At 49.5% G+C, this 137,463-nt stretch overlaps 3 protein-coding genes across 3 annotated transcripts in view; 2 read left to right on the top strand and 1 right to left on the bottom strand.

Moving 5' to 3' along the window:
- The first annotated feature begins 22,025 nt into the window (after window positions 1-22,025).
- LOC119462550 (uncharacterized) lies at window positions 22,026-24,072 on the top strand. Its single transcript, XM_037723892.1, has 2 exons — window positions 22,026-23,471; window positions 23,683-24,072. Exons 1-2 carry the CDS (start codon window positions 22,026-22,028, stop codon window positions 24,070-24,072), a joined length of 1,836 nt encoding a protein of 611 aa, XP_037579820.1.
- Window positions 24,073-70,041: 45,969 nt separating this feature from the next.
- LOC119461807 (5-methylcytosine rRNA methyltransferase NSUN4-like) lies at window positions 70,042-112,805 on the top strand. Its single transcript, XM_037723182.2, has 6 exons — window positions 70,042-70,197; window positions 74,968-75,236; window positions 83,843-84,195; window positions 91,985-92,116; window positions 106,192-106,343; window positions 111,424-112,805. Exons 1-6 carry the CDS (start codon window positions 70,108-70,110, stop codon window positions 111,817-111,819), a joined length of 1,392 nt encoding a protein of 463 aa, XP_037579110.1. The 5' UTR covers window positions 70,042-70,107; the 3' UTR covers window positions 111,820-112,805.
- A 9,644-nt stretch (window positions 112,806-122,449) lies between these two features.
- LOC119461806 (mitochondrial transcription rescue factor 1-like) overlaps window positions 122,450-137,463 on the bottom strand; it is a 23,448-nt gene continuing 8,434 nt past the window's right edge. Inside the window, exons 3-4 of the mRNA XM_037723181.2 lie at window positions 132,472-132,544; window positions 122,450-122,830 (exon numbers count right to left, since the gene is read on the bottom strand). Coding sequence (XP_037579109.1) covers window positions 122,645-122,830; window positions 132,472-132,544 — 259 coding nt within the window. The 3' untranslated portion in view covers window positions 122,450-122,644. The remainder of the gene's footprint in view (window positions 122,831-132,471; window positions 132,545-137,463) is intronic.

Genomic DNA, 137,463 nt, shown 5'->3' with positions numbered 1-137,463 from the left:
CGAAACCAACTCCCGCTCAAGCTGCATACTCTGCTGGGGGCGCCACGGTAGTTCCGCGGTATGAAAATGACGGAGTGCGCGCGCCTCGTTCTCTCTCCTGTGCAGCGCCGCGATGAGCGCTCGGGCCGCTGTCGCGAAACCAACTCCCGCTCAAGCTGCATACTCTGCTGGGGGCGCCACGGTAGTTCCGCGGTATGAAAATGACGGAGCGCGCGCGCCTCGTTCTCTCTCCTGTGCAGCGCCGCGATGAGCGCTCGGGCCGCTGTCGCGAAACCAACTCCCGCTCAAGCTGCATACTCTGCTGGGGGCGCCACGGTAGTTCCGCGGTATGAAAATGACGGAGCGCGCGCGCCTCGTTCTCTCTCCTGTGCAGCGCCGCGATGAGCGCTCGGGCCGCTGTCGCGAAACCAACTCCCGCTCAAGCTGCATACTCTGCTGGGGGCGCCACGGTAGTTCCGCGGTATGAAAATGACGGAGCGCGCGCGCCTCGTTCTCTCTCCTGTGCAGCGCCGCGATGAGCGCTCGGGCCGCTGTCGCGAAACCAACTCCCGCTCAAGCTGCATACTCTGCTGGGGGCGCCACGGTAGTTCCGCGGTATGAAAATGACGGAGCGCGCGCGCCTCGTTCTCTCTCCTGTGCAGCGCCGCGATGAGCGCTCGGGCCGCTGTCGCGAAACCAACTCCCGCTCAAGCTGCATACTCTGCTGGGGGCGCCACGGTAGTTCCGCGGTATGAAAATGACGGAGCGCGCGCGCCTCGTTCTCTCTCCTGTGCAGCGCCGCGATGAGCGCTCGGGCCGCTGTCGCGAAACCAACTCCCGCTCAAGCTGCATACTCTGCTGGGGGCGCCACGGTAGTTCCGCGGTATGAAAATGACGGAGCGCGCGCGCCTCGTTCTCTCTCCTGTGCAGCGCCGCGATGAGCGCTCGGGCCGCTGTCGCGAAACCAACTCCCGCTCAAGCTGCATACTCTGCTGGGGGCGCCACGGTAGTTCCGCGGTATGAAAATGACGGAGCGCGCGCGCCTCGTTCTCTCTCCTGTGCAGCGCCGCGATGAGCGCTCGGGCCGCTGTCGCGAAACCAACTCCCGCTCAAGCTGCATACTCTGCTGGGGGCGCCACGGTAGTTCCGCGGTATGAAAATGACGGAGCGCGCGCGCCTCGTTCTCTCTCCTGTGCAGCGCCGCGATGAGCGCTCGGGCCGCTGTCGCGAAACCAACTCCCGCTCAAGCTGCATACTCTGCTGGGGGCGCCACGGTAGTTCCGCGGTATGAAAATGACGGAGCGCGCGCGCCTCGTTCTCTCTCCTGTGCAGCGCCGCGATGAGCGCTCGGGCCGCTGTCGCGAAACCAACTCCCGCTCAAGCTGCATACTCTGCTGGGGGCGCCACGGTAGTTCCGCGGTATGAAAATGACGGAGCGCGCGCGCCTCGTTCTCTCTCCTGTGCAGCGCCGCGATGAGCGCTCGGGCCGCTGTCGCGAAACCAACTCCCGCTCAAGCTGCATACTCTGCTGGGGGCGCCACGGTAGTTCCGCGGTATGAAAATGACGGAGCGCGCGCGCCTCGTTCTCTCTCCTGTGCAGCGCCGCGATGAGCGCTCGGGCCGCTGTCGCGAAACCAACTCCCGCTCAAGCTGCATACTCTGCTGGGGGCGCCACGGTAGTTCCGCGGTATGAAAATGACGGAGCGCGCGCGCCTCGTTCTCTCTCCTGTGCAGCGCCGCGATGAGCGCTCGGGCCGCTGTCGCGAAACCAACTCCCGCTCAAGCTGCATACTCTGCTGGGGGCGCCACGGTAGTTCCGCGGTATGAAAATGACGGAGCGCGCGCGCCTCGTTCTCTCTCCTGTGCAGCGCCGCGATGAGCGCTCGGGCCGCTGTCGCGAAACCAACTCCCGCTCAAGCTGCATACTCTGCTGGGGGCGCCACGGTAGTTCCGCGGTATGAAAATGACGGAGCGCGCGCGCCTCGTTCTCTCTCCTGTGCAGCGCCGCGATGAGCGCTCGGGCCGCTGTCGCGAAACCAACTCCCGCTCAAGCTGCATACTCTGCTGGGGGCGCCACGGTAGTTCCGCGGTATGAAAATGACGGAGCGCGCGCGCCTCGTTCTCTCTCCTGTGCAGCGCCGCGATGAGCGCTCGGGCCGCTGTCGCGAAACCAACTCCCGCTCAAGCTGCATACTCTGCTGGGGGCGCCACGGTAGTTCCGCGGTATGAAAATGACGGAGCGCGCGCGCCTCGTTCTCTCTCCTGTGCAGCGCCGCGATGAGCGCTCGGGCCGCTGTCGCGAAACCAACTCCCGCTCAAGCTGCATACTCTGCTGGGGGCGCCACGGTAGTTCCGCGGTATGAAAATGACGGAGCGCGCGCGCCTCGTTCTCTCTCCTGTGCAGCGCCGCGATGAGCGCTCGGGCCGCTGTCGCGAAACCAACTCCCGCTCAAGCTGCATACTCTGCTGGGGGCGCCACGGTAGTTCCGCGGTATGAAAATGACGGAGCGCGCGCGCCTCGTTCTCTCTCCTGTGCAGCGCCGCGATGAGCGCTCGGGCCGCTGTCGCGAAACCAACTCCCGCTCAAGCTGCATACTCTGCTGGGGGCGCCACGGTAGTTCCGCGGTATGAAAATGACGGAGCGCGCGCGCCTCGTTCTCTCTCCTGTGCAGCGCCGCGATGAGCGCTCGGGCCGCTGTCGCGAAACCAACTCCCGCTCAAGCTGCATACTCTGCTGGGGGCGCCACGGTAGTTCCGCGGTATGAAAATGACGGAGCGCGCGCGCCTCGTTCTCTCTCCTGTGCAGCGCCGCGATGAGCGCTCGGGCCGCTGTCGCGAAACCAACTCCCGCTCAAGCTGCATACTCTGCTGGGGGCGCCACGGTAGTTCCGCGGTATGAAAATGACGGAGCGCGCGCGCCTCGTTCTCTCTCCTGTGCAGCGCCGCGATGAGCGCTCGGGCCGCTGTCGCGAAACCAACTCCCGCTCAAGCTGCATACTCTGCTGGGGGCGCCACGGTAGTTCCGCGGTATGAAAATGACGGAGCGCGCGCGCCTCGTTCTCTCTCCTGTGCAGCGCCGCGATGAGCGCTCGGGCCGCTGTCGCGAAACCAACTCCCGCTCAAGCTGCATACTCTGCTGGGGGCGCCACGGTAGTTCCGCGGTATGAAAATGACGGAGCGCGCGCGCCTCGTTCTCTCTCCTGTGCAGCGCCGCGATGAGCGCTCGGGCCGCTGTCGCGAAACCAACTCCCGCTCAAGCTGCATACTCTGCTGGGGGCGCCACGGTAGTTCCGCGGTATGAAAATGACGGAGCGCGCGCGCCTCGTTCTCTCTCCTGTGCAGCGCCGCGATGAGCGCTCGGGCCGCTGTCGCGAAACCAACTCCCGCTCAAGCTGCATACTCTGCTGGGGGCGCCACGGTAGTTCCGCGGTATGAAAATGACGGAGCGCGCGCGCCTCGTTCTCTCTCCTGTGCAGCGCCGCGATGAGCGCTCGGGCCGCTGTCGCGAAACCAACTCCCGCTCAAGCTGCATACTCTGCTGGGGGCGCCACGGTAGTTCCGCGGTATGAAAATGACGGAGCGCGCGCGCCTCGTTCTCTCTCCTGTGCAGCGCCGCGATGAGCGCTCGGGCCGCTGTCGCGAAACCAACTCCCGCTCAAGCTGCATACTCTGCTGGGGGCGCCACGGTAGTTCCGCGGTATGAAAATGACGGAGCGCGCGCGCCTCGTTCTCTCTCCTGTGCAGCGCCGCGATGAGCGCTCGGGCCGCTGTCGCGAAACCAACTCCCGCTCAAGCTGCATACTCTGCTGGGGGCGCCACGGTAGTTCCGCGGTATGAAAATGACGGAGCGCGCGCGCCTCGTTCTCTCTCCTGTGCAGCGCCGCGATGAGCGCTCGGGCCGCTGTCGCGAAACCAACTCCCGCTCAAGCTGCATACTCTGCTGGGGGCGCCACGGTAGTTCCGCGGTATGAAAATGACGGAGCGCGCGCGCCTCGTTCTCTCTCCTGTGCAGCGCCGCGATGAGCGCTCGGGCCGCTGTCGCGAAACCAACTCCCGCTCAAGCTGCATACTCTGCTGGGGGCGCCACGGTAGTTCCGCGGTATGAAAATGACGGAGCGCGCGCGCCTCGTTCTCTCTCCTGTGCAGCGCCGCGATGAGCGCTCGGGCCGCTGTCGCGAAACCAACTCCCGCTCAAGCTGCATACTCTGCTGGGGGCGCCACGGTAGTTCCGCGGTATGAAAATGACGGAGCGCGCGCGCCTCGTTCTCTCTCCTGTGCAGCGCCGCGATGAGCGCTCGGGCCGCTGTCGCGAAACCAACTCCCGCTCAAGCTGCATACTCTGCTGGGGGCGCCACGGTAGTTCCGCGGTATGAAAATGACGGAGCGCGCGCGCCTCGTTCTCTCTCCTGTGCAGCGCCGCGATGAGCGCTCGGGCCGCTGTCGCGAAACCAACTCCCGCTCAAGCTGCATACTCTGCTGGGGGCGCCACGGTAGTTCCGCGGTATGAAAATGACGGAGCGCGCGCGCCTCGTTCTCTCTCCTGTGCAGCGCCGCGATGAGCGCTCGGGCCGCTGTCGCGAAACCAACTCCCGCTCAAGCTGCATACTCTGCTGGGGGCGCCACGGTAGTTCCGCGGTATGAAAATGACGGAGCGCGCGCGCCTCGTTCTCTCTCCTGTGCAGCGCCGCGATGAGCGCTCGGGCCGCTGTCGCGAAACCAACTCCCGCTCAAGCTGCATACTCTGCTGGGGGCGCCACGGTAGTTCCGCGGTATGAAAATGACGGAGCGCGCGCGCCTCGTTCTCTCTCCTGTGCAGCGCCGCGATGAGCGCTCGGGCCGCTGTCGCGAAACCAACTCCCGCTCAAGCTGCATACTCTGCTGGGGGCGCCACGGTAGTTCCGCGGTATGAAAATGACGGAGCGCGCGCGCCTCGTTCTCTCTCCTGTGCAGCGCCGCGATGAGCGCTCGGGCCGCTGTCGCGAAACCAACTCCCGCTCAAGCTGCATACTCTGCTGGGGGCGCCACGGTAGTTCCGCGGTATGAAAATGACGGAGCGCGCGCGCCTCGTTCTCTCTCCTGTGCAGCGCCGCGATGAGCGCTCGGGCCGCTGTCGCGAAACCAACTCCCGCTCAAGCTGCATACTCTGCTGGGGGCGCCACGGTAGTTCCGCGGTATGAAAATGACGGAGCGCGCGCGCCTCGTTCTCTCTCCTGTGCAGCGCCGCGATGAGCGCTCGGGCCGCTGTCGCGAAACCAACTCCCGCTCAAGCTGCATACTCTGCTGGGGGCGCCACGGTAGTTCCGCGGTATGAAAATGACGGAGCGCGCGCGCCTCGTTCTCTCTCCTGTGCAGCGCCGCGATGAGCGCTCGGGCCGCTGTCGCGAAACCAACTCCCGCTCAAGCTGCATACTCTGCTGGGGGCGCCACGGTAGTTCCGCGGTATGAAAATGACGGAGCGCGCGCGCCTCGTTCTCTCTCCTGTGCAGCGCCGCGATGAGCGCTCGGGCCGCTGTCGCGAAACCAACTCCCGCTCAAGCTGCATACTCTGCTGGGGGCGCCACGGTAGTTCCGCGGTATGAAAATGACGGAGCGCGCGCGCCTCGTTCTCTCTCCTGTGCAGCGCCGCGATGAGCGCTCGGGCCGCTGTCGCGAAACCAACTCCCGCTCAAGCTGCATACTCTGCTGGGGGCGCCACGGTAGTTCCGCGGTATGAAAATGACGGAGCGCGCGCGCCTCGTTCTCTCTCCTGTGCAGCGCCGCGATGAGCGCTCGGGCCGCTGTCGCGAAACCAACTCCCGCTCAAGCTGCATACTCTGCTGGGGGCGCCACGGTAGTTCCGCGGTATGAAAATGACGGAGCGCGCGCGCCTCGTTCTCTCTCCTGTGCAGCGCCGCGATGAGCGCTCGGGCCGCTGTCGCGAAACCAACTCCCGCTCAAGCTGCATACTCTGCTGGGGGCGCCACGGTAGTTCCGCGGTATGAAAATGACGGAGCGCGCGCGCCTCGTTCTCTCTCCTGTGCAGCGCCGCGATGAGCGCTCGGGCCGCTGTCGCGAAACCAACTCCCGCTCAAGCTGCATACTCTGCTGGGGGCGCCACGGTAGTTCCGCGGTATGAAAATGACGGAGCGCGCGCGCCTCGTTCTCTCTCCTGTGCAGCGCCGCGATGAGCGCTCGGGCCGCTGTCGCGAAACCAACTCCCGCTCAAGCTGCATACTCTGCTGGGGGCGCCACGGTAGTTCCGCGGTATGAAAATGACGGAGCGCGCGCGCCTCGTTCTCTCTCCTGTGCAGCGCCGCGATGAGCGCTCGGGCCGCTGTCGCGAAACCAACTCCCGCTCAAGCTGCATACTCTGCTGGGGGCGCCACGGTAGTTCCGCGGTATGAAAATGACGGAGCGCGCGCGCCTCGTTCTCTCTCCTGTGCAGCGCCGCGATGAGCGCTCGGGCCGCTGTCGCGAAACCAACTCCCGCTCAAGCTGCATACTCTGCTGGGGGCGCCACGGTAGTTCCGCGGTATGAAAATGACGGAGCGCGCGCGCCTCGTTCTCTCTCCTGTGCAGCGCCGCGATGAGCGCTCGGGCCGCTGTCGCGAAACCAACTCCCGCTCAAGCTGCATACTCTGCTGGGGGCGCCACGGTAGTTCCGCGGTATGAAAATGACGGAGCGCGCGCGCCTCGTTCTCTCTCCTGTGCAGCGCCGCGATGAGCGCTCGGGCCGCTGTCGCGAAACCAACTCCCGCTCAAGCTGCATACTCTGCTGGGGGCGCCACGGTAGTTCCGCGGTATGAAAATGACGGAGCGCGCGCGCCTCGTTCTCTCTCCTGTGCAGCGCCGCGATGAGCGCTCGGGCCGCTGTCGCGAAACCAACTCCCGCTCAAGCTGCATACTCTGCTGGGGGCGCCACGGTAGTTCCGCGGTATGAAAATGACGGAGCGCGCGCGCCTCGTTCTCTCTCCTGTGCAGCGCCGCGATGAGCGCTCGGGCCGCTGTCGCGAAACCAACTCCCGCTCAAGCTGCATACTCTGCTGGGGGCGCCACGGTAGTTCCGCGGTATGAAAATGACGGAGCGCGCGCGCCTCGTTCTCTCTCCTGTGCAGCGCCGCGATGAGCGCTCGGGCCGCTGTCGCGAAACCAACTCCCGCTCAAGCTGCATACTCTGCTGGGGGCGCCACGGTAGTTCCGCGGTATGAAAATGACGGAGCGCGCGCGCCTCGTTCTCTCTCCTGTGCAGCGCCGCGATGAGCGCTCGGGCCGCTGTCGCGAAACCAACTCCCGCTCAAGCTGCATACTCTGCTGGGGGCGCCACGGTAGTTCCGCGGTATGAAAATGACGGAGCGCGCGCGCCTCGTTCTCTCTCCTGTGCAGCGCCGCGATGAGCGCTCGGGCCGCTGTCGCGAAACCAACTCCCGCTCAAGCTGCATACTCTGCTGGGGGCGCCACGGTAGTTCCGCGGTATGAAAATGACGGAGCGCGCGCGCCTCGTTCTCTCTCCTGTGCAGCGCCGCGATGAGCGCTCGGGCCGCTGTCGCGAAACCAACTCCCGCTCAAGCTGCATACTCTGCTGGGGGCGCCACGGTAGTTCCGCGGTATGAAAATGACGGAGCGCGCGCGCCTCGTTCTCTCTCCTGTGCAGCGCCGCGATGAGCGCTCGGGCCGCTGTCGCGAAACCAACTCCCGCTCAAGCTGCATACTCTGCTGGGGGCGCCACGGTAGTTCCGCGGTATGAAAATGACGGAGCGCGCGCGCCTCGTTCTCTCTCCTGTGCAGCGCCGCGATGAGCGCTCGGGCCGCTGTCGCGAAACCAACTCCCGCTCAAGCTGCATACTCTGCTGGGGGCGCCACGGTAGTTCCGCGGTATGAAAATGACGGAGCGCGCGCGCCTCGTTCTCTCTCCTGTGCAGCGCCGCGATGAGCGCTCGGGCCGCTGTCGCGAAACCAACTCCCGCTCAAGCTGCATACTCTGCTGGGGGCGCCACGGTAGTTCCGCGGTATGAAAATGACGGAGCGCGCGCGCCTCGTTCTCTCTCCTGTGCAGCGCCGCGATGAGCGCTCGGGCCGCTGTCGCGAAACCAACTCCCGCTCAAGCTGCATACTCTGCTGGGGGCGCCACGGTAGTTCCGCGGTATGAAAATGACGGAGCGCGCGCGCCTCGTTCTCTCTCCTGTGCAGCGCCGCGATGAGCGCTCGGGCCGCTGTCGCGAAACCAACTCCCGCTCAAGCTGCATACTCTGCTGGGGGCGCCACGGTAGTTCCGCGGTATGAAAATGACGGAGCGCGCGCGCCTCGTTCTCTCTCCTGTGCAGCGCCGCGATGAGCGCTCGGGCCGCTGTCGCGAAACCAACTCCCGCTCAAGCTGCATACTCTGCTGGGGGCGCCACGGTAGTTCCGCGGTATGAAAATGACGGAGCGCGCGCGCCTCGTTCTCTCTCCTGTGCAGCGCCGCGATGAGCGCTCGGGCCGCTGTCGCGAAACCAACTCCCGCTCAAGCTGCATACTCTGCTGGGGGCGCCACGGTAGTTCCGCGGTATGAAAATGACGGAGCGCGCGCGCCTCGTTCTCTCTCCTGTGCAGCGCCGCGATGAGCGCTCGGGCCGCTGTCGCGAAACCAACTCCCGCTCAAGCTGCATACTCTGCTGGGGGCGCCACGGTAGTTCCGCGGTATGAAAATGACGGAGTGCGCGCGCCTCGTTCTCTCTCCTGTGCAGCGCCGCGATGAGCGCTCGGGCCGCTGTCGCGAAACCAACTCCCGCTCAAGCTGCATACTCCGCTGGGGGCGCCACGGTAGTTCCGCGGTATGAAAATGACGGAGCGCGCGCGCCTCGTTCTCTCTCCTGTGCAGCGCCGCGATGAGCGCTCGGGCCGCTGCCGCGAAACCATCTCCCGCTCAAGCTAACCATCTCCCCGCTGCTTCGCATCCACACATGGTTCCTTTTAGCGTGAGATGGAGGAATTTTTTGTCTATAAATGTTGGTTCAACAAGTCTCGCACAGTGGAAATAATTGAGTGGAGCCGTGGATTGTTGTTTTATTTATACTGTCAACCCAATTAAGGGCCTTTACAGGAGTGGAAAAAGATAGAAGAAAAGATACAAAATTCTGCTACATCTCGAGCAAACAAATTTTCAAGGCAGTATAATGGCAATATCTATAAAAAGTGACATGCAGTGAACAAAGACAAAATACATTGTTTTATGCGCACCAGAAACAAAAATACATGCTCAGACGCATTCATACCAGAGAAGATGACATTCTCTAAACCAGCACTAAAATCACTGACGGAGGAAGATGTGACAACTGAATTTGGGAATTCATTCCATTCCTTAATCACCCTGGGAAAAAGCTATACTTAAATGTATCATTTCGTGTAACTGGCGGCTGTATGTATAAGCTGTGCCTGTGTCTGAAGCGTTGATCCGGTGAAATTATGCAGTATTCAGATAAATTTATTTTAGCCTGGTTATGGATAATTAAAAACCAAAATTTTAATCCGTCAAATTTCGTCCTCAATTCTAACGCGAAAAGGTTTGCATGACTGCATAGTTCAGTAGGAGAGTGCATGCGCTGATATTTATTAAATATAAATCTAGAAGCCAGTTGTTGAACTCTGTCCAATTTATGACGGTTAGTAGCAATGTGTGGGTCCCATACTATCCTAGCATATTCAATGATTGGCCGTATTAATATCTTATACGCCAGGCTTTTCACTTCAGGATGTGCGCTATAGAATCTTCGCCTGACTCCCCAAAGAACTTTATTTGCCCTTCTACAAACTTCATTGATGTGAATGTTCCACCTCAAGTCTGAAGTAAATATTAATCCTAAATATTTATATTCTGTTACTCTTATTAGTTCATGGGAACCGATACTGTATTTATACATCAGGGGCGTCTTTTTCCGTGTTATAGTCAAACTGAATTTACTGGGTTCAGTGACTTTTTCCATTCATTACATCATTGTCGAATTTTATTTAAATTGGTGTTGAGTTGTAACTGGTCATTTAAAGATTCAATCCTTTTATTTATTACGCAGTCGTCTACAAACAATCTTAGCGGGACGGTTATATCATTAGGCAAATCGTTAAAAAAGATAAGAAACAAAAGAGGCACCAAAACATTGCCTTGAGGTACTTCAGACAAAACTGCTTTGGACGTGGATTTAACTTTATTTAATTCGACATACTGCTCACGAGAGTGGAGGTAGGATCTAAACCACTTAATGATGTTTGGATTTCTAAATATTTCATTTATTTTAACAAGAGTTTAGGATGCTAGACTTTATCATACGCTTTGGCGAAGTCTAAAAAAATTAGGTCAATCTGTCCTCGGCTATTTATCGTTAGTGAAAGGATCGTGGACTGTCTGAACGAGCTGAGTTATTGTAGACAACCCTTTACGAAAACCATGTTGCACTGGTGATAGTAAATTGTTAGTTTCCAAATAATTTGAGAGATGTTTACTGAGTATAAGTTCAAGTAGTTTGGAGCAGGTGCTCGTAAGAGAGATGGGCCGGTAGTTACCTACGTCTGATGTGCTCCCACTTTTGTGGACAGGAATTACTTTAGCTTGTTTCCAGGCCATAGTAACTGTTCCCTGGGTAAGCGATGATTGAAAAATTATGGTGAGATATTTAGCGACCCACTGAGCATATCTATAAAGGAACTCATTCGGTATGCTGTCGGGGCCAGGAGATTTCTTAGTATTTATGCGCAGAAGAAGGTTCAGCACTCCTTCCTCATTGATAAGAAGGTCGGACGCTGGAGGGCGATCGGAAGTGTCAGTAAAGGATGGAAGTGTAGCATCATCTTTGGTGAAAACGGAGGAAAAGAAGTAATTGAAATGCTCTATACGTTCCTGGGTAGTTCTTTCATCATCTGCTTTATGTTGTTTCTTTGTAGGGTTTACACATCTCCAAAATTTACTAGGTGCTTCCTGAAGGAAGTTTTTCAGTGTAACATTGAAGAATCTCTCCTTGCTTTCCTTGACTAGACGATTTAAGTTAAGCTTCATTTATAAAGTGAAGTCTTGTTCTGTACACTTGGATCTCGTGAACAAGCTTTCCTTTTCATCCTCCGTTTGACATGAAGTATTTCCCTTGTAATCCATGGGTTCTTTCTTTTGCAATTTTTAAAGCTCTTAGGAATAAATCGCGTAATACAATGCATCGTAATCTTGGAAAAAATTCCCACAGATCGTCAGTATCACCATTTGATTCATAAATAGACATGAAGGTATCAAACGATCCTTCAAGGTAATCCAAAATACTAACATCATCAGCAGCTTAAATGTTTGGGTAATGGATGCTTGATTCCTGGTGCATGGGGTACGATGACATGTTCAAGGACAGAATAACCATTTTGTGGTCGGATAAATCTTCTTCAACAAGACAATCCTTCACATACGTTGTCAAAGTACTGGAAATTAAAATAAGATCAAGTACAGGAAGAGCTTGTTGCACACACCCTAGTAAATTCCTTAACTATATGAGTTAAATTGTATGAAAATAATAAATCCAAAAATACCTCAGAAGAAGTGGCATCTGTGTCTCCGGCCATATATGAATCCCAATCAATAGCTGGAAGATTAAAATCACCTAGTAACAGTATGCTGTCTTGTTCTTTCATGTACGTTTCCCTGAATTGTCTAAGTTGCAAGATATTGTTACGGGGAAAAGAAGTAACAAATATATTTACACTGTATTTACAAGACTGGCAGCGGCTGACAAAACCATAGTAAGCACGCGAAGTCCCGAGCTTCGTCTTCTTCAAGTCCTCTCAAAACGTCTTCTTCATCGCTCTGTCACATGACCCCCGGCGGCTGAAGCACCCACCCGGTGCTGGTTAGGAGGCGGTCGAATGATACGGCTTAAGACGCGCGACGTGGACTACATCGGAACGAGGCTGAGCCACGGTGGGGTCAAGAGGGGCGATTTCGTAGGTGATGTCGGTTACTTGACGCAAGACGCGGTAAGGGCCAGAGTAGCGTGAAAGCAACTTCTCCGAGAGGCCAACGCGTCGCGACGGAGACCAAAGAAGAACCAGGGCACCCAGTGTGTAGTGGGTGTCACGATGGCGGGTGTCATATAAGTGCCGCTGACTTTCCTGCGAGTCCACAAGTCGACGTCGGGCAATATGGCGTGCCTCTTGTGCCTGGAGTATGGCGTCCCGGGCGTACTCTGATGTGAAATGCAGGCTATCAGGCAGAAGGGTGTCGAAAGGTAGCGTAGGGTCGCGGCCAAACAAGATGAAGAATGAAGAGAAGCCTGCGGTATCGTGGCGAGAAGAATTGTAGGCAAAGGTAACGAATGGTAATGCAACGTCCCAGTCGCGATGGTCAGCGGAGACATACATGGATATCATCTCAGTGTGGGTCCGGTTGAGAGGCTCGGTTAGACCATTAGTTTGTGGATGCTAAGCAATAGCAAGTTTGTGTTTCCTGACGCACGAGTGTAGAATATCATTAACAACCTTAGAGAGAAAATAGCGGCCTCGGTCGGTGAGGAGTTGTCGAGGGGCACCGTGGTGAAGGATGACGTTTTCTAGTAGGAAATCGGCAACATCGGTTGCACAGCTTGTCGGAAGAGCCCGTGTGATTGCGTATCGGGTGGCGTAGTCTGTTGCTACAGCAATCCACTTATTTCCCGAAACAGACGTAGGAAATGGGCCTAAAAGATCAACGCCTACACGAAAGATTGGTTCTGATGGCACGTCAAGTGGTTGAAGGCGGCCAGCAGGGAGTGTGGTCGGCTTTTTTCGTCGTTGACAAAGGTCACACGCCGCGATGTAACGGCAGACGTCACGGTAAAGACCAGGCCAAAAAAAGCGCCGACGAACACGGTCGTAAGTCCGTGACACGCCAAGGTGACCGGCAGTCGGCACATCATGAAGCTGGGCGAGAACAGCCCGGCGCAGATGCGAAGGGACAACTAAGAGTCGGTCAGGGCCGTCAGGGCGCATGTTACAGTGGTACAATATGCCAATAACGGCCGGCGTTCCCCCGTCGGTGACTCGGAGCACAGGCAACGGGGCAGGAGTGAGGACTTTCTTGAGACGATGGCGAAGCTGAGCACCCATCACAGATACATGCGCGCCAGTGTCAATCAGAGCCGTAACAGGTACACCATCCACGTTCACTTTGATGAGGTTCCGGTGTGTGGACAGGGTCAGAAGAGGATTTTGGCGTCGGGTCGGTATAGCAGCATCACCTCTAGGTGCTGCACCCGTTAGTTTTCCGAAAGCGTGCGCCGGAAGGAGCTGGGGGACAGTGACCGACGCGATGGGGGCGAGCGGGAGAAGCGGCGATGTGGCGAAGGAGAGCGGCTAGAGAGGGTGGGCCTATAGAAGGGTCGCCAGGAGTTACTGGTTGCATGCGTGGTGGGAAGCGAGAAGCAGCATGAGGCGGACGGTCGGATGGGAGATAGGGCCAAGGGTTTGAATTCCACGAAGAGCGGCAGTGACGAGAAATATGATCGATACGGCCACAAGTGAAGCATATTGGCCTGTCGTCTGGAGTGCACCATTCAGCCGGGTTGCGATACCGCGGAGGGGCATTCACGTTGCGAGGGCGCGTGTTAGAGGTGGACGAAGCGTAGTCAGGCCGATTAATGGAGCAGACGTTGGTCAAGCCAATGTTGGCCAATTCCTGGCGCACGACGGTCTGGATCAGGGAAACGGTGGACTGGCAATTGTCCTAGCCAATGGTTGGGGCTTGGATAGGAGATGCGGCCTCGATTTCACGCCGGATGATGTGGACGATGTCATCAGAGCGATTGGACGTGGGCAAACTACGGAGGTCTTCGCAGGTTGACGTAGCAGCCGTGTTGGGGAGGCGGGGAAATGGGTGGGCAATGCGGCGGCTCTTGGCTTCTTCAAACCGCCGGTATTCAGTAAGCATGGCTTGTACAGTAGAAGAATTCTTAAACACAAGAAGGCGAAAGGCATCATCTGCTATGTCCTTAATGACATGTGCGACCTTATCAGCTTCGGACATTCTCGGATCCACTTTGCGGCACAGAGCGAGCACGTCCTGGATGTATGTGAGGTAGGACTCGGTGCACGTCTGGACACGCGAAGCGAGGTCCTTTTGAGCGGCGCGCTTGCCAAACAAATCTGTCAGCTTCTGTTTACAAATGTCCCAGGTGGTAAGTTCCTCCTCGTGGGTCTGAAACCAGACGCGTGCCGTTCCCGCGAGATAGAATATCAAATTAGCCAGCATGGCGGTCTGGTTCCAGTGGTTGCTCGTGCTCACCCGCTCATAAAGTTGAAGCAATCTTCAACATCCGTGTTGTCAGAGCCGGAAAAGGTGCCGGGGTCATGTGGTTGTGCCAGAATGACAGTTGGCGTGGGGGCCCGAAGCATCCTCGCCTTGAGCTGGCATGGCAGCCAAGGAGCGCCCACTGCTTAAATCCGTCTTGCGCTTGAGCCCGCAAACTCCACCAAAAATGTTACGGGGAAAAGAAGTAAGAAATATATTTACACTGTATTTACAAGACTGGCAGTGGCTGACAAAACCATAGTAAGCACGCGAAGTCCCGGGCTTCGTCTTCTTCAAGTCCTCTCAAAACGTCTTCTTCATCGCTCTGTCAGAATATGTTCTACAGGAGAGTTCGGAGCTCTGTATACCCCTCCGACGAATACAGTTCGGTTGTTCAGTTTTGTTTTAATCCACACTACTTCAACATCACCTGGTACTTCTAAAGGGGAGAAAATATGTTTCGCTTGACGAGAAGAGCCACGCCTCCACCTCTCCCATCTCGATCCCTTCTAACCAAATTGTAACCAGGTGGGGTGATTTCGCTATCAGGTAGGTTTTTATGTAACCAAGTTTCCGTAATTATGGCAATATCAGGTTCATGATCAATAACTAAAGCTTCAAGCGCGTGTGTTTTGTTTAGTACGCTTCTCGCGTTTACGTTAAACTTTTGAAAATTTTGAAGCCTACATGTTGACCCGGTATATGTCAATTATCTCTTGTTCCTGAATGACTTCCCAGTTTGCACCTTTCCTCACGCTCTTCATTCCAGCTGTACAGCATGTTGTTTACCCTCAATTTATCAAAAACAAGCTTTACCTTTTTTCCTGCCTTCCTTTCATCACTTGCCGAGTCCCATAGCTTTTTTCGTATTCCCTGTACTCTTTTAGAGAAATCCTCGCTGATACTGTAATCAGTATCCTTCAGTTTTGAGCAATTCTGCAGAACTTTTATTTTATCTCTATAGTCTGCCACTCTCAAGATGACAGGACGAGTTCTACCAAAAAGCTTCTTACCCAATTTGTGAATTCTATCAATAGAATTATATCAATAGAATTCACTTTCAATTTCAGAGTAGCGTTAAAGATATCGTTTTTTTTTTACTTTTCTTACGAGTGTTTCTTCCTTTTCATTTTCCTCTTCTGCTACGTTCCTCTAATGATAAGGTTATTTCGTCGTGAACTATTATCCAAGTCATCCACCTGTTTGACCAGACTAGACGTTTCGAGACTGCGGCCGGCCACAGTTTCTTCAAGAGTTGCAAGTCTGTTCCGAGTCTAGTCTAAGCTTTGAACCTTAGTTTCAATAACATGAAGCTGGTTCTGCGTGTCTAGGAATCTTGTTTCAAACGAATATTCACACAAATATTCCGTTATTGGTCCTGGATTCTTCTCCACATCCCCAGAGAGACCCAACAACAAGCCCGCAATGGAAAAACAGTCACATGTACAGTCAAAGACAACTCGTGGACACGGCAGCACTATAAGACCAAGAACATTACTATGGAAGCCATTTTTTCGGTCACCAACCTGCATGAACAGAGACACGTCAGGCGACATTGTCACGGCGATGCTGCCGTGTCCACTGAAGCCGGTAGGCGATGGACATGCATTTATAGCATGCAGATGATCCCTTGTGAGCACGCGTCGTGACGTCATCGTGCCCCCGGATGGAAAGTGGAAAAGGCCATCCACGTGTCGATGCTCCAGGGTGCTGGTGCCCTCAGCGAACTGGCCGGAAACACCGCCCACACAGAAGTGACGTGGTAGGCCGGTATCGTAGCGAAGCTTAGGGCGTCCAGCGTCGAAAGATTTTGCTGCACCCCCAGTGATGAAGCTTAGGCATGCGCAGAAAACCTGCATGAACAGAGGCACGTCAGGCGACATTGTCACGGCGATGCTGCCGTGTCCGCTAATCGGTACGTAATCGGCGCAATCAGTACGTAATATCAGCACCGACACGAAAACAGTGCAGATAAAAAATGTCACAGTTTCGCCCTAAGGGCGAAGCAATGAATGCGATAGCAACACAGCAATGTCATACGAAGTAAGGTGAGCGGCTTTGGTAGCAATATGAATTGTAGTAAACATGAGCTGATTAAGTAAGCAGGTGTGCTGCGGCGTAAGTAGACCGACATGAAGAGAGACTCGATGACCACGAGAAGGCGCATGTGAAACGGTGGTGTTGATGAGAAGCGCTTCCCGTGGGCAGCGCGTGCGAAGGGACACACCTGTAGCGCTGCACTGCCGATCCGGGCAGCATTGCGTGTGTAGCGTGCGTTGGAAAATGTGGCCCGACTATTACGAACTGAATGAACAAGCGTGGTGTGAGCGCGCACAAACACGAAGAGATCACACTGAATGACAGCAGACAACGACTGTCAAAACGCTGGCAGCAAGCATACGCCGCAACGGGCGAAGGTACGTGCGGTCTATCGCTTCAACGGAAACTGAGCGGCGAATGCACTTAAAGGTCAGAGCCGTGTGGAGATAAGAGACGGTGCGAGCGAGCGACGAGCGCGGTTGTTGGAAGAGAAGTGCGCCCCCCCCCCCCCCCTTGCTCCCTCCGGCGCTGGCTTCCTGCTTCCTTGCTTGCGCGCGGGAGATTGAGTGCGTTCGCTCTCCGTGATAGCGCGCGTCTCCGCACGCTTCCTCTCGGGCATACGGCGCGCGGCGAAGATTTTATCTATAGGGAACGTCACGGCGACGGCGACGGCGACGGCGACGACGACGCCGACGGCAGAAATCCGGTTCAAGTGTCCATATAATTGCTATCGCAATAAAAACTCGTAGGTCGGATTCGGTTCTGTTTTTTTCTATGCGTTTGTTGACACGCTACGTTGCTAATCACGCCACGCTGTTTTTTAGGTTGGCTTCGGGTGCTGATAGAACGTACTTTTGCGTGATTTTCCGTTATTCACAGGCGCTGCGAGTTAGTAAATACTACGAGGTGTCCCTCACGGGAAGGCATGGCCTTCGGATGTCGTCCTAATTATCTGGTTGTAGAGACAACTCGCGATATACGAAAACACCACGGTTTTAGTGCGGTATGCTTTTACGGAAAAAAAATTTAAAAAATATGCAACTACGGACAAGTGCTACGGTCAATAGGTCATGCTATACGTTCGACAGTTGCAGTCGGTTGGTTTGGGCTTTCATGTGCATTTTCCCCAATGAATTATCTCATTTCAAGGTTCTGTTACTTCCGCTGCAAGACGCGACTGCTTATCAAGCTCGCAAAACGTGCGTGCAAGGTATATATCGTAATGAATGTTCTACAATAGCATATTTAACGCTTTGACTGTGAATAAACAGTATTGTCGATTTGTTTTCGAAGCAATACTTAAACAGTTTTTTTTTCTCATTTTTCAGATGTAGCATTTTTCTCCTGCACAAAAACCAATAAACCTTCAGTGTGTTGCAGACTTTGTATCCTTACTCCATCTGTATTAACCCTCACATTAAAAGGTAATTGCATCTTTTGCTTACTTCAGTGCATCGAATTACTTTTGTTTATGCTGGTTGTAACATATCGCAGTACTCTAAAAAACTACTTCGCCATAAAAAGCCTTGCCTTTTCTTGCTTCTCTGTCTCTACTTCATGTAAAACACATGCAATAATGCGAAAAGCAGGCAAACACCTTGTTTTTATAAGCAGTGGATAACTCATTAAACAAAACCAGGTCAAAATTGTGCAGTGAAGTCAGCCGGTTGAATTCCTTCATGTGAATGATAGCATCTTTTCAAGTGTGGGTGGGTCTTGCATGTCCACAGCTCATAAAGTGTGCAGACTCATCACGAGGCATAGGTATTGCCCATCAAGATGGAGGCAATGTTGCTAATGAGTCTGCACTTAATGTGTTACTGCATAAACTCGTATAACCATATCCCATCATTACTCAGTCGAGCTTGCTCAGGGTCATATTCACCAAAATTATACTCGGCCGAGCTTGATCTGACTAATATTCACAAAGATTCTACTCAGGCAAGCTTGCACCGAGCCATATTCACCAAAAATCTACTTAGCCAAGCTTGCTCTGACTCATATTCACCAAAATTCTACTCAACTGAGCTTGCTCTGACTTATATTCATCAAAATTCTACTCAGTCAAGCTTGCACTGAGTCATATTCACCAAAAATCTACTTGCCAAGCTTGATCTGACTCATATTTACCAAAATTATACTCAGATGAGCTTGCTCTGACTTACAGTCATCAAAATTCTACTCAGTCAAGCTTGCACTGAGTCATATTCACCAAACATCTACTTGCCGAGCTTGCTTTGCCTCATAGTCACCAAAATTATACTCAGATGAGCTTGCTCTGACTTACATTCATCAAAATTCTACTCAGGCAAGCTTGCACTGAGTCATATTCACCAAAAATCTACTTGCCAAGCTTGCTCTGACTCATATTCACCAAAATTATACTCAGATGAGCTTGCTCTGACTTACATTCATCAAAATTCTACTCAGGCAAGCTTGCACTGAGTCATATTCACCAAAAATCTACTTGCCAAGCTTGATCTGACTCATATTCACCAAACTTCTACTCAACTGAGCTTGCTGTGACTTATATTCATCAAAATTCTACTTATGTGAGCTTGCACTGAGTCATATTCACCAAAAATCTACTTGCCAAGCTTGCTCTGACTCATATTCACCAAAATTATACTCAGATGAGCTTGCTCTGACTTACATTCATCAAAATTCTACTCAAGCAAGCTTGCAATGAGTCATATTCGCCAAAAAAAATCTACTTGCCGAGCTTGCTTTGCCTCATATTCACCAAAATTATACTCAGGTGAGCTTTCTCTGACTTATATTCATCAAAATTCTACTCAGGCGAGCTTGCACTGAGTCATATTCACCAAAAATCTACTTGCCGAGCTTGCTTTGACTCATATTCACTTAAATTACTCAGATGAGCTTGCTTTGACTACCACATGACAATATTCACTAAAAGTTTACTCAACCAAGCTTGCTCTTAGTCGTATTCACCAAAATTCTACTCAGTCAGGCTCACACGAACTCAGACTCATGGTTAGTTCGAAGTCTTAGCGAGCCGACGTTTGAGTGAGTTCACCGTGCTATGTATACATTACGTAATGTGACCTGTGCGGTGAATAAGCAAACATTACATATGAGTACGTGTTGCATCGGGTGGAATAAGGACAACTGTACACACTGCAGTTAGTTTTCTAGAGTTTAACTGACCGTTGCGTGAAACCTTCGCCTCATGTCGATTCAAGCAAGTGCATTGGATGTGCATCATATTTTTTGCCAATCCTGCTGATTGTCCTGGCCATTACTGGGTGGCCACATTTTGTACATTTCAACACAAAGTTAAATAAATGACTGTGGTGCAATATATTAAAAAAAGATGCTTGCATCACTGCACGTATAACAATCAGAGCATGATACAAACACATGCACATAAGGTGCACACAAATGACAAATACATAAACAGACGGAGTCAGCTAGCCACCACCTATTTAAGAAAAAAGAAAAAGCACAGGCCAATGCTGCAATGGAACTACGTATAACCATTCCCCTTGCCAGGTACATGGTCTATAGGAGAAACACACGTGCAACCTAGCAGTTACCTCGAGGTAGCAGCTATGGATGCTTTTATTGCGATAGCAATTATATGGACACTCAAAAGCAGATTTCTGCCGTCGGCGTCGCCGTCGTCGTCGCCGTCGCCGTGAGGTTCCGTATGACGTCAATGGAGATGAAATCGTCGCCGCGCGCCGAACGCTGTATGTGAGAGTGAAAGGCCGCGAGGGGCGCGCGCTTTCACGGGGAATGAACGCACGGCGGAGAACTAACGCGCGTTCTGCGCCGTGCTCGCTTAAGGGCTGCAGAAGTAGGCGTCTCTTTCCTCCTTTACATTCACCATATATGTAGAGCAAACGCGCCTTCTTCCGACGCGCGAGAGGCCGTGGGGGAGGGGGAGGGAAGGCAGGCGACGTTTAGCTGCGGCACCAGGTGCCTATTTTTATCAGAGGCTCCGGCAACAGTCCCCAACGCCGCACGCATTTTGAGCGAACGCGGGCAAAACGCCGACGGCGTCGACAATAGTTCTGCGTGTTGCCGGTGCTGCTGCGTGTCCAAGTTTATACAGCTGATAAAGCTAATATCATTACTCGTATATCATTACTCTAATATCGTATAGCTCTCTACAAATTTGCTATCGCAATTTTTGCTTCGCCTTTCAGGTGAAACTGTGACAACTTTTTTGCATTTGCAGCTGGCCACGCAAACACGCTAACCAAGTGTGTTCAGTGTGTACTTGTACTTCAGCACACTTTTTTACTGTCGATATCTCAAAAATTTAATGTGGCTCCTCAAAATTTTGAGAATGTTTGGATTCTGGGGCTTCCAAAGGTAAATATTTTTATTCCATTCTCGTTCAAGGTGAAAGCTCATACAAAAGCTTAGATATATTGTCAGTGCCCCTCACTTTCCCTCAGAACATATGTAGTCTGTTATTGACATTCGAGCAGCTTTTAAACAGCAAGAAAGGAAGTCAGCTTCCCCTGTTTTCAGCATTGGGTTAACGTAGGCAATTCAGGGAGGCATAAAGTTTTGGTAATACAATCGGTTCGGGAATGCCAGATTAGATTGTACCTTGACGCTTCCCATTGCACTTTCTTATTTTGGTCAAATCTAGTTTTAAATGGCTCCAATCAGCATCCTCTAACATTGGTCTAATATAGGTTAAGTACATGACTAGCTTAACAGACTGAGATGCTGGCTTTCATTTCCAGGAAAGGAACCATTGAACGTGCTCCAGTTGCATAAGTTTTTGGTTATCTGGGGTTTTCAGCCTCACTTTTTAGATGTGCTGAAGCAGGTAGAAGCACACGTATGCTATTAGCGGATAGTTTCGATAGCTTCTTACTTTACTCCTTGCCACTATAAATACAAAATTTTAGTGTTCGATTTTGTCATTAAGCAAACAAACGTACTCCTAACAAGGTATTTTAATGTTGGTCGTGGGGCTACGCGGCTGCGCTACTGCTTCGGCACATGCGCGGCTAGGCAACACAGGCGGCGTCAGCAGCAGCTCTTCGCGTTGCCTCGTTGGTGTTGCTACGATAAGTGGTTCTTGAGGGAAAGGGAAAGGTTGGCGCTATCTTCTGCAGCCCTTGAGGGAGCACGGCTCAGCGTTGCTACAATTTCTTTCTCTATCTCGCTCTCAATTTCTCTTTCCCTCTTACGAGCATTGCGCGCACCGCGCACATGCTCTCCAATTCCCTCTCCTTAACGTCCGGGATAACGAACGCGGGAGGTGATCGGACGTGTCTTTCGGAGGTTTCGCGTCTGCCGGAGACGCTGTGGCGTCCCATGCAACGCTCCCTTTTATACTACGTCCTGATGCATTCTTGCAACTGTGAGTGGACTTCGCCGAAGATTTGAGCTGACTATCTCGTTTCGACGACCTCGCCTCGCCGGCTGCACCCGACTCCTTCACGCGTGTGGACGTGCTTGTACATCGCTCCGGCGTGTGCAGCACGAGCCGCGTCGCTCTTCGACGTCGTGTGCTGCCGCGCGGGGTTTGTGCGTCCACCCGCACTGCGTCGTGCGTGCCGTAGGATTGTTCCCCTGCCCCACGCCCACGTTTCTCTTTCCCACTTCGAGCGACAAGACATCGGGACGACACCTGCTCCACGCACGGGTGCGGTGCTTTGTGCACGTGCCACGTGTGTTGTGTTTGTATGCGCGTGTCTTGTGTTTGTGTCCGCAGTGGGAATGCACTTCTCGTGACCTGTATTCGTGCTCTGTGTTTCTACCGTGCCTCATGAGTTTCCGCACACCGGGAGGACGCCCGCCGCGCGCGGGTCACCGTCGTCACGCCAGCACGTCGTTCTTGACACTCGAGCCGACGACTCTTCAAGAGTTCCGTGCAAGAGAAGAGCTCGAGTACCATGCTGCGCACATTGCCGACGAGTGTCTGCGTAAGCAAGCCACCATTACGCTGCCGGCGGACCCTGCCCTGCCTGTGGCTGTGCTCGGCAGCAATGCGGCACCGGCAGTAGTTGTGGATCCTCCCCAGGCGAGCCGTCTCTCCCTGGTGCAGGACACCGCCCTTGCTGAGAGGGTTGCCGCTCCGCTGCCCTCTTCAGACGACGACGAGGACATGGACTCCTCGCGCTCGCGGAAACGCCCCCGCGAAGCGGAGTGCGAGGAGGACGAATCGGCCTGCCCTCGCAAGCAACCGCCTTGCTCGGAGGCTCACGTATCACCCGTCGCTCACTCGGAGCGGACGGACGACAGCAGCTCCGTCTTCCGACTCCCGGGACAGACGGTCACCACATCGTCCCTGCCCCCCGCACAGGATGGTGCTCGTCCCGAAACGCCGGCGCTGCTTACGCCCACGGACGCTCGCGCTTCGCCAGCTGATAGTGGCGATGGCGAGCTCCCTCCCACGTCGTCTGCTACCAAAGACGCTCGCCACCCGATCGGATCGGTCCCGATGGTGCTCGCAGATTCCACGCCACCCGACTCGAAGCTGCACGGCTCTGTACATCAGGCGGCACAGTTCCTGAAGGGGTCCCCCCGCCACACCTCTGCACAGCAGAACCAGGGGAAAAAGAGAACGAAGAAACAGCAGAAGTCGAAGAAATCTGCTAACACTTCAGAGGCTTCTTCTTCACGGGTTGCTGCTGACCCATGCCACGCACCAGTGACCCAGGTCGCCCTCAAGACGGTGCAGCACGCTGCCCCCGGCGTCCAAGAACCACCCTCAGATGGGTTCGAACTGGTTCGTTCCAAGGCTAACCGGCGGCACACGAGGGCCCTGGAGAATGCTGCCCTGCCGGTGAACCCTAAGGTGGTCGGCACGGTGCTTTTCCGTCCTTCGGCACCCGGTGGAGCCTTCCGTTGTGCGCCACGCCTCGTACTCGCGGCAGCGCTTTTAGCGCGCCCCGGTGTCGCTGCGGTGAGGGTGAACAACAAGCGCAACATCGTGGCCGCCGACACCACCACCCGGGCCTGCCTGGAGGAGCTGATGACGGTCACCGAGCTCCACGGAATCCCGGTTACTGCTCGCCCGCCGGCTGAGCGCGGGATGAGCACCGGCTTTCTGCATGGGGTGGACGGAGAGCCTGCAGACGAGGACCTCCTGAGGGCCATCGAATCCAGCGTCCCGGTGGTGTCTGCAACCAGGCAGGGCAACACCATCACTATCCGTTTCGCCGGACCGGTCCCCCCTGAACACGTGAGCCTCTTCAAGCTCTGGTTCAGGGTAAGGCCGGCCAGGCCACGCCCACTGCAGTGCCGGCAGTGTGGTTGTTTCGGTCATGTGGCGGAAGCCTGCAGGTGGCCGACGGGCTGCATTGGCTGCGGCAAGAGCCACGCCACAGGGTCCTCTTGCCAGACGGTCCACTGTGTGGTGGGCCACACACTGCGGTGGGCCACACACTGCAGACACCCCCGCCTGTCCCATGTGGCAGCAGGAACGACGTGTGGCCACCATCATGGCCTCCTCGACCACAGCACTCTCCAGGCGTGCGGTCAGAGCCGCGGTGCGTGAGGAGAGCAACGTGGAGCAGGCCTTCGCACCTCCGGCGCGATCGTACGCGGGTCTGGTGAGGGGTGCCCCCGCTCCCTCGCGGCGCCCAGTACCAACCCCGCGAGCCTCCCGCCGCCGGGTTCCAGAGACTGCTGTGGCCTCCACTACCACGCCGCCAGATGCCCCCATGCCCCAGACTACGGTGGACCAGCTGGTGACCAATCTCCTGCTGACCATGCAAGCAGTCGGCTCTTTGCTGCCTGCTGAACATCCACTGAGAGCCATCTGCCTGCAGGCAGTGGCAGCCCAGACCACAGCCAACCACCATGGCTGATCCGCATAGGGTGAGCAATGGTCGTCGCCGCCCCAGTGTCCTCTAGTGGAACACTAACTCCCTGCGGCGGCGACATGCGGACCTCTCCCTACATCTCCTGCAGAGCGAGTACGATGTGCTCGCTCTGCAGGAGATGTACGTAGCTGCTGAGGAACTGCGCCTCCCTGGCTATGTGGGTTACAGCAGCCGAACCTCCTGTGCACGGGCGGATTGCCATGCAGTGCCTTGCCTCGACGACAGCCATAAGCAGGGCGCACCTCGTTGCTCTGTGTACGTGAAGAGGGAACTCCTTCAGGCGGAGGTGAGCATGGCAGACCTTGTCAGCGGCCCCCTCGAGTGCTGTGCTGTTCGAGTGCGCCTCGAGGGTACCGACACCACAGTGGCCTCCGTCTACATCAGGCCGGGCCAGCCGTGGGATCCTGCATGCCTGCGGCAGCTGGCCCACCGTCTGGAGAGGGAGTTCCTACTTTGCGGGGACGTCAACTCCCATCACACGGCCTGGGGCAGTAGACGGTGCTGCCCACGAGGGAAGGAGCTGCAGGACGTTCTCCAGCAGCTAGGCCTGCAGATCCTGAACACCGGCCTACCTACGTTCCTCCGACGCTCTGGCCGAGCAGTCCGCTCGGCCATTCACATCAGCGTGGCCACAGAGGGCTATCGGTACTCCTGGGCACCACTCCCGGACACCTGGGGGTCTGACCACCTGCCTCTCCTGCTCTCTCCATTCCAAGGCAAGACACCTAGGAGTCGGGAGTACCACATCGTGGACTGGAGGGCCTTCAGACGGCTTTGCCACCAGGACACCTCCGGCGGAGACTTACTCCAGCTGGTGGTCGACAGCGCCAGGGCTGCAACTGTCACCACGACAGCACAGGTAGGCCAGCCGGTTCCAGACCTGAGGCACCTGGCCCTGCGAGCGGAGCGGCACCGGGCGGAGCGCCAGGCACTGCGCACTGCCCGGCCGGAGCTTTGGACCAGGTACCGCCGCGTGGATGCCGTTTGCAGACGCCATGCACGGAGACGCCGGCGCCAGAGCTGGGAGGGTGTCTGCTCTTCTATAAGCCGCACCCAGGATGGTCCCCGTGCGTGGCGCCTGCTGAAGTGCCTGCTGATGGTTCCACAAGCCACACGTCAGGTGCTGTCAGTTGCCGTGCACCTTGGAATCAGCGCTGCTGCCCTGGCCGAGCTTTTGGCAGATCGGTTTGCCGCCAGAATACCTGCCCTGCTGGCCACACCACCATCGGCTGCTGCTCTGCCATATCCTGAATCCTGCCATCATCCAGGATGGGTGGCTGCACAGATCCAGGAGCTGTGTAGCGAGTCCATCCGGATTCATGAGCTTGAAGCAGCACTCAGCAGGACCAAGCGCCGGAGCACGCCTGGAGCTGATGGCATCACGTTCCAGATGCTGCGGAATCTGGAGGAGGCCGGTCGTCAACGGCTCCTGGAGTTCTTCAACGACATCTGGAGCACAGAAGACATACCAGAGAGCTGGCGAGGAGCAGTGGTAGCGCCGATCCTGAAGCCTCGGAAGCCTGCCACAGCACTGTGTTCGTACAGGCCGGTCTCCCTCACCTCTGCGGCCTGCAAGGTGCTGGAGAGAGTGGCCTTGGCGCGATTGGAGTGGATTGCGGCGCAGCTGCAATTCTTCCCAGAGCAACAGTCGGGCTTCAGGTGCTACCGCTGCACGGCGGACTCAATCGCGGACGTCGTCGCCACTCTCGAGGATGCCAAGGCCTGCGGGGACGTGGCCATGCTAGTGCTGCTGGATGTGGAGAGTGCTTTTGACGGCCTCCCTCATACAGTCGTCGAGGCTGCCATGGACGGACTCGGCATCATCGGATGCCTCCGTGGCTTTGTCACCGCATTCCTGTCGGGAAGGACCTTCCGTGTCCGTCTTGGAAGGGAGCTGAGCGAACCCAGGGACATCACAGCAGATGTCCCACAAGGGTCAGTGCTCAGCCCCTTCCTTTTCAACATGGCACTGGCAGGATTGCCGGCATCACTCCCAGCTGCCGCCCGATTCCCGGCCCGCTGCTCCATCTATGCAGACGATGTGGCACTCTGGGTACGGGGACTGAGGCGGTCGATCCCAGCCATCAGGAGGTCGCTGCAGGAGGCCCTGGATGCGGTCGTCTCCTACCTAGGAGGCATTGGACTCAGGGTCTGTGCTGCCAAGAAGGAGGCCCTCCTGATACACCCAGTGGCCTCGGCACGCCGGTACGTCAAGCAGCTGAAGGTTGGTGCCAAAGCACTACCATGGAATCTGGTCGGTAGGTACCTGGGGCTCGCCATCGACCACCGGCTTACTTGAATTCCAGCTGCCAAGGCGACCATGACCAAAGTGCGCCGAGTCCAGGGGGCTATCAGCAAGCTTCAGCAGCATGGTCGTGGATGCACCACAAAGTGGGCTCTGCGGCTCAACCAGGCCGCAGCAACATCTGCTCTCCTCTACGCCCTCCCATTGGTGAACCTGTCTCCAGCCAGGAGATGCCAACTGGAGGGACTGCACAGGGGTGCCGTGAGGGCCATTCTGGGGCTCCCCAAGTATTCCCCAGTAGCAGCAACACTCGCCGAGGCCAACGAGTGGCCTCTCTCTCTCCGAATGCTCCAGCAAGCGCTGGGACACCTGGACCGGCTACACCGGACACCTGATGGCAGGGCCCTCCTAGAACGGCTTCGCAACCTACCATCGTCACGCATGGGAGGGCTCTGCCTTCTCTACGAGCAGATGGTGACTCACCCACCAGTGGCGGTTCCCTCACCACCACCACACCACCGGCCACCGGAGGTCTACCTCTCCCTCGATGGGGCTACAAAGCGTGGGACACCTGTGACCGCTCTGCAGCAGGCAGCATCCTGCAAACTCCAGGAACAACTGGAGGGTCGGCTGCAGGTGTTCACCGACGGTTCTGTGATGCCGGATGGGTCAGCAGCAGCGGCGTGCGTCATCCCTGCCAGAGCCATCAGCAGGCAATGCCGTCTGCCGTTCCCAGCGAGTTCGACAGTGGCGGAGCTGGCGGAGCTTCACCTGGCGGCTGACCTCCTGGCTGAGGACCCTCCTGCACGGCCGGTTGCTGTGCTATGCGACAGCAAACCGGCGCTGCAGTCCCTTTCCAACTGCCGTCGAGCTGGACTGACGGGGTCCCTCTTGACCGCGAAGTTCTCGGCGCTCGCCTCCTCCGGAGTGTCCGTCTCCTTTCACTGGCTGCCCTCCCATGTGGGCATAGCTGGTAACGAGGAGGCGGACACCCTCGCTAAAGCTGCCCACCACCCAGGAGTCACATTCACTCGATCAGTGGCGGCTTCAGACTACTCGAGGCCACGACTGAAGCAGCTTCTACTGGCGATCCACCCCGACCCGAGGGTGGCAAATGGCAAGGGACCTAAGCTGCTCCCCGAGTCTGGCCTCACCAGGCGAGACAGAGCCACCCTGCTGCGACTCCGGACTGGCTGCATATGGACAGCAGCCAGGCTTCATGCCAAAGGCCGCAGCGCCTCCCCCTCGTGCCAACGATGCGGTGACCTCGAGACACTCGAACACCTCCTCTGCGCCTGTCCAGCCCTAGCACAGGAACGTTCGAAGGTCATCCGAGCCTATAGACTGCAGGGACTTCCTGCTGACTCACTGACCAACCTGCTTGTCATATGTAAGTGCCGCGAGGTGCCGCTGGAGGATCGGAGCGGCCACCCAAGCTCTGGGAAGAAGAAGTGAACGGGTGCACGAGCGCGGCGGCACGAGACGAGCTCGCAGTGTTCGAGCCAGGCGGGCAGCAGTTCGGAGCTCCTGGGGCGAACGAGGCGAGAGGACCTGCCTGGCGAGACGTCCGTGGCAAGGTGCAGAGGATCGCGGAGCCGGGCGTGGACGAGGGCGTCCGAGGAAACAGGGCTCCTGCTGCCAGTGCTCGAGGCGCTGGTTGACCCGAGTGCCGCCGGTCCCTGAGCTGCTGCACCTGAGCTGTGCCCAGCAGCATTCGTCTGGCACAGATGTTGCTGTGCTAGACGCGGTCCTCACGTGCGACCGCCGCACGTGGATTTCGAGCGGCGTACGAGCTGGCCACCGAAGTCGTGCTGTACAAGGCGTTCCCTGCCTGCTGCCGTTGCTGCTCCTGAGCGTGCCGAGCCCGAGAACCGTGCTGGACGGGGCCTGAACGTGTCGTCGTCGCAGTCGGCTCGAGCACGGGTGAATCTGCAGCGCCTTGGACGACGGAAGCGTGAGCCTCAAAACACGGGACTGGCACAGCCCGTTTATACTCGTGTGCTGTGCGTGTGTGGACACACTGACTGCCGTTACGCAGACCATCAGCTATCTCTGTATATATATTTGTAGGGTTCTTTTCCTTTTTGATAAATGCTCCAAAACGACTCTCTTTCTTCCGCATCACTGCGCACTAGCGAAAGTGCCGAATAGTCCCAAACACTACAATTTCTGGCGTCCGCGACAGGACAAAGCTTGATTTCCATCCGTAAGAGCCGCACTTCGCTTGTGTGCATTGGTCGGAAATGGACTGGGAGAAGTTTATCCCGATAGGCAAGGAGCTTGGGTTGTCAGGCAAAGAACTAAGAGTGGATTGACGAGCAGCATAACCGAGAGCGAGATAAACGAGCCGAGGACAGGGAAGCAGCGCGAGTCACGCATGAACAGGAGATCGCTCGACTGACGGCGGAACGAACTCTGCTAGAGACTAGATGTCTCGCAGAGCACGCGGCTGGAACGGTCGAAACCGTTAGAGAACGCGGGGACAACAGCGGTGAAGCATTTAGAAGCCCCCACAAGCTTATTCCACCCTACAACGAGGGCCGCGACGAACTCGATGCCTACATACAGCGCTTCGAGCGGGTAGCCACCAGCCAGGGATGGCCAAGCGACAAGTGGGCGCTATCATTAAGCTTGTGCCTGTCAGGTGAAGCTTTGAGCGTGGTCGGACGCATGTCTGCAGAGGATGCCACAGACTACCAAAAGCTGAAGCAAACTTTATTGCAAAGGTTTCGGTATACCGAAGAAGGATACCGTCAAAAGTTTCGCGAGGCTAAGCCAGAGAATTCCGAGACAGGGCGGCAGTTTGCTGGTCGACTGCTCGGGTACTTCGATCATTGGCAACAGATGGCGAAAACAGAGAAAACTTATGAAGCCTTAAGAGATAAGATTGTATCAGAACAGTTTTTGCTACGTTGCGATGAGAGGCTTGCCATCTTCCTGAAAGAGCGAGGATGCCGTGACCTCGACAAGCTAGCCGAAGCCGCTGACCATTATTTGGAAGCGCAAGGCTTATCAAACCTAGCCAGAGGAAAAGAAGCAAGAGAAGCTAGTAAAGCAGCCTTGCAGAGCAAGAACTGTGAAAGAGAGGCCGAAAAAGAAAAAGTTCGGTGCTTTCTATGTGGCAAGCAAGGACACCGTGCGGCAGATTGTTGGACGCGGTCAAAAGGACCGAAGTCGTCCTCGTCTTGCTGGAAATGCAGGAAGCATGGACATAAAGCTGACGAGTGCCCAAACACAAAGAGCCGAAACAAGGAGGCGTCAAGTGCCATTGCTGACTGTGACCTGATGCATGCCGCCCGGAATGAAGAAAATCGGCTTCCTGCCACTAAATCCGAAGAGGAAACAAGGCCACCTGTTAAAATGGATGGAGAAGACATCTGTCTTGGTCTTCTGACGCAAGAGATGCCGACGGCAACCGGATATCTCGACGGACATCCGATGACGGTGCTGCGAGATTCCGGTTGCAATATTGTAGTCGTCAGGCGTTCGCTAGTACCGGAAAAGAATTTCACCGGTATCATGCGTACCGTTTACCTTCTGGACGGTTCATATAAGCAGCTTCCAGAGGCAAAAGTCTACGTAGACTCTCCTTTCTACCGAGGAACGACACTGGCACTCTGCATGGAAAAGCACCTCTATGATGTTGTTCTTGCGAACATCGACGGGGTGTTCTGCCCTATTGGTTTTAACACGTCACATGACCCGTCTGATGGTTCAAAACTACACGAAGAGTCGGCACCAGCAGAGGAGCCTGTTCGACACCAAAGCGTGTCCCAAGATAGAACAACCTTGAGCGCAGCGACAACAAGGGGAACCAAGGAAACAAAGCTACCTGTCGCTGCATCTAACGCACTAGATGTGAGCCCACAAGTTCTGGAAGAGTTGCAGCGAGCAGACCATACCTTGGAGGGTTGTTTTTCGTTGGTCGGCAAGGCAACGACAATGCGATCAGCAAACGTCGAATTTGTTTTGACCAAAGGGATTCTTTACCGACGCTACAGATCTCTGACGAGGAAGGAAGTAGACCAGCTGGTTGTCCCCCAAAGCCTGCGCCAGTTCGTCCTTAAGGTGGCGCACGAAGGAGTTTTGGCAGGCCACCAAGGTATTAAACGCACTACTGACAGGATACTGGAAGAGTTCTATAGGCCAGGCGTTCAGGCTGAGGTGACACGATTTGTGCGCTCTTGTGACATCTGCCAGCGTACAGTTCCGAAGCACCTAGTCGGACGTGTCCCCCTGGGGAACATGCCAGTGATTGACACGCCATTCCAACGTGTGGCGATTGATATAATCGGGCCACTCTCGCCGACATCGGCAAAAGGAAACCGATATATCCTGACAATGGTGGACTGCGCCACACGCTATCCTGACGCCGTTGCATTGCCAAGCATTGAGACGGAGAGGATAGCAGAAGCGTTGGTGGAAATGTTCTCGCGTGTGGGAATTCCAAGGGAAATCGTGAGCGACCGAGGCCGATCCTTCCCTTCAAGTTTAATGCAAGAACTAAGCAGACTACTGTCCTTCCGACATTTGCCAACAACCCCATACCACCCTATGGCGAATGGCCTTGTTGAGCGTTTTAATGGCACGTTAAAACAAATGATACGGCGCATGTGCCAGGAAAGTCCAAAGAATTGGGACAGATACTTGGCGCCATTATTATTTGCTTATAGAGAGGTGCCTCAGTCCAGTCTGGGATTTTCTCCTTTCGACCTACTGTATGGTCGATACATTAGAGGCCCAATGGCCATTCTAAAGGAATTATGGACACGGGCAACTCTTGATGAAGAAACCAAGACCACATATGGTTATGTTATGGAGCTTAGCGAACGTTTACAGGAAACGTGCAGAATTGCTCACGAGGAGCTGCAGAAAGCAAAGCTGACACAAAAGAAGTACTACGATCGCAAAGCAAAGCCATGTCAGCTCTGTGCCGGAGACAAGGTGTTGTTATTGTTACCTTCCGATAACAACAAACTAATTCTAACCTGGAAAGGCCCCTTCACTGTATTGGAAAAACGTAGTGAAGTCGACTATGTTGTTGATCTGGGCACCCGCACCAGTCTGTTCCATATTAACCTCCTGAAGAAGTATGAGGAGAGACCACTTTCGACGGACTCCGCGGGACGCGCGGCTGTCACGTTGCAGACTGAACAAGTGGAAGGGGACTCAGACCTACCGTTCCTTTCATTTAACCAGCGCGAGACCTACCGTGACGTCAGAGTCGCTGACACATTGGATATTAACCAGAAGGCGCGGGTCGAACAAATTCTGTCGAACTACCAAGACATTTTTTCGGATGTTCCGGGCAAAACGAACTTCGTTGCGTGCAAGCTCACGACAACATCTACAGAGCCAGCGAATGTGCGCCAATACCCGATAGCATTTGCTGTGCAACAGGCAGTAGAGGAAGAAGTGCAGCAGATGCTGGCGCAGGGAATTATTGAACCATCGGACTCACCCTACCACTCGCCAATTGTCGTGGTTAAAAAGAAAGACGGCAATATGCGTCTCTGTATTGATTTCCGACAGTTAAACAAAGTAGTCGTCATGGACAATGAGCCTATTCCACGAGTTGACATGATGTTCGCAAGCTTGGGGAAGGCTCGCTATTTCTCCAAGTTTGATTTTACCAAAGGCTACTGGCAGGTACCAATGCATCAGGACTCTAAACATATGACAGCTTTTCAGTCTATGTCAGGCCTGTACCAATTCCGCTTCATGCCCTTCGGCAGTAAAACAGCGCCAGCGGTGTTCACTAGGCTCATGAGAAAGGTTGTGGCTGGTATCTCTCACGTACATCATTACTTTGATGATGTGCTTATAGCCACAGACACCTCGGAGACGCACGTAAACACATTGGAATGTTTCTTCCGGCAAGTGCGGTGTGGACACCTCACAATCAAGCCATCCAAGAGTGAAGTTGGTTCAACTACGGTGAAGTTCTTGGGCCACATCGTGGGACATGGCGTCTTGCGACCACAACTGGAGACCCTTGAAAAGATACAAACTGCAAAAAGGCCGCAAACAAAGAAAGAGGTCCGTTCTTTCCTGGACCTTACAGGTTACTACCGCGACTTCGTGCCCAACTATTCCAAGGTGTCTTCTTCTTCTTTCTGGTGTTTTACGTGCCAAAACCAGTTCTGATTATGAGGCACGCCGTAGTGGAGGGCTCCGGATTAATTTTGACCACCTGGGGTTCTTTAACGTGCACTACAACGCAAGCACACGGGCGTTTTTGCATTTCGCCTCCATCGAAATGCGGCCGCCGCGGCCGGGATTCGATCCCGCAACCTCGTGCTCAGCAGCGCAACGCCTTAGCTGACTGAGCTACCGCGGCGGGTTCCAAGGTGTCTCATCCCTTGACAGAACTCACTCGAAAACGCGCGCCGAACAAGGCAATATGGGAACAACGTCACCAGGTGGCTTTTGACGAACTTCGACGATTATTGTCCACCAATCCGATCTTAAAGTCTCCGGACCTCGAGAAGGCATTTATTCTCCGCACAGACGCATCGTCCACCAGTGTGGGAGCTGTACTCATGCAATGTCATGAAGACGTTCTTCATCCTGTCGCCTACGCAAGCAGGAAGCTCCTTCCGCGGGAGACACGCTACTCTACCGTGGAGCGAGAAGCCCTTGCTCTCGTGTGGGCTGTTCAGAAATTCCACGTCTATCTCTTCGGGAAACAGTTTGTACTACAGAGCGATCACCAACCGCTCGCCTACATTAACTCGGCCAAGCATCAGGTGCGCCGACTGCATTTATTGCGTTTGTGACCACCTTATGAACTACTTATGTGTGTGTGGAAAAACTGTTACATGTGAACACTTTGTGCGTTACGGACTGCGAACTTTACCCATGCACGTGCTTCGAAAAGTTGTTTAAATGAAACAACTTTCTAAAGTGGGGGGTAAAATGTCATATGTAAGTGCCGCGAGGTGCCGCTGGAGGATCGGAGCGGCCATCCAAGCTCTGGGAAGAAGTGAACGGGTGCACGAGCGCGGCGGCACGAGACGAGCTCGCAGTGTTCGAGCCAGGCGGGCAGCAGTTCGGAGCTCCTGGGGCGAACGAGGCGAGAGGACCTGCCTGGCGAGACGTCCGTGGCAAGGTGCAGAGGATCGCGGAGCCGGGCGTGGACGAGGGCGTCCGAGGAAACAGGGCTCCTGCTGCCAGTGCTCGAGGCGCTGGCTGACCCGAGTGCCGCCGGTCCCTGAGCTGCTGCACCTGAGCTGTGCCCAGCAGCATTCGTCTGGCACAGATGTTGCTGTGCTAGACGCGGTCCTCACGTGCGACCGCCGCACGTGGATTTCGAGCGGCGTACGAGCTGGCCACCGAGGTCGTGCTGTACAAGGCGTTCCCTGCCTGCTGCCGTTGCTGCTCCTGAGCGTGCCGAGCCCGAGAACCGTGCTGGACGGGGCCTGAACGTGTCGTCGTCGCAGTCGGCTCGAGCACGGGTGAATCTGTAGCGCCTTGGACGACGGAAGCGTGAGCCTAAAAACACGGGACTGGCACAGCCCGTTTATACTCGTGTGCTGTGCGTGTGTGGACACACTGACTGCCGTTACGCAGACCATCAGCTACCTCTGTATATATATTTGTAGGGTTCTTTTCCATTTTGATAAATGCTCCAAAACGAGTCTCTTTCTTCCGCATCACTGCGCACTAGCGAAAGTGCCGAATAGTCCCAAACACCACACTGCTGTTCCCATCCCGCTACCATCTCCCCGCACTACACAGCCTCGTGGAGTTCGTGGAGGCGAGTGGGATAGCAGCATACCGCTGAGCGTACCTGCCCTTGCCGGTCCCTGCCGCCTCTGCTGCCTACCCATGTGCGGACGAGCCCCCTGAACTATCTCTCTTCTCTTTTTCTTTACCTCCTACTCCCCCTATCCCCTACGACGCTGCGCCGTGCTCCCTTATGGGCTGCAGAATGAAGCGTCGCTTCCTTATGTATAATAAACACCTCCTCTTTAACGTCCCATGTCAAGGCAACATGTGCACGGAACCAGGCGCGTAGCCAGGGGGGGGGGGGGGGGGGGCTGATGGGGCTTCAGCCCCTCCCCCCCCCCCCCGAAATTTTTTCGTGCGGGCATGCACCACCGACCAAAACTACCACCGACGCCGGCAATCATTCTGGATTTTGTCTACAATATCTTTTTCACGCTCGAATAGACATTTCGGCACGGACATTGCGAACTCGGGCTGGATTTCGTGACAACGCCTTTGCACCTGGAGTCACGTAACGCAAGGAGCCCCATCCGAGCACAAACATTAAACGGCTTTTCGATAGCGAGCGGGCGCGTTGCGCCATCTCGCAGCGGCCGCGGAATATACAGAGCGCATGGATTTCAATTACGAAACTTTATGGGTATAAAGTTCTCATAAATATTTGACGCGAAAGGTGCGCTGACATTTCCAAAGGCATGCTTTAAAAGATTTTCAATTCTAGAACTTTATGGGGTTAATGTTCTTATAAACTTGGGCCAACATGCGCGCACAGCAACGCTCGTGTCCAAGCCGTTCCATAAATGGAAGCGCGCGCTCGCCATCTCCCACACACACGAAAATACTAAATATCACCGGGACTGTCAGGTAGCAGCTGATAATTTTCTCCAAAAATTTTCAGGAAGCGTGCAGAATGTGATTGATCAGCTGGACCAGGGCAGGCAAAGTAAAATATGAGAAAACAGAAGAAAGTAAACGGCCTATTATGGATAATTTTTTTTTTTTTTTTTACGGGCGACAAGCGGGATCGAATCCCGGCCACGGCGGCCGCATTTCGATGGGGGCGAAATGCGAAAAACACCCGTGTACTTAGATTTAGGTGCACGTTAAAGAACCCCAGGTGGTCCAAATTTCCGGAGTCCCCCACTACGGCGTGCCTCATAATCAGATCGTGGTTTTGGCACGTAAAACCCCATAATTTCATTTTTTTTCTGGCTCTCTGTGGCCACAGAGACAGGGGCCCTATACATTTAAGCAATGCCCCTGCTGAAAATACAGGCATTTTCGGAGTGCTTCTTCGCATGCGAGCTGATTGTGGAGATACATATCTGAAGAACCATTTGTAAAGTGGCCCCAGTATTGCCTCGTATTTAAGCCCAGACGCACAAAACCAAATTATAGAAATTTGGGGTTGATATTATCAAAGAAAGCTTAGATTCAAAAGCAGGATGCTTTTCCATACTTCCTGACGAAACGACGGACATCGCTGGAATCGAACAGCCTACTGTTTCTGCAAGGTACCTAAACATGTATGCCAACGACATCAAGGGAGTGTATTAGGTTTTAGCACCGGAATAGATGCCCATCTCTCATTGCGACAGCAGGTTCTATGTAAATGTGTAAATACTGCTGCAGCTTCTAGTCACCCTTCCAGTGACCCCTGCCAGCGCAGAGAGAATATTTTTTTAACAAGAATTTACTAAAAAAACTACTTGCGCCCTACAATGTCTGTGGAACGCATGGTTAGGCTGGCGCTTCTATACACCCACAGAGACGTCGGCATCAACGTGTCCGAAGTCATTGACCGCTTCGCTCAACTTTCCCGCCGAGAGAAGTTTGTCCTTTAGATAGCGAAGCAGCAAAAATCAATGCAAGTAAAAAGCACTGTTCCTTCAGGTCCATAAGTTCTTAATTATGAAAACGTATGACTGTTCATTAGCTTTTAAAACCGCAGAAATTTTCGCCGTTTATTCTAGCAGTTGGCATCATGATCATAATTATCATGCGAATACAAAAATTACGAGAATACCAATAACCAATTTTGAACGACCTTGCTCATTGAAAGCCCGGCCCACGCGGCGTTCGCCAAAAACACACTCGGTTATTGGGTACTTCAACTTGCCACATCATTTGTGGCCTTCGCTTGTCCTTTTCTTTCATTTTCAGCTACCTGCTTTTATTTATTTTTTGAAACGAAGGAATACCCTCCTTTAATTTTGGGTGCAGAATAATTCTTGGCGTTGTGCAGGCAGTTAAATTACACATTTTCGTACTGATTTATGCATTATTCCTCTATTATTCTACCCACATGGCGCTGTCGCGACCGCTGCATGGCCCAAGTACATATCACAATTTCTGCGATCATAGTTATGTTCTTGCCTAGATCATCTGTCTTTCTGTGCGCAAAGTTTACTATGTGTGACTGAGCAACATGTTTATTTGTCTTATTTGACGCATTAGATACACTGACGTTTGCTCAAATACGCAGATTTATTGGAGATTCATACGTATTTTTAAATATCTTATTGCGAGGTTTTGTGTATACAAGCAGTGAACTTTGTTTCCAGCGACTCTTTTTTTGCCCTTTAACGAGTTGTATCCTCGCATTTGTATATTCCATTCTATCTTCGCAACTTCTAATATATATTTTGCAGAACTCCCACTTTTTATTTGTACTCACTGCTGCGAGTATTATCACGGTGTAATTACAATACACGACGAGTTACAGCTGCTCCTGCGCAATCGATTGCAACGAGGGATAGCGTCATTGAGGTTTCTTCCTGGCCGTTGCATATGTAGAAAAAGGTAAACAAGGTTATTAAATGACAAAGATTCATCAAAATATTTGTCCTCAACTTATTCATTTCATGGCCTTTACGTTTTTCATATAAGCTGCATGCACTGCTTTGCTGGTTTCGAACTGATATTGACCCTTTTCGCGGCAATCCCGTGGGCGCTGCCATATTTGATCACGTGGTGACGCGTCCATTGCTTGCCTCAACTGCATGCGTTGCCTCCTTGTTTACAATGGAAGTGTATGACACCGGCGCGGCTTAGAAAACCTCTGTTTTCGGAGATATCATAGACGGTGACTAGATGCACGACACGAAGCTTTGATCACAGCTTCAGAGAGCATGCAAAAGCGCTTTCGGAGCTGATTAAGCTATGTCCAAATGGCATAAGCAGCGTATATGGTGCTTGTTCTAAAAGCGGGGCTAAATATGTATTCCAAGCTGTCTGATTATGAATTCAGTCAGGATTAGTGTGTTTTGCTCTTTGTTCTTTATTCGGCAAATATTTTCAAGCAGTGGCTTGTCAGTTTCTGACTCAGTGAAGTTCCTCGGTGCGGCCACTTTCTGATTATTTTCTGCCTAATCACTCGCGGGTGTGCTCAGTTCCGAATCCGATAGATTTGCTCTTGCAGCGCACAAGGCTTGAAACGTAGCTGTTTTGTACATTGTAATACCTTGTAGCAAATATATATTACAGCTAGTAACTTGCTTACTCTTGTGGACCATCACGAAACATTCAGCTTCGACCATTGGTGCGCCATAGGTGTATTCCGTCCTTTATTGTGTGTATACAGTGCGCATATATTCAAGTGTGAGTCCATTCACTTATTCTTGATACGTCGGCGATAGAGTGGGCGTAAGTTTTCCTGCCATTTGGACAGATGTGTATAGATAACGTGCGCGAAACTTACTATGACAGGAAGCGGCGCTACTCCCTTTGTCATTGTTTAACGAGTGGTACTCATTCTTGCCGACGTTCTGGGGATGAAGCCCTTTCTTTGAAGGTTAGCGATACAAGGCTGGCGGATGAGCAAATTTCTGTACCCTCGTGGAAAGCGGTGCATCACGAAGTGCCGGTAACACGTTCGGACAGTTGCAGCAGCGGTCCGCGAACTTCGCCACACAGATTCATTCTATTCCTTAACATGCCAGTCACTATTTTTGCAGCCAACTACTGCACACGTCTTCAATCCACATTATTCAATCTAGCATGATTGGAGCACAGTGTATTAGTGAAAACTCAGTTGCATTTCCGACAGCTGATCGCACAGAAGCAAGGTAGAAGCGGTAATGGTTTCGTATTCGTGCGCGGTCGCTGAGGAGAGGTATGGCGCGCCGCCGTGAGCGCTATCTCGTTTCTCTAAAACAAACTGCTCCGCGAAAAGGGTCAATAGTTCTAAAGTTCATGTGATGTTTTCTTTACTTATTAATTAGACAAAAAAACAAACAAACGCGGAAGCATTGATATCAGTTATTTCTGCCACAATTTTTGGGGCATACGAATTTATTCTTTTATGACAACATACATATTTTAATGGACAGTGCATAGCGTTCAATAATTCGTTTGCAGCATCTAATATACAATGGAATTGGCAATGCAGTTATTATTCATTCATTTGATCCCTCGACAAATTCTATAAGGAGGAGGCCGCGCTGCAACCTGAGCCCCCCCCCCCCCCCCCGAACAAAATTTCTGGCTACGCCACTGCACGGAACGGAGAGGAGATGAGGCACACGCTGCTCCGCGAGGTGGTTGCTAGGCAACGCAGTGACGTCATAGCTCGGCAAGGTTTTGCGGCAGCAGTCGGCACTTTATACAGTTAGCTGGAACACCTTCGCTGTTAAAACTCCGCGGTGCAATGACATCACCTCGCGTTGCCTAGTAACCACCGGCGCAGGTGCGCGCTCGCTTCGCCCGACACAGACACGGCTCCGCTACGGTAATGTGAGCTAGAAGAGGGGTAGTGGGCTTACTTGGGTTGCCCGAGTAAGCCCATTACATACCCGGCCTGACGGCCACCGCGCGTGTAACATACCCGGCCTGCCACCAGCGGCTTCAATGTAAGACGTTGCCTGACGGAGGTGCTTGTGCTCGGTTAAAATCATGCTGTCTTCATGTACTGTCATCGTATTTACATGGAATTGCACATCAATATGTGCAGTATAGCACGTGACGCTAATGTAGTTGAGATTTAAAAAAGAAAAATGGCGCGAGGCACGTGCGTTTACTTATATATATTCGCGCATAAGGCTAGGCATGTGGTTCTGCCTTTAGCTCGGTAAATAAAATACACTGCGAATAGGGCGGTAGAAAACCGCGTCTTTTCCGCAACTCAGTCACTATTATAGCTCATGCGAACGCATGATTTGACTGCGTGCAGAGCTCTGTGCATAGGTGGGATGCTGCGCGCATTTGACATGCATTTGGATTGCAGTGGCATGGGCAAAGCAGCGATGGCGAACTTGACTTGCCAAAGCGTACGAAGACTATATAGCGTTGCGCGGGTAACACATGTAAACATCCTTTCGTAGTATTTCTTGGGAAAAAAAGCTTAGCACTGTTTCAAGGGCGGAAAGTTTTCATTTTTCCGGGGGGGGGGGGGGGGGGGGGCCGACCCGCTTTCCGAAACCTGCATATATATATATATATATATATATATATATATATATATATATATTGTCACGTTCTAGGAGAACAGACGACCTGAAGCGTTGAGGCGTTGAGCGTCGAGTCTCTGACCGCCAGCTGAACAAACGCAAAGCTCAGGCACCCGCGTGTGGATCGGAGTAACTTCGTCTGCCTCTTCGCTGGCGCGCCCGTCAAAGCAGGTGCCGGCGCATGGCGCGTGGACTAGCGCGCGTCTTCGGCTTTCTAATTATGTCCCACATGTTGCAAGGTGTGGCATTATTCTCCCTCCTCGGAAGAGCATCGACTCGATGCTAAAAGAAGTACACACACTACAGGGCGAACGTAGAAGTACACGCGTGGAAGACACATGCACAAACGAACGCTGGCTGACGCGCAGTCATAAAACGCAGGGCAATGTCACTGAGGCAATGATTGTCCACTACAAAAATAAGTAAAACAAAAGGAATGGCATGGTCCACAAACTATGGTGGTTATGGAGTGCGGTATGGTTTCAGCCGCACAACGTGCACAATCTCGGGTAGTGTCTTTCGACGTCGTGTTGCTTGGCCAGGAAGAACCTCGCTACGAGGTCAGGAAGAACCTCGTAGTTGACGTCACTCACTCGCCACAGCACTTTATAAGGTCCGAAGTACCGGCTGAGAAGTTTCTCGGATAGGCCTTTGCAGCGGACAGGCGTCCAGACCAGAACCCGATCTCCTGGTTGGTACTCAACTTGGCAATGGCGGAGGTTGTAGTGGCGTGTGTCGATGCACTGCTGTTTCTTGATTTTCGTGCGAGCCAGTTGGCGTGCTTCCTCGGCTCGCTGCACGAAGAGCTCGGCGTCTTGGTCAAGACCATCAAAGGTGTCGCATGGAAGCATTGCTTCAAGCATGGTCTGAACTTCACGACCGTAAACAAGGTAGAATGGCGTGAAGCTCTTGCGTCGCGGTGTTGTACGCAAACGTTACGTAGGGAAGTACTTGATCCCACGTTTTGTGCTGAACGTCTGCGTACATAGAGAGCATGTCAGTCATAGTTTTGTTGAGCCTTTCGGTGAGGCCATTTGTCTGCGGGTGATAGGCAATCGTCTTTCGATGCGTCGTGTAACTTAATAGGAAAACGTCTTCAATGAGCCGTGCCGTAAATTCCTTTCCTCGGTCGGTAATGACGCACGATGGGGCGCCATGACGCAATACAATGTTGTTCACAAAAAATGCGCAACCTCGGAAGCAGTGCCTCGAGGCAGAGCCTTTGCTTCAGCATAGCGCGTCAAATAATCTGTGGCGATCATTATAAACTTGTTTCCCGAAGATGACTGAGGAAACGGGCCCAAGAGATCCATGCCGACTTGGTCAAAAGGTCTTCGAGGTGGGTCAGTGGGTTTTAGTAATCCCGCAGGCTTCACAGCTGGCGACTTCCGGCGCTGGCACTCACGACAGGCTTGGGCATACCGTTTAACGCAAGTGGCGAGTTTCGGCCAATAGTACGATTTGCGCACTCTAGCAAGGGTTCTGGTGTAGCCTAGGTGGCCAGACGGAGGTTCATCGTGGCAGGCGAACGGAATTTCGGCACGAAGCTCTGCTGGCACGACCAAAAGGTAGGTTTTGTGGCTGGCAGCGGAGTTGTTCTTGTACAGTACGCCCTGTCGTAAACAAAAGGACGACAGTCCGCGAGCTAATTGACGGGGCAGAGTGGCGTTGCGGCCTTCTAGATGTTCGATAATAGGCCGCAATTCCTCATCTGCGCGCTGCAGTTGGGACAAATCTGTCACACTTACAGCCCCAAGGAAAGCGCTGTCATCCTCAATGTCGTTATCAGGAGATTCGACAGGCGCGCGCGACAACGTGTCGGCGTCTTTGTGCGTGCGCCCGGGCTTATATGCGATGGTCACATCGTATTCCTGCAGGCGTAGGCTCCACCGTGCCAGTCGTCCAGAAGGATCCCCCAAGTTTGCCAGCCAGCACAACGAGTGGTGATCTGTCACGACCTTGAATGGGCGGCCGTAAAGGTAAGGCCGAAACTTTGCAAGAGCCCATATGACCGCAAGGCACTCTTTCTCCGTATAGTGGTGTAGTTGGACTCCGGGCGCGATAGAGTGCGACTTGCGAAAGCGATAACTCTTTCAACGCCCTCCTGCCGTTGTACGAGTACCGCACCCAAGCCAATGTTACTGGCGTCGGTATGAATTTCAGTCTCGGCCTGTTCGTCAAAGTGTCCAAAAACGGGCGGTGAAGCTAAGCGGTGTCGGAGCTCGGTGAAAGCGGCTTCTTGGTGAGCGCTCCAAGTGAACGGCATATCGTTTCTTGTGAGACGCGTAAGCGGTTCAGCAATCTTCGAAAAATTACTGATAAAGCGCCGATAGTACGCACACAGACCCAGGAAGCGCTGGAAAAGGGGCCACAGCAGCAGTTTTGTCGGGATCAGGACGGACGCCTTTCGCGCTGACGACATGACCGAGAAACTTCAGCTCTTGGTAGCCGAAGTGACATTTCTGAGGCTTTAGTGTAAGGTTAGCCGATCGGATTGCCTCGAGTACCTGACGTAGTCGGATAAGATGCTCAGAAAAACCTGGCTGAAAAAACGACGACATCATCTAGATACACGAGGCAGCTTTGCCACTTCAGGTCGGCCAGCACAGTGTCCATCATCCGTTGGAAAGTTGCTGGAGCAGAGCAAAGACCGAACGGAAGCACCCGGAACTCGTAAAGACCGTCCGGAGTGACAAAGGCAGTTTTTTCACGGTCCCGCTCGTCGACATCAATCTGCCAATAGCCGCTTTTTAAATCAAGAGATGAAAAGTACTTCGCTCGTTGTAGCCGGTCCAGAGAATCATCGATGCGCGGCAATGGGTAAACGTCTTTTCTTGTGACGTTGTTGAGCTTTCGGTAATCAACACAAAAGCGAAGCGTGCCATCCTTCTTCTTGACGAGTACGACCGGTGAAGACCACGGACTGCTTGAAGGCTGGATGACGCCATCGTCAATCATTTCCTTTACTTGTGCTTTGATTGCCTCGCGTTCTTTTTGCGAGACACGATACGGCTGCTGGTGGATAGGACGTGCATCGTCGTAGGTGATTATTCGGTGTTGCGCGATTGGCGTTTGACTAACCTTAGAGGAAGACGGAAAGCACGCCTTGAATTCCGATAATAGTTGTCGCAGTGCCTTCTTTTTCTCCTGCAGCAGCTCGTTATTGATGTCAATGCCTGCGAGCGAGGCTTCATCGGCGTCGGTTTCTTCAGAAGCGAAGCACTCAATCACGTCCTCCAAGGCTTCAGCGTAGGCGATGGCAGTGCCGCGAAAAAGGTGTCGATGCTCATTAGTAAAATTTGTGAGCAATATTTCAGCCCGGCCATCTCGAAGGTCCATGATGCCTCGTGCCGCGCAAATTCCGAGGTTCAGCAAAAGGGATATGTTGCCTTCTGCTAGGACTTGACCGTTGCGCGCCCCTTCAGATATCACCTGAACCATAACGCTGGAATGAGGCGGTATAGTTACGCTGTCGTCGGAAACGCGAAGTCCGGCTCTATGGCGGCAGGCATCATCTTGTGTCGTAGCTTTCCTCGCAGAGAAAGTGATGTAACGCTTCCTGAGGTCGATGATGGCACCATATTCCTGGAGAAAATCCATTCCAAGAATTAAATCTCGGGAACATTCACGCGGGACAATGCAGCTAGCGAGAAACGTGCAATTTCGGATTCGTATCCTAACGGTGCTCACGCCAAGCGGTGCGATAACGTGTCCGCCAGCTGTACGAACTTGCGTCCCAGTCCAAGGCATAACTTTCTTGAGAAGGCTCGCCAATTTTCCGCTAATAATGGAGTAATCGGCGCCGGTGTCGACTAGCGCGCTGACATTTCTCCCGTCGACGAGCACAGGTATGTTCATCGCGAACTTGTCTGCAGGCTGAGGTACAGGCGTCGTTAAATCTCCGTCAGGTCGCGGTCGCGTCGCTTGGAGGTCCAAATCTCTGGGTACAGGCGTCGTCGAATCTCCGTCGGGTCGAGGTCGCGTCGCTGGGAGGTCTTCAGCACGTCGCGCATCAGCGGCCTCGCCTCGGAAGGTCGCTGACGTCAGTTTTCCAGGCGAGGGCTCGGAGACCGTCCCTGCGTCATCCTCGACGTACCTTCGCGACTTGGATAGGATCGCCGTGGTGATGGCGATCGCGACAGGCGTCTTGGTGACTGAGGCGCGCGCTGCTCGGCGATGAACGCTTCAATTTCGGGCGGCCTCTGTCCGAACCGGGGTCGAGGTGAATTGGCAGTGTAACCCTGCAGTCCAAGTTGGCGGTAGTGGCACTCGCGGTATACGTGACCCGCCTCACCACAATGATAACAAAGCGGTCGTCGGTCGGGCGTGCGCCAAATGTCCGATTTACGTGTGACAGGGCGGTTGTCGGGAAAGTAAGGTACCGCCTGTGCCGAGTGGAGGGCAACGGGACTTGGCGGAGCTGATGCAGGGATGGTGCGGCTCAGTGTGTCTCCATAAGTCTCACGCTGGAAATCGGTCGCCGCGAGTGGGGATGTTGCCGATGCGGGGAAACTTCGCCTCAACGCGTCAGCGTATGTCGTGCGCCGAAATTCACTCGCCTGGGGTGTTCTTTCGGGGCGAGGTTGAGGTACCCCGAGTGCATGCTGCACTTCGTCACGCACGATGTCAGCGATGCAGTTGACCGTAGGCTGCTGCGCCCGGTGCAGCTGTTGCAGTTTGTCGCGGACTACCGATCGTATTAGCTCGCGGAGCACTTCAATGTCAGTCGCGAAAGCTCCCAGACCGATGGTTGTCGAAGCAGCATTCACTTGCCGGTCATACTGGTTCGACCGCTGCTGCAGCGCCTTTTCCATAGCAACGGCTTCTGCGAGGAACTCGGTTACCGTCCTCGGCGGGTTACGAACAAGCCCACCGAAGAGCTGTTCTTTGACACCCCGCATCAAATGGCGGAGCTTCTTGTCTTCCGGCATGCTAGGGTCGGCCCGCCTGAAGAGACGTGTCATGTCTTCAACGTACATCAGAAAACTTTCATTATGCTTCTGAGCACGCGATTGGAGGGCCCGTTCTGCTCGCTCTCGGCGATCGGGGCTCGAGTACGTGTCCAAGAGCCGCCGACGTAACTCACGCCATGCTGTCAGGGCCTCTTCGCGGTTCTGGAACCAGGTGCGAGCACCGTCCTCGAGGCTGAAATACGCATTCTTTAATTTCGCTCGGTCGTCCCACTCGTTGCAATCTGCTACTCGTTCAAAGTCGTCCCGCCAGTCTTCCACGTCTTCATAAAGGTCGCGGTGGAAGGAACGTGGCACTCGCGGGCTCTGCAACGTTAAATGAGTTGGTACTGTCGCCGTACCTTCCACCGCAGCCATTGTGCTCCTTGGTTGATGGCACAATCTCAGGGGCCAGTCCCCGAATTCTCCGGCTGGCACGGTGCACTGGTGTAAGCTCCGGTATGACGCTGATGTTCTTGTTGCTAGGAGGGGTCTGTTGCATAGGTCGAGGGCTACCCAGCACCTCCACCAGAAATGTCACGTTCTAGGAGAACAGACGACCTGAAGCGTTGAGGCGTTGAGAGTCGAATCTCTGACCGCCAGCTGAACAAACGCAAAGCTCAGGCACCCGCGCGTGGATCAGAGTAACTTCGTCTGCCTCTTCGCTGGCGCCCGTCAAAGCCGGTGCCAGCGCATGGCGCGTGGACTAGCGCGCGTCTTCGGCTTTCTAATTATGTCCCACATGTTGCAAGGTGTGGCAATATATATATATATATATATATATATATATATTGTAAGGAAGAAGAAGTGCCGGTTAGCCAGGTGCATCTCCGGTGTATGAAATACGACGAAGAAGTGCCGGTCAGTCAGGCGCATCACCAGCGCTGTTACGCACGGGGCTTGTCCTGACTGCTCGCAGGGTTCTGACTGCCGCACCGAGTTCGACCTCTCAATCCTGTCAATAAACACCTTGACATTTGGTGGAGAGTGCTGGGTACGACTCCATCAACGCTGGAACTTCGAAGCCGAACCCTTCAATCATCTCGGCCCATGCCGGACGATCAAGCCCAGTCTTCTCGAACCATGCCTGACGATCCAGCCCAAGAAGCTGCAGTCACGGCACCAACTATCATCTGTCCTGGCGTGCAGCGTCAGCGGGATCCTGCGATTTTTGCGGGTACCGGTGACCAGGACGTCGAGGACTGGCTCGCCTCGTACGACAGAGTCAGCAGGCACAACCACTGGGACGATAGGGAAAAGCTCAACAACGTAATTTTCTACTTGAGCCACGTTGCGCACTTGTGGTATCGGAACCACGAATCCGACATCTCGACATGGTCGGCGTTCAAGACCAACTTCACGGAAATCTTTGGTCGTCCTGCTGTACGTAAACTTCAGGCCGAACAACGCCTGCGCGGACGCGCCCAGCAACCAGGTGAGAATTTCACCAGCTATATCGAAGACGTCGTTAATCTGTGCAACAGAGTCGACGCAACGATGCCAGACGCCGATAAGATCCGGCATATCCTCAAGGGAATTGAGGACGACGCCTTCCAGATGTTGGTCGCCCGGAACCCGACCACATTGTCTGTCGTTATTGCGCTGTGTCAAAGTTACGACGAAGTTCGAAGGCAGCGCGTTGTCACACGACACCCACCCTCAGAATTCGCCCCTGTCTCAGGTCTGACGCTAGGTGTTGACGAGTCGCCTCTAATGCACCAGATAAAGGAGTTCGTGCGAGAAGAAGTTGCTCGGCAGCTTTCCCTGGTGCCCTTTACGAACGCGCAACCACACTCCCCACTGACACGGGGGTTACAGACCGTCATCAAGGAGCAAGTCGCTGAGTGCCTGCCAGCTGCTATTCCACCGCCTACCGTCGCGGCGCCCTTGACATACGCTGACGTCGCTGCAAGGCCGCCCTTCGCTCCACGTCCACCTCTCCAAGCTGTTGCGCGACCGCCCCCGATTCCCTTCTCGCCGCCTGCACCACAGCCACCACGCCAGCCAAATCCTTGGCGCACAGCCGACAACCGCCCAATTTGCTACCATTGTGGTATTCCGGGACACGTTGCCCGCTTTTGTCGACGCCTTATGCAGCCTACTTATGATTACCGCCGACCCATGAACAGTTACGCCCCTCGACAGCTACGATCCCCTGTGCCGCCAGATGAAACCCCTGTTCCCTACACTACTCGTCGTTCGCCATCCCCACGCCGCCGTTCCATCTCTCCGATGAGACGCCGGCCAAGCCCTCTGCCTCAGGGAAACTAAGTGTCGCAGTTCCCGAGGCGAGAACTGCGTCCCCTTCGCTTTACCCAAGGCCTCGAAATCACCCCTGCAACGTAATTGAGGTATACGTCGAAGGGATTCCAACATTCGCACTGGTCGATACGGGCGCAGCAATCTCGGTGTTACGCGCAGGACTTTGCCGACGGATAGGAAAAGTAACGACGTCGCTTTCCGGACTGTGTTTGAGTACTGCGAGCGCACAGCCTGTCGAACCTTTGGGAGCCTGCACTGCTCGTGTTGTAATCGCGGAATCTCTTCATGTTATTGAGTTCGTTGTCCTGCCGTCCTGCTCCCACGATGTCATTCTCGGCTGGGATTTCCTTTCGTCTAACAATGCCATCATTGACTGCGCCCGCGCCGAGGTGGAGTTGTCATTTCCTTCCGCTGCAGCCATGGACCAAGATCCTGTGACGCCTACAAAAATGATTGTGGCCGAAGTTACCGATATCCCTCCTCAGTCCGCCGCCGTCGTCTCTGTGTCTTGCATATCTGCACGTGACGCAACCGTCTTATTCACGCCATGTGCCTTGTTCGCCCGTCGCCGTTCCCTTCCGCTGCCCTTTGCCGTCATCGCCATCAGTGCTGGCCGTGGTGTGATGTGTGTGTGCAATGTGTCTTCCCTGCCGGTTACTTTGCATCGCGGAGAGTGCCTCGGTTACGCTCAAATTGTGGACTCTTCAATGCTCTTCGATGCTCCCGACACCGCGCATTCGACATCCCTCGCCGCGCTCGACAATGCGACTCGACCGCCGTTGGAGTGCTTCCAACCGTCAATCTCCGGTGATTTGACAACCACACAACGCGCGCAACTTGTCAGCCTGCTACGCGAATTTGCCGCCTCCTTCGACTGCCATCAACATTCTCTCGGCCGCACCACCACAGTGTCGCACAGCATCGACACCGGTTCGCACGCCCCACTCCGGCAGCGTCCTTACCGTGTCTCAGCTTCTGAACGCCGCGTCATCGACGAACAAGTGAGCGATATGCTTCGGCGTGGCGTGATTCAGCCGTCCCAAAGCCCGTGGGCATCGCCTATTGTCCTCGTAAAAAAGAAAGATGGTTCTATTCGATTCTGCGTTGATTACAGACGTCTTAACAAAATTACGCGCAAAGACGTATATCCCCTACCACGCATAGACGATGCTCTTGACTGTTTGCAAGGTGCCGAGTTCTTTTCCTCTTTGGACTTGCGGTCTGGATATTGGCAAGTCCCCATGGCAGAGGCTGACCGCTCCAAAACCGCCTTCGTTACACCGGACGGATTATACGAATTTAATGTCATGCCATTCGGCCTATGTAATGCGCCCGCTACGTTCGAGCGTATGATGGACAGTATCTTGCGCGGTCTCAAGTGGCACACGTGTTTGTGCTACCTAGATGATGTCGTTGTCTTCTCACCTGATTTCTCGACTCACCTCCAACGACTAAGAGAGGTATTAAGCTGTCTGACTAAGGCTGGCCTGCAACTTAACATCAAAAAATGCTTCTTTGCTGCTCGTAAGCTTACCATCTTAGGCCACGTCGTATCCAAAGAAGGCGTGCTTCCGGATCCTGCAAAACTCCGTGCAGTTGCTGAGTTCCCCAAGCCCACTAATCTGAAGACACTACGCAGTTTCGTCGGCCTCTGCTCCTATTTTCGCCGCTTTGTGAAGAACTTCGCCATGATCATCGCCCCTTTGACTCAACTGCTGGCTGGAGACAACGCCCTATCCGCCTGGTCGAAAGCATGCGATGACGCGTTCACGACCCTTCGCCATTTGCTCACTTCTCCTCCTATTCTGCGGCATTTTGACCCCGACGCCCCAACTGAAGTCCATACAGATGCTAGTGGAGTCGGCCTTGGGGCGGTTCTTGCCCAACGCAGAAGTGGTCTTGTGGAATACGTCGTTGCTTACGCTAGCCGCACGCTGACAAAGTCGGAGCTAAACTACTCTGTTACAGAAAAGGAGTGTTTAGCCATACTGTGGGCCCTTACGAAATTTCGACCTTATTTATACGGCCGCCAATTTGATGTAGTAACGGACCACCATGCGCTGTGCTGGCTCTCCTCATTGAAAGACCCCTCTGGCCGCCTCGCACGCTGGGCACTCCGTTTGCAAGAGTACGACATCCGGGTTGTGTACCGCTCTGGACGCAAGCACACCGATGCCGATGCTCTCTCCCGCTCGCCAATATCACCTGACCCTGATCCTGACAGTCTTTGCCCACTCAACTTTGTCCTCTCAGCACTTGCCATCGATGACATGCGCTCTGAGCAGAGCAAAGACCCGTGGATTTCTTCGCTTTTGGCGTTTCTCTCTGATCCTACCACTGTTACGGCGTCTAGGACTCTACGGCGGCAGGCGCATCACTTTGTTATTCGCGACCAACTCCTATACCGTCGCAATTATCTACCCGAGGGTCGGCAATGGCTCCTAGTAATACCTCGTCATCTTCGGGCTGATTTATGCGCATCGTTTCACACTGATCCCCAATGTGCCCACGGTGGCGTGTTAAAGACCTACACCCGCCTTAGGCTCCGGTATTACTGGCCTGGCATGTACAAGTTCGTTCGGAAGTACGTCCGCTGCTGCCTCGACTGCCAGCGCCGAAAGTCGGCCCCTACTTCCGCTGCCGCACCCTTGCAGCCGCTTCCTTGCCCATCCCGTCCTTTTGATCGGGTCGGAATCGACCTTTACGGCCCGCTTCCTTGTACTGGTGCTGGCAACCGCTGGATTATCGTTGCAGTGGATCACCTCACACGCTATGCAGAAACCGCTGCACTTCCATCTGCAACTGCCCAAGATGTTGCATCCTTCATACTGCGGCATTTTGTTCTTCGTCACGGAGCCCCTCGGGAACTTCTCAGTGATCGAGGCCGCGCATTTCTATCTGAAGTCGTGACGTCGCTTCTGAAGGAGTGTCACATCATCCACAGGACCACTAGCGCATACCATCCACAGACGAACGGGCTGACGGAGCGTTTCAACCGTACTCTTGGCGACATGCTCGCCATGTACGTCGCGTCCGACCATTCCAACTGGGACGCTGTGCTTCCGTTCGTCACGTTCGCCTATAATACTGCCACTCAAGCTACCACTGGTTTTTCTCCGTTTTTCTTACTGTACGGCCGTGAACCTTCCTGCACCATCGATACCATGCTACCCTACCAGCCTGATTCATCGGAATGTGTTCCTGTGTCTCAAGCTGCGCAGCACGCTGAAGAATGCAGACAACTCGCCCGTTGTCTTACCACCGCAGATCAGACACAACAGAAGCTCCGTCGTGGTGGCTCTGTTCCCCCAAGCTTCCCTTCCGATTCGTTGGTTTGGCTGTGGGTTCCACCTGTAGCTCCCGGCCTTTCTTCTAAGCTGCTCCCAAGATACCATGGACCTTACCGTGTAATTGCGCAAACTTCCCCCGTGAATTATGTCGTCGAGCCTGTGTCACCGTCCTCTGATCAGCGCCGTCGCGGTCGCGAAACGGTTCACGTCGATCGGCTCAAGCCCTTCTACGATCCCTCTATGTTACCGTATGCTTAGATCGCCAGGATGGCGTCTTTTTCTCCGGGGGACAAATGTAAGGAAGAAGAAGTGCCGGTTAGCCAGGTGCATCTCCGGTGTATGAAATACGACGAAGAAGTGCCGGTCAGTCAGGCGCATCACCAGCGCTGTTACGCACGGGGCTTGTCCTGACTGCTCGCAGGGTTCTGACTGCCGCACCGAGTTCGACCTCTCAATCCTGTCAATAAACACCTTGACAATATATATATATATATATATATATATATATATATATATATATACCCTCTGCTAGCAATTTTCTATTTCTAGCTTTATGGCGAAATTAATTATAGCGAGAGTTCCGGCACATTGTCGCGGTTGTCGTCGCCGTGATGTTCCGCATTAAATACAAAAGCCATATACATGAGCGACCCATACCCTGTGGGTGCGGGAAAAAGCACGTAACAGTGAGCCGAAAAGGATGGCGGCTTGACGGCCATTATTTTCCACGCGCTCAATATTCGGGTTAGTTAATTATAGGTCACGTAATGAAACGCGAATTGGAAGGAGAGAACGCGTCTTCTGCTCTAACCCTGCCGTAACTGTGAATGACTGTGCGCGGCTGACGCTTATGGGGCCCGCGTGCCATATCTAATTGTTGGCAATCAATGGTGGGTGCAATGATAAAGGGCGACGAGGGATGGCTGCTAACTTCATGCGCGCTGTCTTCCTTGCCGGGCTGTCTTTCCGCGCTCCTAGTGTTGCAGAGTTAAGAAACAGAGGTCATCGCAGATCACTCACAGAGGCCGTCAGTAGTGAACATAAAAATAGGCAGATAATGATGATGAATCTAATTTTCAGAGTTGCGGTGAATCGCGCGGCTGTACGAACGTTCGCCTCCGCTGCCGGCGTTCTTCACAATGCTTGCATTGTGAAAGCGAGTGCTCGGGGTCATCCAGTGAGGTATTTACAGGTTTACATGGTCCGTGCTTACTATGTCCACTATGCTTACTATTTTGATTTTAGGTGAATGTTTACTACAATTTATATGGCCACTATAACTAACGTATAGACTCGTGTAAGGGCCACACTTTTCTGTCGCGATTTTGATGAGCCTTTCATGGGACCGGGCCATTTGACCTCCTTTTTCCAACTACGAGTATGAAATCCGCCGTAAACCTCCGCGATCACCTCCTCTCGACATCCAGTAGCGACGCGCGAAAGTATGCTGCGCGCGACAACTCGCTGTTGAGCCCGATCAGAATCAGCGCACGGAACGCGATTGCTTCTCGGTCGGATGTCTTTTTATATATATATATATATATATATATATATATATATATATATATATATATATATATATATATTGGCTGTCAAGTTATGGATGCGGCCCTTACACGGGTGCGATCCTTACACGGTTTCACACGGTAAGAATCTTCCTTCGTGTAATTGTCTTCTACTTCGCTATTACTAATACTGCTTCGCCTTCCCGGCCAAACTACACTCTTTTATTTTTTTAGTACTTTGAGTCCGAGTATAAGCGCTGCTGCGCATGACTTCTAGACTTCTATTTATTCTGATTTTGAGTGAATCCGGCTTGGCATCATTTCAGTTACTGAGCGAATTCTATATACAAGGTGTTTCAGCGAACAGTTTGCAAAATTTTTAAACGTGGCCTGAGGCAGATAGTACAATTCTAGTTCATGAGCTCGTCTACTCGAAGAGGCGGGCAGTACTTTGACAAAAATTGCAATGCATAATCGACTAATTAACAAAATTAACCAATTAAGTTTTTAGCTAATTACCTTATGGCCCATGTTGCAATTTACAAATCCTAGCCGTGGACTGCGGATCCACTTTGAACTAAATCTCTGGCTGACACCAGTATGGTATGGTATGATAAAACTCCCTCGGAACGCGCGTCGGCACGTAGCGGGCCGCTCCCACGTCGGTACAGAAAGGCCCAGCCTCTCCGCTGCGTCGCGGGCCCGATGGACACCAGTGTCGAGATATTAATTCTCTAACTTTGCGGAGAAATACATTGGCGTGCCGGTCACTTTCTCAATAAAACGTCGTTTTATGCATCAAAGCACAAAAGTATGAAAACAACAAATTATGGGATTTTACGTGCCAAAACCACGATCTGATTATGAGGCACGCCGTAGTGGAGGACTATGGAATAATTTAGACCATCTGGGGTTCTCTAACGTGCACCTAAATCTAAGTATACGGGTGTTCTAGCATTTCGCCCCATCGAAATGCAGCCGCCGTGGCCGTGATTTGATCCCGCGACCTCATGCTTAGCAGTCCAACACAATAGCCACTAAACAACCACGGAGGGTGAGCGCAAAAGTAACTAGAACGCCAATGCTTTCTCCGCAATGTTCGGGAATTAATATCTCGAAACTGGTGCCATCCTGAGAATTAGTTCCTAGTGCATCCGCCTTGCGAATTCCACGGATAGAATTTGTAAATTGCAGCACGGGAAATAAGTTAATATGTTAAAAACCTAATTGGTGATTTTTTAAATTAGTCGATTATGCATTTCAATTTTTTGTGCACGTATTGTCCACCTCTTCGAGTAGACCAGCTCATGAACTAGAATTGTGCTATCTGTCACAGGCAACCTTTAAACATTTTTTGAGAGTGTTTGCTGAAGCACCCCGTATTTCTGGCCTCTGCATGCAAGAGGCGATGTTTCCATCCCTAATGCGTAAATGTTGTAAATAATTAGAAGAGCTTTTTTTTTCTTTTATTTTGTCGCCAGTCGTTAGCATTGCCTACTGGAAAGAGAATCAATATTGAGACACATATCACTCACGTGTTTTTCACACGCCCTTGATAGAAGACTCTTGCGAAGGGGTCACTGAAGTCTGTAGGTTTTTTTTTTTTTTTCGGAGTCAAAAAAGCACGCAAAGTAATTTGATGTAAGGTGAACATACATCAACATATTCATTCTCTAGGTATAGGCTATCCATTTAGTGGACTACCTCCTTCTCTTTAAAAAATATAATAAACTTTGTCCTTTGTATATATTTAAATATATTGTGTCTGTGCGAGTTCACAGCGGAAATTTAAAAAAAAATGTTAAAGCGAGGAAACACGGATGAGGTAGCCGCCGCTGGTGCTTCTAATGCGCGTGTCCTCCTATTGTCAGGATTTGCCGAAATAAAGCGTAAGTATAAATTAAAAGTAGTGCACGTCCGCGCCAAGAATAGTGCCGTAAGCTTTTAGCCATAACAAAAGTGAATGGGTGGGCGGAGGGGGGGGGGGGCTTAGCCCCCCCCCCCCCCCCCGTGAGAATTCCGGGGGGTGCTCGAGCCCCAGAGCCCCCCCGTAGTCGGCGCCTATGCACTGTTTCGTCACGCATGCGTTTTACGGGCACGTGAAATTACCGCCGATGCGGACGCAAACATACTTTGAAAAGTTCTCCACGAGCTGTTGTCCAATGAGCTTAAAAGCTTCCAGCTGGATATCCTTTCAGCAAGTCTTCAAACCTTGTGAACTACTATTGCTACACAAGGCATATTCACTATGAAAATGGACAGCTAACAAAAATAGAAGAGGACTCTCAAGTTGCGGATACAAGTAAATACTTGACGCAGCCATTCTCACACGTCTGCTTCACGAACAGCGGCTCAACTGCTTTGCCTTTTCCTGCTTCTCTCAGAATTTGGTGTTGAGCTGCTAAGCACGAGGTCGCGGGATCGAAACCCGGCCACGGCGGCAGCATTTCGATGGGGGCGAAAACAACCGTGTACTTAGATTTAGGTACTCGTTATTAAAGGACCCCAGGTGGTCCAAATTATTCCGGAGGCCCCCATTACGGCGTGCCTCAAATCACATCGTGGTTTTGGCACGTAAAACCCCATAATCCTTTTTGATCTAGCAGAATTATAGCCTTTGACAAAAAATTCCCTGTTAATTCCTGTTCCACATTATGGTCTCATTTCTAACAACCGTATTTCACCATCCATTGTGTTTCATTGTGTAGTTACGGTACGCGGACGTATGCTATAATTAATAAGCATACTATCATTGAAGAGTGCCTTACATTTTCTTTTTTTTTAGCATTTCTTGCGAATTTCGCACCTCTTTTCCGGGAGGTTCCGTTGGCGCCGGGCGATCCGAGAACACATAAGGAACTGCGTTGGGCTTCAATTTTTTCTTTCCATAGGCTTGCAATACTTTCGGCTAAAACTGATCGTTCGTAAATTGGAACTCAAACATGACAGTGATCTCTGAGTATACGCATGGTAAGAAGCAAATTTCTTCCATTTGAATTTGTTTGCACTCTTGAAAAGGAAGACGGCAGAAGCGTGCACATTTTTATTATACGTGTAACTAAAAGGAAACAACACTTACCTATTTATATATTGGGCTTCATGCCTTCGCAAGTGTAGGTAAACAAAGAAAAACAAAAAAAATGCTCGCCGTATTGAAACTTTGTAAAGATACAAGCAGCACGCAATAAAAACAAAAGAGTTCCTTGGCTTCACAAGTATCAGGCGCAAGGATCACACAAACACACACACACACACGCGCGCGCGCGCAGACACACACAATTACAAAATAGGAGTTACAGGCATTAACTTATAAATTACATACATTTGAAAACTAAAGCACACGCGAAAGCACAAGAAAGCTTTGTCACGACAGTAAGAGTCAACAAAAAAGTTCAGCGACTCACTATATGCACAGTTATAGGTGCTCTGTACTGAATTGAACGAAGAGTCCGGCTATGCAAAGAGCATTAAAATCTCTATGCAACTTCACCCACAAATATAAGGAAAGCTGTAAGATTCACCTCGCAAAGAACGACGTGCTTAGAAGAGGTGAAATCATTACTCCCGATGTAACGGCGATGTTATAGAGCCACTGCTCCGGCGCACGGCATTCCGTTCTCCTCGAGGGAAAGAAAATAATGCTAGCCCTTTATCTGACCTGCTGCTGCATTGAAACGCGCAGCAGCAAGGCATTTCCACCCTAGGAAACACACGTTCGAAGCGGCAGGGCGACTACCGCTTGGAATACGCATGGCGGGCGGGAGTAACTAAAAGCGCGCGAAAGCAAGTTTCGCGCCATTTTCACCTGACGGGGTAGTTTCGCGCGCCGCAGCCATTCAGCGTGGCGGATGCGCTGGCTCCGCGAAAGAAGGTGCGAAAAAGAGGAGGTTGACGGCTCCGGTGAGAGCGTTGCGGCGTAGATCAAAGAACGCCGCTACTTTCCAACATCAAGGAGTTTTAGGTGGGTGCCGCGGTGCTTTTTGATAGACCGTCGTGTAGTCACGATGATGATGATGATGATGATGATGATTTATTGGCATCCCCTTTGAAACGGGGTGGCGACAAATAGTCACCTAGCCTGCTTGATTTAATCAGGTATACTACACATGTTCTTTATCTAGCATTTTTGTATACCTCTCATTATCTTTCTTTTTCAAAAATTTAGCTTGTACCGCTGCCTATGATTTTAAGAGATCAGGTCGTATCCATCTTTTCCCTGCTTTTTTTCCACCAGTACTCTAATCGTCTCTTGCTGATCTCTACGGCTGATCTGTTTATGTTTCCTTCCACTTTAAACCCAAGCGCTTCTGGGAGTTGCACGTTACCTACGGTTCTCACTGGGTGGATCCCGTCGCATTCCATTAGGATGTGCTGAGTGGTCTCTGGATCTTTACTGCAGCATACACATGTCTCATCTAGTTCCGAATATTTGTTCCGATATGTTTTCGTCCTTAGGCAACCGGCTCGAGCCTCAAATAGCAAGGCACTGCCCTTTGTGTTATCGTACAGATTTTCCCTTCTAATTTCTTTCTTCTCATTCTTGTAAATCTCCATTGTCCTTTTCATTTCCATTCTTTGCATCCAATTCACGGTCTCTATTTCTCTCACTTTCTTTCTGATGACCCCTGGTTGTCTATTTGCAGTTTCGATTATCCTGTACTTGGTTGCCAACTTCCTTGACCTCTTCCTCCATTCTGTGTCCACGCTTTTCATGTAGAGATACTTGTGCACTTTAGCCGCCCATTTATTTTCATCCATGTTCCTGAGCCTTTCTTCAAAACTAATTTTGCTTTGTGCTTCTCTGACTTCAAAAGAGGCCCAACCCATGTCTCCATGCACTGCCTCATTTGTCGTATTACCGTGTGCTCCCAGAGCCAACCGGCCTACTGATCTTTGGTTAACTTCCAAACCCGCCAATATATCCGATTTTAAGCATATAATGGCATTTGCGAATGTTAGCGCTGGCACCATTACTCCTTTCCAGATTCCACGCACCACCTCATACTTATTGTGGCCACACAGTGCTCTGTGTTTCATTAATGCTGCATTCCGCTTCCCCTTTATTTTCAGATTATCTTGGTGGTCGCTTGAGTAATTCTTTCCTTCGTTTATGTGTACGCCGAGGTACTTATATTGCTTCACTATGGGTATTACTTGCTGTTGAATTGACACCACGAAGTTACTCGTGTGTTCATTAAAGATCATAATCCCTGATTTCTCTGTGCTAAACTTAAGGCCTAGATTTGTCGCTGCGTTCCCACAGATATTCGCAAGTATCTGTAAATCTTTTTTATTGTCCGCTAGTAGCACAATGCCGTCTGCGTACATCAATCCAGGGACCTTCTGTTGCACCATTTGTCCATTACGCATGTAGGATAAATCAAAACCTAATTTGCTGTCTTCCAGTCGTCTTTCTATGTCGTTGACGTAAAGCGTGAACAACAATGGTGACAGAGGGCATCCTTGCTTCAATCCTTGGTGAATTCCCACCATTTCATTTCCTTTTCGGCCTTCCCATGCCACTTGTACTTGGTTGTCTCGATATATCTCCCTCAGCAGCTCCACGAAATCGTCATCCATGCCTTCGTATTGAAGAATATCCCACGAAGGCATGGATGACGATTTCGTCATCACAAGGGGGCTCAAGGGGGCTCAGGGGCGGCGCCAGAGGGGGGTACGGGGGGCGGCAGCCCCCCCCCCCCCCAAAAAAAAAAAATTGTCGCCTGCCCCCCCCCCCCCCCCCCCCCCAAGAACGCCGACGAGCTGACCCAAGGTAGGCAGTATGAGACAAAATGTCACTTTTGATGTCTTACAACTTGGAGGCAGATGCATGAGAGCAGCGCTGCTTACAATGGACGGCCTTGTTTAGCATAACAATTTATTGTGCAAAATTTCTGGTAAGAAGTAATTACCCTCTCGCTTGTGATAGAATAGGCGCTTGAAATACAGCGCGAACTGCCGCAATAAGATATAAATTGTTCCAACGGTTCTAAATAGATTTAAAGATAGGTTACTCTTCTTCGTTGTTCGGTCTGCTTGCGTGAACCGGCAAGTTCGTGCCTCGGATGCAATGCGCACTTTTTCAGGCGCCTTCCGCTCACAGGCCTCTTCGACAGAGAATAAGCTTCGCCCTGCTGAGGTCGCATAATCGCGAGTGCTGTGTAACCGAAGGCAGCGCACGTATACCACGCGGGACACACGTGTCGTCTTTATGCGGCGCATAAGCGGCAGAACACAGCAAACAGTGTCGGCTCGTAACATACATGTTCACATATGGAGACGGTTTCAATACCTTTTTATGCGAACTCCGCTCGGCTACTGGGCAGAGTTGAACCTTGACCATGCGGAGATCCCAGTCACATCGCCGAAGTGCATAAACTATAGCGTTCCACGAACTGCACAAGCTATAGGTGTTTTCGCCGTGACGATACCGGAATTGTCATCATCTTGCGAGTGCACGTTTTGGTGCCTTCGAAGATTGAAGACTTGTCTTCGCAGCAAGATGACGAATAACTGTCTGAGCGGCCTAGCTGGGCTTGCGGTCGAACTATCTCTTGCCAATGAGATTCAGCGTGTTCTCGGCATGCTTGATGCTGCGCACAGTAATCGACGTATACGTCTGCACTAGTATGCCGGTATAATGATACCCCATCGTATCTCTGCGGCGCTTTCGCGGGAAAATTGTGCGGGCACGGGCGTAGGACCCAAACATACACCGGTATCAGAACACCCGCTTCACCGTCGAATAAATCTCGGCTATGTTTTGTCTTTTACTGTCACAGCGCAGGCACTAACATCTGTGGTTGTGCCGAAACCTTCGAGCACTTCATCTGTCCCCATCATCGCTTTGAAAGACACTCCATAGGGTGCTGTCCGTGGCGACGTCTGTGCCCTATAGCTAGTGTAGTGAACAGTGCTAATATTTGCGTTTGTGAAATCTGCTGTAGTGTATGGCCAAAATTGACACTGACTGACATACCTACTGCGTCCTCTATTTTTGCAGTTCTCTCCTCTCTTCTATTTGCTTTTGTTATTTCCCGTATATCTTCTTGTTATTATTTTCTTATTTCCAGCGTTTAGAAACACCAGCCGGCGCCACAAGGGTGTTTATCTTTTCTTTTTTTTTTCTTTTTTTTTTGTAATCTAGCGCGCCTTTACCAAAGTTGGAATTGATATGCACATTGCTTAGTGGTGTTCTCTCTCCTGCTGTGAAATTACTCTTTGAAGCTATATTGTGATCCAGATAACTATTGTTACCTTGTTGCTGCTGGGTACCTGGTTTTTTTTGTTACTCAATACAGATTTTATGTGTGTACTGTACGATGTACTATACAAATTTTAATTTTCTTAGCAAGAGCAATGCTGTGTAAATGTGCTAATTTTTAATTTATATCTTACTGAGTTGCTGGAATAGCTTATTCAGACTGATGTAATAGAGCATGCAAGGGCCGATTTTTCCAGCCCGGGCACGGCCCGGGCCCGTTTTTACGTTGGGCTGCCCGCCCGAGCCCGACCAAAAGTTTTATGGCGAGACCCGGGCCCGGCCCGGGCCCGAAAATAATCTGCGTTACCCGCCCGGCCCGGCCCACCACCCCGTTACCTTAGGCCCGTGCCAGGCCCGAGCCCGGCTCGAAACCGGCCCGAACCCGGCCCGAGACCGGAAAAGATCACCGAGCGGCATTTAAAAAAATACAAGAGAATGAAAGAAATTTATTCTTAAGGAATAAATACATGTCGTATGCAGTTATGAACACCATATGAGTGAACTGAATGCAAATACCAGCGCGCGAATATATATATATTCATTTCTTTCTTTTAGACAATACAGATTTTTATCAAAACAGTAATGAACGAAGCGAATGTGGCGTTTTCGCAGACGAGTTCCTAGATGAGGTGGACATTACCGCTAATAACGTGAGCTCGGAAGACTAATTAGGAAACATTTATTGATTATTTTTTTTACTCGTGCCTTGGTAACAGTTGTCTAAATGTCAAATTAGGAGGCAGTGACATTTTCATGCATACCCATCTTAAATTTTAACGACCTTGAAAATCGCACCTCATTCGAAATATTCAAAAAGTGCACGAAGTTTGAATGATAGCATGACGTGGCAAATCCTAAGCCGACTATGTAGTAGTTTTACTAGACATTGGTCGAGTGAGCCGAACGGCACTCTCCCGCTGAGGCTCCGCGTGTGGAAAAATAGTGCGAGGGCGCTGCGAGCGAACTGGATTGGGGCGGAGACGCGCTCCGCGGCATATTCAACGTAGTACTTTCGCTGCGGGCGCTGAGGCCGATTGCGCATAGTACGCTCTTGAAATAGCGCTTTATTTCAACTGCAAATTTATGTTTACACCATTTTGTCAAACATATATATTTGAGGCATGGATTATACAACGCGACGTCTTCAATTTTGCTGTTGTTGACAAGCGCGTCGTCTGCTAGCGAGCGGGAGTTTTTCTCGCAGAACGTCTGTGCAGTACGTTTTGTTTTATGTTTTAGTTGCTTTGGTGCGCCCATGACTCTCGACGGCCGGTACCAAATGTAGTTTTAGGCAGGTGAACTGCTGTTTTTACCACTGTCTTCTAAATGCAACTGGTATATCTACAACATGAAGCTACGTAAGAAACTTATATTATTGTTATCGTGTCATTTTACGCCCGCTTGTTGGTGGATATTTATCAGGGACAATGATCGAAGAAAACAATATTAGAGTAAAATAAACCAGGTTTATTAACTGCGTGGTGCGAAGATTGACGAATGTATTTCTAGGTAATTAAATCAACGGCTGCGTAGACATATATATTCACGATACATGTGTAAGGGAAGAAATAACAAACATTGTAAATGCACTAATTGAAAAAGTGAGAACACCCGACCGGGGGGAATAAGCGCACGTGTTCCTTTAACAAACACACTTATTAGTTAATACTGCACAGAAAACTCTCATTCGCTGAAATATTATGCATATCAGGCAAAACCAATATATATATATATATATATATATATATATATATATATATATAGGGAAGTGTTATTGATCTACTGTACCACGCCGAATAGTCGTTTCCGTTCGAGTGTAACGCATCACAGCACTATTGCTGTCTCAAAGGTGAGTGACCGAGGCAAGTGCGGACTGTTATTCCGAATGATTGTGCTGCCGGGGAGTCGTGGCTGTTGTGCAGAGGCGCAGTTCCCGAGAGAATGAACGCACGGGTGTTAATAAGTCCTGCTTAACAAGTTCCTAGCTGTCATTCAATATAAACGCCCCGTTTTGGCGCAGCCTGTAAATCTGCTAACTTGATTCAGACAAGGAATGTTTGCAACCCATTAAAACTGGGTGCCCCATGTGGTGAGTGAAATAACTTTATTGTAGGTCCGACGAGGACGCGAACTCGTCGCGCACCCGGCATGTCCCACGTCGGGACCGGGCCAGGTCTAGCCCACCGTCGCGGGCTTGCCGGACAGCCAGGGCTTGCTTGTCTAGAGCGGGGCTACGCAGTGACAGTGACAAGAACGTTTATTGGTCCTGAGAAACTGGCCAGGGCTCCCTCAGGTCAAGTCGGTGGCTCCGCCCACGATGGCACCGGGAGGCGAAATCCCGTTGCGATGCCGTGGGCCCTCTGGACTGCCTGGAGTTGGATGTGGTGGTGGTCGCTTCTTAGGAACTCCTCCCACTGTTCCTTTGTGGCAAGTATAGAGTTTTCTATGGCTGGGCACAGCCAGAGCATGTGATCGAAAGAGCATGAGTCGGCTCCGCATTTGGGGCACGACTGCGGGAAGTGCGGGTCTATCCTGCTAAGGGACCGCGGAGTGGGGTACGTGCGGGTTTGTAACATTCTGAGCGTGCTAGCTTGTGGTTTATTTAGTTTTGGGTGAGGAGGAGAGAACCACCTCCTTTCCAAGCGGTAGTGTGAGACGATCTCGTGAAAGGTGCACAATGGGTCTTTCTGGATGCTAGCCTCGTTACGAGGAGGGCCGTTGACGGCTGCGCGGGTTGTGAAATCGCGCGCCAGCCGGTGAGCCCGGTTCGTTGGGGTTGCAGCCGTGCGGTTGGACGCCAAGGGTCTGCCTCTGGGCTGGATCTTGGGTCTTTCTAAGTGTTTAATTCTTTCCTCTATCCTGCAATATAGCTCCATAATTCGCTTTTCGATGGAAGCTAGTCTGGCAGTTAGCTTGCCTCTGATGTGCTTAGTTGTGGCGGCTGGCCCGACGGCACCGGCATCAGTCGGGGTCTCATCCGGGTCCGCCATTTCCTCCTCCTCGTCCCCTTCCGTCTCGCTGACTGGTTCGGGGTTGGGGGCTTTGCGTTTAACTTTACCCACTAGCGGGCGTGCTTCTCCGATTGTGACCACATCGCGATTTGTGATTTGCGCCTTAACGCTGTTGAGTGCCTCGCGGAGCTCGTTAAGTTCTCTCCTGAGCTGCTGATTTTCCGCCTCGAGTGCCTAACAGCGGGAACCGCATGCATGCTCTGGCTGTGCCTTACCGACCGCCTTCTGCCTTGATGTACTGGGCGATGATCCAGTACCCTTGACCTTGTCGGGCCAGGTGCATGGTCTGCTTCGCCGAGCGAGAACGGAACCTGGATCGGGATCTGGACGTCGTCCCTAGGCCGATTGTTGAGCCAGAACGCCTCCTGGAGCGGGAGCGTCCCCTGGAGCGTGAGCGCCCCTTGGAGCGGGAATGCCCACCTGATCGCGAGCGTTCTCGCGTCGCCGAGCCGCCGAATGCGGTCGCGGATGTTGTCGAGCCCCTCCTTATGTAGGTGCCGCTGACGTCAATGTCGTCTCCTCCGGCAATCTGCGCAACTCGCTCTCTCTGCCGTCGCCTTCTGCGCCGACGCCTTACGATGTATGGGATCTGGTAACGCTGTTCGCACGCGCGATCCCCAGCGACGTGGGGGCCACCGCATGCCTCGTACTTGGGCGGGCATTGGTGCTTCTCCTCATCATTGTTTGAAGTTTTGATCTTTCCGCAGCCGCGGCACTTGTTCCTTTCCTCTTCGCTTTTAAAACAGACGCGGCTCGGTGACCCACTTGTCCACATGCGTAGCATACGTCCACCTGCCGCTTGAATAATGAGCACTGAACGAGGGCGGCGCCACACAATACAGTGTTTGGCACCCGCATGCCATCGAAGAGAAAGACAACTACCTGCGTGCTTTTGATTCTTCTGACTTCCCGAGCCGTTGGATTTCTGGGGTTCACAATCAATCGCGTCAGGGTTGCATCGTCCAGAGAGAGGTCGATGTTCCTAATCACACCTTTGCACGTTCCTTCGGGAGCGGCGACGTACTCCGATACTTCAAAGGCGCCGAGCTTCGTGTGAATTTTGCGGACCTTTACGTACGCCTTCACGTTTTCATCGTGAGGGGTAGAGATGATCACAATGTTCTGTACCTTGTTCGGGCACACGGTGTCCTCACTGGATTGCTCCTCCGTCAGGGCCGCCGCCATGGCCAGAGCTCGGGCGAGTAGTATGATGTCAGCTTTGGATACATCGAGGCCTCCCTTGGGGCGTACGATGACCTTGACCTGATCTCTGGGTAGCTGCGGAAGTCTCGAGGCTTCCGTAATCTTCTTCATGAGGCTCTTTGCCGGCGGTTTGGCCGTGCGGCTGCCAACCGGCGTGTTCTGGGTGCTGGGTAATCCGCCATGTGGCGGCGTGCTCGTTGGTTGCTTGCGTCTGCCCCCGAAGGCGGTTTTCCATCCCGGTTCGTCAAGGTCTTCGGGATTGATTTCCATTCCCTCGACGGCCACAGTCGCAGGCATGGCTTCCCGATGCTTAGTAGTTGTGCGCAGGCCAAGGCCTACCCTCGTTGACGCGCCGAGAGTTGGCCGAGCCCGTTAGGGTTGGCACCCTCGTGGCGTAGCCAGAGCTTCAAAGTCCCACAAATAGAAGAAAAGTCCACGCACCGATAAAGGTACACTATCGGCGGAGTCCTGGGAACTTGCCGCTTCAGAAAAGGTATAGCTTTCCGTGGGTCCTACTGTAGGAACGGTTGAAAACGTTGAGAAAAGCGGGAGCCGATGTGGTAGAGGTAGAGGTAGAGCCTTGGAGTTATTGGCACATACCCACTCTGGGGGATTGGCCAAGAACCGATGTGAGCACATGGTATGGTATGGTATGGTATGCCTTATCTGTGAGCACATCCGCACTGCTCGGCGCCTTCTTCTTCCCGGGGCTACGCACACTTATCTTCTTCAACGAACGCAACAGATCTGCAAATATCTCTACGTGTATGTGAGACATGCCGTTCCTTTTATTGTTTCATTATGGTCGTTATTCGTTATTAGTGCACCGGATAACTGAGAGCAGCCGTTTATAATATACAAGCTGCTGAGTTGAGCGGTCATACATTTGGGAACGACATTACATTTATGCATGAAATATAGGATAAGCGTAACATGTTTTTCTCGGAAATTAGACTCGAGAATAATTTATTTTGTTTACACCCCTAGAAAAAGCCGAACAACGCAGCCACCTGCTTTTATTTTTTTATTTTTTTATTATTTAAAGAAGCTTTTCGGTTTTACGTGGCAAAACCACGATATGATTGAGGCACCCGGTTTAGTTTTTACCACCTGGGGTTCTTAACGTACACCTAAATAGAAGTACACGAGTCTTTTTCCATTTCATTCCGATCGAATTCTGCGACCTGGATTCAACCCGCGAGCAACGCCGTATCCACTATATAGCCACTACCGCGCAGGCTTTCTTTCTTTTCTTTTTAGAAGTATCGACTGGAAAAATCTTCCACGTACGGCTTACGGCCAAAGATTAGCATAAAGAATGACAAACTAAAACCGTTTTCGGCGCTCGTCCGACCGCAATGAATGACCCTGTACCAATTACTTCGCATTCTGTTACGCGAGGAAGGCGAAAACTTGAATGGAATGTTGCGCTGCAGTTTACTCTTTTTTTTTTTTTCATCTATAACAATGCTTCCCGTAAATCTGAGTACAAGGCGCCGGATGGGGCAGATATGGTTTTTCCTCGTTTGAAGCGGCAAGCAGGAAGGTTCCATAAGTTTCTTCGTCTGCGTTTCGCAAGAAATACTGACGGAAAACTATATGCACAACAATACACATGAGAGATACATGCTGCTTGCAGAACGAGAAAAATATTTGTTCTCGAAAGGGAACCGTACAATAACATAGCAGAAGGAAAGCCGACACTGCAGCCGCATTAATGCACGCGTAATCACCGAGTGGCATTAAAATATAAAATAAAATAAAGAAGAGGTAGGAATTTATTCTTAAGGCATAAATACATGCCATATGCAATTATGAACACCATTTGAGCGGTCTTAACGCAAATACCAGCGCGCGAAGTATAGTATATACGAATGACCCTGCCGAGCAGTATCGCCAGCAGTTTCCAACGGCGCGACCTTCATGCGGCCCAATGGATGGATGAGGCTGAACCCTTTAAATCGGGCGGTGGCATATGCGCCACCTAGCCATGACTATTAACATATTTTGTACTTTGTGGTGGGTGAAATTTCACCCCTGCCTTGATTTTAGCCACCAATCAGATAACCTCCGTTTGGTTATTTCTACCCGCTTAAAGTCTATTTTGCCTTCACTGTCCCTAAACCCCAATGCTTTGAAAAAATCAGCCCCGTTGCTTTTCACTGTAGGGCTAAGCCCTTTACAGAAAAATGTCACAGTTTCGCCCTAAGGGCGAAGCAATGAATGCGATAGCAACACAGCAATGTCATACGAAGTAAGGTGAGCGGCTTTGGTAGCAATATGAATTGTAGTAAACATGAGCTGATTAAGTAAGCAGGTGTGCTGCGGCGTAAGTAGACCGACATGAAGAGAGACTCGATGACCACGAGAAGGCGCGTGTGAAACGGTGGTGTTGATGAGAAGCGCTTCCCGTGGGCAGCGCGCGCGAAGGGACACACCTGTAGCGCTGCACTGCCGATCCGGGCAGCATTGCATATGTGTAGCGTGCGTTGGAAAATGTGGACCGACTATGACTAACTGAATGAACAAGCGTGGTGTGAGCGCGCACAAACAAACATGAACAAATCACAGTAAATGACTGCAGACAACGACTGCAAAAACGCTGGCAGCAAGCGCATACGCCGCAGCGGGCGAAGGTACGTGCGGTCTATCGCTTCAACGGAAACTGAGCGGCGAATGCACAGCGCATACAAAGGTCAGATACGTGTGGAGATAAGAGACGGTGCGGGCGAGCGACGAGCGCGGTTGTTGGCAGAGTAGAAGTGCGCCCCCCCCCCCCCCCCCCGCTCCCTCCGGCGCTGGCTTCCCGCTTCCTTGCTTGCGCGTGGGAGATTGAGTGCGTTCGCTCTCCGTGATAGCGCGCGTCCCCGCACGCTTCCGCTCGGGCATACGGCGCGCGGCGACGGCAGAAATCCGCTTGAAGTGTCCATATAATTGCTATCGCAATAAAAGTATGAGGTGTTCAGCCGTTTCCTCTTCTTCTCCACACGCACCGCACAACGTGTCTATACCTCGGTACTTGACTCGGTACATCTTAGTCCGCAATACTCCCGTCCTGGCTTCAAACAACAAAGAGCTTGCCCTAGAATTATCATAGATATTTGCTTTCGCAATTTCTTGCTTGAAAGTTCTGTATGTTCCCAGTGCTGATTTCGTTTGCATCCCTGTTTTCCGCAGACCCCTCTCTGTTTCTTTAACCTTTTTCTTAACCGCTGTTTCCTGGTTTGCACCCCTCCTGCAGTCCAAATATTTGATTGACAATTTTCTGGTCAGCTTCCGCCATTTTGTGTCAACATTCGATCCTCATGTACAAATAACTGAACCTGTTCGTCTGCTATTCGGCGTTCGAATGTGTGCGCCTGCTCTTCTGTAGCGGGCTGCTAGCATATGTGACAATTTCTTACGACGACAACAGCTAGTATGTCAAAATTGTTTAACTGTGCTCATTGTAGTGGTATGTAATAACACGTAAAACAGTACACGAATTCTTTCTAGGTTTGCTATTATGCGGCAATTTCGCACCGCTCCACACAAGAAAAAAAGAACTCACTGACGGAGTGATTGTTTACGTGTTTGTTCGGCCCGTCAAATATGCATCGCAAAGCTTTTACAAAACTGTGAAAACTGATGCTAGAGTCCTTGCTTTGTTCTGATTTACATGATGGCACACAGCAATATACCACAATGTGATCGTTTACGTTATCCCATCGGTAATTAACTCAAGCAAGCTCCATGTAGCTACGGTGGCTGTAATGTAGCTAAGGCTGAAGTTACATGCCTTCTGCAGCGTCTGCAGAATCACGCAGTTTGTGTGTGGTCTGCGTGATTCCTTTAAATGTCCTTGTTCATATCAAGTTCTTTATTATTGTATTTCTTTATTAGGCAATTGTATTATTAGTCCATTGTACTATATTTTATCCTATGAATCATCTGGTAATCAGATTTTTTTCCTCTACTGCGAAGGCAACGGGAGGAAATGTTATCGTCTGGCGGCTGTACTCATTGTTTTCCTTTCTTGCACCGCTCTTCCTACTGTACCTCGTGATTGAAATGAGAAGCAATCATTCGAAAATTTTGTTTTCTTTTTTATTTTCGTGAATTTATGCATTTACAAATAATGTAAACGATCTGGGGCTGCCGAAATAGCGGCACGAGCGCTGAAACAGATCGCAGAAGCAGACGACAGCGAACAGGTTATAACTAGCGCCACTCTGCTCGTACGTTCTACCCTAGCGGCAAAAGGTGTGAACTAGACTAGGCGTGCTGGAGCAGGGAGATCTGTGCAAGTCTGTAGTTCAGTAAGTCGTGCCTACAGTGTACTAGTACACTGTAGTCGTGCCCTTGCATACCACAGTGCAGCAGCGCCACATTTCCCTCTAGGTGTTATAGTGTGAAACTCTATGTTGAAAAAGGAAAGCTGGAAGCCAAGTCTGCTCCTCTCTAATTTTTCCTCTAATCCTTGTAAATACAGCATGATGATGATGATGATGATGATGATGATGATGATGATGATTATTGGCATCCCCTTTGAAACGGGGTGGCGACAAATAGTCACCTAGCCTGCTTGATTTAATCAGGTATACTACACATGTTCTTTAGCATTTTTGTATACCTCTCATTATCTTTCTTTTTCAAAAATTTAGCTTGTACCGCTGCCTATGATTTTAAGAGATCAGGTCGTATCCATCTTTTCCCTGCTTTTTTTCCACCAGTACTCTAATCGTCTCTTGCTGATCTCTACGGCTGATCTGTTTATGTTTCCTTCCACTTTAAACCCAAGCGCTACTGGGAGTTGCACGTTACCTACGGTTCTCGCTGGGTGGAACCGGCGCATTCCATTAGGATGTGCTGAGTGGTCTCTGGATCTTTACTGCAGCATACACATGTCTCATCTAGTTCCGAATATTTGTTCCGATATGTTTTCGTCCTTAGGCAACTGGCTCGAGCCTCAAATAGCAAGGCACTGCCCTTTGTGTTATCGTACAGATTTTTCCTTCTAATTTCTTTCTTCTCATTCTTGTAAATCTCCATTGTCCTTTTCGTTTCCATTCTTTGCATCCAATTCACGGTCTCTATTTCTCTCACTTTCTTTCTGATGACCCCTGGTTGTCTATTTACAGTTTCGATTATCCTGTACTTTGTTGCCAACTTCCTTGACCTCTTCCTCCATTCTGTGTCCACGCTTTTCATGTAGAGATACTTGTGCACTTTAGCCGCCCATTTATTTTCATCCATGTTCCTGAGCCTTTCTTCAAAACTAATTTTGCTTTGTGCTTCTCTGACTTCAAAAGAGGCCCAACCCATGTCTCCATGCACTGCCTCATTTGTCGTATTACCGTGTGCTCCCAAAGCCAACCGGCCTACTGATCTTTGGTTAACTTCCAAGCCCGCCAATATATCCGATTTTAAGCATATAATGGCATTTGCGAATGCTAGCGCTGGCACCATTACTCCTTTCCAGATTCCACGCACCACCTCATACTTATTGTGGCCCCACAGTGCTCTGTGTTTCATTAATGCTGCATTCCGCTTCCCCTTTATTTTCAGATTATCTTGGTGGTTGCTTGAGTAATTCTTTCCTTCGTTTATTTGTACGCCAAGGTACTTATATTGCTTCACTATGGGTATTACTTGCTGTTGAATTGACACCACGAAGTTACTCGTGTGTTCATTAAAGATCATAATCCCTGATTTCTCTGTGCTAAACTTAAGGCCTAGATTTGTCGCTGCGTTCCCACAGATATTCGCAAGTATCTGTAAATCTTTTTTATTGTCCGCTAGTAGCACAATGTCGTCTGCGTACATCAATCCACGGACCTTCTGTTGCACCATTTGTCCATTACGCATGTAGGATAAATCAAAACCTAATTCGCTGTTTTCCAGTCGTCTTTCTATGCCCTTGACGTAAAGCGTGAACAACAATGGTGACGGAGGGCATCCTTGCTTCAATCCTTGGTGAATTCCCACCATTTCATTTCCTTTTCGGCCTTCCCATGCCACTTGTACTTGGTTGTCTCGATATATCTCCCTCAGCAGCTCCACGAAATCGTCATCTATGCCTTCGTATTGAAGAATATTCCACAACAATTCCCTGTCTACGTTGTCATAAGCTCCTTTAATATCTAGAAATGCTACCCATAAAGGTCTTTTCTGAGCTACCGAAATCTCTATGCACTGAGTTAGTACAAACATATTGTCTTCTAAGCGTCTGCCTGGCCTGAACCCATTCTGTAGTTCCCCCAATACACCGTTTTCCTCCACCCACTTCGACAGTTCTAATTTTATGACTTGCATTGCCATTCTATATATCACCGACGTTACTGTAACTGGCCTGTACGAGCTCGTCTTATCCTTATCTCCTTTGCCTTTGTAGATGAGATTCATCTTGCTTTCACGCCATCCAACGGGAATATTCTTTGTTCTAATCACTTGCTCTATGGCATTATTCAGCAGTACCTTGCTTTTTGGACCGAGGTTTTTGATTAGCTGTATTGGGATTTCATCGGGTCCTGCTGCCGTGTTGTTAGGGACATTTTCTGCTGCCTTTTACCAATAAAAGCTTTCTATGCTGAATTTTGATCTCTCAAGCCTCTCTGTTGTTGCTGGATCTGTTGTCTGAACTACGCTTTTTCTCGTACCGAAGTTATGCCTGATAACGTCTGTGATGTACCGCAGCGCATCATCGCAGCATCCACTTCGATCCCAGCGCCGCCACAGTATTTTGCCACATCGGGCGTCGCACTGCAAAGCATGCGCCGCCCCAGCTGCTCGTCCCACTCGACCATATATTAGCCACCGTAGCCGTATTCTAGTACACCTACTGGTCCTCCGTCTACCTACGTCTTCGATCACGTGAATTTCCGCAAGACCACGTGCTTTGTCTTGTTTTTGCTACATTTTTGCTTTGCTTCTCTTCTCACCTCCTCGCTGGTCCCTCCTGATGCTTAGGGGGGAGAGCGAAGGATGCCAAAGTTTGCTGCTGAACTTTGAAACAAATTCGAAGTTTATTTCATAGGTAAATAAAAATTGTGAGTTGGTTTGGTTAAAGCTATTGAATATTCGAAGTCAGCAAAACGAAGACGCTTCTAGCGACATTGACATCGGTAAACCAACATGGATCCTCTCGCATGTCGAGCGGCTGCTCGCATTCTCGTGCGTTTGCGTCGTTTTCCCAACAGTAGCTGGCGTCATTATGCCAGTAAGGTAAGATACGCTTCTTCGCAGTATTATCACGCTCCCCTTATGGTTATTGTCACACAGGTTTCGTTTCTTGGTCTCTGCGCCGGCACTCCAACCATCGCAGCTCGGCTCTCTAGTTAAGTCACCGGAGCATTCACATTTGTGATGTGAGATTAAAATGTCATTAAGTAAGTCAAACCACACTGCTGCTAGAAGCCAGACCCCAGGTGTGACGGCTGCCGCTTGATTGTTGCAAGTTTCGATTGAAGCAGGAAATAGACGGACCGATTCTAACATTAGGTATTCTTTTCGCACTACTGAAAAACAGGCTCGAGCTTATGAAAACAAAATAAAGTAAACGTTGAAACCTTTGTCTCACGGTCATTAAAGCCGGTGGTATTCGATGGTTATTCGCTGAGGATAATTTGAAGCTGCGCGTTTTATTATTCCTTAACTCACTCTGGTAATGAGTAACTGACGGGCGTTTCGAAACATTGCGTTAGGCGCCGAAGATGCGGGAAACTATATATAGAAACTTTGAATGAAGTAGCAATCAAATTTATAGTCCTGTCTCGATGAAATATGACGTACAAATTTCTCCGGCTGGATCGCATTGCGTTCAAAAAACGTGTTGCACTACTAACCCGATGGGGTTGAAATGCAAGAACGCCCGTTTACCGTGCATTGGGTGCACGTTAAAGAACCCTAGGTGGTTAAAATTAATCCGGAGTCCCTCACTGTGGTGTGCCTCATAACCAAATCGTGCTTTTGGCCCGTAAAAACCCCAGAGTTTGATTTTCTTAAATTAAAATTCCCAAGCAGTACAATACTATCACAATATAATCACTCACAGATAGGAAGTTTGCGATAGTAGTTCTTATATTCAAAAAAGGTCACGGACATTCACCAGAAAATCACCGGCCTATCTAAGTACCAAGCATTTGTTGTTAAATGCTACAGCATATGAGTGCCTCTCATGCCCCACCCCCATATGGTTATCTGGAAACAAGCCACTTTTTCTGTTTTTTCTTTCACCCCCCCCCCCCCCCCCCCCCCTCGCTTATCAGCTTGGGTTCAGGAAAGGTTTGTTATGTGAGACGGCTTTTAGGGGGAATTCACAGCCAACTGGCAGTTCTGACATAGACTGTAACCGACAAATTGAATGTATCTTCCTAGGTATTTCTGAAGTGTTTGATTGCGCAGCTCATTACCACCTGATTTCAGAATTAGCTACATTCAGATCATAATTACTAACATTAACAAGGCTCTGGAACTTTCTACTCACTGGCAGTTCATGATTAATGATTTTCCTCTGCCGTTTCCTTCGTCACTTCTGGCCTGCTACCACTTATAATATACGTTAATGATCTCCTTAACAATACCTCATCCCACGTGTGGATTTTACAGATTACTATATTATATACCACCTTATAATCAACCATGGTGACCACCACCTTCTTCAACAGGTTCCTAAGCTTATTTTAGATTGATATAACATTTACCTAAAGACTCCAAGTTCATCTAAATGTAATGTCTTCCACTTGTCAACATGCATAACTTCTCTTATCACATAAATAATAACCTGGTGTCACTAGCTTCTTCATACTAGCACCTTTCCTGGACCTCAAACCTTTCCTGGACCCATCATGCTACTACCATCTATGCCATGATCTTTCAAGATCACTGTGAAACTTATGGCGTAACCTACAAACTAATGCCCTCGGGCCTTGAAGGCATTCAAATTAATAAACAAATAAATTAACTTACGCCGAAATCAGCCTCTAATATTCCTTTCCAGACATTTGTTCGCTGGCAGCTTGAGTTTGCCACTCCGATTTGGTGATGTTATTATCACCACAACCTAGTCGGCTAATCAGAATCAATTCAATATAGGGATGCTACGTAGGATATAACTACAACCTAAAGTGGTTGCAGTTATAATGGAGAACTTCACTGCAGTCTTTTTTTACCTCATCTTGCTTAATTACCTGTTAAACCTAATCAATGTAATTTTAATGCTTTAATTATCCTGCCTGTAACTATGGCAACATAGCTAAAGTACAATCCAACCTCTGTAGAAAGTAATCTGCAAATTACTATGTTCGCATAGTACTTCTAGAATTGAACTTGTGTTGTACTGCCTTTAGGCATGGTATAGGTGACCCTTAAAAGAGCGAAGGATTGTGGGATGCACCGTCTGCTAGCTGTTTCCGGTTCGAGTCAGCGCAGCTGCCGTTGAAGCCCATTGATGCGCTTGCAGTCCGGCTTCGTCAGACGCGAAGATTACCCGGTTGCAGGCGCCTAGCAAAACGATTGTCGGCTGTTCAGCAGTTGGCTGCTCGAATTCAAGCATTAAAGGTAAACGCATGTACTACAGTACTCGCATGCACATATAGCAGTATTATGAAACATGGTTTTAAGGCGCAAACTTAAACGGGACACAGTGAGATAACCCGCCGTGGTTGCTTAGTGGCTATGGTGTTGGGCTCTTAAGCACGAGGTCACGGGATGAAATCCCGGCCACGGCGGCCGCATTTCGATGGGGGCGAAACGCGAAAGCACCCGTGTACTTCTATATATTTAGGTGCACGTTAAGAACCCCAGGTGGTCGAAATTAATCCGGAGCCCCCCACTACGCGTGCCTCATAATCAAATCCTGGTTTTGGCACGTAAAACCCCATAATTTAACAGCAAGATACATAATACTCGTAACCAACTAGCTCACATTGGTTCCTTGAAAGCAGATAGAGATAATGCGCAGCCGTAATGTGTCGGCGATACGGCCATTCCCCCATCTAGTTGACAAAAAAAGCGATTACGTACCACTTCAAATGAATCTCGAGTTTCGACCGAGAAATGCCATTGACAGCGCGCAAAGTTTTCAAACATTTTCAGCATCTTCATTTCCTAGCTGCGCCGTTACCGACAATATCGGTTGCAGCGACGGTCACAGAGCAGCATTTACCAGACCGCTGTAGCCATCGCCTCAGCACCCGATTTTCTCACGCAATGCCTCTGTACGCTTGATAAATTATTGGATAAAGATAACTTTTTCATCTGTCTGACTGACCCGCAGGCAGAGCAGTCAGTGACGATGCGTCCAAGCAGCGGCAAGTGTTGTAGAGCTAAACATGTCAGAAACAAAAAAGGCTGCCGAAGCGAAAACCAAAGTTCGTTTATGAATCAAAGCATATCCTAACCGTTCTTGGCTCGTCATCGTCGCGCCCAGAGTGAACTGAAACCTAGAAATCAGCTGCATGAATGATTGCTGGTCGACAAAGCGGACGGAAAGCCTCGCACGACTGAAGCCCGTTTCACATGGTGCGATTTTGCAGTGCGTTTTTCGCAGATGCGATTTCCGCAGATGCGAAATTCGCAATCCCGTTTAGTTGAAACCGCGCAGAAAAACACGTGCGCCGGGCATGCCGCGGCGTCCGTCGAACCGGAAGCTGCTAGCAGACGGCGCGCTCCACAATTCCTTGCAATTGCTCGTTTTACCGGTCACCTATTTGCAAGTCGTGTGCAACTCGGCTCTTTTTCTCACAATTTCATTTCAGCCATAGAGAATGAATTACAGGTCGAATGCATATTGATTTTGCACAAGCATGTCCAATTAGTTGCTGCCCTCTAAAATGAACACACTAAATGTGGACATTAACATCTTAAAATGGATTGATTGATTTCTGAGTAAATGCACTAAATATTTAGTGGCTCATAATTGTTCTTTGCTCGCCTACACAGAGTTAAATCTGGTGATCCCCAAAGTTTTCTCTTTGTCATCTGCTGTTTCTGATTTACATTGTTATTATATTTATGTAATAATAATATATATTAATATATTTATCTATTACTGACCTGGCAGACAACCTCTTCTTTCTAAAGTTGCTCACTGATTATATTGTCGTCCTTTGTGAAATAAAACAGTAAACACTATTCTTCAATCTGATCCTAATGTGGTTGTAGCGCTACATGTGGTTGTTATGTGCCTCTTTTGCATTCTTGTTTTTCGCGCTGTTCACTAGTTCATCATCTTAATAGTATAGCTTACCTGTTAACACATTGCCAACGACACCTGCCACAAGCAAATGCAAAATCATGACCGTTTTGCGCCTTTCACATTCTCCTGCTTCATTAGATTAATTTAGTAATAAAATTTAACTAGCGCATGTTGCAAAAATATATGTCTCTCGGGAGTTAAAATAACCAGTGACCTATCGGGGCACCCAGGTACTACATAAATTGCCAACAGTTCTAATTGTACACTAATTGTCCATGCCAAGCTTCTGCTACCCATAGCCACAAGCTCTCTCTAAAGTCATACCTCTACATAACAGCTAATAATAAAGTATCAGGCATAGTGAAGTAAACCTAAAATGTTTCTAACAGTTATTATCGCGCGAGGAATGTTTGCTTATAGCGAATGCCAAATATAATGAAACGAGAAGGGGGAACTGAGGGGCCTGATTTTTGTTAGCCACAACCATGTGAAGCCAAGGGAAGCATTAGGGGAAGTTATTTGTAATTCGTAACAGGGAATGAAAGTAGACAAAAAACAACTTGTCGCCGATGGGGAGCGCACTCAAAATCTCGTCATTAGATGACTTGCTTTCCTTGGCTTCATTGTTTGTTAGCTTCATATGTTGGTGAATAAAACAATAGTATTTTCATGTTGGAAGTGACGTTGTTGTAGCTATGTTTGGCTGTAATCTCCTCTTGGCTGTAAAGGTATACCAATATGTAAAGAGAGAAACGCCAGTGCCATTTGATGAAGCAGCCTCCGTGTCACGCTCGCAGGCGAGGCCCCGCCCCGAGACTTTGGGCACGTATCGTGCGCTGCGCCACTTTGACGAGTTCTATGCGACTGCGTTTGGTGATGCGTGGCCCTCGGTGCGTCTGGCCCTTCTGTGCCCCAACAAGCCATGCGCCCTTCCCAACACATTGGCACTCGACACCGAGGACGTGGAGAAGCGGCTGCGGTCCCTCGGTGCTCTCAGCCTGCGCAACCTGTGTGAGCGCCGTGTGGCCACTGCTGCTAAGCCGGAGGACGGCAAACCTGCCACCAGGTGGGGCTTTAGTGAGCATGCCTTCATATGCACGCCTACGGCGGCCTTTCATAGGATGCTGCCATCGCCCGCCAAATGCTCTGCCAAATTTCCCTCTAAATTTTGTGATTCACAATGACCACCTGCCTAGAGGCCAACCGTACAAGCCTAGTTCGAGAAAGACAAGCACATAGGAAAAACATATAATAGAACTTTACAGAAGCTTCGGCCAGGGTCCGACCTTCATTAAGAGTGTCGTGACTCTTGATGAAGGTCGGACCCCGGCCGAGACGTCAGTAAGGTCCTGTTATATGTCTTTCCTACGTGCTTCTATTTTTGTAACTATTTCTGTGCTGGCTCCTGTGATTCTTTGCTTCATATATATATATATATATATTGTCACGGCAACGCGCGGAGGTTAGGAAGATGAAGAGGTGGTGTTGAGCGCGCGCTTCAACTGGGCGGTTCATCGTACCGAACTGGTCTTCGCCTTCGGCTGCTACCTTCATGTACTTTCATCTATCATCACCTGTAAATAAACCGACACCTTCATAACAATTTGGTGGAGACGCTGGGTACATCGCCCTGTACGACCACCCAGCTCTACCGACTTTGCAACGGAGCAGACACTTGGCTGGCTTGCAACCACAGGCAGTGGACATGGAAGATTCGGGAGAAAGGACCATCGGCGGTGAGCTCCAAGACCATCGCACAGGCCAGGCTGGCTACAGGACACCGGAGCGAGATCCAAGCACCATCTTAGGGAAGCCGGATGAAGATGTGAAAGACTGGTTGAAGCACTACCAAAGAGTGAGTCACCACAATCGCTGGAGTACTACGAAGCAGCTCGAGAACATGGTATTTTTTCTCGCTGGGATCGCACCTCTCTGGTTTGATAACCATGAGAGCGTGTTGACAACCTAGGACAATTTCGTTGACAAAATTAAGAAGTGCTTTGGTGACTCAATGTCTAAAAAGAAGAAAGCTGAGCAGTTGCTTTCAAGCAGGGCTCAATTACCTAGTGAGACATGCACAACTTACATTGAGGCTGTTTTAAAATTATGCGGAATAGTGAGTGCGACAATGTCTGATGAGGATAAAGTGGGGCATCTCCTGAAAGGAATCGCAGAAGATGTTTACAATTTTCTGATAACGAAAGAAGACCTCAGAACCCCTTCCGACCTAAGGCAACACTGTCGGACGTTTGAAGCCCTTAAAATGCAGAGAATTTTACCAAAATTTGGGCACTTAGACAATGTCACCACCATTGCAAGTTTTACAGTCCCATCTCATGACATCTCGGTAATACGGCAAGTAGTCATAGAAGAGCTTGCTCTGCTTCGAGTTGCCGACCCAACTCATGAGTGTCATCAATGCACGTTTGACCAGCGCCCTCATGCACCACAGGCATCTTGGTCTCGCCAGAGTTATCCGGAACCTCGTGTGACCTATACTGAGCGGTTTGAAAGCAGGAGCAGGCGCCCTCTCGGAAATCAGGGACTTAGGGCATTTCCACTCCAAAGATTTACTACTCAGGCTCCTTCTCCCGTCGGCAACAAACCAGCCAGCCCGTTCTCACTGGGTACGACAAATCGTGACTCCCGCACTTGCTACCACTGTGGTCTGCCTGGACACATAGCTAGGTACTGCCCTCACCGCCAGCAGCGAGCTCCGCGATTTAATGCCTACACCCCTCCTACATCCGTAGTCAAGCCGTGGTCGTTCTCCAGTTCCTTTCAACGATGGCAACAGGAACGCAAGACACGAGCTGACTCCCCGATGTCCGACCGCAGCCTTACCCCGCCACCGACGCGACAACGGCGATCCCCGTCACCGCGTCGTTGCTCTCGGTTACCGCCACCGCTGACAAACTAGCTGGTGCTACCGATGGGCGCGAGGCCGCAGTACGATCACCTTCATCAAGACCCCCTTGTGCAGTGATGTTAAAGAACAAAGTGTGTGTTTATGTAGACAATGTGAGTACGGTAGCATTATTTGATACTGGGGCTGCAGTCTCTATAATGAGTTTGGCTTTCAAAGATCGTCTTGGGCAAAAAGTATTGTTTGCTTGGTACCGGAAAGCTACCTTTCGCGGTGTTGGTGGAGAACTGTTGCGCCCAATTGGTGTTTGTTGTGTATCGAGTTTGTTGTCTATCGATACACAACACGACGAGAGATTTGAAAGTGTCATGTCTCCTGACACCGGTCTATTCTGAAAATTGCCGAGATATTTAGTCAGGATCAGCTCTCCACAGCAAGCAGTATGTTACGACGGGGTAGGTGAACCTCAGCTAGGCGACTGGCCGCGGCCGTCTGGTGTCGAGCGATCGGACAGTGACGAGACACTCTCTCTATGCCCGTAATTATCTGCTGATTTGGTTCTTGACGCCTTTTGTGTGTGACCCCCCCTCTCCTCGTATCCATCATCCCACTCCCCTTCTTAAAGTTCTTTTCCGTTAGTCACTGTCGCACTCTTTAACATTCACCGGATTGTTGAAAGCCGCGGCGGCCCCTAGCATTTCTATATTTCTATTTCTGCGTGGGCTTCCTTCGAGACCATTCACCTACCTGCCCTCCCACCTGTTTGTTGTGGCGGTTTGTATATTTTGCCATGCGGAAATCAGAATTCAGTAGGTCTTTCTTGTCCCGTTTATTGCCCTGTTTTCATCTTAACTATGTGCAAACTAGCCTAAGAGCAAGCTCTTCTCAAGTTTATTAACATAATGAAAGTCAGAGACAAGGAAAAAAAAAACAAAGAGGAGGGGGGTGCTTATTATGCGTTTCCTAGACAAGCAAGTCGCAGTATTTTCGGAATGCTTTTCTTCTGCGCAGTGTGGTCGACGATTCGGTCAAGTACTAGAAATGAAAAGCTCTTTGACAACACGAAGGCCTGGTGGGGAGCAACGATGGCCCCCAACTTTTATGCAGGCGCTCGTCCCATCTTTATCTGTGTGTGGAAATTTTAGCACTGGTCCCCCCTCAGCAGTTATCATTAACTCGATCCGGAATGAGGTAGAGGCCGCAATGTTCTATGCCAAGGAAAGTATCGCCCCCATAACAACATGACCCCTCCCCCCCCCCCCGTCTGGACCACCACCAGCCCTCATCTTGCTTTAAAATTTCCAAGTTTTTCCTTTCATTCATGTCGCTCTTTCGGAGCCCACCTCTTGAAACTTTCGTTTCCGTGGGAAAGGGCAGGGGGTCGTCAGAAAATTACGGGGGGGGGGGGGGGGGGTCCTCCCGGCTACGCCAGTGGGTGCAGCGCTGAGGTTATAGACAATCGGGACCCTCCCTCCTCATATAACGAGCTTACCAAACATTTTTACATGGGACGGAGACGATATCCTCCGCCACATAGGAAACTAGGCAGACCACAGGTATTAACACTCAGGTTACTTCAGGTCGGGGCATACTCTAACCCCGCACTGTTACACAGAATCTATCCAGAGATACAATCGACCAATGTTTGTGAGCTATGCTCAGACCTAGCTAACTTGGAACACATGCTCTGGCGGTGCCCCGCGTTACGCGACGGCGTCACATCGTCTAAATGGCAGGCTGCCCTAAGCAGTCCCGATCTTGAAGCACAGCTATGGGCTGTGCTTCAAGATCGCTATGGGCTGTGCATCGGGCCTGCGACGCAGCCAAGAGACTCGGCCTTTCTGTACCGACGTGCGAGCGGCCTGCTACGTGCGGATGTGCGTTCCGAGGGACCTCAATAAAGTTTACCATACCATTATTGGCATATGTCAGCAGGTAACACGACTCGTTATTCAGCCAAAAAATGACAAAACACGGAGACACAGAAATTGTACAAATGCACAGAATGAAGTTGCAGATGCAATTTTAATAAAACCACAGATGGAAGTAGCGCATCGTCCTGTGCATTTGTGTTACTGACATTTCTCAGTGTTTTGACGTTTTCCCGCTAAACGACGACTCTCTGTTGCATTTGTTCTGAGCCCTTAATAAGCCTTAGAGTGTCGGGCTCAAGTATAATTGTGTGGCTGCTGATGCACACGAGTCATCGTGCCCCCGAGATAACAGGAACATGTAACATCCGTAGACTGGTTGTGCCATCTACTAAGAAGCTCACGGGTCGCTTTGGACGCTGGGCATTACGATTTCAAGAATATTCACATACGGTCATCCACAAATCTGGCCGTTTGCATCGGGATGCCGACTGCCTTTCCCGGTACCCCGTCGACCAACTGGAACCTGCACCGAGCGACTACAGTTCTTGTGTGCTTGCCATCTCCAAACTCTTCAACATTGCTGCTGAACAACGCCGTGACCCAGTCCTACGCAAGATTAACGACCGTCTCAACTCCCAGGCTCATGATGCCTCTCTCCGACTTTTTGTGCTACACAATGACACTTTAGATCGTCGCCGTTTGCTTCCTGATGGTCCTGACCTCTTACTTGTGATTTTGGAACACCTCCGCTCAACTGTTATGGCCCAGCTGCATGATGCGCCAACAGCGGGTCACCTCGGCATTTCATTGCACATACGATCGCGCATGCCGTCGTTTCTACTGGCCAGGCATGTCCTGCTCGGTGCACCGTTACTGTGGCCTCTTGTAGCCTTTGTCAGTGCCGGAAAAAGCCACCGCTCCCACCTGCTGGCCATCTTCAGCCTCTTGATGTTCCGTATGAGCCATTTCATTGTGTTGGCCTCAAGTTACTTGGCCCATTTCCTCTGTCTGTCTCAGGAAACAAATGGGTCGCCGTCGCTACAGACTATGCGACACGATTTGCGATCACCCGTGCTCTTCCCACAAGCTGTGCGACCGATGTTGCGGACTTCCTACTCCATTATGTCATTCTGCAGCATGGTGCACCTCGGCAACTCCTAACTGACCGGGGCAGACAGTTTCTTTCGAAGATGATGGAGGACATTTTACGGTCTTGCTCGACGCAACACAAACTGACCATGGCCTACCATCCACAGACCAATGGCTTGACGGAGTGACTGAGCTGCACAATTACCGACATGTTGGCAATGTATGTGTCCGCCAAGCACCAGGATTGGGACACTGCATTGCCTTTTGTGACATTCGCGTATAACACGTAAAGACATGAGACCGCTGGTTATTCGCCTTTCCTTCTCTTATTCGGCCGAAGTCCTACATTGCCCATGGACACGTTGGTGCCTTCTTCCGCGTGCCCCGGTACCAAGTATGCTCGAGAGGTTATTGCCCATGCTGACCATGCACGTCAAATTGCTTGCGCTTGATTCAGCGAGTCGTAGAGCCACCAGCAATCTCGATAGAATAGCCATCACATAACTACCCACTTTGCCCCTGGATCGCTTGTCCTCCTCTGGTCCCCAGCACGCCGTGTCGGGCTTTCTGAAAAGCGGCTGTTCCCGTACACCGGCCCATATCGAGTGTGTCGCCAAGTGACCAACGTAACGTACGAAATCGCTCGACTGTCTTTGTCCCCATCGGCTCAACCCCGCACCGACATCGTGCACGTCGTCCGCCTGAAGCCCTACCATGTCCTAGACACTGATTAACCCTGTGTGTGCTGTGAGCCTTTTTCGTCCCGTCGTACTTCGACTGCACCGAGTCGGTGCTTTTGCTGCCGCCAGGGGGTAATGTTATGAGCCATGCACCTATCCTGTGGACAAAATAGAAGTGGCATAGCAGACGAGAAAGAGGACGAGCTGTATCCCGGCCCACCATATTCGTTGTTGTGGTGCCGCTTGCTGCCATTGTAAATATTGTATATAAACCCTTTTTTGACATCTCCCCGTTAACAATATTAGGTAAAGAATGAACAGAACGGCGAGCAAAATGGAGTTGTCAAAGGGGACCGTCGTATTGGTTTCCGCACGGAAGCTTTTTCCACTGAACTTATATGCTCAAACATCGAGCTTAAGTTTGCTTGAGTAATATTTTAAGCATCAAGACATCTTGCATTGGCAGGCGGGAAATTACCATCGTTCCAATTTAGCTTGTTTTTTGTTGTCTGGATAGTTGGAGATGTCAGATATTTATTGCCTCCATATCCAGTTATTTTCCCGGCGATAAGCTCAATGTTTGAGCTCTTCACTTTAGTAAACAACGCTTCTGTGCGTAAGCCGAAATGTCTACCTCTTTTGACAGCACCATTTTGGTTGGCATTCTGTTTATTGTGTTTCTAATAAGAATCTACTTCACCACAAGACAAGACATTCTTTTTCATTTCAGTTAGCTCCATTGGTAAATGCTACAAGCTGTGTTGGTGCTGTTACGTTCGGACATGTTGGCGTGCACTTGGCAGCCTCTTTGTGGATCCTGTGACATTGTTCGAGCATAGTGTGTTGTCTTCTTTGACGGAAGAGCAATGTGTCTGGCGTGCATAGAACTCTGGTTCTGCATTCTCTTTTGCTGCATGAAGCGGACTGCGAGTGGCTGGGACAGCGTGCATCTACAGGCACACGTACATCATCATAATTTGTGTCCGCTGCAGGACAAAGGCCTCTCTCAGTAATCTCCAACTAACCCTGGCATGCGCTAGCCGATTAGAAGTTGTGCCTGCATATTCACTCATTTCATCACCCCAACTAATTCTCTGCTGTCCTCGACTGCACTTCCCTTCCCTGGGCCCCTATTGTGTAACTCAATGGCCCACCCTACACATTACATGGCCTACCCAGCTCAATTTTTTTCCCCTCTGAATGTCAACTATAATATCGGCTACCCCCGTTTGCTCTCTCTAACATTCATGTTTCATTGCTCATTGCACGGTCCTCGTTAGCCTCCTAGTTTCTGCCCCATATTGTCACGTTGTAGTGGTACATGTGTCAATATTTCAGTACCAGTAGAATGCAGTGATTGCACGCTTTTCTTTTCAAGGCCAGCAGTAGAGCTGCCGGTGATGATTTGGTAATGCCTGTATGTGACCCAACCCATTTTCATTCTTCTGTAAATTTCCTTCTCATGATGAAGGTCCCCTCTGAATAATTTACCTAGATAAATCTACTCTTTCACGGATTCTAGAGGCTGACTGCCAGTCACGAAGAACAAGAATTCATGATTGGCAGTCACACGCACACGTGGTGCTAACACTACAAGTGCGGACTGAAGTGTTTGTATATTAATTGCTGTTGCAATAAAAACTTATTGAAGGCTTCTACTTCAGAACAAATGGTCGGCATCTACATGCACAACTCGACGACACAAAGTACGATGTCCACTACAGCTGCTGGTCGCCAGAGTGAGGACGATCAAGTGGGCAGTTGTGCGCGCTTTTTGAGTGTCGGCCATTATGAAAGGAAGACCGCCGTTTTGTTTATTAACTCCGTGACATTTTTCAGATGCAAATTACGTACGATGCCCACTGCATTATCCTCATCATGTCGACTGGCGGCTGTAGTGGGCATCGTACTTCATGTCAGTGTGCAGCCATATTAACAGTCACATTCAGTCAGGTTTTCAGGCAGAAGATTGTTCTGCCAAACAGGTTTTAAAAACAGTAGAGGAACAAGCTGCAGAATTTTGTGGAGCCAAATATAATTTTTTCAGAAGTAAGGTCATCTCTCTCAGTATCGCCATTGTGTCCTCAAGTACCTCACACACCCAGTGCAGCATGTACATTCTGCGTTTTCTGATGATGCCATCCTGGCCCTGCAAAAGAGGATGACCAGCGAACCTGCTGAAAACTACCACTACAACTGCTGAGGGGGGTATGCAATACTTCATGGCTTTAGAGTAATGGTAGTACTAGTTCTATTTTAGAGTAGTGGTAGGAATGGGAGTAATGGTAATTTTGACAGCATGCTGCCGCCCATAGCGGCGCTGCAACAACATTGAAATCAGTTGCTAGGCTGGTTATTTCATGTACGAAAGGTTAGGGACGTCACACCCCACGTCTCAAGTTGGCGTTGCCGTGGCAGCTTCCACAACAGTAATCTTTACCGCGAATCATGAGTGCCTTATCATCATTTATCAGGTTCGGATGGTTGTTTTGAGCTCGTTCTTTATTGAAATTTATGCTGTTCTGTATGTTGTATGCATGATTCCAAAGTATGTATGCACCGTTCGCTTCACTTTGCTGAGTGCTTGTAGCCTCTGCCTTACGGAGCTATGAGCCATTACATTTCTTGCTTGCTTATGAGGGTATAAGTGCTTACGGGGGTATGAGGCATTGATGATGATAGTTTTCTATCGACGGATGCGAAAAAATTCCCGGGATCTTAGCCATATACAGCTTCACTGTAATATATTAGCCAGTAACTTGACCGTTTCTCATGCTTCCATTGGGGTTAGATAAACAAAATTCAGTGGCTGTGGCATTGTGCTGCTGAGGTCTTGGGTTCAGTTCCCGACCACGGTGTTCAAATTCCAGTGGGAACTGAATGTAAAAATGTTTCTTTACGGTGCACGAATGTTACAGAACCCCAAGGGGTAAAAATTAATGCTGTGCCCGCCACCACTGTGACTCAGCTGTGCAGTTTTGAGATGTTAAACTGCACAACTTATTTTTTTGTAATTTGATCTGAAACCGACCACTACACTGCCACTCATCTATATAGCCCACTGTGCAAATTGAGGTCTTCAAAACTCATAATTTTGATTTGAAAAGAAGGTGGCTGTACTGCCTGCTTCACTGCACTAACTGCCAGCCATTTTTTCTGATAGCTTGGAGCTTGCCGAACCCCCGGTTGAAGATGCAGCTACTGCCAACAGCGACAGTGCCACAAGCGGAGACCAGAGTTTTGACGAGGGTTCACGCTACATGTCGGCAAATGACGCATCTCCCTCTCTCATGAGCTTCGTGCCCAGCTCACGGCTTGTCTACCAGGAAGATCAGATCAGCGAGGACTCGTACCACGGCTTCTACAAGCCTGATGCAGACGTGCGCCTGCCCATCAAGCGCTGGCCACTGGGCGGGGAAACCATTTTCCGGGGAAAACTGGACGTTTCCATGTTCCCCACGGGGGACATTTCAACATTTCCCCCACCCCGCCGGAGGGGCAAGGATCGGCTTCTCGGTGAGCCAGTGTGTTAGATTTTTTTCAAGCTCAATTTTATTTCCATAAAGAACAAAGGGAGGTCCAAAGAAAAAAGTGGAAATTTTTCCACTTCGCAGAAATTTAGGTGTCCTTAGCAAAACAAACAGCAACTAGGCCTATGTCAGACACAATGAACTTTCAAAGACAAAGCAAACAAAATGAGTCGTATTTGTGAATGCATCATGTATATACAGTACATACATTAAGAGCATACACGGAGAGCAGTAAATGAAAAACTTGTGTACAGTCCCTAAATGCACACAAAGCATTAATTATAGAAATTCATACATGCAACAGACATACAGCATTACTATGATACAAATGAAATTAATCAAAAACTTTCAAAAATATGTAAAGTTCAAATAAAGTGATCTCATCGTCCAGCATAAGCTGGACTTCTTACAGTTAATAATCTCAAAGCCTTGTTTACAAAATAATATTACCCAGGCTGGAAGTGTATATTGAACACTTTGTTAACCTTATTTGTTCATGCGATAGTGCATTTTGCAGCAAAGTAAAATCTCATTAATTTGATCCTCGTTAATTCGGAAAATCTGATCATTCAGACTCGTCCTCTTGTCCAGGCAGGTGTATGCATCATTTAATGCAATCAAACTGTTGTTAGTTCGGATGTATTTGGCCGCACATTGCTTAATTTGGACAAATCTCGGAGGTTGGCAAGTGCCGCAAGAGAGCAAAAAAGGCACCAGCATACAACCGAAATCAATTGGTGGATTCCGCATCGCCATAGTCATCGGCGGCAACCGTACATGTATGGCAGCAATGCCGGAACGCTTCGTGCCTATTTGTGCCTTTAAAGCCTTTACTCATGCGTTTACTGCCGCACATGATACAGTGTAGGCCATGTGCCTTCATAACTGCGTAGTCAACACCCATGATAGCATCGATAGCCACCACGATTTTGTCCACAGCGGTTGCGGCAAACAGTAGTTTCGTTTTGACTTGGTATGCGTGTCAGCCGCGTGCGTTCATAACTATGTATAGTCGCCGTCCACGATTGCATCGATAATGACCGCGTCTTTGTCAGCAGTGGTTGCAGCAAACAGTATCATTTTGACTCTGTGTGCATGTAGGCCGCGTGCCTTCAGAACTGCAAGGTCGCCGCCGTCCATGACCGCGTTGATAGCGGCTGCGGTTTCATCTGCAGAAGTTGCGGCAGACAGTAGTTTCGTTTTGACTCGGTGCAGAGTTGTCGAGGATGAAGAGCACCAGCTACATGGCAATGGACGGACGCTCTGTTGGTGACCAGCTCACTTGAGAAAAAATAATCGGGATGTGAGTGCGGTAGTTCAAAGTGTGTCTCAGATGAAGGTGCATGCCGCGGCCGCGTTGCAAAGGAAGTCACGAGGCAGTCACGAGATGATGAGAATTGCAGCTTCCGCACTGCTTTTGTGCAAAACAGTATCGGGATTTGCAAATTCATTGAGTAAACAAAAGCTTGTTGACATACTAAGCATTTGTTAATTGTTTTCTTGATACCCTCGATAATTTGACATTCGGTCAATTTGAACACTTTTTTCACTCGAATGAAATCTGAATTAACGAGGTTTTACTAGCCCTAGTTTTTAACTATGCCATGCCCAATCTGCGGATACTCAGTCTGTGCCTATAAAGGGGCCTTGAACCACCCCTTGGGCTTGTTGAAATAGCATAGTCCGCGGGTAACATTCGTTGCTGTGAACATCTAAGCCAAGTTTTGCAGTTGTACGTGGTGCGTGGAGCTCGCAAGTGTAGAGCAAAGTCACCTTTCTCTCAAATGCACTTTTTTCAAAGAGAAACCTGCTCCTCACTCTCTTCTGGACGGTTTATTTCGTAATAAAGCGCATTCCCATACAGGGCTGCTATTGGTAGCTGAGGTGCCGCCATGAGTCCACTAGCTAAGTGCACTGCAGCTTGCTGAGGACAACCACGTTTGGCTTACGTTTACCGCATCGTAGGCACCAAAATCAGAAGTTGTGGGGTCTACGTTAACATACAAACTGAAATTTGAACTGCGCACCACGGCAACGTTTCGAAGGCGGAGCATTGTGGCCACCCCTTACTCTGCCGTAGCCTTCGCAGTGCAACGCATTGAAGAAGGAACGGGAGCACAGTGGAAGCGGTGTTTTATTGCCAATACAGTAAAAGCTCGTTAATTCGAATTTCGCGGGGACGCCCAATGAGTTCGAATTAAACCGAAGTTCGAACTAACGAAATTCATTGAAAAAACAGCAGGAATTGAGACCGCCGGGTTATTGGAAAATCACTCAAAATATTTACTTGCGAAAATAATCCGTGATCACTGTCTGTTTCTCTTCTTTGAATGCGATCGCTATAGCCTTGTTTTCCAACGCACGAACGTGGCAGAAAGCATCCTCTGCGTCTTCCTCGAAGCTGAAGAATAGACGCGCGACACGCATAGCCTCCATTAGTTCCAAAGCTGAGGGCCGCGTGGGTGCATCATCCTCTTCGTCATCCGCACCTACATCGACGACGAGCGCTTTTCCACCAGTCACCTGCGCGATGATATCATCGTCGGTGATTGTGCCGCAGACCGCTGCACAGCGATCTGCATCGACGTAGTCGTCGAAGGTAACAGTCCTCCAGCGCATCCCGCAATCCGGCAGGAATGACCACGGCCTCGCGCTCGTCGGGCTCGCAAGCTGTGCCCTCATTGGTCACACAAAAGCCACTGTGGCGGAAGCAATTGGCAACAGTTGTTGCCGTGACCTGATCCCAGGAACGCACCAACATATGCAAGGCCGTGAGCAGCGTCACATCGTAGCGACACGGCACCGAACGACTTCGTAGCTCTGACATACACGAGGCCTAGCGACTGAATGTGCGGCACACAAAGGACACGGAGACCACGCAGACACGTTCGGCACGAACCACCACACGATGCGAAGAGCGAGCGCAATGACGACACTGACGCCGCTGCGCTCGCGCCATCTATCGTTGAGCCTTGAAAGCTTGCGGCGGCAGTATAAAATACCACCACGCAGCGGCGCGCAGTTCGAATTATCGATAGAGGAGCCGATGCATGCGTGAACTAACGAGTTGGTTAACCCATAGACACCTATATATTGTGGCCGGACCATGACCATCAGTTCGAATTAACCCGAAAGTTCGAATTAATGAGGTGCGAATTAACGAGCTTTCACTGTAACTCCATTTCTGCTGAATGCATTGAAGTATTTTTTGCGGAAAAGCATTTCTGAAATAGCCAATTTTCACTAGCCCTGTCTTGCGCTAGCTGATTCCAACTTGCGCCTGCAAATTTCCTGACTTCATCACCCCACCTAGTTTTCTACCGTCCTTGACTGCGCTTCCTTTCTCTTGGTATCCATTCCGTAACTCTAATGGTGCACTGGTTATCCATCCTACGCATTACATGGCCTGCCATCTAAAAGTGTAAAATGCCAAAAGTGGTTCAGGGCCCCTTTAATGGCACTCATGGGAAATATAATCAAGAAAACTGCAAGCTATAAGGACAGCCAGGAAAATAAAGAATGGGGCTGCTTTTTAACCACTATCTGTGCCATGGACGAGCTGGGTTTGTCCATGTGTTTCAGGTAAAAGCAGCTAAGCACGAGTTCAGCTAGAAACTACGTTAACGTATAAACTAGCTTTGTCGTAACAATGATGTAAGGCCAGAATAAATAAATTTGCATTATATTTTTTCATCAGTGCAGTTTAGTACTTTACAAATTTTTTAAGTGTCAAGGAAACATAGAGGCAAGCTCTGTCTAGCTGTCCAAAGCAACTATGAAAGTCAGTTAAGGTAGCTAGTTCTGTGGTGCCTGAGGAGCCTAAAAATGATCCAGGCACTCTGACTCGGATTTTAATTGTTTAAAGAGGCCCTGAACCACTTTTTATGGAACTGGACAAAGGGATTTGAAATTAAAATAGTCTCTTTCAGAAATACTTTGCCGCAAAAAGTACTTCAGTGCGTTCAGTAGAAGCAGATTGCATGGCAATCAACCACAGCCTTCGCAATGCTCCCCCTCCTTCTTCAATGCCTTGCACTGCAAAGACTACGGCGGGGCGTGCTTACAACGCTCCTCCTACTGACCGCACCGTGGCACGAAGTTCAAATTTGATTTTGGATGTTTACGTAGGCATATGTAACCTACTTGCGATTTTGGCGCCTACGATGCACCAGACGTTAGCCAAACGTAGCCAAATGCAGTTGTCCTCAGTGAGCCGCAGTGCGCTTAGCCAGTGGACTCGTCGTGGCACCCCGCAGCGGCCGCAGTATCTATGCTACGTAACAGACCACAGATACATCCAACTGTAGTGCATATTCGCAGCGTTTGCTTTGTGCACAACAGGGCTTCAGTGCGTGCTCACGCTAAAATGCCTCCGTCTGACCATGCTACGTGGCTTTGTCCTTCACCAGCTTGACCGACAGATAGTAGCCACATCCAACTCGCACATTTTGAAGCGCTATCAATTAGTCTGCCAAAGCGTCTAACCAGGAGCGCCCAGGAGTGAGCGTGCGTGTGGTCTGACCTTAAGTTTGCGTAGTTCGAGGCTAGTAGAGCGTCAAAACTAGTCGAAATTAGTGAGACCCAACGTCTGCAACACCGTTAAGCTGGGTAGCCAAAGTTTAATTCCTACGTGGGCGGCACGGCCAAGCGTGAGCAGACTGTGTCAGCTTCTTCCAGAAGTACGTAATTATTATCGAAATTCAAAAGCACATTTTCGCTTCCTCCAGCCAGTTCATTGAACTTTGTCAATAAATAGACACAGTAACAATAGGAAGAAGCCCACTGGTTCAAACACCCTTCTTGATTGACGTCAGCTATTGGCCAATAGCAGCCACATATCGGAATCCACTTTGTTACAAAATAAAGCGCCCAGAAGAGAGTAAGGAGCAGGCTTCTGTTGAAAAGTGAGCGTTTGCGAGAAAGGTGACTCCGTGCTCTGCTTGCGAGCTCCACACATCATGCACGATTGCAAAACTTGGCTGAGATATTCACAGCAGCGCATGCTATCCAGGGACCATGTTTTCTCACGAAGCCTGAGGTGAGGGGTGCTTCAGGATTAGCGTAACACACGTGGTGAGCACACTGTGGCAACGTCAGCCCAGTGCTACTGTTGCAAGACATCGAAAGGCCAACTGCAATGAAATTTAGGACTGCATAGATAGCCTAGTTTCAGATAGGGTAGACATAGAGCAGCCTGTATGCAAAATTTCGCGTATTATGTGGCTGCATCAGGAAAAGGTAGTAAAGATTGACACTTCCAATACCAAAACTGAATGAAGAAACACTGCAGTTACTGCTCACTGGAAATGATGTGACCCAGAATCTTCAGAACCAGCACTGCTCCTCCGTATGGCAGCACCTGTAGCATGCTGAAAATCTCTGGAGGCTTTGGTATGCAACTTGCCTTAGATCTGCTAACCACCAGATGCACAGATTGTCTACTAAGGTGCTACTGAAAGGCTGTTAATAAGGGAACTTCATAATCATCAGCTGCAGTTAATAAGGAAACTGGAAACTAGACAATTACCACCCGGAAGTTTTGCTAAGGTTGTTTCTATACATATATCATCATCAGCCTATCTTTTTTTTTTATCTACTGCAGGACGAAGGCCTCTCCCAAATTGTGCCCGCAAATTTCCTAATTTTATCACCCCACCTAGTTTTCTGCCATTCTCGACTGCACTTTCCTTCCCTTGGCACGCATTCTGTAACTCTAATGGTCCACCGGTTATCTACCCTATGCATTGCATGGCCTGCCCAGCTTCATTTTTTTCTCTTAGAGGGGCCCCGAACCATTCCTGGGGCTTGGTGAAATAACATAGTCCGCGGGTAGCATGCGTTGTTGTGAACATCTCAGCCAAGTTCTGCTGTTGTACGCAGTCCGTGGAGCTCGCAAGCGGAGCACGAAGTCACCTTTCTCTCAAACGGTCTCGTTTCAAAAACCCCATGATCCTCGCTCTTTTTTGTGTGCTTTATTTCGTAATAAAGCACACTCCAATACACTGCTGCTATTGGTCGCTGCGGTCGGCTACACCGCGGCTGCCACGAGGTGCCGCCACGAGTCCAGTGGCTAAGCTCACTGCGGCTCACAAGCTAGTGTTTGGCTTATGTTAAGCGCTTCGTAGGCACCAAAATCGGAAGTCCAAATGAAACTTGAACTGCCCGCCACGGTGATGTCTCTGAGCGTTGTGGCCCCGCCCCACTCCGCCACAGCCTTCGCAGTGCAAGGCATTGAAAGAGGTAGGGGAGCACAACGGAGGCCGTGTTTGATTGCCAATAACTCCGCTTCTGCTGAACGCATTGAAATACTTTTTGTGGCAAAGTGATTCTGAAATAGCCTATTTTCACTTCAAATGTCTTTCTCCACTTCGATAAAAGCTGTTCAGGGTCCCTTTAATGCCAACTCAAATATCGGCTGTCCTCGTTTGCTTGCAGATCCACACCCCTCTCTTCCTGTCTTGTAACATTATGCCTAACATTTTTCGCTCCATTGCTCTTTGCGTGGTCCTTAACTTGTTCTCAAGCTTCTTTTCTAGCCTCCAAGTTTTTGCCCCATATGTTAGCACCCGTTGAATGCAATGACTGTACATTTTTCTTTCAACGGCAGTGGTAAGTTCCCAGTCAGAATTTGGTAATGCATGCCATATGCACTCCAACCCATTTTCATTCTTCTGTAAATTTCCTTCTCGTGATCAGGATCCCCTGCGAGTAAATGACCTAGATAAACATACTCCTGTACAAACTCTAAAGACTGACTGGTAACCCTGAATCCTTGTTCCCTTGCCAGGCTATTGAACATTGTCTTTGTCTTCTGGATAATGTCATCTCCAAACCGAAGGTTGCTGAGATATTCGCCGTTGATCCTCACTCCTAGTCTTTCCCAGTCTAAGAGCTTGAATACTACTTCTAAGCATGCAGTGAATAGCATTGGAGAGATTGTGTCTTCTTGCCTGACCCCTTTCTTGATAGGTAAGTTTCTACTTTTCTTGTGGTGAACCAAGATGGCTGTGGAATATCTGTACATATTTGCCAAGATATTCACGTATGCCTCCTGTACTCCCTGATTACGCAATTGCCTCTATGACTGCTGGTATCTCTGCTGACTCAAATGCCTTTTCATAATCTATGAAAGCCATATAGAGAGGCTTATTGTACATGGATTGATGACATGGATGTGACCCATTGTAGAATACTCCTTCCTGAAGCCAGCCTGTTCTCTTGGATGATTGAAGTCAAGTGTTGCCCTGACTCTATTGGAAATTATCTTGGTGAATATTTTGTACAATACTGAAAGCAAGCTAATGGGCCTATAATTCTTACATTTTTTAATGTCTCCCTTCTTCTGGATTAGTATAGTTGCAGCATATATGCTACCCGTTTATAGCCAATTTTGCCAAAGTGCAATTGACTTATCACTCATTCCTGAAAACTAATAATTTGTACCTTGTTCATTTTTCTAGAACAATGTATAAACCAGAAGCTCGCTGATTACATATTCATGCATGTCCATAGTCTTGATTTTACGAATAAGTGTTAAAAAATGTTTTTGTTTCACATACTTGCCGTTGAATATTTATTTTTCGCTGTTAGAATTGTTCGAGACTCCTTAACAATTTTGTTGGGTTACGGAGAGTGCCCAATATACATTGTTGTGTTCGAGGATGTCTAAGATAAACTTAAAAAAAAAACTGTTTCAGTTTGCCTTTAAGCGGGCTGTGAGTGGAGTTCCTGGGAGGGAGCCTGTAACTGTGCAGCTTGAACACGGTGCCGTGCAGATTATTACCTGATGGACGGTGCGTCCGTGCTGCCGGTGCTGGCCTTGGATCTGCAGCAGGGTGATGAGCTGGCCGACCTGTGCGCTGCTCCTGGGGGCAAGCTGCTGGCAGCCCTCTGCACGGGACTCCTCGGTACGACGATGCCCGCGGTTGGACAGCTTGCACTGCAGCGCAAGGTGCAGGCATGACACAAACACACAGAGCAGCACATCAATTGTAGAAGCTCAGTGATAGGATTACAGCGGATACGAACTCGTAAAATATTCAATGCAAAGTGGATGGCATATCGTGTTGAAAGTTTCTGGTATTTAATGCTACGGGTTGGCTGGTTCCTACAGTGCTCTCAACTAGGATCACAATGATGTGGAGTTCGTTCTAGATCATAGCTAGAGAATGCAGGGCTGGGCCAAGAAGGAATGTGCTAGCGGATAAACAGGCATGCACCCGCCACTACAACTGCAGCAGACATCGCCAACGGAAGCTGAAGCAGCCGCGAGACCAAAACTTGGCCAGATATTGGTTGAAGGCGTAAGCACCTCAGAGGGCTCTCAGCTCTCCGAGGTTCTCTGACAGAAACAGGCAAATGTGTTTCAAGTAGGGGTGTGCGAATACCGAGTAGTAGGTTTCAAATCAAACCAAGACAAAGGAAGCCAAGTAATCAATCAAATACTTAAAAAATGTTCACAAAATTTAACGCTTATAAATTTTCTGCAAGAAAATTCAGTGCTGCACACGCTCGGGAGTCTCCTAGCATAGTATAACAAGAATGTATCAAGCTGTCAGTGACATAGGCACATAGAAATCAAGATATACGGTACAGTCAACTCCTATCAAAGGGAACACCAAATTAGTATGCCAGTACCGATTACAGCTCAGTTCTAGTACGTATATGGAGGTCTGTAAAATATTTTTTTATCAATAAGATATCTGTTGAATAGAATGAAGTGCTTTTTTTGCTCTGAAACTAATGAATTAATGACGTTCTGTTGCACTGGGGACTCATTCTGCGACGATCCACTTCGGCGATACTATCGCCTTGGCCATGCCTTGGCCATCAGGCATGCACTGATTGGCTGGTTGAGCAAAATCGGATGACGTAGTGCTGAACTAGCCAAACAGCTCATATGATTTTGCTCAACCGACCAATCTGTGCACGCCTGATGGCCAAGGCGATAGTATTGCCGAATTGAATCGTCGCAGAATGCATCCCCTAAATACCAATGAGGTTCTCAGTTTAATGGTGAGTCTGTGTTTTGTGGCAATCTTTTATTTATTACGTAAAAAGTATTGCTTTCCTGCCTTTCTCCAATATATGGAGGGGTATCCCAACTTTACAGGAGGGGGGTTATTGTAAGGCCAATCTGTGCGACAGATGAAAGGACCACGCATCACGTGACTCGATCACCGCTCCGCGCAGAGCCTTTGCCGACAGCAAAGACCAGGTGCCGTCCGCACCGTTTCATTGTTAGGTTCAGAGTGATTTGCCACCTATCAAAAATTCTGAAATCTGCAGGGTCATGGTAACTGCGCGCGACGCTCGCTCCCCCCTCCTCCTGTCACATCTCCTCCTCCATCCGCCTTCCACGCAAATGCATGCAACCGGCTGTGACACTTATGTGCCCGCTGTACGAGTTAACACAAAGCTTGTCTTGTGACTGGTTGCTCAAAGCTAAAAAGAGAAAAAAAAAGAACAAGATTGGTGTGCTTCGTGGTTCGCAGACGCACATTGGGCGTTTTGTTCCCCCCTCTTTCCCAATGCCGGCGGACGTGTGTCGCAAAGGTGGTGGCCGTGAACAACTTTGTTGTCAATCCGTGCACTTGGTTTCATTTGCAAAGCGGTTTGTCGGCTTTCCGATTGTCGCACGGCTGATGTGAATAGATCCGCGTCGATTTGGCACCGAACTATAACTTTGGTCGGCGACACCTAATGTTCTGATTAAGCCTAATGGCCTAGGCAGTGTGGCCGTGACGAAAATTCGCCGGAAGCCGCCGCGAAATGCTTGCTTCTAGTAAGTTTATACAGGTGGCTCATCATGTGATCGGTCCCGAGGTCACGCATGCGAGTTAGATTGAAGCGGCATGAAGATCATCGCCGCGTATCCAACACGATCTACGTGCCTATTGGTGACTAATCGGCTTGTTCTTCGCACATGCTATCGCACTTTACAAAATATGTGTCGCTTTTGTTGCTGTTCCCTCTGTCTGTGTCGCGTTATCATTTCGATTGGTGCTGCCGAGTGTTTACACTGACAAACCTTGTACTGACAGAGGCGGCCCCAGCTGGCACGATGCCGTTCTACGAATTGCGGTGTTCGGGTGCCTTGTGTACGATTCCAGCCTCTGGCCGACGTCGGGAAGCGCTCGCAGTGACGAAGTCCAGCGCTGCGTCAAATGAGGCAGCCCGTCCAGTGGCGCGCTTGGCGCTCCTTTTCCGCCGAAAACAAAGTGAAACATGCACTTCGGCAGCGTCACGCACGAGGGCCTCCACGGTGCAGACGACACATGGCATTGAGTGGGTCTCTACCTCGAATATATCTAATACAGTCAAACCCGCGTATATCGAACCTACATATAGCGAATTATTGTGTAGGTCGAACAGCTGTAAAATCCCCTTGAAAGTCCGATGCGAATGTATAGGGCTGGTGCACGCGTATATAGAACGCCCAATCACCAGCACATTCAATATATATTGAACACGGCACCACGCCGAAGACCTCGAAGTGCACTTCTTTGTGCACTTTGAGGTCTGGCACCTGGAGATGGAAAAGAGAATGTGCAGTCAGTTGAGCCGTGTGGGTCGTGTGTGCAGTCCGTTGAGCCCCGTCGAGCCGTTCAGCTAGCCTGCGTGCTACCTCAAATTCCTTCGTTCCGATTATCATGGCGTCGTGGTGTGGGTTGAGTGCCTATTCGTGAGTTCAATTGCCGCAAGCGATGGCCGCTGCAGGTGTAAAGAAAAGTATCAACTTGGACTTTGCAATGAAGTTGAAAGTGATCCGGCAATTTTTTGCAGGGAAATAAATTGTGCTTGCTTTTTTTTTTTTTTTAGAGTTGCATGCAGTAACTTAGCGGCCCTCGGACGCACCAATCGGTAAGCCGCCGTTTGCCTCAGGGCCTATTATTTTATATATCAAACTTTTTGTGATCCCCTTCAGAATCAATATATCCGTGTTCGACTGTAGTAGATATTCGACTCGTGAATAGTATTATTCGAGTGTTCACTATTCGATTTGATTCGCACACTCTTAGTTTCAAGCGCTAGATTACAAACCAAATGTAAAGCATGTAACCAGCCGAATATACCATAAGACTCTCTCTCTCCCTCACATTTACAGACAAATCTACAAGCCACAGTCGCCAGCAGCATGCCAATGTGGCTGCAGCAGTTTTGGTTTGTCATTGCTGCGAGGTGCCATGCTTCGACATGTAATGTAGTTGGCCGTTGCTGCTGTGGCACTTGACTGTGCCACGGCTTACTACACTTGTGGACAACTTTCTGTGGCAATGAGGGGAAAGTTGTAGGGGCAGAGCTTCTACATGTGTTACTTAGGGAAGTTTTCCAGCAGCTTTTGACAGTGCTTTAAGTAGCAAATCCTGTTTCTATTTTGGTCAAAAGCAGTGCAGAAGCTGCAATCTCGTCATCTCATGGCTAAATAGCGCTCGCCGCAGTGAAGGACTCCCAACTTCCTTCACAGCACAGCCCCGGCGTGCGTCCTTATCTGAGACACGCTTTTCACCACACATACATCCCGATTATATTTCCGCAAGTGAACTGGTTGCCAACAGAGATCGTCCGTCTGTCGCAATGTAGCCAGTGCTCTTCATCCTCGACAGCTTTGCACCGAGTCAAAACGAAAGTACTGTTTGCCGCTACCGCTGCGGACGAAACTTCGGCCATTATCAATGCAATCGTGGACGGTGACATTACGGTTCTATAGGCACCCAGCCAACGCATGCACCGAGTCAAACCGAAACTACAGTTTGATGCAACGCCTGCGGCCGAAACCACAATCGCTATCGAGGCAATAATAAACTTCCCAACCATTCAGGTACACCGAGTGGTGTGATGTGATGTGATATCACTACCTGTAAAAACAAAAACGAAGGAAGAGGCAAAATATTTGTCAAAGACTAAACAAGCTTGAAGAAACTTCTGTGGAAAACTGCCTCAAAGTACAGTGAAATCTCGATGGAAAGAACTTCACGGGACTATGGTAAATTGTTCGTTATTCTGAAAGATCGTTATATAGTGAAAGGCCCAAGATTAGCCATTCCACTCATCAACCCATCAGTTGTCGCCATGTGAGCTATCCCCTAAAATGTTGCTGTTGGCTCTCACCACCACCACGCACCACCAAAGTACCGTACATATAGCAAGAGTGGCGCGCTCAAAAGAGATGCCGACGCCAAGAAAACCACTGACAAAGCAGAAGCTCCATGTTGCCTCCATTGTGCAATGTTTCTTTTTTTTTTTTCACATTCCTTGCTGTGGACACTGCAGCTGCTCGAGGTGGATGCCTGAACTATTCCAAAACGGCACCGCAGGAAGAAGCGTGAATGAAGGACGAGAGGTGCCTCCGTTGCTAGACGACACTTGATGTGAGTGGTGCATGCTCTCTCAAAACCTGATGCATCGTCGCCTGCGCAATAGAAAAAGAAAAAGTTTCCTCACACCCTCCAGCATTTTTCTCTTCCAATGCCATCTCAGGTTTTCAGAAACCATGCACAGCGGCATCCGCTTTGTGTGTCTTGTCGTCTGCTGGCCTACGTTCCGGCTGCCGTGAAGGATACACAGAAATCGCAAATGTACCTCAAGGCCAGTGTTTTAACTGAGCTGTATTAAAGTTAGCCTTAATATGCTGTCATTGCCAGTGGAAATTTGTTCCACGCTGCCTGGCTGCTAGCATGAAATGCCATGGTGTCATCTGGTGAGCAAAACTCAAAACACTGTGGCTCTAGGTTGCGTCCGAGTCATAACCGCATCAAAACAAACAGTTGATCTCAATAACGACAAGGCAACGCCGATACTTCGTCCTCAGCTTGAGATGAGACAAAGCAATGGCTAGTTTTACCATTTCTTTTTTGCTGTCACGGCACAGAGCAAGTTGCAAGAGCAAATTAAGGTCGAAGCTGGCAGACTGGTTGCTGCCATGTTTTTGCGCAATCTCGCTGTCCTTGGCGAAGGTCGCCACACAGACTTTCGGGCGACAAGCGAAATTTTCTGGCTGGCCAAAAACCAGCTAAGCGATAAGCGACAGCAATGGATTGCCCTCCGCGACGGCAAAACCTTTCGCCTCTTTCCGTCGTTCGAAATACGCGTGCATGTGATTGCAGCTTTACTGATCCAGCGCAGCTTCCATGTGTGACAGTTTCACATTTGCCCGAATGCAAGGAGAAAAACAATGAAAATGCAGCCAAACCTTGTCATAATGAAATAATGTATCCCACGAAGTAAATGCAATACCCCTTGAGATCCCCATAGAGATCCATAGTTGAGTACATGCAGTAATGGATATATCAAAGTAATGGTTATAACAAAGTACAGTAAAACCTCGATAATTCGAAGGTCGCCGGACCACGAAAATTATTCGAATTAAGCGGATTTTCGAATTAACCGAAATGAATAAAAAAAAAGAAAACAAGCAAGAACTTGCCGCAAAAAGAAATCGCCTTTATTTTCCATGTCCGAGAAAAATTACTCAATGTAATCCCCGATGCGAGATTACTTGGCGCGCTGGTTCGCCGCTCCTAGTGCCATGCTCTCCAGCTGGCTCAAAAAACGTAGCATACAAATATCAGCCGCACTGCACTCGACAAAGTTGCGGACGATGTTCACGGAATCGATAACTGCCGCGAAAGCGGGCGTGGTGGTGCTTGACTCCAAAAATTTGGACTTGCTGGACATTCCGGACTTCAAAAATGCACCGTCAGGGTTCCCATTGAGTTCATGCATTTTCGCACCCAATTTTTCGGACGAATTGAGACCCCAAAGTCGATTTTGCGGACTAAATCGACCCGCGCTACCCAGTCTTGGAGGCCGCCATGTTGGATTTTTCACTGGCTTGGATTCCAGTGGCTCGCTGTATAGCCTCCAAGATTGGAACGCGCGCTATTAATAGCGAGCTCGCGCAATCCTCCCGTCTCGGAGGCCATGCCCGCTCTTCCTTGGCTGACAAAACGCTCCAGAGTACTGCTCTTTTAATTCTTTGTCCACCAAGACTTCACTGACGTATTTCCGTCACGGAAATACGTCATAGAACATAATACAAAGAAAGAAACCAGAAGAAAAAGTTCCACAAACATGCAAAATTTGGAAATCGAACCCACGACCTCTCGGTCCGCGACGATAGATCGCCGAGCGTTTAACCCATTGCGCCACAAACGCATTTGCAGAGATCTACACAGACGCGCCTTATATATCTAACACTCCTCCGTCTACCCGCGCTCTTGCTCGGGGCGGTGCCGCCGCCTGCGAGCAGAAAAGAGAAGTACCGCATTATGACACTAACGCGCACCGACAGTGAACGCTTCGGTGGTCTCAGCACTACGACGCCTCGATGCCAGCATTCGAAGGGACGCTGGCATCAAGAAGCACTACCAACGCCACCTAGGTGGCGTTCACCGTACTCAGCACAGCGGAGCGTGGCCTCCGCAATTAGCTCTGAAAATGTTTCTGAAGTTGATCGCGGAGGCTGCAATTACGACGCGCTGTACGCGTTTTTTCTTAGTATATCCGCTCAGCACTATCGTTGTAACCATTTATTGTGGGATGTTTTTTTTTATTGCGACAGCAATTATATGGACGCTTCAAGCGGATTTTGGCGTCGCCGCCCTGAGGTTCCATACAAAGTCCAAGGGCGATAAAATCATCGCCGCGCGCCCGCCGTATGTGCGAGTGACAGCGCGCCGGGGACGCGCGCTTTCATGGAGAGCGAACGCACGGCGGAGCGTAAAGGCGACTTCCTCCCTCGTGCGAAAGGCCGTGGGGGTATGGGAGGGAGGGGGGGGGGGGGGGGCGACTTCTACTCTTCTAACTGCGTACTTAGCGCCGGAGCGGTTTCTCGCGCGCACCGTATCTTGAAAGCGATCTCCAGACGGCTCTGACCTTTTGTATGCGCTGTGCTCTCTCGCCGCTCAATTTCCGTTGAAGCGATAGACCGCACGAACCTTCGCTCGCTGCGGCGGCCGCGCTCGTTCCTGCGCGCTTACACCACGCTTGTTAATTCAGTGAGTCTTTTTTTTTCTCTCAAGTTTCGGTTGCTATTTTGAACGTGGCGTGTACACTGAGCAGGTGTCTCGGAGACCCATGTCTCAGTGATCGGCGCTACTTCCTGTACCTTCGCGAGAGCTAAGTGGTGCGAAGCTCGTTTCTTGGATCTCCATGGCGAACTCCGTTGGCGGAGATCGCCAACGCGGTGACGTTCGTGTCGACTGTACACGGAGACGACGTCATTGCTGCGCAAATCCAAGCAAGTCATCCCCTCCAAGCGTAGTATGAGGCAGGGCATTATTAGAGATTTTTCTTAAGCTGTACTAATAACTTTCTTTTTTTCGGCCGAACGAGTTTTCCGGACTATTTTTCAGTCCCCACGAGCTCGGAAAATCGGTTGGCGACTGTATGGAGCGCCCTAACCTAACCGCCGCACGTTGCTACTAGCCGGAAACTTCGAATTATCCGAATAGAGCCGCGCGGGCCATTCAAATTATCCGGTAGAATTTGCATTGAGAATGACGGGACCGCTCAAATTCTTCAAATTAACCGAGTTCGAATTATCGAGGTTTTACTGTACAGTGAAGCCTCTATATAATGAACTTGGTAAAATCAACAATTTGCTTCGTTATACCGAAACTTTGTTATAATAAAAGTCGACCTTTCATGCAAGTAACTACACTCGCCGATGGATTTTTCTCGCTGCAAGATTTTCTGAATGATTGGGCAATCAGAAAAAGCAAACTTGAACGAGAAAAGAAAAAAAAATTGTTAAATTTGAGAATTGGCAATGAAAGGTACGGTTTCATTTCATGTCAATGGTATCATAACATCGGCGGTACAAAGCGAAGCCAGCCACACTTTTGCGTCCACTGTGCCCCCGTAGCTGATACAGCAGTGGGACGACCCTATGGTGAAAAGCGCTAGCAGCCAAAAGTGAATGCTTCGTCTGCCTCTCGCTTCAACGCGTCACCGAAACTCGAGATTACGCAACCTCCGGTACTAAGCACGAGGGAAGGCAGCACACACGATGCCATGCCATCTCAGCACGGCCACTTTTTGCACATGCAGCAGATTACCTATAAAACAGGGCACACGCTCAGCCCACTCTCAGCCATGTGCCAACTCTCCCCCCACTTCCTCCCCCCCCTCCTTTCCCATTGCTTGTACAGGAAGATGGTAGTCATCAAGCCACCATCCTTCTCGGCTCGCCCTTGCAGACTTTCACTTGCACCCAATGCATGCAGCGCACGGAGTGCGATAGGCTCCTATTGCACTTGGACTTAATACTGAACATGACGCTGCTTCGCTTTGGCAGTCACTCTTGGTCACGTGGTGCAAGATTTGAGAGGTGTGTTTGCAAGCAGCTGCTTGTAATTCAACCATTTAATCATCTGCGTCTGAGGAAGTTTCCTTTTATTGCCTCGATATTCCTTTGCGGCGGTAGAGAAACCTTGTGATATTGAAACCGTGTATAAACACACTTTGTTATATTGAAATTCTGAATAAGTGGTGTTCTATGGACAAGAAGTTATAAAAAGTTAAATACTTCATTATATTGTCACGTAGTAGTGACGGTGAAGAAAACATTCGTAAAACTGTGAATGATAAAACTGATTCTTTATTGGGCAAACCTGTGCCCACAAAAGCAAGTTACACTTGAAGCACAATGATCGCGGCAAAACACATCGGCTTTTATACATGAGTAATCGAAGGTTCCAGAGTAATCCTTGGTGCTTGCGTGTCTTCCAGAAAGTACTAGACAATTCACGTTGCTCATACAATCAGATTACATAAGCGTTGGTGACAACAGACAACGGATAGAAGCATCGATAACGTTCGAGAAACTTCCGATACATGCAGGCGCGTCCTGCGCCTAGCGATGACGTTTAACATTTGTTAGCCAGTGAAAAGCGGTTGCCGGGGAAAGATAAACAAGTACACGTGTCAATACAGTGGAATCTCGATGATACGATCATGGCTAATACGAATTTCCGGATGATACAAATTTTTCTGCGGTCCCGGCCGAGCCCCATTACTTTGCAACATGCTAGAAAACGGTTGTTACGAATAGATTTTCGACCCGCGTCGGTTGATACGAATAAACACCGCCCCACCGACGGCTGAGAAAGAGAACAGCGTGCAGTCACGCACTTTCCCCCTTTCTCTTTTGGTGCAGAGGCCGCGACTGGGCGCGAAGAGTTTGAAGCGGTGGCGCTTTTGTTGCTTTTGTGCTTTTCCTCCTTTTCCGCGTGCCATCGGACGGAGTGGCTGCCGTGCTTCGGGCCACGTTCTTTGTGGTTGCGCCATTTTTACTAGTCGCAGCGAGCTATGTCTACCGAGATACGATCTCGGCTGATTCGCGCGGCCGTACGCCGAGGCGCGGGAGCCTCCGTCGACGCGTCTTCCGTCGGCTGCGTTATCGGTGCCGATGGTACAGGGCGATTGTCGGTTTCGCTGCTGGAGTTACACGGTACAAGATAGCGCGGCACGTAATCCACCATGCAAGGTTGCGCTTGTTCACTCGGGTGCTGCTCCGCTTCACCCACTAATCGCCGTATTTTTCTTGCCGTAGGAGGCTTGCGCTTCCGTATTCGGAAGGCGTGCTTCGTCCAAAGTTTATTCGCCAACGAGCGACGATCCATCACTAACCTGGGAGCTCTCAGTAATCCGAATTCTGTGTGTCAAGTGAAGACGCGGCGTGGTTTACGAACAGACAACTGCGGTTGCCATCTTGCCCCTGCCACAGCAGCAACCAATGGAGAGACGCCTTTCAGCACGGCAGCCAATCAGAGGCCCGCTTTCATCGGAGGGCCCGTGTGACTACCTATCGCAGACCCGCGCTTCTTTTGTGTTTGTCTGTTTGTTACAAGATGGCGACGACAGAAGAATTGAGAAGCGGAACGGCGAAACTTCGAGCTTTCGAACGATAACAAGATGGCGGCGCTCGGTGGCGGGAAATACGAGATATGGCTCCGTGAACTGCAGTGATTTTGCGCGATTTAAAGCTGTTTTCTCGCTCTGCGCACGGATGAATTAAACTTTTTCGGACACTTTTAGTGTGTTTTCAGCCAAACCATTTTGATACAACATGGATTAGGCGTTGCAGATACCCAAACGCGGTTTTCAAAAATAGATTTTTCTTGCGATTTTCACGATCTGATCCCCGCGTCCCCCCTTAATTTAGATAGATTTAATTGTGTTTGGATGATACGAATTTCGGCTAATACGAATATTTTTCGTGACTCCGTGAGATTCGTATCATCGACATTACACTGTATTGAGAATTTCGTTATAGTATTCAAGTTTGTTATATCGAGGTTTAACTGTAATTCTGGCTCCCCCTTCCACTTCGTTGTAACGAGGTTGTACTGCAAGTCAAATTTAACACTGGGGGCGTTATTTTCTCCTATTATCTTGCCCTTGTAAATAAAATGTTTGTTTTCTCTGCCGCCGAAAATTGTCTGCGAGTGTAGTGGCTGTGTCGTGTGGCAAGGCCAACTAGCCAGCCTGAATGTTTGGCACACTATTTGCTCTCATCGCAAGCAGCACCAACACTGCCGTGGGAATAGCAGTGCTTGTCAAACGTGGCAAACATTGAGCCATCGAAGCTTCCACACTGTTGCATCAGCACAAATCCATTAGTTGAGGCCAGGCTTGCCAGCTGTTAGGGCCGATGCAGCCACTTCAGCAGTGATGAACATTGGCGCACAACAGCCAAGGCTATGTTCACAAAGGTCATTCTGAAGTGCATGGTATAGCATACAAAAATATTTGTACATGACTGCACCTCGGCGTTTTAGGCATCGCCCATTGAGCCACTTAGTCTTTTTGGACATGATCTGTATGCATTGTGTTTTGGATATTGTAGTCATGAACAAAATTGCTTCCATTCACATTTTAACCCTACACCTGAATATGGCTTGCTGACTGGCAGCAGCAGCGTTTTCCATCCTGTCAGCATTGTCATCACATTTTGGCAGCAAGTTAGCACGGCCAGAACTATGAAGAGACAGTCAGCCTTGTCACACCTGTTAAACCTGTCATGCCAACCTCTAACTTACACCAGGCTGCTGCCATTCCAGCCATCAGTTGAGTGTTTTTCAGGTTTTAAACAACCAGCTTAAGGCGAGATGCTCCTCAGAAACATTTCTTTTTAAATAATGATGCTGGGCGAATGAAAATTCTACCACGTATAGAGTTTGATCTCTTCATTTGAAATCTACTTTTACTTTTAGGATATCTCAATGCTTTCATGTCCTAATTGCCATGCATAAGTGAGAAGCAGTGCATGTTTGTGCAGCTGCTGGACTTACCAGTTAGCATGACAGATCAGTGCAAAATTATTTTTCTTATCCCTAACACTCCACTGAGTGCTAATAAGCAAGATAATGTGATTCCTTTTACAGGCAACATTTTAAGAGAATTTCGTATCTGGTGCTTCATTTCAGTGGCTGGTGCCCGAGTACATTAAAAATTTTCATCCTTAAAAAAAATAAAGTGATTGCATTAAATCCTAGATAAGTGCATTCTACATATCCTAAAAATTACGCCCATCAAATGTGGTCTTGATTGGACCACAATAAGTACATAAAATGTTGTACACAAATGCCTTGTTTTGCCCAAAATATGAAGTTGAGAAAAATGTGATTGAAAGTTATGAACTTGAGAAAAATGCGATTGAAAGTTATAAAAGTTGTTTGCTTCTGTTAATTATTATTATTACTTTCCGGGGAGATTGTGATGCGGCAAAGCTAACCTTGGAGAGAAAAAGCTTAGGCCTACCACCTTGCACGAGCCCAATGGCATGCGACACCGCGGTTTGACGCATCGCGCGCTTGAAAATGTGTGATATCTGTGCCTTTTCTTGCCTCCTCGAGTTCTTTAACCAAGTTTATTATACTTTTCCCTATCATTTCTAGCTCTGATTTCTTCATATGTGAAATAGGAGAGATCAATGTTGCTGAAACAACTAAAAACACAAAACCTATTTCTTTAATGAAAATTGCCGTTTTTTGACCCACCTCTCCCCTTAAGATTCATTGTGACAGATACAGTCTGTCTACGCTCGTTACAATGGATCCGTGTACAACAGACTTTCGGATACAACGGACCATATTTTAACATTAGTTTGCTCTACCTATTTTAGTAATGCAACGAAGTTCGCTTTTAACGGACCGCGCTACAACTGACCATCGACTACAGCGGACAATATTAGCAGCAATTTTTTTTATCGGGCGTAGAGCATACTTTTGCCATGTGGACACGCGCGCTTTCTGACTGCAGCGTTTTGACAGCGACTTTCGGCGGTCATCAAGCAAGATGTGGTCATGTTTACCTGTGCACGCATGACACCGTGCTTGTTCATTTATTTCATAAGCGAATGTTTACAGCTTTATAGGGCCGTTAAAGCTACTATCCTTACTTCGTATAACTGTCTACTAATCTGCTATCGCAATCGATGCTTCGCCTTTTGGGCAAAACTGCAACATTATTTTTTTTTTACTTTGGACGTTTGTTGCTCACTCTTGCAATAACGTTGTTAGACATCGCAACCAAAGTTTCAGAAGTGAGGCGTTTCGGATATTATGAACTTTGGATAAAACGGACATTTCTTGCCGGATTATGAGGGTTCATTGTAACGAGAATAGACTGTATATCGCTTGCACAATACAGGTGAACGAGAAATAAACACACCAAGCATTTATTCAACTACAGATTGCGCTCTGACACGCTTAGCTATTTTTTCTTTCCGTGCACAATCTGAGAGTGGAATGTGTTGGCTCAAGAGTTTGTTGACTGTATGTCTGTTAAACATTTGAACCTTGATTTTGTGGTGGCAAAATTTGCTTCTGTGTTGTGGCTTTTGACTTTAACAAGGTGCTGATAGAGTGTCGCTATGGCATCATGAAGACGACGCTCGCAGGGGTGCTTTCAGAGGACGTGGAAGCGGTACTCCCTGACCTCTTTTACAATGCTTCAACACAGCGAGAGTAATCTCTGCTGCTTCAAAATGTGTTACACGCATTACTATAGCAGTGCATTTTTCAGCTCTCATAAGGTACGTTTCTTATGCGCGTTGTCAGACCGACCGAGTGGCGTTTATGCCACACGGCTTCAGAAGTGCTTTAGAAAACACTGAAAAGGACAAGAAGCTTGCACTGAACCTGAAAAAGCAGCCACACAGGCCATGCCACTGAGCAGTTTGGCCTAGGAGATGACACAGCGTGCACTTTAGCACTCTATTAAGAGATTATGCCTATCCAGTGCACATCTTGGAGTCTATGTGAGGCAAAGCTTTCGTGAAGTGGTTAATTAAATGCTAACAAACTGTTTATCTTTTGCGATTCATTTTGCAGCACAACAAATGCTTGCCTGCCCAGCAAGTCAGATAGATGTGGGAACCCCCACCATGCAACCCACGTCATCCACACAACCACAAATCGACACCGTCTCCGAGATCGGCTCACTTTTTAACGCGCCATCTCCGGGATCAGCACATTAACTATTGCACTATCTCCGTGGTACCTACCCTTTTTTAATCAGTAAGAAGCCAATGAGCAGATGTACCAAACCACGAGAAAGAAGGCGTAGAAAGCTCATTAAAGGAATTATGTTCTTGAAGGTGCACACTTGTTGCAGTGAGCATATTTAGGTACTGTTTTTTTTTCTTTCATTGCGTAATTCCTTAGATATAAAACAGAGCCAGCGACCGGCACATCTGCAGGGGTAGTACAGATGGGGCTACATGAAAATCGATTCGTTTCAGGAGTACTGTCCAGTTTGTAAGCTATTCAGCAGGACAGCAGCGGCTGTGGTCAGCTAAGTCCAGGAGGGTTTGCAAAGGAAGCTTCGCTTTAAAATGCGTGCAACATGCTTCACTTCCAAACCATAGAACCGCATACAGGCTACACTGGCACCACCAGAACTTTTTTGGCATCTGTGCCACTAAGAATGCATGTGTGAAACGTAGCCCTCGTCTTTTCTCTCTCTCACACAGGCAGTGCAGTGGCGTGCGATGCGTCGTCGTCCCGTGTGAAACATCTGCGTGAGTGCCTCCAGAGCTACCTGCCAGAGAAGCAGCTGCACAAGGTCTCTGTGCTGCGTCGCAACCTGCTTTCACCGGGCTCTCTGGGCCAGCAGTTTGACAAGGTGCGCCACATATGCTGCTGGTTATAACGGTGGGCGTCAGGCAGTGAGCCTAGCTATGAAGTAACTCTAGTTGTTTGCAGTGCATTGCAAAGGATCGCTCAACAAATGGTAGAACAAAAAAAAGAAGATATGTATTACGTTAATAGACGGAAAGGCAGCTAAAAGCATATAGATTTTGTTTATGCTTTTTCTTTTCTGCTCATCCTTCAGCTGATTTACATGTTTGTACATGTATAAATTTCCTTCTTTCTTAGCTCCAGCCTGCAAGTGTAATGGTTGCCTGTAAGCATTGCAGCACTGTGTCGTTTTCTTCTTGCAGTCTTTTGGAGTTGGACACTTTCAAGCTGTTGTGTGCATCTGGTCCACATTAGAGAGCTAACTGGTGCAGCTGATATTCTGGTTGGGGTTAGAAAATGAAAGAAAATGACGAATCGGGCTAGTTGGTTGATGTTAATAATTCAGACAGATCTCGAAGCGCACACACAAAAGGAAAATTGGAAAAAAGCAGACAGGACAGCGCTTCACTCACTCGTTTGCATATCTCTTTTGCAGGTAGACTCATTACTAGGAGTGTGCGAATACTCAAATATGGTAAACACTCATTAACTCAAACTCTGATATCTCGAAATATCAGTGAAGTCCAAATTTTTTTTCTGGCCATGTTGTCAACACGTGTTTGTTCTTCATCACTAATCCTGAAAAATGTTTGTGCCCTAGTTCGGACATCTCAAAATCTCGTATTCGAAAATACCAGTGAACAGGTGATGGGGCAGCGTCGGCAGTGTTGCTTGCACTCGCTTTTTATCCAGCAGAAGCTATATAGAAGAACCAGACGCCATACAGGGCCACGCTCCCTCCATCTCGCTTATGTGTCCCCCTTCTTTCTGTTGATCAGCCCTCGCACAAACTTGCTTCGTTGCTTGCTGGCCGCCATTTTGTTTGGCTTCTCACAGCAGCGGTGAGCTGGTAGCCGAAGGCTTTTCTTTTTTGTTTCCCCTCTTGTGATTGGCAATTTCGACCAGGCATGACCAGCCTACGTGCTGTGCCCAGAAGAAGCCAGGGGTAGTATTTTCAGGTGATCACTTTTGGGGATAGTTTCACTTTTGTGAGGCTCGGCACTGGATGTGCTGTAGCATACAGCCGACAGTGCTCTTGGCACTGTGTGAAGCTAGCGAGCTTGGCAGCGCCAAGTAGTAGTCTATATGGTGTTGGTAGAGCGTTAATAATGCTGGCCATATATATACATGACGCATCTAGTGCCGAGTCATGCGAAACCTCATGGAAGGGAAGCTCTCTTTTGAAAGTGATTGCCAGAGAATACCACCCCAGCGTGTGAGCCCATATTGAGATTGCAGTGAGACTGCAGCTTAATAAGGATGCTCGCTTCTTATTTGCGCAACAGTGAGGCGTGAATGCCACATCATTCTTTGGCATTTGATAAAAAAAGCGTTGCAAATGCGCTCTTTCACGGGTCAGTTTCTGTTTTGAATGTGAAATTGTCCGGAATTCATTATGATGCAGAAAGCATCAGCATTTTCGATGTCTAGAACTGGTTATGCTCGTACTATGACTGGCTTCAAGTATTGTATTAGGGCCAATCATCTTGACTCGGTGTCAAGCACGCTGTCTTGGTACAGTGCCTGTAACGCCAACATGTGTGATTGCCGATACATGCGAAGGTGACTCAGAAGATTATTAGTGGCATCTTGTAAAGGCTCCATGTGGTGTATGCATGGCCAGTGGGCTTCTATCTTTAATGGTTTCACTTATCTAGTAATTTTTTTCGGTTTTTGCAGCTTTGTGTCAATGGGGGTTTACTGTACTACGAATATGAATGGAATAGTGAATGTTCCAGTAATTCTATTGACAAATAAAATATCTACATTTGTTTTGTTTTTTTCAATACAGTTAAACCTGGATATAGCGAAATTGACAAATTCCTGAAAAACTTCGTTATAAAGAGGATTTCGTTATGTGCACGTTCGGCACGAAATTTCGAAAAAGAAATGCTTACCGTATTTACTCGATTGCTAACGCGCCCTCGATTGTAACGCGCACCCATTTTCTGTTTTCGTCGAAGCACTCATCCTTGGAATGTTACACCGGATACTGGATGCATGGACGCGTGTCGTTTCGCCCAAGCGCAAGGTGTCGGAAACAAAGAGCGTGTGACACGACAGCATCGTATAGTGGCACCTAGTGTCAGGTTAGTGAAGTAAAGCGCAGAGACTTGCGCAGTAACCAAAGAGTGGCGCTGCGAGCGCGTTAAGAGTTTTTTTTTTTTTTTTTTTTTTCCTTCAGCAACATCAACTTGAAAAAGAGACTGCCGTCTTGGCAGGCTAGGCCAGCTTCAGCAAGCGGCGGGATCAGGTTTGAATGAAGGCAGGGGGAAAGGTCACGCCCGCGGTGGCAAGATTGCTGGTCAAGGGATGCAGGCCTCGCGCATGCTCGCACGCACGCACTTGTGCGATTGCTCTCGCCTCGCAGTCGCCGTGAATTCGAGCGCGCCACGCACGACGCCGCCGCTTCGCATTCCGTCGTGGTGGAGAAGGTGCTTCTGGTTGCTGCTCGCACAAAAATGACAAAATTTGAGCCGGAATCTCTAGGTTGTCGGCGGGGAAAATTCGTTATTTCGAAGGGGTCTCCTGCTGCAACTTCGTTACGTAGAGGTCTCAAATACGTGTGCTTCTATGGAGTAGCGGTGGGGAATAGAAAAAAGAATTCGTTATATGGAGGTTTGTTATAAGCAGGTTTAACCGCATTCAGTATATTTGGTGAAAGAGCTGGCCATGGTCGATGCCTTGACATACACAGCATTCCCAAGGACACACGATCGCTGTCGGTACAAGATCCATCCAAGTAGATGGTGCCTAGTGAGGTCCTTATATTTACTACCGTTTATTTTTATTTTTTGGCCCTTGTCTAAGGGGAAGCTTAAGTGCGGGAGGCTCTACACTCGTGCACAAGTTTCCGTGGCAGTGAAGGGAAAGCTGCGGGGTTATAACTTCTGCAAGTGCATTGCAGTGCCAAGTATTCCAGCAGTATTCAACAATGCTTTTGGTTTCTCAGAACAGATACTTCTGAATCACGTGTGACAGTCTCACATTTGCCCAAATAGAAAAGAAGATTAAAGCCGGAAAATAAGTCAAATTTAACATTGAGTGGTAAATTTTCTCATTTTGCTGCTGTAAATAAGATGAGTGTTTTCTCTTCCCCAGCTTAAACTAATAATGCATGTGAGAATGTGGGACTTATTTCAGGAGTGCCCTTACTTGTGCACACTTTGCATTCATAGCTTCTTCTTTCTGTGCCATCTTCATTGCCGCAGAAAGTTGTCCAGGAGTATATCTCAATACATGGGAACAGCAAAATTCTTTTTCTCGGCAACCACCCCACGGTTTTGGATGAAGTTGTTGAATCTAAATAGAAAGGCTCAAATCCAGTGAATGTAGGAAGCGCTTTTTTTTTAATTTCCTTTAATTTAAGCTGTCAAAGAAAATTCATGAATATTGTAAAACTTCTGAAAATCAACTATCAAGTTTGTAACTGTGTAACTCAGCAATAAAAAATATCGCAATTCTGTAAGCTGCGCCTTGTGATACGTTTAAAGCAGACAAAATTGATGTATTATACGCTGCTCTAAAATATAGCACTAATTTGGGAGTAGAAGTTTAGAAAAACCGTCATAAACATTGTAACAGTTTCACACAAGCTGAAAATTAATATAGCAAGTTTGTCCACTCGAGATGCTCTAACAGATGCAGTTTACAAAACTGCTATTGTGAAGTCCAACGCAATACGTCGAGCAAGTTGGCACCAAATGAACAAGCGTAAACAATGCGGCCAACGTAAACAGCGCTCTGCGAACTGAAGGGTGAATGGCCTGGCGATGGCGGGGACGCTGCAACGAGAGGCTCAGCTTATGGAACAGCCAGACCACTTGCCACACACCGTACTTGTGCATTCCTTCAGCTTGATGCATAATCGCCCAAGGGGCAGAGCGTGTCTGAACACGGAAAAGGTGTTCGCCATCCGACAACTTCCAAGGCTGCGGGGGTCACCACCCCCCAAATGACAGCGTTTACTTTAGCACAATGCAAAAGCAGAATCCCAGAACTGTGCGCCGGTGGTGTTCGACTGTTTGTACCAACAAGGGGTCCCAAGTGTGAAACTGAAAACCCTGTGTGCGGCCACTTATTATGAATCAGTGTGAGAACAACACAGCAGTTCTCACACTGCGGAAGAAGGTGGGAGTGACCTACAAGTACCAATGATTGTTGCAGTCGTGCCGTGGGAGAGATTGTTTCTGCGTCTGAGGCCTATAAGCAACTCCTGGGAAAGACTGCTGCTGAATTCCAGCCCAATAGACAATTTCTGGGAAAGGAGAACTGTCAGTTGATTGGACGCTACTGTGCTCTATAGTATGAAATTATATTTAAAGAGAGGATCCAACTTTTGTGGGGGGAATGGGGAGAGAATAAAGAGCCCGCCAATTTCCACTGCTTGTCTGGAGAAGTCTTCTAATTGAAGGAGAGCGGCAGAACAGAAGCAGTATTTTGTGAATAGGAATCTGGGAGTGTAAATTGAATTACGCATAACACCACCTGAAGACATTCGCATCAACGTAGCTGCGATATTAGCTGTTCTTGGTGCAGAGTTCCACATTTGGGGGGAGGGGGGGGGGGGGGTTGCGCTTCTATTTTTTTCAACTTGCTGATTTTCATTAATTTTTTTTAATTGGCAGCCCTTAATGAGAACCCTGCTTCCTATATTTGCTAGAATTTAACTTCCTCTTTGAAATGCAACAAATTTCATTCATATAGGTCCAGCGTTTGCCACATCGAAGCATTTCTGCATTTTACATGTGTTTGAATTGGGAAGTCTGACTTGGCCCCAAGCTAAAGCTTCCTCTTAAGTAGTGCTGATACAGCCACGAACATATAACGACTTGCCCAAGTTGGTGTTTTTCTAGGCACTTCTGTTTTGACATAAGTGACATGTGTTGCAAGCCACTTTGCTGGACGACCCATGCTGTCGTCTGTACGAAAAGTCCTAGCACTGGTCATTTACTGTTGCGCAGATCCTGCTTGACGTTCCGTGCACCAATGACCGTCTGTCCGTGGCCGAGGACGACAACAACTGGTTCAGCCAAAAGCGGCAGCACGAACGGCTCGAGCTGCCCCAACAGCAGATGGATATGCTGTGCCAGGCACTGCCCCTGCTGCGCCCTGGTGGCAGCCTGGTGTACTCCACGTGCTCCCTGTCGCCAATTCAGAACGATGGTGTGGTGCACATGGCACTGCAACAGCTCCAGCGCACCAGTTTGGCCCAGTACGTTGTCGTCGACCTGTCCGAGGCATTCGCCCCGCTACCCTTTCGCTTCTTCGAGGGCTGCCGCTACGGGCAGCTGGCACTGCCATACCTGCCCAACAATGTGGGACCGATGTATGTGGCACGCATCGAGCGCATACACTAATAACTCCTTGGATAACCCTGTATAGAGTGACATTCTGGGCAAGCATCCACCAACTGAGGCTGTGGCGGTGACCTGAGATGGTGCTGAACACAGTTTCATTGATGTAGAGGCCAACTAGTCTTTTTATTGGTCAGTGACACACAGGCCTTGTTCTGAATGTGATGTGGTGGAGTGCATTGTGGTCTGCACACACATGTGCAGTTAGCTCTTAAAACTTCAGCTTTTCATTTCCATTTCAGTAGGGAGGAATGCATCTAGCTCCTTGAAAATATACAGGCCTTAGTCTGGAGAACGGTAGATTCGTGGTTCAGTGCACTCGAGAACTGCAGTGCTTTACGTATGCCAGAGGCATGTCTGTCTGGATGCATTCTGTACCAACGTGTCTGAAGCACAGGTATTCTTTAAGACTTTTAAAAGCAGCAAGGCCAGTGCTTGTTATTGCTGCTGGTAGCTGCCAGCATTAATGAACTACTGACACTTATTTTCCAAGTTGTAGCAATTCTATTTTACACTTCTCTCACGTAAGAGAATCACAGTTGGCCAGTATGAATGTTGGAAAATGCTTGTTTATAAAGCATTTTAATACTTAATCCCTTCTATGCCACGCTATTAGTATTCCAATTTCTGACCAAAATGGGCAAGATGTTTTTCAGAACCCCAGTTGCCAATGTGTTTTACTTCCTCTGCCACAATAAACTTGCTCCTGCTTGCATTGCCACACAAATATTGTGCTGCCATCTACCAGTAGCACGACAAAGCACTGGCACGATACGAGCTTGTTCATGGTATTGCTGGTACCGTTCACAAGCTCAGCTCGCCCTGGCCATTTTTCCCAGAAACACATGGACAAACTCAGCTTGTCCACGGCATAGAAGGGGTTACCGTATTTCCGGTGTACAAGTCGCATTTTTTTTTTTTTTGAATTTTTCTTCGGTGCATCTTATAGAACAGTGTGACTTATGTACAGCTTTTTTTCTCTCTCTCTTTTTCTTGTGGTAAAACTGCCATCAAAATCAGATTGGAGGTTACAATCTGATGGCAATATGCCAATTAAATACAATCTCGATTTGCCTAAACTGTCACTTCGTCATAAAATTGCGCGTCTATGTCTATTTCATAAAATCTATCATTGTAATCCTACTTTAAGAGACTCTCTTTTGTCACTACCATTGTACATTTCTTCCAGAAACGATCATCAGTTCAAAGTTGACGTGCCATGTTGCCGCACGAACACCCACTTCAATTCATTCCTTCCCAGAACAAGCAGTGACTGGAACCGCCTTCCCGCTTCCATTGTTTTGCTCGTAAATATGCACGAATTCAAACAAGCCCTTGTTAACCACTTTTTGTAATCTTACTACGCTGCTAAAATGTTTCTTTTTTTTGTGTGTGTGTTGATACCACCCACTCCCTCTGTAATGCCTCGGCCTTGAGAGAAAATTAAACGAAATGAAATGAAATGGAGGTTATGGCCACGCAACGCGAGCTGGGTTGACCTCCTTGGCCGCTTAATTACTACGGGTTCTGTGCGCACTATCGAGGTACCGGGCGCTATGCGTGAAGGACGGAGCAGCAACGCAAGTCGCGGCAGACCGACCCTGAAGTCGTCGCATTTACAGATCGCTTTCAAGATATGGTGCGCGCCGCTGCGTGAACTACGCAGTTGCTACAGTACAAGTCGTCCCCCGCTGCCTTCCCGCTTTCCTCCCTTGTGCGTGATTCGGCTCACCGTTGCACGCTTTCACTCGCACATAAAGCATACAACGCGCGAGGACGATGTTATCGCCCTTGGACTTTATGTGGAACGTCGCGACGACCACGACGGCAGAAATGCACCTGCAGTGTCCATATCATTGCTATCGCAATTAAGTGGAATCTCGATGATACGAATCCCACGGGGTCACGAAAAATATTCGTATTAGCCGAAATTCGTATCATCGAAACACAATTAAAACTAGCTAAATTAAGGGGGGACGTGGGGATCAGATCGCGAGAAAAATCGATTTTTGAAAACAACGCGTTTGGGTATCTGCAACGCCTAATCTACGCTGCATCAAAATGGTTTGGCTGAAAACGCACTGAAAGTGCCCGAAAAAGTTTAATTCGTCAGTGCGCAGGGCGAGAAAACAGCTTTAAATCGCGCAACATCACCGCAGTTCACGGAGCCATATCTCGTATTTCCCGCCACCGAGCGCCGCCATCTTGGTATCGTTCGAAAGCTCAAAGTTTCGCCGTCCCGCTTCTCAATTCGTCCGTCGTCGCCAGCTTGTAACAAACGCACAAACACCAAAGAAGCGCGGGTCTGCGATAGGTAGTTACACGGGCCCTCTGATAAAAGCGGGCCTCCGATTGGCTGCCGTGCTGAAAGGCGTCTCTCCATTGGTTGCTGCTGTGGCAGGGGCAAGATGGCAACCGCATTTGTCTGCTTCGTAAACCACGCCGGCGTCTTCACTTGACACACAGAATTCGGATTACTGAGAACTCCCAGGTTAGTGATGGATCGTCGCTCGTTGGCGAAAGAAACTTTGGACGAAGCACGCCTTCGGAATACGGAAGCGCTCCTACGGCAAGAAAATTACGGCGATTAGCGGGAGACGTGGAGGCGCACCCGACTGAACGAGCGCAACCTTGTACTGTGGATTACGTACCGCGCTATCTTGCACCGTGTGACTCCAGGAGCCGTATTCTGAAACGTTCGCCTAGGCGAAATTTCTTTTTTCACTTTCAGGCGTGCGCTGATTGGCTGTTTTAGCAAAATTGGATGAGCCGATTGAGTGGTTGAGCCCGACGTCATTTAATTTTGTTCAACCAGCCAATCAGCGCGCACGCCTGAAAGCGAAAAAAGAAATTTCGCCTAGGCGAACGTTTCAGAATACGGCCCCAGCAGCGAAACCCACAATCTCCCTGTGCCATCGGCACCGATAACGCAGCCGACGGAAGACGCGCCAACGGAGGCTCCCGCGCCTCGGCGTACGGCCGCGCGAATCAGCTGAGATCGTATCTCGGTAGACATCGCTCGTTGCGACTAGGCAAAATGGCGCAAGAAAGAACGCGGCCCGAAGCACGGCAGCCACTCCGCCCGGTGGCACGCGGAAAAGGAGAAAAAGAACAAAAGCGCCACCGTTTCGAACTCTTCGCACCCATTCGCGGCCTCCGCGCTGTCCGGCGTCGCGTCCGCGCCTCCGCACCAAAAGAGAAAGCGCGTGAATGCGCGCTGTTCTCTATTGCGGCCGTCGGTGGGGCGGCATTTATTCGTATCAACCGACGCGGGTCGGAAATCGATTCGTAACAACCGTTTTCTAGCACGTTGCAAAGTCATGGGGCTCGGCCGGGACCGCAGAAAAAAATCGTATCATCCGGAAATTCGTATTAGCCGTGATCGTATCATCGAGATTCCACTGTATATAAGAATGGCACCCATGCTTGCCCGTGACCCGCATTTACGAAGTGATACACCACTAATTTTTTTTAATCACTTACCAAATGAACAGGTGCATCTTATACACCGGTGCGACTTATATACTTTTTTTTTCCCAGAAAACTGCCGTTTTGAGGGGGGTGCGACTTATAGCCTGGAAAATACGGTAGGTCTCAAAATGCTGGACCTGCCGTCATCAACACTGTCACAACCTCATGACACAGAGCAGATTTGATGACATCATGTGGCTAGATATGATGGCGTTGCCAATAAGCAATTTAAAATAAACTAGAGTTCTGTGCATGTTTCTTGTGGCTGCACTTGCAAGTAGCAGCCAGAGTGATTGCAGGAACAGGGCGAGCCAGTATATTAGTACTATCACGATTTCATTACAGGTCCACTTGCTAGGAACCAAAACTGGTTCTCAGAAACAAGTACAGTCGAATCTCGATAATTCGAACTCGAAGGGGCCCGAAAATTTGTTCGAATTAAAAGAAGTTCGAATTAACGGAAGGACGTGTCTTTGAAGTATTCGAGCGCCGTAGCAAGTTGAACGAACGGCGCGAGTCGTGAAATTTCGCGGCGCGCAAGCGCATAGCGAGTTGCGCCCACGCCGGCCAACGCTCGGTTCCCGATAACGGCAGAAAACGAAACTTCAGGGAGCGGACGGCGCCGGAGACCGTTGAAGGGGAGGGAGGAGGGCGGCAGGAAAGCGGAGTTGCCGCTTTAGTGGCAGTGGCTTCGGTGGCTCGCCCTCTCTCTCAACTCCCTCGCAGCTCCCTCACCTTCGACTGTCTCCGTGCGCGCCCGCTGGTACCGCCGGTACAGCCGGTTCGGCGCAGATTAGCCTCCTTGAAGTTTCGTTTTCTGCCATTATCGGGAAGCGAGCGTTTGCTGGCTTTGGGTGCCGACGCCGCCGGTCCAGCCGGCCCGGCGCCAGCTTAGGGTACGGCCACACTAGCGGCAAAAAACGCGCGCGTCATGCCGCGAGCGGGAGCGGCAAGTTGCCGCGCGTCAACGCCTTGCCGCGAGGCCACCGTGGCACGCGCGTCTCGCCGCGCGGTAGCGCGATGAGATCTCCCGCGCTCATCGAACGCGCGAGCAACACCGCGAGCGCTCGTTTCATGCGAGACGACGATAGTCGATTGAAAACCCGCCGCGAAGCGGCGGCGGTGCGGTTGTGATGGCTCCGTGACGTCACCCTCGTCGCTCTTGATTGGTTCTTCATCTCGCGGCATGCAGCATTTGCCGCAGAAATGGGTCTCGAACCCATTTCGCGCGGCACGCCCCAACACCCCAGACTCCTGACGCATTTGCCGCCCGCGGCATGACGCGTTGCCGCGCGTTTTTGACGTGCGTTTTTGCCGCTAGTGTGGGCGTACCCTTAGGCCGCTCCCTGAAGTTTCGTTTTGTGCTGTTATCGGGAAGCGAGCGTTTGCCGGCGTGGGCAGTTCGTTGGCCGGACTGGGCCTCCGCCGCTGCATGAAAGAGTCTCTCCTAAGCTTTTGCTCTATGACGGTGTCGGAACAATGCCGGTCGGAGCGCGTTATTTGGCGCGCTGCTGAGAGCATTGTCGGTCCGCGGTATGTTCGAATTAACCGTCGCAAATGCTTTCGCGTTCGAATTACCGAGCGTTTTCGCCCATTGAAATACACATGACGGGACCAGAGCGTCAGTTCGAATAAACCGGCAGTTCGAATTAAGCGTGTTCGAATTAACGAGATTCGACTTGTATATTGTATATTATAGTAAATTGTATATTGTAGTAAATTATTTGGTTCATGTTGCTGCTTGCCAATGTTTTAATGCGTTTAGCATTCTTATGATACTTCGGAGACTTTCCAATATGTCCAGATCTAACCTTTTTCTTTCTTTTCAACATGTGTCACTGGGTATGTGCCGCTCTTCGTAATAATCATCATAACATGTAAACATATTGTCGCGAAATTACACTTGGAAGACATGCACAGCATTGGCAAGACAGATGGCTGTGCAAGATGGCATGCATCGTCTCAATGCTTACTAAACAAGAAGACACAAAAGAGCACAGCAGTGTCTGCACAGCAAGTGCTGGACAACAATGAGCATTCTGTGAAGTGAGAAGCCACGTTAACGCACGAAATACAGTTTGAGGCAAACAAAATGGACTTGTCTTTTAGTGATGCTGTCAACACCGAGGTGACGTGGCACCATCCAGAATGACCTTGTAGTCCAAAGTATCGACTAAGCAGCTTGTCAGACAACCCCTGGTGACAGACTGGAATCCACACTTAGACTTGGTCACCTGGCTGGTATTCGTCTTGCCGTTGCCGAAGGTTTTAACGTTGTGCGTCTGTACCTTGCTGCTACATGATATGTACGCGCTAGTTGACAAGCTTCCTCTATATTGAGTAAGTTGCTCGGTGTTGGAAGCAAGTGAAGCTTCGATGTCATGCTGAAGCATGGAGTCTAGCATGGTCTGGACCTCATGCCCGTTGACAAGATGGAACAGTGTGAACCGTGTGGTTTCCTAAATGACAGTGTTTTACGCGAATGTAATGTACGGCAGGACCTGATCCGATGTTTTTATGCCGAGCATCTACGTACATCAACAGCATGTCAGCGATGGTTTTGTTTAACCGTCTGCGGATGATGGGCAGTCGGGCCTTGTGATGCCGCATGTAGCTCGGCTTGAAGATGTCCCCTCCTTCAGTTGGGCTGTAAAGACAGTTCCTCTATAGATTATGATGCATGATAAGGCACCATATCTGAGGAATATGTGATCTATAAAGAACTGAGCAACTTCGCAGGCCGTGGCACATTGTACAGCTTTAGTCTCGGTGTAGAATGTTAGGTAGTATGTGGGGACTATAATCTACTTGTTTCCATTGGCTGGCAAGGGAGAGGGTCCAAGCAGATCCATGCCAATTTGATCAAATGGTGTGCTAGGTGGTCCGAAGGAACTGGACAAGCAGCAACAGTAGAAGTTTTGTCAGGGTCAGGCCAAACACTGTCAGCGCTCACAACATGCCCGAGAAACTTTAGCTCTTCGTAACCCAAATGACACTTTTCTGGCTTTAACCCAAGATAAACTGAGCAGAGCGCCTTAAGTACCGTCTCTAAACGCTTCAGATGTTCTTCAAAGGTCACCGCAAACATGACGACATCACCTAGGTACTCTATAAACAACTGTGCCACTTTAGACCATTGTCTGGAATGTGGCCGGTGCTGAACACAGGCCGAATGGGAGCACATTAAATTTGTGCAGTCCATCAGGGGCGAGAAAGGCAGTTTTTTCGTGACCTCGTTTGTCAACTTCGATCCGCCAATATCCCCTCTTCAGATCCATGGATGAAAAATACCTGGTTCGCCACAATCAGTCGAATAAATCATTGATCTGCGGAAACGGATAAATGTCTATTTTTGTGACATTATTAAGCTTTCTGTAATCAAAGCAGAACCAAAGCGTTCAGTCTTTCTTTTTGACGAGGACAGTTTTATGACATCACCGTGAAGCATCTCTTTGGCCTGTACATTAATCACATTGCGCTCTTTTGCCAATACACAGTAAAGCAGTTCTCGCATATGACGAGAATCATCATTCGTGATTATTCGATGTTTCGTGATGGGCATCTGGTGCACCTTGAAACGAAGTAGCAATTCGTCTGGTGCTTTCTGCTTTTTTTCTTCAAAAGACTTGAATTTATGTTGATATTGCTGAGTGTCCGGGCTGGGCTGTCCATTGTCATAGAAGCAAAACATTCAGCAACATCTGCTGTTTGGTGAGCAAGAGCGATAGCAGTATGACGAAATAAGCGCTGATGTTCCTTGCTGAAATTTGTCACAAGAACCACACAACGAATGACGAGACTGTGGGCTGCTTGTACACCTTGACTCAGCATAAGGGAGGGCGCTGTGATTTTTGGTTGTGCCTTATTTAGACATGTTCTCTCATAAAATAAAGTGTGCAAAAAATTTTAGGTTGATGCAATTTTTTTTCCCTAGCAATCAATTGCAGCAGCTTTGCGCTGTAATTGATAAGAAGACAACAAAGAAGGGAGGTCTTTTGAAAAAAAGTGGTGGTGTTAATCATGCCAATTGCTATGTTAATTATCGAAGCAATTCTTAATTGAATTCGAATTAATAATAATTAAATTAATAATGAATTCTTCATTATTTGTAAACCTTTGTGCTTCCGTAAGCGACACGTTTTGGGTCCAAGCGCATGTATTCGCTGGTTGCAGAAATGTGTTGCTCCACTCATTTACTGGTAAATAAGTTCAGATCTGTGATGCCTTCCATGTTAAATAATTGCACCATATATTGAGACTAAAGTGTTACATCCAATTACGAGACATGTCCTCCTTTCATAAGTGATGCACTATCTTTTTGGTTGCGAATGTGAGCCATGAGAGAAGTCTTTCTAGCCTTTGTAGCACTGCCTGCTATGTACAAAATGGAGCATGGAATGGGTTTTGCATTTATACATTTGACAATGACACATATGGCCGCCATTCGTCATATGCTTGACCGCATGTCATGCCACATGTACTCTGAGCATCCTTAGCTGAACCAGTACGAGCAATCTAACCTTTTCAAAAACAGCAACCAGGAGGTTGTATGGGCTGTTGCAGCCAGTTCCGCTCGCTATCTGTTTACTCGCCCTGTGCACATTGTCACACATGCAATTGGTGTGTTACAACCACACGATGACAACAGACAATGAAGCCTTGAGGTAGCATACAAGGGTTTATTGGCCAGTTTCCTAAAGAAAACTGGGCGAAATATTTTCATATGCTACCTCGTGGCAAGTTCGCATGCTATGTAACGCCTGCAGTTGAAAGGATGGTCCACATACGCCACAATGGCTGCGAGTGGCACTGGCCGACACTCGCCGGGCTAGATCTAGTACACACGCACAAATGCCCAAGACAGCGGATAAGGGCAGACAGCCACCACACCTCAATCGTACACATAATGGGGAACATGTGCATTTAAAAAGAACAGATCATTTTCCCCTATGTTTCCCTGGCTTCATGTTGTTGTAATGCAACGGAAATTCAGTAAAACCACCATTGATGATGACTGTCAATGTAAGCGAATAGCCAAACGCTTCCAGAAAGCTATTTGCTTTGTTAAAAAAATGATGCACTTGAAGGCGTATATTTGTTGCAGTGAGGACATTTACTTAGCGTTTGTTGCCTCACTGTGCAATTCCATAGAGAACATAGCCATCAACATTAACAGCGTTAGTTTATAGGTGGCTATACATGTAATTAGTCATACGTGCGTTGTCTCAAGTGGTGCGAGTGCTGGCACAGAAGGCAACCGAAAGGCGTTTGGCCACAAATGCATCCTGCAACTTGGTTACGCAAGAGCACGCACCCTTTGCATTGGCAAGTCTGGCCTCCGACCACTGGCCATGAAAACAGGCGAAAGATCCAAGGAAAGTGATTAGCTTAACAAATCTAGCCAATCAGTCCTTTTTATTCTTCTCATTTAATACGATTTGTGTGTTAGATAAAGTTATGTGGAGTGAATAACCTGTGCAGCAATTATCACTCATTTAGAGAGTGTGTAATGGTTTCACAAAAATGCAGGTGCCAGTACTAGCATGATAAATATGAGAGGGAACACGGGAACCTGTGACGAATAGCCTCAGACTTGACTTGCAGTGATGCATGGTAGGCGCGGTCAGAGAAAGTGGAAAGGGGGTTGCTACTGCGCTAACTGTTGGCACTCCCACTGTACCACAGGACGGCATCTCACTGATGATAAGGCAGTTATGTATCGTACTGACTAGCAATGTGCTGTAGTTTAGCGGGGAAAAGACTCTCTGGCCCTTTTATTCTCTTTTTAAAATTTTTGTGCAGCTGTCAAACGGGGCTCTTAAATCTTGGCTTGTGTATTAAACAAATTTTTTATTGAGATAGCAATTATATGGACACTCCAAAGTGGATTTCTGCCGTCGCCGTGAGGTTCCGTATGACGTCAACGGCGATGAAATTGTGGCCGCGCTCCGGATGCTGTATGTGCGAGTAAAAGGGCGCGAGGGACGCGCGCTTTCACAGGGAGCGAACGCACGTTCTGCGCCGTACTCCCTGAAGGGCTGCAGAATTAAGCGTCTCTTTCCTCCTTTCCATATATAGAGAGCAAACGCAACTTTTTCCGTCGCGCGAAAGGCTGTGGGGGGACGGGAAGGAGGGAGCGGAGGCAACGTTTAGCTGCGGCACAAAATGCGTATTTATATAAAAATGCCGCGCGCGTTCAGTGCGACCGCGGGCAAAACACTGACGGCGTCGACAACAGTTCTGTGCGTTGCTGGTGCTGCTGCATGTCCAAGTTTATACAGCTGATAAAACTACTATCCTTACTCTGTATAGCTCTCTACTAATTTGCTATCGCAATTGATGCTTCGCCTTTCGGGTGAAACTGCGACAATTTTTTCATTTTCAATCAACACGATGAGTTTCCAATCGCTTGGAACAGCGGGGCGTGGCAGTGTTGGAACGAATGATGGATGAAAAGAATAAAAAATTATAATAATGATGAATAAATTGATTATTATTATTTTTTGCTGAAGTGACACACTAAGTTGATCCTTTCATTTCTGTGCAGAAGCACCGACAGCGCATTACAACAATTAACCCAATCGCAGCAGTTATTTGTGGTCTTGCACTTAAAAATGTCATATAAAGATGGCTAACATGATGAACATTGTAGAACATGTTTGGGGCTGTTTGGAGATAAAGCTGTCCTTGGACCGCTGACCAACTGTGGCAAGACATGAAAGAAGAGTCAAAGCGCCTTTTGTCTATGCAAATCTGCCTCAAAAAATGGAGACAATCATTCAGGCCAGCAGTAGCACGACACTTTTTGGCCACCCGATGCACAATACAGCAAGGACAAGCAAATGCTGACGTCGACTGTGCTATCTTATTTTTCTGTGCTTTCATGTTTCGTTACCATTTGGGAATCAATTAAATGTTACGCGAGTAAAATAAATTCATATAGTAATTAAATAATTAGTAATTGCTTTACTGAACCATGCACAACTGAAAACTTGCCCCAGTATATCAAAAAGACATTTATGGACTTTGTGTTAATTTATTAGCCCATGCTGAAACAAGAATTTTGAGGTATCAGGCTCAGCATAGCAGAAATACATTAGCCTTTGTGGTGTTAACATTAGTAAACAAGATGTGATTTAAAAGGCAAGGAACAAAAATCAACTGGCAGTTAAGCAACTTGTTTTACTACTTATAGCCAAACTACAACCAAGTTCCAACATCTGTTCAGTGGCTTTTTCAATCATGGCCTGTAATCAGACATAGTGCTTGCCATCATGTCGCTGCAAGTTCCAGACTTGGCATGTTAGTGGTAGGCTGGCAACACCAGTTGACTAAGAGGGAAGGCGCAGTCTCTTATTCAGTCTTCGTCTGCGTACTTTTCAATCACAAGTCGTCGTTGGCACCGTAGCCGCACTTGGAATCGACCTTTGTCTGTCACACGGTCGTGATGCGTGGCCAGCAGAGTGACACGGTCGACTTCCATCAAGTTCGGATTTTGTGCACTGAAACCCAGCACGTGGTCGACCTCGTCACCGATGGAAACCTGCACAGAAGAACGGCCATCAGGGTGCTCTGGCACACTACACACTCGGCTCGGTCCATTTAAGAGGAAGCTCGGAGGCTCCTATCTGTATGCTACATGAGAACAAATAAATTGCTTTTCTCAGTAACCACTGCACCGAATTTGATTACGCTTGTTGCATTTAGACGTTTCTAGTGACTGTAGGAAGCAGCTTTCTTATTTAGGCCATCGATTCCTTACTAAAAATTGATTAAAACTGAAAAATTTCAAAAAGCTCAAATATCAAGTTTACAACTCTCACTCAGCAATGAAAAACGATACCACAGTTCTGGAAACTCCACCTAATAATACTTCTAAAGCAGGCAAAATTGGTGCAGTATACAACGCTATGAAATATGCCAGTCATATATGTGAGTAGGACTCTTGCAAATCTGTCGTAAATACGGCAACAATTTCATGTAAGCTGTAAATTTACATATCAAAATTACGCAATTTAGATGCTCTGTGTAGAGTTAAGGATATGTAAACATTATGGTTCTATTTTTAAGGCAGAAGCCTTGGATGGCTCATGGGTTGAAAAATCCAACGTCCGGCATTATGGCACCAAAATTCATGGTGCCACCAACAAAGGTCGTGGGTTTGAGTGCCTTAACTCTACCTTAATTATGATATAATTAAGGCACTCATACCCACAACCTCTGGTGTCAATTAGGGTGAACATAATTAAGGCACAGATAATTGAGATAGGGCACTCGAACCCTCGACCTTTATGGAAGACGAACCCACGACCATTGGTGGGGGAAAACATAGGAAGTAACAATGCATTCGAACGATAATGTCAAGTAATTTAATAAATGTCTCGTGAGTGCGCAGTCTTTCACCTTCATGCTCTTTAGCACGTATGCTAAAGTGACTGTCAACTTTTTTTTTTAACTTACTGATTTTCAAGAATTTTGTAAAAAAATCCAGACCCACATTACAGACCAACCATCTCTGCATTTTATGAATATTTAAATAGGGAAATCAGAGTTCTGAGGTTTTCTCTTCTTTCTTGGGTTTTACGTGCCAAAACCAGTTCTGATTAGGAGGCATGCTGTAGTGGAGGGCTCCGGATTAATTCTGACCACCTGGGGTTCTTTAACGTGCACTACGACGCAAGCACACGGGCGTTTTTGTATTTCGCCTGCATCGAAATGCTGCTTTCCATCAGGAATTGCACACCCAAAGTGCAGTGCTAGTGCAACTGGTAAGACGGCAGATTCGGGTCGCTTTTCTAAAAATAAGGTTTTGTTTTTTTTAGAGAGCAACATGCTGTATTAATCCATTCTGATGTGCCCTTGGGTGTAACGCATACCCCGATTTTTATACAAGAAAAAGATGAAATGCCCTTGAAAAGTTCACCAGATGTTCATGGTACCAGAGAGAAACAAATTTTTTTTTTAAAGGGATAGGGACACAAAAGTTGGCGGGCGGTTTTTCGCGTCAGAACAAAAGTTGAACTGTTTGGAATAACGAATACAACAAACTGCTTTGAAAAAAAGAACGAGAAACGTCTTTTTTTTTTCGATTTTCTGGAGCGCCTTGTCTCCAAGCGGCCGCCGGCAGAACCTGAAACTTGACGTCATCACTCCCTCCGTGCGCGCGCGCAGCCAAGGTCGGTCACAGTCATCGCAGTGTTTTCCGGTGGTTGCGGTCCCTTGCAGCACTTGTTTATCTTCGTCGGCGATCTTCGCACGTCGTCCGTCTGAAACATTGTCACTGTCAGTGCTATTACATGTGCCTTCCCGTAATGCCCAAGCATTGCTGCGCCCAAGGCTGTTATAACAGCATCGTCGGTCGCCACACGCTGTCGCACACGTTTCCCAGGGACGAGAAGGTGCGTAAACTTTGGATACGTGCCTGTCAGCCATCACGCCCAGCCTTAAGACCTATAAAAAATGACTTCATTTGCGCGGACCACTTCGTCGACGATGATTATGTGACCAGCCCGGCTGTGCTGAAAAGCCTGGGCATGCCGCTCAAAAGGCAATGCTTAAAGCCTGACGCTGTGCCATCGGTCTTCTCATAAAAACGCAAGGCAGCAATGATCAGCGGCGCATTGGAAAAGAGGAGGCGAAAAGATGTCGGTACTGTTTTCGTTCACTTGCAGCCTTTTTGAGCAGTGTGAGGGCGAGGCTGGGGAGAGCTGCCCGAGGCTGGGCACGAAGGCAGTAATGTCTTTAAAAATGTTGGCAAAGCATAATGAAACAATACAAGGCTAGCGAGCGCGACTCACGAGATCACACACATGCAGCTCTGCTTTTCCACAGGCTAAAACCAGAAAAAACTGGGGAGAATGCGAGACAGGTGCTGCCATCTGTCGCTCGGCTGGCAAAGTGGACGTGAGAGTCTCGGAGGTACTGATACCTCACAGCAGTTGCTCATGCCGACGGCATAAGCTACTATTCAGTCATCCACGCAGTGCTGAAGTACCCCGCAGCTGCCTCACCTGCGAGCGCTCTTGAAAAAGCAAGTTTACAGAGGAAATGACAAATAATTCTTGCACAAGTGTCTGGTGCAGAGCGATATATTCGCGCTACTGTTCGCGAAAACCTGACCGGCACTTCCACAGCCACCCGCTCTTCTTCGTCGCTTGACGCGGAAGGCTCGTAACCGTAAGCGGTAATATTTCTTGGCAAGTTGGAATGGTCCTCGTCTTCAGACGTGTACTCATCGCTGGTAGACGTGCCAGAACTCGAATCCATGCTCGCGATGGCGGCGTCGGCGCGCTTCGAATGACCGCGGCAGGCAGGCTGGCTATCCGACAAGGGGGTCGTGACGTCACGCCTTCCAACTCCCGCGGGTCGGGCGGTGAGGCGCACTCACAAAAACGCTTAAAATAAAGCCATCGGCTCAAAAATGAGCCAAGTGACTACAGTTAAACCTGGATATAACGAAATTGACAAATTCCCGGAAAATTTCGTTATAAAGAGGATTTCGTTATATGCAGGTTCGGCACGAAAATTCTAGAAAGAAACGCTTACTGTATTTACTCGATTCTAACGCGCCCTCAATTGTAACGCGCACCCGTTTTCCGTTTTCGTCGAAGCACTCATCCTTGGAACGTCACACCAGGTACCGGATACGTGGACACGTGTCGTTTTGCACAAGCGCGAGGCATCGGAAACAAAGAGCAAGCGTCAGGATGGCGTCGTAGCGTCGTATAGTGTTACAGTAGAACTCCGCTGTTACGTTCCCGGGGGCTGCGTTTTCCCGCCTGTTAAGTCGTTTTCGGCCAGTCCCAGCACAGCTCCCATAGAACCCAATGCATTGGCAACCCCGCTGTTGCGTCGCAACTGTGGGACCGTTCTCGCATCATACGTTGCGAACTGCCACCCCGCGCCGGCCCGAGCGGCCATTTTGACTTTTCATGTCGCTTGGCTTGGTGGCTTGACGATGGCATTGGCCACCCAAAGTGCCGGGGGCGACAACTATGGCGTATTTTCGGTTTCCGCCCGCAAAAGTATGGCCCTTGAGATCCGTATTTGCTATTTAAAGATGGTGACTATGATCCGTTGTGGCCCTATAATTGGTTTTGGCTCATAGATATTCCGCATAAAGTCCAAGTACAGTGGCTAGAATTCTAGCCACTGTACATACGCACTTCCTAATCTTATCATCATCATTCATCGCTCTTTTTATCCCCTCCCCCCTTCCCCAGTGTAGAGTAGCAGGCCAGAGCAAACTAACGCTCAAGCCGACCTCTCTGCCTTTCTTCAAATAAACCTCTCTCTCTCTAGCCACTGTAGTCCAAGGGCGATAACGCAGTCGCCGCGCGCCGTATGCTGTATGTGCAAGTGAAAACGTGCGAGGGGAGTCGACGACCGCATCTAAATCTCGCGCGCGCGAGAAAAGCAGGGAGGAAGCGCGCCTTCTTCCGTTGTGCTCGAGGCACTGGCGAGAGAGCGAGGGGGGAGGGATAGCGGGGCGGCGTTGTACTGCACTCTGGCATCAACTGCATACTGCGCGGCGGCACTCGGTCGCGCAGGCCGTATCTTGAAAGCGATCTGCGTTGGGGCAGAGTCTAGCAGTGTAGGTGCGTCGGCGGCTCATAGCTTTGTGCGTGATGTGTAATCTCGGCACTCAGTTTGCGTTGAAGCAGTAGACAACAGCACGAAGGTCACTTCGCTCGCTTCTCCAGCGGCGCTTCCACACGCCGCCAGCCTTTGACAGCGCGTGTCCGCGCTCATCGAGTGTGATGTGTCACAGCGTGTACCAGCGCCTCGGCAACATCAACTGGAAAAGGAGAGAGTGCCGGCTTGGCGGGCTAGGCCAGCTATAGGATCAGGTTTGAATGAAGGGAGGGGGAAAGGTCACGCCCGTGGCGGCAAGATCGCCAGGTCGATAGATGCAGGCCCACCTCGCACATGCTCGCACGGACACGTGCGCTCGCTTCGCATTCCGTCGCGGCGGAGAAGGTGCTTCCGGTTGCTGCTCGCGCAAAAATGACAAAATTTGGGGCGAAATCTTTAGGTTGTCGGGAGGGGAAAATTCGTTATATCGAGGGGGTCTCCCGCTGCCACTTCGTTACGTAGAGGTTTCAAATACATGTGCTTCTATGGAGTAACGGCAGGGAATAGAAAAACTTTGTTTTATCCAGGAATTCGTTACAGTAAAAGCTCGATGATACGAATCTCACGGGGTCACGAAAAATATTCGTATTAGCCGAAATTCGTATCATCGAAACACAATTAAAACTACTGTCGAATCTCGATAATTCGAACTCGAAGGGGCCCGAAAATTTGTTCGAATTAAAAGGACGTATTTTTGAAGTATTCGCGCACCATAGCACGATGCACGAACGGTGCGAGTCGTGAAATATCGCGGCGCGCAAGTGCATAGCAAGCGCGGGCCACGAAACTGCCCATGCCGGCTAACGGTCGCTTCCCGATAACGACAGAAAACGAAGCTTCAGGGAGCGAGCGGGCGGCGCCGGCACACGGGTGCGCGCGGAGACCGTCGAAGGTGAGGGAGGAGGGCGGCAGGGAAGCGGATTTGGCCGCGTCAACTCTGCCGCTTCGGTGGCTCCCCTCGCCCTCCCTCTCAACTCCCTCGTAGCTCTCTCACCTTCGACTCCGTGCGCACATCTCCGTGCGTGCCCGCCGCCGTGCTGGCGCCAGCTTATTTTAGCCGCCCCCTGAAGTTTCGTTTTGTGCCGTTATCGGGAAGCGAGCGTTTGCGGGCGTGGCAGTTTCTTTGGCCCGACTGTGCCTCCGCCGCTGCTTCCCTCTGCACTGCTGCCGCAGCGTGCAAGGTCAACATGTGACTAGAAAATAGAGGAGAAGGGTTCACTGCCATTTTATCCGCGCGGCTGAGACGTCTGCACTAGTGTGTGCTAGAATACGGTTGTCTAGAACACTCTAGTCGGCACGTACACGCTTGTTCCGGCGCGATGCAGAAACGGCGACCTTGCACTTTGAGAGAGAAGGAAATTTCCGCCGTGGGTTCTTTTTTTTTGTTCTTTCTTCCCCGTTCCTTCGCTCGCGGCATTGAGGGGTCTCTCCTGAGCTTTTGCTCTATGGCGGTGTCGGAGCAATGCCGGTCGGAGGCGCCGCCGCGTGATTTGGCGCGCTGCTAAGAGCATTGTCGGTGCGCGGTATGTTCGAAATAAGCGTGTTCGAATTCGCTTGCTTCGCGTTGACGTTGAATGAAAGCACGTTTTTCATGATAGTCTCGCTGTGCAACAATTGTGCTCAGTGTTGACGTTGCGAGGCCTAGCTCCTTAGCGAACTCCGTCCGCTCCTCTTGGGATCCTCATCGACCTTTCGAAGAATGTCTAATTTCTCTTTAAAGGAGAGTGCTTTCCGCTTGCGAGACATAGCTCGCTGCGACTAGGCAAAATGGCGCAAACACGAAGAACGCGGCCCGAAGCGCAGCAGCCACTCCATCTGACGGCTCGCAGAAAAGGAGAAAAAGTACAAAAGCACCAAAAGCGCCACCGCTTCTAACTCTTCGCGCCTAGTCGCGGAGTCCGCGCTGTCCAGCGCCGCGCCTCCGCACCAAAAGAGAAGGAGAGAAAGCGCGTGACTGCGTGCTATTCTCTTTCGCGGCTGTCGGTGGGGCGGCGTTTATTCGTATCAACCGACGCAGGCTGAAAATTGATTCGTAACAACCGTTCTCTAGCACGTTGCAAAGTAATGGGGCTCGGCCGGGACCACAGAAAAATTCGTATCATCCGGAAATTCGTATTAGCCGTGATCGTATCATCGAGCTTTTACTGTATATGGAGGTTCATTATAAGCAGGTTTAACTGTACTTCTTTTCGGTGTAATCACACACTGGGGATTCATTTTCAGCATTTCCGCAAACTTTTCAGATTTCGTGTCCGTATCCCTTTAAGCGAAACTACTTAAGCTAACCCTCCCCAACTTTCCTTACTGTGGCTGCAGGGTGCTGCGGCTGTCTTGTGGAACAGCTCACACTTAAAAAAATTAACTGCGTGCACGATGCTCTAACCATTAGGCCACAAGTGCACACACACTTCTATTCCCGCTCACCTCAACTATAATAGCTCTGAGATGATTGGCAGATTGCATAAGGCACCAGTTTCCTTTATTGCAATAACGCAGGAATGAAAAGGGCAAATTTATAACATTTGATTAAATGTTTCATGAAAGCTTCGCCTCACACAGATTCTGAGACTGTCTTTGGATCTGCATATTTATCTTTTTCGATCTGAAAAACGGTCACTTTGGACACCAGCTATAGGTGGTGTCCAATAATGACAAACTTCTGCTGCCAACAATATCACAAAGTATTGCCTTCAAGAATGGAAGGTAGGATTAGAGATAGGGAGTTGGAATTCAGATTCCATCCATTGCACTTTGGTTTTGTACTTGATTCTAACGTACATGTCATATTTCTGGCAAATTTCTTTTGAAAAAATTGCGTGCTAGAATCGAGCAAATACAATAAATACTTGCACTAAACAGGCTATTATAACTAGTGTTGAGCAGACACTGTTGAAATTTCAAAACGCCACAATGAGCTAGCGTGTAAAACTTGTCTTTCGTTTTTATGTCTATTGCTTGTATTCTACTAAGAGTAATCTATAAATCCAGTTTGACACTGCTCTTTAGCATCCTTTTAAATAATAAAAGAAATTGGTGTAAAAGGGCAGTGCTTGCAAATAAGTTTAAAAATTCAAACTTTCATTCTAAATGCACAGTTCCTATTACACTTCGCCTAATGCCAACACTTGCCTCTTCCTCCTCATGACTGCCAATGTCATGTCGTGTTACAAACCCTGCACTATTGTGTCCCTTCAGTGTCATCTGCTTCTTTACACTGGCGCACACGGGAGCAAGGTGTGCCAACTGCTACAGTCATTTAACTACTGCGTGCATTTTTGCAGTTAATAATACACTTGAACCTTGTTATACAGTCAACTTACGTTAATTGGACTCTGACGGAACTGGCAAAATTGATCGAATTATCCGGTGGGTCAAACCCCCCCCCTAAACAAGATATTTAAAAAATACCAAAACACACCGCTGATGATTCACTTGGCAGTATTTGCCCAATTTTAACACACCCCCGAATCAAACGAGCACCCACTTTCTATGTGTCCCAAGTAGAAAACTAACGTAGGAATGACATCCTAAACAAAGTAGAAATCTAACACGTACCCAATTTCTTAGCAAGAAAAATTGTTGCACAATGACGGACGGTTTTCTCAAAGTTTTGCCACATGTTTTTGAAAGTCAGCTCTGCCGTAGTACATACGTGTTAAGCAGTACAGTAAAGCACATGACTGTTGCAAAGGCGGTTTTGGTTTCGTGTCTGATTGCCCTGCACAGGCAATTTAGAGCCAAATTCTTTTTTTTAAAAAGCAAGAAAAGGCACATGTTAGAATTGTGTAAATACTGTAATCAGACATTGTCAGCTACGGTTATTGCTTGAAAACCTTAGGGCGGGCCGAAAATAGGTGTTTTCGACGAGAGATGACGTGTTCAATGCATTCACCCTAAGCTCCACCGGAACAGACGCTGTCAAGCTGCCACTAAAGGGGTCGCTATCAGGGTCACTATAGGGGCCAGGCGCGTGCTTGCTGGCTGGTCAAGTTCAAATTATCCTGCAAAGGTCAATTTTAAGATAGAGTTAATGAAAGTTTGGGCTTATAGAAATGCATTGTCACCAGCAAGGACCTTTGGTATGGATTGAATTAACCAAAATATTGAATGAACCGGAGTCAAATTAACAGAAGTCTACTGTAGTTGCATCTGGTGCGGAAATGCCTTCGTTATAAGCATATATTCGTTCCATACTAGCATTGGTGAGCCACATTTTAGATTTAATTTGTTATATGCGATCATTCCATGTTCTTTATCCATGTTCACTATATCAAGGTTCGAGTACAGTGGCAGCCAAATGTTTGAGAGTGGTTCGCAGGGCAGACAATTTACTCCATTAAGCACCTTCACAAGGGTGCTGAGCAAATAAATAGCAGTACGTCTTTCGAGGTCCATACACAGTGCATGTATGGCACAGGCCACAATTTCCTGCTATTTTATATACACTAGAGGAAAATTTGGCACTGTGATAATTCATGCCCATATCAGAAAATGTTATGTCTGGAATACTGCTTCTTGGGCAAGTTGGCAGTTCATATTGTGCAGCGCGTTTCTGAAAAGACAAGGACTGAGTGTGGCACATAAAGGAGTGCACTAGTGACCGGTGTTTAATGAAATTTCACATGTTCATACAATGGGTACATGATCTCATAGCCACGTGGCTATATCTGTTATTGCATAGCTACGTACCAACATGGCTATGTGCTAACACATGGGATATTCACTGGTACACCATCTGTTTTGTTGTCACAAATTCTTAAACTCGCAGAAATATAAACAGTGTAAATCGCATGGCTGTGAGATCATGTGCTACCCATTAAACATGAGTCGCATGTTTGTGTGCCACATTCAATCCTAGTTTTAGCACACCCCCCGCACAGTGACATGTACACTCTTCTATGGCTGGACTGGCGCTTCGTCTTTGTCTCTTCTGTTGTCCTACATGACCCTTTTGCGCGGTGACGCTTATGGGCAAATTATGTAGTACTGCCAATGATTCCCATCGTTGGCCTTGAAAGGCCAACGGCAACAAAATTACGGAGCCCATTGAAAGCCTAGTTTAATATGGTGTGGACATAAAGGAGCCCGCATGCAAAAGTTTACACTTGAAATACAAGTGAATTCGTCATGAAAAACTTGCAAAAATAGCTGGTTTTGATGATGAAAGAAAGAAATGCCACCATTACAGCTCGCCGGAAGCGACGCACGACTTAGAATGTGCGGCTCCTCAGAATGACCTGCAAGATCACGAGTCGTATTGCTCACCACCAGGTGCATGCGTCTGCTTATGTACTACTACTTATGTACATATGCACTACTTACATTCTAATAAGAAATTTAGACAATTACCAACTCTGCAGGTTTGTCAAGATTGCTTCAGTGGTACGCATTACTCTTTTATAACCAATTTAGCCACGGTAAAACTATGGTTGCAATTGGCCTTTAGGAGCCATGCTGAGGAGCACACAGCAGCACGAGACTGCACTTGTTTTCAGTGCGTCAAAAATCCATGAGCATAGGACGCATTGCAAGGTCGCAAACGTGGCTCACCTGGGTGCTCTTCTTGGGGACCTTCTGGCCATTTAGGCGTATGCTGCCATCGTAGAAGCTCTCGAGAACTTTCCTGCACAGGAGAACAAGGCAGTGCACATGCCTTTGTGTATTCTTCAAGGAGCATACCTGCCAACCTGTGAACTATAAAGGGACACTAAATAGAAACATGACTTCACCTGTGTTAGTAAGCTACCCTTCTACGATAACCAGTAAAGGCACTCATAACGAGGCAAGAGGGCTTTGGTATATAAGCCAGAGAAAGGCGCAAAAAAAAATGTGGGTGGCATTCCCACACAGTGGCTCACCATGACGTCAAAGCTTTTGACGGCATCTGCTTGGGCCTACGGTTGGTCTTTTATAAGTAAAGACAAACTATGTTGTATTCTAAAAGAGCCGAAGAGTGAATTTAGCAGGTATAAATAACTTATAATGAGCCACAACCGCTCAAATGCAAGAATACTTCTAAATGTGTTGACGTCAAAACTGATGTACGGGTGCTTGTGCTTCATAGCCAAATTAAAAACATGAAAGTTTGACCTTAATTTTCTTTTCTAGTGATCAACTTCTTGCCACGAAATAATGAAAAAAAGAAAAGAGTTCTGAAAGAAGTGTTTGTCCATCTAAACTGACTTAAACACATTAGATCTCTAGTGTCCCTTTAGAACTTGTAAAGATACTCACAGACATGACAATGTGAGGATGGGGGGAGGGGTGAGAGGGTAGGATGGAAGGTAGCAACGGCCATTTTTATGCTTGCCTTGAGCACGCAACTTTTGTGGGGATAAATACACATTTTATTAATGATTATTTGTTTATATGCACACCACAAGGAGCAGCAAGTTAGGCATAGCAGATACTTTGAAGCAATAGAGTGCTTTCAGATCACAGTGACTTTTTCAGCAGCATTGCTTTTGGCAAATTAGGCCTGCTTCTGGAAGTTGTCACAACAAACTTGCTTGCAGCGACTAGTGTCTGTTTAGCGCCTTCCATTGCCACGAAGTGATGGTGCAGGTACTATCGTAGTTTCCTTTCTGCATGCATATCTTTTTCTTCAATCTAGCGCTTGTGCCATCCTTCAACGCCTTTAAAACATTTTCACAAACAGAAATTATTTTTCCTAATATGTGATGTAACATTCGTCTAACTATAGAATGAGCCCGAATTCATAAACACTACAGTAAATTCGGGACAGTTGGCAAGTATGGAGGAGCAGTGATAGAGAATAAAAAATAATGTAGATCCCACAGACTGTGGGCACTGACTGAAGTGAAGCTTCCTGTGGTGTTTGTGGATAGCACTGTTCTTCTTCAGTGGTCATTTGCAAACAAGGAGCACATGACCAAGTTGGACAGGCTTTTTTTGGTAAACACCTCACTAAATGTAAACTTGTGTTGCTCCAAAACCGCAGACATAGAGCCTATCGCACTTGCTACGCACCAAACTGAAGTCGCACACAGTGTACTTGCATCCACCCACAACACGGTGCGACCCACTGAACTTTTTTTTCTGTTTTCATTTCGCGGGGGGCTGCCTTATGGCATACAAAAAAAAACAGAAAAAGAAACTTATGAAGATGAATGCAATCCTGCTTCACTTGCATCTTTTCACTGTGCATTATTGCCACCTGGTGTCGCGATCACGACCTAGTGTTAAATTTAAAAAATCAATTCTTGGTCTCACATGCCAAAACAATGATCCGATGATGAGGCACACCGTAGTGTGACACTCTGGATTAATTTTGACCATCTGGGAACGTGCACCTAAGAACACGAATGTTTTTGCACTTTGCCCCCCACTGAAATGCAGCCGCCACGGCTAGAATGGAAACCATGACTTCAAGTTTAGCAGAGCAACATCATAGTTGCTAAGCTACCATGCAAGCAAGTGTGCATTCACGTTCCAAGCTATGCTCTTCTCAACACTTCCTTCAAGCCCCTCTCTCTCTCTGCTGCAGTGGGACACACTTTCGCCCCATTTTGTAGCTCACGTCTGTTCTTGGTGTACAATGCCTCTGGTTGGCCAAGGTCACCTCGCTTTGCAGTATCTCCTAGATTGGCACATCACGCAAGACAGCAGCCATAAAGTTGGGAGGGGGGACGGGCAAGGTAAGGTTTGCGTTAAATTTCATTGCCACCTCTTTGCTGAGCACTGAACTATTCTTTCCATATAACGCTATACAATGCATAACGCAAATAACGAGTGGTCTGTTAGAGTTGGAAAATGAGTGGCACAGGATGGGAAGCACAGTCGAGGACAGCAAAGAATTAGAAGTACTGAATGCTGGGCAAGTTGGTATGCCATACTGACGAAAAAAAAGCGCGACAAGACGATACAAGCACAGATCGTGTTTAGGTGGTGAGAATTAGGCAGTGTGATGAAATTGGGAAATTTGCAGGCACAGGATGGGGTCAGCTGATGCAAGACTGTGGTAATTAGAGATGGTTGGGAGAGGCCTTTGCCCTGCAGTGGAAATAAAAATAGGCTGATGATGATGAAACTACTCTTTCCACACTTATTTTTTGTTATCAATCTTGAGGTCTCATCGCCACATTCTGTCCGTCTCTTCCCGGCACACGGTGCAGTATGTTTAACTACTGTGAACAGGTAGTGCCAGAAACACAATGGACATACTAACTGTTGCTAGAGCTCGTGGTCTCACATTGCTGCCCTGACAAGCAGAAATGAACGGGTGTTCTGAAGGTCACTTCTGATCAACCACACCTTTGACAGACTAAAACAAGCTTGGCTAACACATCCTAGCTTTTGTGCAGTGAATGGTAGGTCAACATTTACGCCGTAAATACTGTAGCAACACTGAATTGCGACAATGCTGGACATTCGGCAAAGCGGCTTGGGCGCCTTTATTTCTTCGCGTGAAATGACATTGTGGGCCAGCGCAGTCGGCGCGACCAACGCGCAAATGGGTCAGGAGCCAATTCGGCGCCGGGCCCGTCGGGGCGCGTTGGAAGCCGCCGGTTACTTGGCTGCGCCAGTGCGCTCGACTACAGAGGGGGTCATTTTCAGCAACGTGACGTAGCGTGCGTGCGCGCGCGCGCATTACGTCAGACTATAAACGGTCCTATAGTGTCACCTATAGTGTCAGGTTAATGAAGTGAAGTGCAGAGATTTGCGCAGTAACCAAAGAGTGGCGCTGCCAGCGCATCGAAAAAAAAAAGGTTGTTTTTTTTCTTCGGCAACATCAACTGGAAAAGGAGAGTGCCGGCTTGGTGGGCTAGGCCAGCTGCAGCAAGCGCCGGGATCAGGTTTGAATCAAGGGAGGGGGGAACGGTCACGCCCGCGGCGACAAGATTGCCGGGTTGAGGGATGCAAGTCCGCCTCGCGCACGCTCGCACGCACGCACGCGTGCACTCGCCTCACAGTCGCCGTAAATTCGAGTGCCCCAAGCGCGACGCTGCCGCTTCGCATTCCGGAGACGGTGCTTCCGGTTGCTGCTCGCGCAAAAATGACAAAATTTCGGGCAAAATCTCCAGGTTGTCGGCGGGGAAAATTCGTCATTTCGAGGGGGTCTTCCACTGCCACTTCGTTACGTAGAGGTCTCAAATACATGTGCTTCTATGGAGTAACGGCGGGGAATAGAAAAACTTCGTTATAATCAGGTTTAACTGTAGCACCATCCTATTGTGCATCATTGATATATATGCTACTAGGTGTGCGCCTAAATTGTGAGGGGTGGTGAGGGGCCTTAAAAACATGGTGAGGCGCCTTAAAGGGTCCCTCACCAGGTTCGGCCATTGCAAAACGATAAGCCTGTGCATAGATCAGTTGGTGATGATCCTGTCTACGAAGTATCAAAGCGATGCGTAGTGCGAACCCTTCCTCTCAAGGACGCCTGCTTCCAGTCAGAAAGTCAAGGTCACATGCACAAATTCTTCTACGTAAAATGTACTGCTTGGAACGTCACCGGCCATGGCATATGACTTCGGTAAATCATCCAATGCGGAATGCACAACACTGCAACTGGATTGCACCAAGCAGCAAAAAAAAGGAAGACAAGGGAAAAAAGAGGAGGTGCAGTAGGAAAGCTGCTTGCGGACTTAATTTGAGGCGAAGGAGTATCTCTGCTGGCAGTGACGCTGACCTCCTGACTGCATGGAAACACGACCTTTCATTCACTTCTATCTCCTCTAACAATCAACCCATTTGAAAAAACTTGGAGGACGCTTAAGCTTCGTCTTTAAGAGTGGAACGTGATAGCATTCAAAGATCCCTTGCTGCTTCACATGCTTCCCGGCAACTGCAGATTATGTAACTGTAATGTTTACCAGGAAACGCTTGCAGTGAACGCTATGCACAAAGGCGAGCTTTCTGGTAAAAACATGGCCTCTCGCACGGGTCGATCGCAGAGGTAGTGCACAGCCGCGCCAAAAAAATTACATCATTTTCAGGTTTCTGTTATCGTTTCGCGCTTTTAACATTTCAGTCTGTGAAGACTTCACATACATAAAAGGCATGCACTGTCAGTGTTTTGTTTCATGAGATTTGTTTGTGGGATGTCATTCTCAAAATTCCAAGGAATAACTTTGTAAAGAAAGTAAGACAAGGTATGAGCAACTTTAGTGATTGAATGGTGTGGCAATATAACCCGCATATGCCGCATGTCAAATAGCAAGGCAAGACATATACCTAAATATAATTTTCTATAGTGGACGACGACGCCAACGCCGACACTATATTTTCTGCGACACGAGGCCCTTAACGCTGTCGTGTTAAAATTATGTTGGTGAAAAGCTGCCTAGACGACGTCTCACAACTTCCAGTGTACAACCAAAATTTGCAATGGGGCCTGGTGAGGGGCCTTTTAAATAAATGTGGCTTGCTTTTCTTTGCCATACCCCTCTCCTCACCAATCTTCCTTCAACAAGCATCATACATCACCTTTGTCATTGTATCACAAGCAGGAATGTGCCAGTGCCTCTCAATCTTGCTTTGTGGCAGCTAACACTTTGAGATGCTGTGTTAGACTGCAGT

This window comes from Dermacentor silvarum, chromosome 8 (assembly GCF_013339745.2).
Source record: "Dermacentor silvarum isolate Dsil-2018 chromosome 8, BIME_Dsil_1.4, whole genome shotgun sequence".
NCBI lineage: Eukaryota > Metazoa > Arthropoda > Arachnida > Ixodida > Ixodidae > Dermacentor > Dermacentor silvarum.
Note: the sequence above shows the minus strand (reverse complement) of the source record. Positions and strands in the feature narration are given on the sequence as shown.

Excerpts from the sequence above, each read along its gene's own strand:
- LOC119462550 (XM_037723892.1), top strand. The coding sequence starts at position 22,026 with ATGAGTTTCCGCACACCGGGAGGACGCCCGCCGCGCGCGGGTCACCGT. Across the intron at positions 23,472-23,682 it reads TCTTCAAGCTCTGGTTCAGG|GAACGACGTGTGGCCACCAT; the intron begins GTAAGGCCGGCC and ends ATGTGGCAGCAG.
- LOC119461807 (XM_037723182.2), top strand. The coding sequence starts at position 70,108 with ATGGATCCTCTCGCATGTCGAGCGGCTGCTCGCATTCTCGTGCGTTTG. Across the intron at positions 70,198-74,967 it reads GGCGTCATTATGCCAGTAAG|GCGAGGCCCCGCCCCGAGAC; the intron begins GTAAGATACGCT and ends TCACGCTCGCAG. Across the intron at positions 75,237-83,842 it reads GACGGCAAACCTGCCACCAG|CTTGGAGCTTGCCGAACCCC; the intron begins GTGGGGCTTTAG and ends TTTTTCTGATAG.